Here is a 113,121-nt window from a genome sequence, read left to right as displayed (position 1 = left end):
CCAACATTCAGGAGACAGAGCACAGGGGCTGCCAAACTCAAAATCAGTTTGAAAACACAGAGCAAGATCAGGTCCACCTCCCTAAAAATAGTACTACAAAACATGTTTTATCTAGTAGAAGTACAGGAGACCCAAGGACTGAACACATTATACTATCCAGAGCATAGCATGAGGACTTTATGAGAACTGGCAGAATCTGAACGAAGCCTGCAGGTTATGGTATTACTGACTGTTGTGACGGTGTCAGGTCAACTTTCCTGATGTTGACCACTGCACAGAATTGGTTAACAGAATATTCCTGGAGACTTTAGAGGGCGCAAGTTCATTAACTTCTTTCAAATAGCTCTGAGAAAGCACAAGCAGGCTGTTGATTTCCCAACCCAACCCCATACAGCAGTTATGCAAAGTGCTAAATTAATGAGACTGCATGGAGTAAATGGGATTCCTGATAGTATCTTTGCAAGTTTCTGCAGATGGAGATTTAAAATTGTTAAATCTAGCAGTTGAAAGAAAAAAAAATCAGTAAATTGGTTAAAACCAGAGGGTAGAAAGGAACATACAACAAATAATCCACTTACATCCATACATGTGGAAGATGTATTTCTCTCATAGGCATTCTAGTTGGCTTTGCGGTGCACACTTTTAGTTCTAGGTACTTGTAAAGCTGAGGACCTCAGCTTGAGGCCAGGCCAGGCACCACAGAGACCCCATTTCAAATGAAAAAATAAAAGGAAGGTGCTGGGGAAATGGTAACTGTTAAAGACAAGTACAGCCTTTGCGGAGGACACACTGCAGCTCACTACCTGTAAGTTCCAGTTCCAAAGGACCTATCGCCTCCTAGACTTTCTGAACACACACACACAGAAAAATCTTAAAAAATCATTTGCCTGCATATATGTCTGTATAGCACAAGTGTGCAGTGCTACAGAGGTCAGAAGAGTAGGGTGTGGGATCCCAGGAAGTGGTTACAGATGGTTGTGAGTGGTCATGTGTCTGCTGCTTAGTTTATGGTCCTCACTGGCCCGAAGCTCACTAAGTAGAGAAGGGGTGCTGGCCAGTGAGCCTTGGGTATCTGTCTTTTGCCACGTCAGGCCCCACACTACCATGTCTGAGTTTTCACACAGGCTCTGGTTCCCATGTTTCTGTGACAAGCACTTTATGAATGAGCTATCTCCTAACTGGTTTTGAGTCTGTGGAACCTTGTGACTGTGACCAACCTAACAGAAGTGGTTCTGAAGGCAGACCCTGAACGGGTCATCAGATTCTAGTTTGATCTCAGTTCTTTTGCTTCCAGATCCACCACTAAGAGGCCGTCGTAGGTTCTACTCCCATGGATCAAGCCCAGCTGCCATGCCTTCTATGTCACAATGGACTGACAGTCTCTCAAACTGAGGCAATACAAGTTTCTTTTAAGCAGACTCTATTCTGAATTGTCAATTTCACAGTAAGAGTAGTTAATGCACTGTTTTATGATGACATGAGATGGGGGCTCCAGCAGGGAACACGCTGGGCTGTCTCTAAGCATGCGGTTGAATAACTAAACCAGTTGACTCTTTTAAGACGGAAACATGTCTAGCTCCCTAAAAGCAGAAGGTGCAAGTGGCAACTTACTGCCAACAGTACATGACAGGTAGCAAGCCTCAATGTAGGCGGGAAATAAGGCACTGTGGGGTAAAGGAAAGCCAACCAATGGGCTCCTTCTCACGGCAGCGGGACACTGTGGACACTTGAAGGTGCCTCATCAAATGCAAGGAAGAGCCTTGAAGAACATAACCCTACACAGTGCAAATGATAGGACAGCACCGAGAGCCTTAACTTTCCCTCACTGCAAATGAAATTCTAAATACCTACCTGTATTCAAAGCCTGACAAAATGGAGTTTATATGCAATGGTGCTTAATACCTGTTTTTCTGTGAGGGGGCTGAAGATGCAGCTCAGGCAGCACTGGAGTATACAGAGTTTGAGGCTAGCCTAGGCTACAAGCAAGACACAGTTTTACCCTTACTTTGAACACAAAAACACAAACAATAAAAAAATAACTGAAATAATAAAAGAGCATAGAAGTAAGCTATTTCTTCTATGTGGTCACATGTTTACTTTTGAAAGTTTTTTGTTTGCCTTAAAAAAAAAAAGAAAGAAAACGGGTCTGGTTGTCCTGGAACTATGCAGCACAGATCTCTGTGAGTTCGAAGCTGGTCTGGTCTACAGAGGAAGTTCTAGGACAGCCAGGGCCAAGCACAGAGAAACCCTGTCTCGATGTGAGTTGCATTTTTTAAGTTGTACCCTATGGTATGCACCTGCAGTTCCTCTTCTTGGGAGACACAGGACTGCTTGAGCTAAGTTTAAGGGCATCCTTTATAGGAGTGGAACATAATGGACTAATGTATTTGGTGATTTTCTTTTTTTTACCAAGACAGGGTTTCTCTGTGTAGCCCTGGCTGTCCTGGAACTTAATCTATAGACCAGACTGATAACTGGCTTCTGCTTCCTGAGTGCTGAGATTAAAGGTATGTGCTACCATGCTCTGCCAATATATGATGTCTTCAACTAACACATAATAGAATACCACGATCTTAATGCTATTTAAAAAAAACACGCAGGAGAGAAACATTCAAATGTGAATAGTAGGGCTGGAGAGACTGTTCAGTAGTGTAGAGCACTGGCTGAACCAGGCTGTGGCATCATGCACGCAGATCTCTTTGAGTTCAAGACTAGCCTGGTCTACAGAGTTAGTGCCAGGACAGGTTCCAAAGCTAAACAAAGAAATCCTGTCTCGAAAAACAGAAGAAAAAAAAAAAAGACAAAATACCACTGGCTGCTCTTCCAGAGGTTTTAAGTTCAATTCCCAGCATCCACATGGTAGCTCACAGCCATAGTAGGATCTGATGCCATCTTCTGGCATAAAGTTAATAGAGCACTTATATACATAAAATAAGAAGTCTTTAAAAAAAAGACAATCAAATGTAAATAGTGGTGCCTGTCAATAAAACGTCGTTTATTTGCTTCTTTATTCTTTCCTTTAGCTTTTCCGGGAAGTTGTTATAAATACACATTTTTATAACCAGAAAACAACGCTTTATTTTTTTATAGAAGGAAAAAAATCCCCCTGCTATGATAGGTTCATAATTTCTACATATAGGCAAAAACGTATGGCCACTTACCTAGCCACGTTCCGGGTTTCTGGAAGCTGAAATGCACATTCAGGAACGTATATATGTACACGGGCTCACTTATTATAAAATTTCAATAGAGGACTTCTGGTGCACAATAAATCCAAGAACAACATCACAAAACACATCACTGAAGTATACTAAAATAAGGTTATTTACTGAAAAATGATACATTGGACATAATCTGTATATAGAACAAAGCAATTAATGGTAAACTTAATAAGGCACCTTTTAAATCAGATTTTGTACAAAATACATTTAGTGTGTTACATATCAAAGATGAATCTATATTTTTGGTGTTTTACAATTGCATATTAAAAATGCCTCCTTTTAACCAGTCAATGCCTTATGTACAGTTTCCCTAAGCTATAATATTTTCATTTTATACAATATATACTACATTTTAGCTTTTAAGTGGGAAGAATAAAGGTCACTAAAGAGCTTAAATAATCCCACTGAAAGAATACAGAGCACAACCTAAAATTACAGTATTATGTCTAGTTCTTTGCAAAAGCCATATTCATAAGCTTTCCTTATGGGATGGTCATTCCTGCAGATTCACACACTTCACCAGAGGAACAAGATCTGCTTGCCTAGTCTCCACCCCCTCACAGCCAGGAGGAGAGCAAACTGTCACTGCTTAATATCTGACTCAATTTGTGTTGTTACCACAAGGGCTACATAACTTTTCTTTCAACATGAATTAAACTTCTGTTGAAATTATCTTAGACATCTGGAGACATTTCAAAACAACGCATATCTGGAAAAGACAAGGTTTTCACTTAGGAAACCTGCCTTGGAAGAGACAATATCCAACAACTTATCTTGGGCCAAATCAGAGATGCATGGTTCTTGAAAAATTACTGTCTTTTTATTCTAAATAAGGAAAAACATCTAAAAAGAAAAAAGGATGGAATAACATTAGAACGAATGGCTGAAACCCAGCACATTCCAGGACAAGAGCTTTACAGGCTGAGAAACGCTTCTGGACATGGGAAGGATAACATAACATGCTAAAATACCTTTTGTTACAATATTTCCAGAGAAATCAGTTCTCAGTGCTGCAGAAGCCTCAGACAGTCAAGCTGGGACAAATCTTTACCTGCTCCGTACCCCTGCAACACCTGACCATACAAACCACTCGTGATATCTTCCTGGATCATTTGATATGTATTTAGGTAGTTGGGTTTGGGCTTTTATAATACTATGATTTATAAGGATTGCTGATGTTAGCCATATTTTTAAACTCTAGATTCAAAGTGGGATCAAATGAGTTTGCAGATTTTTACAAGTTATTAATTACTAACTACATAGTACTTTTTTAACCAGTTGTTTATACTTTTTGTTTTAAATTACACTTATGTGGAGTGCATTATGTGTGTGTGTGTGTGGTGCATGGGGGGATGCATGCCAAAGAGTGTGTGGATGTCAGAAGACAATTATGGAATAGCTGGTTCTCTCCTTTCGCATGTGACCCAGAGACTACACTGCAGGTGGCAGCTTGGCAGAAGTGCCTTTACCCACGGAGCCTTCTCACTGACCCCAAGGGCTGATATAGTCTTCAAATATTTCACTGAATTTCCCATATTTTTAAATGCTTTATTTATTATGTATACAGAGTTCTACCTGCATGTATGCTTGCATAGCAGAAGAGGGCATCAGATCTCATTACAGATGGTTGTGAGCCACTATGTGGTTGCTGGGAACTGAACTCAGGATCTCTGGAAGAGCAGCCAGTGCTCTTAACCTCAGAGCCATCTCTCCAGGCTTAAATTTCAAATTTAAGAGTAAGAGGAAGGAGAGGAAAAGAATAAGTTTAATGCAACTTTAGACATTAGGGTTCTACGTATGGACTATAGCAGCATTTGGCCTTTAAAGAATGTTACTGTTTCTAACGAGTACTGAGAGGCAGCTTGGGAAGGCAGTGACTCCAGTACTCACTATCAGCCTTAGGATTAATTCCTGGTAGCCCCCTGTCCTCAGACCAAGCTAATCAGAAAAGAATCATCATATAGCGGCCTCCACACACCATTTAAGCATGTCTAAGAATGAAGTTTGCCATTTGTTAGGTATATCATCAAGATGTTAATGATTTTTTAAAATATTTATTTATTTATTATGTATACAATATTCTGTCTGTATGCCTGAAGGCCAGAAGAGGGCGCCAGACCTCTTTACAGATGGTTGTGAGCCACCATGTGGTTGCTGGGAATTGAACTCAGGACCTTTGGAAGAGCAGGCAATGCTCTTAACCATCTCTCCAGCCCAATGTTAATGATTTTTAAGACTTAGTTTATTGAGGCAAAAATATATCCAGGTTAACTTGGCTTAAGTAGTTCAAATCTCCTATGTGTTCTCAGGATTTGGTTACACTAAATGAAACGCATTAAATAGTCAAAGCAAGTCTCAAATTTGTGGAATTTGTGTATTATATTTAGTTATAAATGAATAGATGGACAGCCTCCCATTTAAATTAAAATGGTTGACTATGTTATAATGCAATCATCTTTAATTTATGTGTCATTCAAAGAGACAATGTCACTTGATCCTCTCCTGGCTTGTTTGCGCCGAATAAACATTTAAATAATATAATATCAGCATGTAAGATTTAACCAGAACTGTTCTTTGAGAGAACAAGCCCTCTATTTAAAAAAAAAAAAAAAGAAAGCATCATTTATTTCAGCGGTTCAGTGTATATATGGGTAGTGACCAGATACTGGACACTTCTGCTTGATTCTTTTGTCTTCACAAGTTAGGGATCAGAAACTGTAAAAAGCAAATTTCTAAAGATTTAGATATATAAAATACATTTACCAGTTACTGACAAATTTATATTAGCTGACATCCTTCATAAAAGAATGAGGCAATATCTTAGTGAACTTTTTTGACTAAAGTTTTTAAATGCATGAATTCTGAAATTCACACATGGTTCTACTTTAAAACATTTCCCCATTATGGATAAGATCCATGTGAGCTGTTTGGAATAGAGTTCAGTATGCAAGGAAAATATGGCTAGAAAGATGATTATGTAGGTTTTGAAAATAAAAGCACATTACACATGGTAAACAACTTCCCTTTTTAAGAGATACTGAGAGCAAAGACTTCAGAATTTGACCACAGGCATGCACACTGTTATCAGAATCTGCAAGGCCTTCTCCAGCAAGAGGCGCTTTCTTCCAAAGTATGGTTTAAAAAGGTGAGTTTCAACTCTGGACAGGTGGTGTTTTATATATATATATAAAAATAATAATAATGCCGGGCGGTGGTGGCGCACGCCTTTAATCCCAGCACTTGGGAGGCAGAGGCAGGCGGATCTCTGTGAGTTCGAGACCAGCCTGGTCTACAGAGCTAGTTCCAGGACAGGTTCCAAAGCCACAGAGAAACCCTGTCTCGAGAAACCAAAAAAAATAATAATAATAATAATAATAATAATAATTACCAAAAAAGAAAACAAAATGGTGATAGAAGAGAAATAGTCCAAATTTATGGACACTTTAAACTTATTTGGCCTTTACAACTATTATGTTAAAAACAAAGTTGGTGGAGAGGTTAATACAGATACAAGGTAGATGACTTTCATGAGATTGGCGAATGTTGACCAGATATTGCATGTTTAACCTGCTAGCCACGATACCCTCCTGCACAATCATACATTCTTTTCTTCTAAGCCCCATGGCAGCAGAGGAATTCTGGTGTACATATCAAAGGCATAGTGCACCATCATAAACCAGGTAGTATCCCAAAGAGACCATAATCTGTAGGCTGTTTACAAAGATAGAACGCAAATAGATGTTTTCTCTGAGAGAAGGCAAATATGTCTTTCTCCATCTCTGCTGAGTTCATTAATTTTCTCAAGGCTTTCACAGAAAGCATCACTTTATGGACAGAAGAATGAGTGCCCAGAGTTAGACCAGAGGCTTCTTATCAGGCTTGGAGTCTTGATGTAGTTCATAAAACCTGTAAAACAGTTGTCCTGTCCATGTATAAAGATTGACATGTTTGGAAGTTCAAATCTTGTATTCCGCAGAGTTCTGAAGGTTTATTGTTAGCAGCCTGTGAAGATGTGGCAAAGAGTCTGAAAATCAAGCCAACATCCTATTCCATGCTAACCCACCCATTCCTTGGGTGAAGTTCTTACAGTCTAGATTCTCCCTTACAACTGTATAACTGTCAAATCTTTACATCCTGGGATTCAACCATTTTTGCAAGTGTCTTCTTGATTCTCAAAGCTGTGAGTCTGGAGGCTGGATTATGGGCCCAGCATTCTGACATCAGCTTCAAAACTGCTCGAAGACACTAAAGAAAAATGCAAAGAGACCGTGGTAAGCATGGGGTAACAGAGCATTCACTCACTCACCACTTTACAGGGACTTGGTTCCAACTTACTTCATCACTGTTCCAGCGGTTAGACACGATTGGCCGCAATCGTTTGACACACACAACCTCACGCATATCTTCATAGGATGGGTCACTGGGCACCATGTTGTAATATGGTAATTGGTATTCCTCCACTATTCCTTTGGGGAGTGAGAAGACAGAGTGAGCAGAAACACGGAGGAGGAGTACATAGCAGCTCCCTTAACTACAGAACAAAGAATGAATTCGTACATAAAGAATTATAACCTGGATGGTTCTCTTTTTAACAGTAAATACGTTTCTATTATTTATGATCCATCATTTCCCCTACCTCTAACAGGGCGAGTCTGTCAACAATGGTATATAGTGTTTCTTTTGGGGGTAGGGCACTTAAGATCTGAGACAAGAGGACTGTGACAAGCCAGTCTGTGCTACAAGCAATGAAACTCTCAAACAACAAACAAACACTAAAGAAAGAAGTAAGATTTTCTTGAAATTTTTGGTGTCAATATCTGTTTACTTGTTTGTCACTCCTAGGAATGTTTCTATTCCTCTCTACTGAAGAGAAAGACTAATCACACATGCACACAAGCTCACAAGACAGCCCACTATGGCTCTCATTAAAAAAGGATACAAGGTCAGTCCTTGCCTCTTGTCTGGGAACCTAACAATGAGTCATTCACCACTGAGGCTGTCACCTAGCTCCCAGGTGCTAGGAGTAGTTCACCTAACTACATGGAGGCCTCTGATGATAGCCAACAGATATGAGCAATGACACCACTTTCCACAGTCACAGCTGGCTGGGGAGGGGCTGAGCTGTTGGAGCCTCTCTAGGCACCTCTCCCCTCAGATGACTTTAAGGTATTTTTTCACTGAAATGTATGTGAGGAATCAAGACAACTATATGAGGGTCTTAGAGTAAATCTAGTGAAGCCACAGATTCTGAGAGTGGTCCTGGAAAAACCCCGACATAGGTGACGTATAGACTAGGTAATTATTTTTTAAATGCGAGCTAAACAAACATAATCAAAAACATGGTTCAAACTCTTACCTCCTGTAATACAACGACGAGCCATTTCCCAAATGATTAAGCCAAAGCTATAGATGTCAGCCATGATGTAGGGCTGGAAATGGTTCTTATTCAGGCTTTCATCCAGCACTTCAGGAGCCATGTAGCGCTTGGTGCCCACCCTGGTGTTCAAGGGTATGTCAACTTCGTTTGTATCACTAAGACAGGAGAAGGACAATGGCCATGTTGAGAGTCAATGATAGTTCATATCTGTACTTTTTTTTCTTTTTGGTTTTTTGAGACAGGGCTTTTCTCTCTATCTCTGGCTGTCCTAGAACTCACAGAGATCTGCTTGCCTCTGCCTCCCTGAGTGCTGGGATTAAAGGCATGCGCCATAATCACCCGGCTCATATCTGTACAGTTTTATAAACATTTTTCTTTCTAAATGTATAAATTCCTGTATTCTTTACCATAAATTATTGGGGTCACATTACAAAATTTAGCACCTTTATAGACTTTATATATTGCATATTACATAACACCCCCAGTATGGTCTGGAGAGGCTATTCTGGGCCTTAGTACCATGTCTGCCACAAATCACTAATTCTGTCTTTTTTACAGTAAGCTGTATTAACACAAGCACTTTTATTTATTTATTTTTTTCTCTTCCTCTTTCTCACAAGGATCATTCATGAGTTCGGCCAAGGATCTGTCTCCAAGGAAATTCTACACTTCTCAAAAAGTAACAGTGCTGGTCGAGGAGGTGCTACAGTTCATACAGTGCTTGTCTGTCTAGTATACATGAGACCCTGGTACCACACCATATAAACAGAGCATGGCCTATTATCCTAATATTAAGCACCAATGAGGCAAGGGCAGGATGATCTCAGAAATTCAAGGTCATCCTTGGCTAAATAGCTGGTTCCAGTCCAGCTTGAGCTACATGTGACCCCGTCTTAAGAAAAAGAAAAAGGAGCTGGGCAGTGGTGGCGCACAGCTTTAATCCCAGCACTTGGCAGGCAAAGGCAGACAGATCTCAGTGAGTTTGAGGCCAGTCTGGCCTATAAAGACAGCCAGGACTGTTACACAGAGAAACTCTGTCTCAAAAAACAAAACAAAACAAAACAAAGCAAAAACACTATTTCACATAAGGGCAAGTAATTCTATCTGAGAAGTATGAAAATAGAAGAGGAATCATTTATTGTTACCATTCTTAGACAATGAGCTTAGCATTGTTTCTCCTTCTTTTTTTGAGACAGAGTTCCTGTGTAGCCCTGGCTGTCCTGGAACTCACTCTATGGACCAGGCTGGTCTCAAACTCAGAGAGATCCACCTGCTTCTGCCTCCTGCATGCTAGGATTAAACATGTGCGCTACCGCTGTCAGGATGTAAGCTTAGCATTTAAAATACAGAATTATGTTATTTTTCAAGGATCCAATCTACTTAATTATAAGAAAAGTGGTATCTATAAAAAGTCAACCCAGTAAAAAATGATTTATTAGTTTCCTGGGTTTTGTTTTTTTAATATGTATTTGTGATCTTTTTTTTTTTTTTTTTTTTTTTTTTAGTTTCCTGGGTTTTGAATTGAATTTTTAGACTTAAAAACCTAACTTGTGTCCCTAAAACAAACTTCTAGAACTGTTTTCCAGTAGAGTGGGATACAAAGTGTTATAATTTTTTATAAAACATCTGTGGTGGTTAATCTTTACTGTCATCTTGACTAGATTTGTAAGCAACTGAGAAACTAAGAAAGACCTGGAGGTGGGTCTCTGAGCCTGCTTCCAGAGTAGTTTAATGGATGAAGGACAGAGCATCCAGAATGAGGTGGTACCAGTTCACAGGTTAAAATGGAAAAAGGAGAAAGCAAGGGACCTCCCCCAATTTGTGCTCAACTCTCTGCTTTTTGATTATAGGTGCAATGTGAGCAGCAACCTCACATTCCCACCATGATGCTTTCCCTTTTATAATGAACACATGAACAAAAGAACCTTTTCTTTCCTTAAAAGCTGTTTCTGTTGGGCTGGCACCATAGCTCAGCCATTAAAGGCTAAAGACAAAAGTGGCTTTTGTCACTTTTTGTCCTAGCAACACAAAACATAAGGACAGGCTCAGTGAGTAAGAGCACTTGTGGCACAAACAAGAGGTCCTGAGTTCAAACCCCTAGCCCCAAGCTGGGTACGTCCATGTTCCCGCCAGTAATCCCACTACTATGGAGGGTGGAGAAAGGATGTTCATTGAGGCTTCCAGTCACCAGCCTAACTTCAGGTTTAATGAGAAACCCTTTCTCAAGAGAATGACAAAATGGTTAAGAAGGGCTATTGGAGATCCTCCTCTGGCTTCTGCATGCGCATCAGTACATACCACACAAAGAAGGAGGGGCAGGGCTGTCACTGTGATAAACTTGACAGTGTGACTGATGTGCCTTTAGTACTGGCCTATGGGAGGAATGTGGAGGAGTTTAGATGTGCATGCTAGAGGCCTGGGAACGATGAGCAGAGCATACCAGGATGTTCTGATAGGAAATAATACAGAAAGTGGAGGCATGGTTCATGATGCTTTAGGGAACAAGAACTCTATGGAGACCGAGGCTAGAGGCTAGTTATGTTCCATCTTGGCAAGAATAGGGTTGAAATCTTCCCATGTCCTGAAAACTCACGTGAGGATGAATAAAAGTAATGAATTAAGAACTAAACAGATAACTCAGCTGTTAAAAGCACTTCATGTTTTTCCAGAGGACCTGGGTTTAATTTCCAACATCCACATAGTGGCTCACTACCACATGTAGCCAATCTTCAGGGATCTGATGCCCTCTTCTGGTCTCTGCAGGAACTGCATGCATGTGATACACAGATATCCATGCATGAAAAATAGCTATACAATTAAAAATAAAAAATAAAGACAGTGTGGTGGCACACACTTTAAATCCCAGCATTTGGGAGGCAGAGGCAGGCAGATCTGAATTCAAGGTCAGCCTGGTCTACAAAGTCAATTCCAGGACACAGGAAAACCCTGATTTGAAAAAAAATATCCACCCCCTTCACAATGGACTAAGACTTTTTTTTTTTTAAAGATCTATTTTAATGTGTTCAGGTGTGTGTGTGTGCTATGTGAGTGCAGGCATCTGCATATGGCAGTGGATCTCCTGGAGCTGGAGTTTCATGTAACTGTGGGCCTCTCATGAGGGTGCTGGAAACAGCAGTAAATGTTCTTAACTAATGAGCCGTCTCTGACCCCAAGGACTGTGATGTTTGGTGGAGGAAACCTGAAGACAACTTGCAGGAATCAGTTCTTTTCTTCATCATTTGGTGGCAAGTGCCTTTACCCCACTCGGCCATCTCACTGGACCTTACTCACTTATTTTTTAAAGGAGTATAAAACCATTTTACACAATAAAGTTAACAAGAATAAGCTAGTAGTAAGAAATTAGATAACATTACAATAGCTCAAAAGTATTTTCCTGGCTTCTGCTAAATCAATACAAATACAAAAAAAGTAGAATCTACATAAAAAGAAAGTTTTGGGGAAGGAGCAAATAGGTCAACAATTTACACTATAATAAAGTTTGCTCACTCATTTATGGCAGCCAAGTCTTAAACTGCCTAACCATATGATTACATTTCCATGAACTGTCTTCACTATTCCACAGTCATAACTTTCTAGTTCACTGATCTGAACTCTCTGTAAAGGATCCTACTTAAGTCAATTAAAACCAGTCTAGTTTCCTGGACTCAGGAAGCTATTGACAGTGATAAAATTTTGTCTTTCAGAGATTGTACAAATAAGTCATTGCATATATGGTACTATATATTTATAAATGTAATACACAGACAGACAGACACACATTTGTGAATTTCCCAATCCAAACTTGCAATTAACTAATAACTACAAAATCATCTATTTAATTAGAAAAGTATGGTTTTAGGAAAATTTTTTATTTAACCCTGCTCCAAAATGATTCTATAGACAAGATTTTCCCAGTTTGAGCTGCCAAGGCACAGACAGGCTACGTTCAGCTGTGGCAGAAAAGGTCCAAGCAGACTAAGTGATGAAAAAGCAGAAGAATTCACTGGCATCACCGTGTGGTTCATCAGGCACACCTAATGTAAGTTAAATGGCCATGGAAGCCTTATCAAGGTTCTTCAAAAAAACATTGCAGCAGTGCTGAATTCCCCAAAATAAGAGAGATCTAGGAAGTTGGAGATGCTAGGACTAGGAATGTCCCCATTGAAGAAAAGCTCCAAGTATGGAGTAGAGCCAGCCTAAGAGAGAGGCTACATTTATTGCAGGCAGTAAAACAGGATGAATGGAGCTATCCAAGTTCACTGGAGCCCAGATGATGCCATCACAAACACCAAGTACATTTGGTATGCGAGCCTGCTGAACAACAAAAAACCACTTATTGAACTGCTAAGTCATCTCTTCAGTTCCCCAAGTAGTACTTTTCTTTTGTGGTCGTAAATGTGAAACAACCACTCCATTCTTAAACTACATCATAATACACGATAACTGCCTCAAAAGGCACCTGATGTTTTTCGGAGGAGGGAGGAGCTTGAGAAAGGGTTTTTCTGTGTAGTTTTGGCTGTCCTGGAACTTCTCTGTAGCCTGATTCTGCCTCCAAGTGCTGGGATTAAAGACATGTGCCATACCATCTAGCTCCTGAAATTTTTATAATGCCAACTGTTTCTGGAAAATTGACAATCAAGAGAAACTATCTCCCCACATTTACAGGAGTATAAATTGGCACACGATATTGTTCTGAAGCAGTACTATATGATATGGCACAAGTTAATATGTGAAAACTCCTTCAATAGCCTCCCATCTCTAGAAATCCATTATGAAAAAAAATACTTATGTATGTAAGTGCTCAAAAGTAGAGTAATATCTATAAATGATTAAAATTCAATAATATTTATGATAACCTTCCTTTCTTTTTTTGACAGAGTATCTCTGTGTATTCCTGGCTGTCCTAGAACTCACAACTCAGAGATCTGCCCACATTTGCCTCCCGAGTGTTGGGATTAAAGGTGTGCCCACCTTCCCCCCTTTTTTTTGGAGGGAGGTGTTTCAAGACAGTGTTTCTCTGTGTAACAGCCCAGGCTGTCCTGGAACTTACTCTGTAGACCAGGCTGATTCCGAGATTTGCCTGCCTCTGCCTCCCGAGTGCTGGCGTGCAACTACCACCACACAGTGTCATGATAACCTTGTTTTAATACAGATGAACTGAAGCAAACCTAATGGCCTTTGTTAATTACTTGGGTCACAAGCTACTTATATGTAACATGGACAACTATTTGAAAAAAGAGCAAGTAAAGTAAACTGAAATAAAAGCATAAAAAATAGAAAATCAACAACTACATAGAGGCTAAAGATGTGATTTAGTAACAGAGTGTATGTTTAGTATATGTAGGATCCTGGGTTCAATCCCCAATAATCCCCCAGAAAAGTATAGTGAAATATAGCTTTGTTAAAAAACAAAACAAAACAAAAAACAAAGTAACCCTGTGTAGAAATACCAGTTAGATATTGAAATAATTTCCAAACATTAAACAAAAAATCATTTACCTATTGAATTTAACAGCCAGACCCAGGTCAGCAATGCAGCAACTTCCATTTTTCTTAATAAGGATGTTTTTGCTCTTCAGGTCTCGATGAGCAATTGCAGGCTTTCCTTGGGTACCATAAATTTCTGTGTGGAGGTGGCAGAGACCACAGGCAGCAGAGTAAGCTAACTTGAGTAGGGCTCTGGTGTCTAGTGTGGCACATTTCAGGAAGTCATAGAGAGATCCATTTTCGTGGTAATCAGTAATCAAATACAGCTGAGTCCAGGAGCCAGTGCCTTTAATGTCTGCAGCTATAAAACCTGTTTAGTTAATGAGTTTAAAAGGTTAGCTGTCAGCAGAGGTGCTAGGCAGTTACAGATGCACATTCAGGATATTGGAAACGAACTACTTATTTTGTACAGATAGTACTTTCCTAATTCGACCCACAAAATGTTTTGAATGTGTAACAAACAAACAAAAATCCATTTCCTATGTCACTACATTTTTACAAATTTACAGTATTTTTTGCCGGGCGGTGGTGGCGCACACCTTTAATCTCAGCACTCAGGAGGCAAAGGCAGGTGCATCTCTGTGAGTTCGAGACCAGCCTGGTCTACAGAGCGAGTTCCAAAACAGGTTCCACAGGGAAACCCTGCCTCGAAAACCCAAAAAAACAAATTTAGAGTATTCTTAAATTTATGTATGTATTATGTGTGTTCGTGGAGGACAAAGTCAGGGGTGTCATATTCTCTAGAGCTGAAGTGACAGGCAACTGTAAGCTTCCTAATGTGGGTGCAGGGAATTGAACTGAGGTCCTTGGCAAGAACTGTATGTGCTCTTAGCCACAGAGCCATCTCTCCAGTCCATATTTACAGTATTTTTAAAGACAGGGCTTTGCTATGCAGTCCAGGCTATATCTAAACTTGTGATCAAACTCAGTCTCTTGAGTGTTGAGATTATATGCCTGTGCCAGGACATACAGCTAGCTAATTATGATAATCCTAACATTAATCAAAACAGTGATAATAATGACTAAGAAAAAGAAGTCATGTATTACACAATAACCTAAATGATGTTCTTGTGAGATGGCTCTTTGCCTGGGAGTGGCAGCACACACTTGTAATTCCAGTATTCAGGAGACAGAGGGAGAAGGACTGCACAAACTGAATAAGACTGCAAAGACAACAAAAACAAAACCCCACCCCTGAACACCCAAAATAAAAGTTTCTATTTCAAGTTGAAAAACAGATACTTTAAGTTACATGGGAAACAGAATCTTTATAGGTGGAATTATATTTACATGAAGCCATGCAAGATATAGATGGCCCGAATTAGCTAATGAGTGTCCTGTATGATGGAAATGTGGTCACAGCACACATAGAAGATCGCATGAAATACAGAAAGGAAGGTTGTCTGTTGTGGAATATTAGTTGAAAATGTGTTACATGTTTATGCTGTGGAACATTTGTTTAATGATACAAAGATATGTAACATTCTTTCATGTTGCATAAATAAATAATAAATTAAATAAATAAATAAACAAATAAATAAAAAGCTGGTTAGAAATAAGCAAAGCTAAAGTTAAGGTCGGGCATTCATAAGAATAAGCCTCCATATATTTATTTAGGAGCTGGGTGGTGGGACCCCAATGAGCCAAAGAGTGAAAAACAACCAAATAGTCAAAGAACACTAAAGACTGGCAGTCAGGAAGAAACCCCAGATAGGCAAGGCCCTGCCATCAGCTTGATTTTTAAAATTCTGGATCCTAAAATTAAAGGGGATAATCTAATCAGCTGTTTTCTTTCTCTGTGTGTGTACACATGTGCATACATGTATACATGTGAGTGTAGTGCCTTTAGGTCAGGGAACTGCCTTACATGTTGTTTCCTATTGGCCCAGAACTTAGACCCAAGCGCTGGATCAGAGTGCTCCGGGGATCCACCTGTCTCCTCCACCTCCATCCTTCACCATCACTGATTACGAGCTTGGACTATAACACACTTAGCTCTTTAAGTGGCTTCTGAACTCAGGTTTCTGCTTATTAGGCAACCCCTTCTTCACAAGTGGGCTATCGCCTGACACTGCTTCTGGTGTTTTCTTTTTTGATTTTTTTTCTCTTCTTTTTTGAGGGGTAATTTTAGAGACAGGGTTTCTCGGTATAGTACTGGCTGTCCTGAAACTCTGTAAACCAGGCTAGCCTTGAACTCAAGAAATCTATCTGCCATTTAAACATGGGATTAAATGTTTGGGCCAACACACCTGGTCATACTTCTAATGTTTTAAGCCACTCAGTTTGTGATAACATTTTACACGACTAATAGGAAAGGAACATAAATGTCAGCACTTGGCAATGGGCAAAGCACTTTACAAAATAAGAGACAGTAAAATGGCAGCTGAAAAGAAAACACAGGAAAACAAGATCTGTTTACACACTTTACTGATCAGAGACCTACATTACTTCACTACTATATAAAATGAGGTAGTGAGAGGAACATATACTGGGCACAGAAAATACAGTGAAGCCACACACTGGGTTCTTGTGCTGACAAAAGCTAAAGGCAGATGCAGTTAAAGTTACCCTAGAAAAAGCATTCACTGATGCTCTCTATGAAAGACTTGCTTCCATTATTATGTACATTCAACAAACCAGTTTTAATTATCCTTTAGAAACTCAATGCTGTTTAGAGTAATAAAAAGCTTTTTTGGCATTCAAGATAGTGTTCTGATTCACTAAGAATTCTACTGGGTTTCTTTTAGTTATACAAACATTTGAATCCACATGCACATGGCAGACTCTCCCCTGTACCCAAACACCCCCGCCACAATGAGAAACTTACTAAAGCGAAGGAAACTCACCAAGTATATTTTCATGACGCATTAACACCGTCTGGTAGATTTCCGTTTCTCTAAACCAGCTAGCTTCTTCAGTGGTAAAAAACACTTTGACTGCCACTTTCTCGCCACGCCATTTACCCATCCACACTTCTCCATATCGGCCTTTACCAACCTGCCGAACCATCTGAATCTGTTTGGCAATAGTTCGCTGAACCTACACAGGAAAGAAAAAGGACAACATTTTGAGCTCTTTATGCAAAGAATCTATTAAGACTGACCAATCTATTAACAATCTATTAAGCTGTGATATGTCATGCCATTAAAAAAAAAACTGGCATATCCAAATAACTCCAATGTAAACACACTAACCTCAATGTTTAAACTATAGTATTTAAAGGCAGCAATGAACAATGTATTCTGAAATCACACACAGTCCCCCCTGAGAAATCTCCTTCTCCACAGACTTTGGTTTTGGTTATGTGACTTCTTTTAGGCAACAGAATAGCAAGTATGTGACCAGCAGACTTCACAGAGGCTTGTGTATCACAGCTTGCCCTTTCCTTTTCTGCTCCTGGGAACCCTGCCTCCCAAAGAGAGAAGCAGCACCATGTCAACTGTCAATCCTAGGCACAAGCTATACAGCTTATCAGTATCTGGGCAAGTCTCGAAATCAAACTTCCCAACAAATTCAGTCATGAGAAATAAATATTTTTGATTTCCAGTCACTGAGTTCAGGGTGATCTACTATACAAAATCTAAAAATTAAACCCCTCACCTCAATCTCTAAGATCCTAGATGATCTGACCCAGCTCCAGCTTTCACTATTTACCTACACTTCCCTTATTCCAACTTTTCTTTTTTTAATTCAATTATTTTTTTCCATTATAGAGTATTTTGCTCATTCTTTCCCCTCTTCAAATACCTCCCAGAGGTTAGAGGTGGGGCTATGTGTCTAATTCCCCTTCTCAACACTGGGATTTTGTCTTATTTGGAGGTGTGCATGTTACCACAGTTTCTGAGTTCATATGTGTATTGGTCCTGTGGTGACTGGAAGACACTGTTTCCTTGGAGTCATGCACCATCTCTGGCTCTTACAATCTTTGAATGTGAGGGTGATCTGGCTATGACATCTATCACGCTGTTGACTGCTAGGGTTGATTCACCTGGCCTGAACAGCCAGTCAGATAGCCTCTTCCTCTTTCAACACTCCATGTGGATCCCACTCAAAACTTCCCAAAGACAGAGAAATTAATTGTTTTCAGTGAAGGGTATAGAAGTAGCTTTGCTCCCCCACTGGAACCTCCAAACAAATTCTCAAGCTCCATTCTAACTTTTTATAATTCACTCATTTATTCCTTTCACAGGCTCTTGCTGAAGGTCCAATTTTCTGTATAGTGCTGTTTGTCTCTCTGTCTCTCTCATACTTTATTGGCTGTATCGATCAGAATTACAATTTTGTTTTTTTATATACCTTTGCTTGAATCCTATTCCTGGCTCATAGTAATTGGGAATAATATGTGAAGTACATATGTAATTTATTTTTTCATTTTCAGATTACTAGTAATTTTAAATGAATAAGAACCTGCTCTTCTGGATGGAAGTGTGTCTGAGGCGGGATCTGTGCAAAGCTGAACTGGTTTATATCATAAATCACTTAGCATAGAATCTTTCTGAAATACTTTAAGGTCAGAATTATTCAAGTATAATTTATATATAAAATAAAATGTACATTTTAAAAATTGAGCAGCAGCTAGGTGGTAGCGGCACACGCCTTTAATCCCAGCACTTGGGATGCAGAGGCAGGTGAATCCCTGTGAGTTCGAGGCCAGCCTGGTCTACAGTAAGAGCTAGTTTCAGGACAGCTAGGACTGTTACACAGGAAAACCCTGTCTCGAAAAACCACCAAAAACAAACAAAAAAAAGGGGGGGGGGGGCAGCATATTCTGATAAATGCCTAGTCATCTAATTACCAAAACCTCATTTAAGACTTAAGAATATTTCCATTGCTTAAAACAATTCCTCTTTTCATAATTAATTCCTTCCTGTTACTGGCATTGCTTACCTGTTTTGTTCCTGCCTTTAGTGAGTCATATAAGTAGACACATTATGTAGTTTTCTGTAGCTGGCTTTTTTTTTTTCCTAAACACAAAATACCTTTGAAATCCATCTCTGTTGTTAGTGATTGGTTTCTATACACTGATGAACGTGTCATAGTTTGTTTATCCACTTGCCAATTTGGTAAGCTTTTAGGTTATTTCTAATTTAATTATTTATTAAACTATATTTACTATGAACAGTCACCTTCAGGTCTTTTGTGTAAACAAATTTTTTGTATCTACAGGGCGAAAAGCAGAACTGTTTTACTGTATACACCCCAGCACTCGGGAGACAGATGCAAGTGATCTCTGAGTTTGAGGCTAACCTCATCTACAGATTGAGTTCCATTCCAGGGCTACACGAAAAACTGTCTCAAAAAAACAAAAATAAATATAAAAAGTAAAGTATATGCTTGTTAGTAAACTCCCAACTATTTTCAAATGCCTTATTATTTTGCATTTAATCCGCTATCTGTGAAAATTCAAGATAATCTCTAGCACAGCAGTGCCCTGATGAATGTGACCTGCACACCCTTCATGACGCAGGTGTGCTTGTTTATCTGCCGTTTTCTTAACCTTAGGGAAGCATCTATTCAAATCTTTTGTCCATCTAAAAAATTTGGCTGTCCTATTATGGAGCTTTTACATTTCTCTGAATGTCCATGTACTTATCAAATATGTTCTATTAGCACCTCACTCGTCTCTTACATTTCTCTGAATGTCCGTGTACTTATCAAATGTGTTCTATTAGCACCTCACTCGTCTTTTAACTTTCATCCTTTCTTGTTGTTCCTGGCTTTGGTTTTTGGAAGAGGGTTTCCCTGCGCAGCCCTAGCAGTCCTTGACAGTGACTTTTAAAAAATTCTTTTGGAGGCTTTTCTAGTTTAACTTTTACATTTAGATCTATCCTCCATTTCAACTTAATTTTGTACACCAACTGAGGTATTGGAACACATTCACTTTGCAACAAATGGATACCTGAGGTTTTATTCCCTGCAACATCTATTTAATAGACAACCAGTTCAACACTGAATTACTTCAGTACTTTAAACAAATAATGGCCTCATGTAACCTTTTATAATGAAATCTTTTTTAAAAAAAGAAATCATTGAGCACCCCTGCTGGTTGTGCCAGAAGCCAGCCAGCACTCAGGAGACAGAGGCAGGTGGATCTTTGTGAGTTCAAAGTCAGTCTGGTCCAGGACAGACAGGACTACACAGAGAAACCCTACCTCAAAAAGGGCCCCCCACCAAAACCAAGACAACAAAAACAAAAAACCCCAACAAACAAACAAACAATCAATCAATCAATCAGGGTATGAAGGCACACACCTTCAATTCCAGCACTCCTAGGCATAGGCATGCAGGTCTCTATGAATCCAAGGTGAGCCAGGTCTTCATAGATAACCCCCCAAAACAACAAATAACAATAAAATCAACTGATTGGACTGGAGGGATGGCTCAGTGGTTAAGAGCACTGGCTGCTCTTCTCAAGTGTCCAGGTTCTATTCCCAGCACTTAAGAGTGGCCCACAATAATCTTTAACTCTAGCTTCAGGGGATCGAACACCTTCTTCTGGCCTCTTTGAGTACACAGGTACACAAATAGATATGCAGGCAAAAAATCCCATGTACATAAATTCTTGTACAAGTGCATCCCTTTGTAGGCTGTGCTCTGTCCATTGAGTACACGGCACTAATTAGTGCAGCTTTCTAAGTAAGCTGAGAAGCCATGTAGTTAGTCCTGCACTCTTTTCTAACAACTCAGCTCATCTAGTTCTTTGTATTTTTATAAATCTGTCTGTCCATTTCTGTAAAAATTTGCTCTGATTTCTGTTTGGATTGAAATGAACAACATGGGGCTGGAGAGATAGCTCAGAGGTTAAGAGCACTGGCTGCTCTTCCGACGGTCCTGAGTTCAATCCCAGAAACGACATGGTGGCTCCGCACCATCTATAATGAGATCTGGTGCTCTCTTCTGGTGTGCAGGCATACATGTGGGCAGAACACTGTATTCATAATAAATAAATCTTAAAAAAATACACACATACACACACGAATATAGCCTCTGGGAGATGGTGGTACATGCCTTAAAAAAAAAAAAAGGAAGGAAGGAAACAAAGTTTCCATGTGAGGCAACCTGACATCCTAGTAGTGCTGCCTTCAATTCATAAGCAGGTTACACAGGGGCTGGAGACATGGCTCAGAGGGTAAGAGCACTGGCTGCTCTTCCAGAGGACTCGGTGTTCAATTCCCAGCAATCACATGGTGGCATACAACCATTCATAATGAGATTTGATGCCCTCTTCTGGCCTGCAGGCATAACACTATACATAATAAATAAATTAATTAAAATAAAAACAAACAGGTTATATACCTCCATCTATTTAAGTCTTAAGAAGATTTAAGAATATTTAATTTCAATGATACCCTGACTGGAAAAAAATGCTTCATCCTATCCCAAACCATGGGTTGTAATGACTTCTACTTGGGAAGCTCTTACAATGTCTTTTTAAAAGTAGAAAACTTGCCAGGTAGTGATGGTGCACGCCTTTAATTCTACTTGGGAAGCAGAGACAGGTGGATTTCTGTGAGTTTGAGGCCAGCCTGGCTTACAGAGCGAATTCTAGGACAGAGTCTAAAGCTACACAGAGAAACCCTGTTTTGAAAAACCAAAAAAGAAACAATCAACTTCAAAGAATTTTAAGAATATCAATTAATTCAATACTTCAATAACTAATAACTTCTAGTATATAAAATTTGTGATGTACATATTTGCCTAAGATTATTTCAAACATGTTTCATGCTTTTTGATATTACTTCAAATGATACTACTTCTTAACTTTCAGTTTCTAGACATGTTGCCATGATATATAAAAATCAGTAAAACTGAAATCATGATTCTGAATTCTGCAAACTGACAAGTGTAGGTTGCAATAAGTTTATTTGTGCCAGTCTTGGGTTTTTCCCCATAATCATACTATCTGCACACAGCTATCTCTACTCTCACCTTTGTAATTCTACCACAGACTACTTTAGACATATTTTTAAATTGTCATTAAGTATTTCTTTCAACTAATGCTATTAAACAGTTAAAAACCCTACCCAAAAATGTAGTATTGTGATTTAGGAGGGTTGCAGGATGCTGTTCTCCATCCCTGAAGCTGATTATCTGCATCCATCCACCCATCCATCCATCCATCCATCCATCCATCCATCCATCCATCCGTTTGTCCGTCAGTCCGTCCACCTGCCTGCCCACCCATTTATCAGAATTATCTGTAATCTTTTTTAGACCTAAACGTTATACTCCCCTCAGCCAATTAGCCTAAACTTAACTCTCATTTCTTTTAGTTGGTCACTAACTAAGATGTCCACTTACCCATGATGTCACATCTGTATCCATACACCATTTACATCTGTAAAATGCTTTTAGCTTACCAATAAAGGTAGTCCAGATCCACTACCAGAGCTTTGTGACTGGTCAATCAGGTCTTTCAAGGATTCTCCTACTGGAATAAATGCTTCATCCTGTTCCAGATCACGGTTGTAACGGCCTCTGCTTGAGATGCTCTTACAGTAATGTCTTAAAAAAAAAAAAAGTTGGAAACAATCTATATTAAAATTGGAACACTCTGATACTCTGAGCCTTGAGACCTGCCATCATTCCTTCAGGCAGAATCATAGCCTAATAAATCTTTATCACAGGAAAAAAATTCTGTTACTAGAAATGGGAGTTAGAGGTAGAATGCTGTGTGTCATGCTAACATGAAGAGATAGTCACAGTCTATTAGCACGAGAACACACACACAACAGAGTGTGAAGGCATACATCTCTAACCCTTCACTTGGGAGGCAGAAGGAATGGGAGTTTAAGGCAGCTTGGGCTACAGAGCCGAGCTTGGACTATGAAGTGAGGTCTTGTTTAAAAAATATCAACACATATACCTTCCCCACCCCCAAAAGGCCATATGTGGTAGCACTAGGAAGAGTCAGGCAAGAGGATCCTGAATTCAAAGGCAACCTAAGCTACATGGTGAAACTCTATCCCCAAAACCAAAGATAAACAAAACCCCCAAATGACTGCCTTCCATGTAACATGGTATCATAGCTGTAAAAAAAACATTTAAATTATAAATTTTAACAATGTCTTTAAAAAATATGAAAGGATATTCAGCACAGAAAGTTACTAATTGTTTATATCTACAAACACACATACTCTTAAAACTATAACTGTATCTTTGTGCTAAAACTGTATGTGCCCTTAAACTAAGACTGGAGTGATATGGGCAGGTTGAGCTCAATGAGTTCAATGCCAGCCAGGTCTACATAGCAAGCTCTAGGACAGTAAAAGCTATAATCTGCACTTTTCCAGCTGCACTGACATTTTCCTTTGGTGCTACTGTTAAGATCATGGGCTGTTCTTTCAGAGGACCTGAGTTCAAATCCCAGTAGTCACTTGGTAGCTAAAACCCTTTTTGGCCTCCAAGGACACTAAACACATGTGGGGTACTGATATACATGAAAGCAGAACACTCACACACATAAAACAAAAGTAAAAAAAAATTTAAAAAATTTTCTTTTTATAACCAGTTTTGAGCAATGTACTTTGTATTTCTCTTCATATTTTTGGTATCTTTACGAGCTTACTAAAATTTTTAGATTAATAATTTTCTGGTTTTCATTTAAACTTGAAAAATCCCAGCCAGGCAGTGGTGCTGCACACCTTTAATTCCAGCACTCAGGAGGAAGAGGGAGGCAAATCTATATGAGTTCGAGGCCAGCCTGGTCTACAAATAAGAGTTCTATGACAGTCAGGTTTACAGAGCAAGTTTCAGGACAGGCTCCAAAACAAAACGAAACAAAAACACACATACACACATGGAAGAGAGAGGAAAATCCCTGGTCATTATTTTTTAAACATTTTTCTTCCTGTCCCGTCCCGTCCACCGAGGATTCTGATTATAACTGTAGTTGACCATGTCTCATACAAAATTCTTTCAGAGCTGAGGAAACAATGTGCAGAGCACTTGCCGTGCAAGTGTAAAGACACAAGTTCAAATCCTCAGAACACATACAAAGTTGGGTGATGCCGTATCTGTATGTAATTCCAGTGTCCACACATGGAGATGGGAAGCAGAGACAGAGGGATTCCAGGAATCTTATGGGCCAGCTAGCCTGTAGCTGCACAGCTGTGTGCAGCACTGAACAGGAGGCACGAAGTTTCCACGAGCATGTTGCAGCACACGCACATACACAAATTCTTTCAAACAGCTTCTACTCTCATGGTCCCATATCCACTTAGCTCTTAAGTGAAATCTACTTTGCCATTTTCTTACCCATTCACAATGATATTCAAGGTATTTGAATCTAATTCCCTCAAGTTTCATTTGGATCTTTTTAAAAAGTCCTCCCATGTTTCTACTTAAATTACTGTAACGCCACTTGATCTGCAAAGAGTGTTCCAGGACAGCCAGGGCTGTTACACTGTCTTGTCTTAAAAAAACAAAACAAAACTCAAAAACAATAACTACAACAAAAAAGTCAAATACTGTTTTTTGTTTGTTTGTGTAATCCAGGCTGGTGCTGAACCTGTGAGTTGAGGATGACCTTTAACTCCTAATCCTTCTGCTTCTATCACTTGAGTGTGGGAATAACAGATGTATTCTTTTTGGGGGGTGGGGTGGGGTCTGGGACAGGGTCTCTCTCTGTAACAGCTCTGACTGTCCTGTAACTCACAGAGATCCGCCTGCCTCTGTCTTCCAAGTGCTGGGATTAAAGGCCTGCACCACCACCGCCCAGCAATGGATGTATTCTTACAAATATTATTGTGTTATTATTCCCAGAACTAAACTGAAAACAGCATGAATCTTCAGGTTTTGTTTGTTTTTGTTTTTAAAGACAGGCCCTCCGTCTGTAGACCAGTTGGCCTCAAACTCAGAAGTCATCTACTTTTGCCTTCTGAGTGCTGGAACTAAAGACTGTGTCCCACCATGTCCAGTTCAGTCTTGTTTTAAAGGTGGGACCAGAGCCACATTTACTCCAGAACTAATTAATTGTTCTCTGTGCCTGAAGCAAGGCCTATGATTTTAAACAAGACCAATGGTTTCCTAGTCTCAAAAATGGTGGTTAACAGAGACCATTCCCAGCTTTCTGTGACACCATTTCCTCCAGCCATTTTGGATGTTCTTCCTAGCCTTGGGTAGTATTTTGTATGAATATGTTGAATACTGATTGGGGTTATCTGCAGAACTCAAGTCTTCCTGTGAAGCTTTCTGTTGTGGAAAATTTGTTTAACCATGCAAAGATGTGTTGCTGTTTTATCTTGCCTGTCTAATGATGTGGGAGTCCTTCTGTATATGTGTTGCTTTTATTGGTTAATAAATAAGAAAACTGCTTTGGTCTGTGATAGGGCAGAGTAGAGCTGGGGGGGGGACTAAACTGAATGCTGGGAGAAAGAAGGTGGAGGGAGTCAAGAGAAGCCATGTAGCTACCAGGTGCAGACACTTCCGCTGGAGTCCGCCAAAACTTTGCCAGTAGGCCATGACCTCATGGTGATGCACAGATTAAAGGAGATGGGTTAGTTTAGGACATAAGAGCAAGCTAGAAATTCGCTTAAGTGATTGGCCAAGTAGTGATTTAAATAATATAGTTTCTGTGTGAATATTTCAGGAGTCTGGGCAGCCAGGAAATAAATGAACAGCCTCCAACAACAGTGTAAGGCACCTGATCAGTCTAATAAAAAGCTGACCAGCCAATAGTGAGTAAGGATGTATAGGTGAACTTCCAGGCAGGGAGAATTAAATGGGAGGAAGAATTTAGGTTCCAGAAATGAAAAAGAAAAGACCCCAGGGATCAGAAAGACAGACACAAAGGAAGCAGGAGAGTAGGACACACATAATGGAAAAAAAAGTAAAAAGCCACAAGGCAAAACATACATGAGTAGAAACACAATAAATTAAAAGAACTAGTAGTAAGTCTAAGCTGAGGCTGAGCATTCATAATTAATACTAAGTCTCTGTGTCTTTATCTGGGAGCTGGTTGGTGGTCTAAAGAAAATTCCAACTACAGTTTTCTACTTCTCTGGTAACCTGCCTCATGAATACAGCTGATGGCATCACCCCAGACGCTCACCTATATTTTCTCATCAGAGAATACCTACATTCTCTGTGTCATAAAGTCAAATACTCTTCAGGTAGACAAGTACACAGGCAATCTTTATGCTTAATCCTTTGTTTCCTGTTTGTAGGGATCAGTGTTCACTCTGAGAGATCTGCAGGGCTCACTAGTATGCATTGAATCTGCCTGGGCCATTTCATTTAACTCTAATTAGTATCTTTAGGTCTTTTCTCCCAGGTTGCACAAATTTCCCTAAGCATCTTGTCTGGATTATAAGATTTTTAATCTTTAATCTGACAAGTCAAAGTCATTAAATTGGTATTCATATGTTCACCATATCTCTTATTTTCATTATCATGTCTTTCCCCCCCCCATAGTTGATACACTGCTTTTTTCCTTGTTACAGAATAAGTTTTTGTTTGTTTTGAAACAGGATCTCATTCTGTAGCACAAACTGGTCTGGAACTATGCAGTCCAGGCTGATAGGCTCAATCTGCTATTTCTATCTAAAGAAATAAATATCTGTAAACTGTGAGGAGCCAGCGTAATAATGCTATCTGAAGAACTACAGAGGCAGGTGACTGGGAGAAGTTAACCGACATCTACCCTGGCGTACACACGCACGCGTGCATAGTCTTATTTCATTTCATCTACCCACATGGTAGATAAAAAATACCTCACATTTTATAATTTTCATCGTATATTTATTTCATACTTTTTTTTTGCTCCCCCCACCACCAGGGTTTCTGTGTATAACAGACCCGGCTGTACTGGAACTCACTTTGTAGACCAGGCTGGTCTGCAACTCAGGGATCCAGCTGCCTCTGCCTCCCACATGCTGGGATTAAAGCTGAGTGTCACCATTACCGAGCTAGGAATATTCTTATTATTTTCTTTTTCAAAAGAGTCATACAGCTGAGAATGGAGGTGTACAGTTTTAATTCTGACGCTTGAGAGGCAGAGGATCTCCATGAGTTCTAAACCAACTTGGTCTACATAGCAAATTCAAAGCTAACCAGGGTAACATCATGAGACTGTCTTAAAAAACAAAAAAACCTTCAGAAAACCATGCATAATTCTTTTTAAAACTGTATCTATTTTTATCTATTTCTTCACTTAATTATGCCTAATTTAAATATGCTTAATTTAGTTTATATAAAAGCTCTTTTTATATGTGTAAAACAATCACCTGCAGTAAGTATTAGCTGTCAGTATTTTTCATTTGTTCCATCTTTTTTTTTTTTTTCTAAAAACCTCCACTTTTATGGAGCTGACACTACTTTTTATACTGTGTTTACTTCATTGGTTGCTTCTAAGCTCAGGTAGACTCAGAAAGGTTTTCCAAACTATGCATATGAAGACATAGCTCTAATTTAATCTGGTTCAAATTTATAGTGTAGGGAAAAGACCTAATTATATTTTTTCTAAATATCAACCCAGTACAAATCTAGTTACTAAATTTATCTTTTCCTTTTCTTTCTTTTTTTTTTCTTAAAAAAAAAAACTTATACCTCAGTGCTTCAGATAGAACCCAAGCCCTCCTGTATGTTAGGTATGTACTTTACCACTGAGTCACACCCCAGGCCCCTTTCTCCAGGTTCTTAAAATTGACAACTTCATCATATTGTTAAATTCCTTATATACAAATTTATTTATGGGATTACTAACCTGTTTCACAGATAATCCCCCAAATTTTTAAATGAGACAGGTTACATTACCTAGAAATCTGCTTTTAAAATTCAGACATAACAAAGCTCACTATTGTAACAAGAATGCCTGAGTATTCCTGAACATAAGTGGATGAAGTAACATCCCCCAAAAAAAATTAGTTGGAGTTAAATTCATCTCTCCTTTTAAGGAAGTCATAACAGTTGAAAAGCTGTTATCAGAGAATACAAATTAATGATTTCTGAATTGCACACAACAGTGTTTTTTAACTTGTTAGTTTAAACACAAAAAAGATTGCTAATATAGAATAATTAACCATTTTATGTTTTACATAAAAATAAGTATCTTCTTACTTGTAACAAAAGCAGCTGGAGAAGATGATCATTGCGACTATACAGACAGCCATGGAAATGAGCACAACCAGCCATCGAATGCTGCCATCAAAAAATGGACCTGAGGATGGAAGTCAACAATGAAGCAAGTATAGCATGTTTCTGCTGCATCTTACAAAAAAGGAGAGAATCACTGAGAGGACTGAGTTCTAAGTAGCTTAGTTATTGTTAAAGACAAAGAAAAGAAGTTACAGAGAATCATGCCTGAACTCTTCTGGGATGACCTACCTATAACCACAGGAGGCAGTGTAGGTTGCAAATATTGGTTGCATAAATTGGTCCGACAACATTCTATTGTCCTGCGTAGCTGGGCTTTTGGTGAATCCTTTAAGAAAAGTAATGGTAAAATTAAAGCACTTGACATATTAAACTGAATATAGACATCTTTAGTATTGGTAAATATAATTTATAATTCAGTCAGAGAAAAACTCACCAACCCTAAGTTAAAAAATATTAGCGTGGCTGGGCAGTGATGGTGCATGCCTTTAATCCCAGCACTCAGGAGGCAGAGACAGGCAGATATCTGAGTTCGAGGCCAGTCTGGTCTACAGAGTGAGTTCCAGGAAAGACTCGAAAAGCTACAAAAAAAAAACCCTGTCTCAACCCCCCATCCCCCCAAATTAGCTGGGAATGATGGCTCACAGAACTTGAGGAAACTCAGAGGGTGGAAGGCAGGAGGCAGGCAGATCTCTGTGAGTTCTAGGACAGTTAGGGCTGTTATACAGAGAAACCCCATCTCCAAAACCAACAACAAAAATATTACTGAAAATTTAATGTTTTTTGTGAAAGTAAGATTGTGAGATAATTTTCCTTAAGATTATATGGGTAGATAAAGACACTAGATTATAAATTATAGAGGAACAAAAGAATTTTAATGATTTTTAATGTTAAATGTTGGTATGTTTAAATTATCATTCAGCTAGCTGCTCTTAGCTTTAAAAAGTAATTATCTGCTAGAAAACTGGTGTAGGATGTTCTTCTATGTGTTGCTTTCATTGGTTGAATAAAGAAACTGTCTTGGCCTTTTGATAGGGCAGAGCTTAGGTGGAGTAGACTGAACTGAATGCTGGGAAGGGTGGTGTGGCAGACACCATGGTTCTCCTGCCTAACATGGACACTGGTTAGAGTCTTGCCGGTAAGCCACAGTCAAGTGGAGTGGAGATACACATTAATGGAGATGGGTTAAACTAATATGTGAGAGTTAGCCAATAAGAGGCTAGAGATAATGGGCGATGCAGTATTTAAATGAATACAGTTTCTGTGTGATTATTTCAGGTGTAAACTAGCTCGGAGGCCAGGACCAAAAGCAGGCCCGCTCCCTCCTGTTACAGAAAACACAGTATTTTATTATAATCATAAACCTGCTGGAAAAATACAATCACAGTAGTATTAAGATTTGGATGAGATTAAGATCAGACTACAAAGTAGAGGTATTCTAATCAAGTTGGAGTGGGGGTACCTGTTAAAGGAGGTGATTATGGCCCACAAGTCAGATAGAAAGTATACTGTAAAACTTAAGAAAGCAAGCACAAAGACTTTAGTCATGGAAGCAGATATTAGGGATTACATATTGATATTTAAGTGATACCTGGGTGTAATACCATTCTGAGCCAAAATATGAATTGATTACTAACATGTTTCACAGATAATCCCCCAAATCTTTAAACTAGACAGGTTACATTATCTAGGAATCTGCCTTTCAAATTCAGACATAAAAAGTTCACTATTCTAAAACAAGAAAACTATGAGTATTCCTGAATATAAAAGAATGAAGTACAATCCAAAAAATTCAATTGGAATTAAGCTCATCTTTCCTGTTCATGATTATGAAGGTAGCAAGAATGTAAGCAGAAATATCAGCTGGCCAAAAAGGAAATGCCTCAGCATAATCAGGTGTTATTTAAAAAGGTGACCAAGGCTAGGTAGTAGCGGCACATGCCTTTAATCCCAGCACTCGGGAGGCAGAGGCAGATGGATCTCATTGAGTTCGAGGCCAACTTGGGCTACAAAAGCAAGTTCCAGGACAGTCTCCAAAGCTACACAGAGAGACCATGCCTCTACCTCCTCCCTCCCCCGCCAAAAATGAGGTGACCAAGAGTCTATGGCTGGAAATCCCATCTGGGAAGACAGTAACATTTAGAAATTTCCAAATGAATAAATTCTACATTTTAACTGACTTTTTAAAGACAGTTTTTCATTTGAAATTATCCTTAAAGAGAAAAAGGTATGATAGGGTTTATACTGCAAACACTGAAATAATCCCATGTCTAGAGAAAATGAGCATAAAGAAAGTAATGTACAACTGAAGACGAATAAATTAAGTGCCAAGCAGTCAGTCCCAGAAGGCTGTAAGGACAGCTAGCAGAAAGCAAACTGAAAGGAAGCAAAGAAAGGTCATCCTCAGCAATCATGGGTAAGAGGTCTCTAAGCCAGGGATTATTGCCCAGTAGTAGCACAGGACGGAAGCAGGAGCCCAATCTTCAATTCCTCCTTTGCCTCCGTCTTCCCACCAAGGGTGACTAATGCTCCAAAGCCACACTGACGGCCATGTGGTTCACACCTTCTAACCAGGGAGAAGGAGGAAGATGAAGATACTTCTAAGTATGACACTGCAGAGACAGGCAGAACTTGAAAGATTGGGAGAGAGAAGGCAGCATGGTATAATGAGAGAGAGAGAGAGAGAGAGAGAGAGAGAGAGAGAGAGAGAGAGAGAGAGAGAGAGAGAGGGGCAGACAGACAGACAGACAGACAGACAGACAAGAGACAGCTGCCTGCTGACTGGAACCCACAATATAGAACAGGCTGGCTTCAAACTCAGAGATCTTGTCTCCTAAGTCCTGAAATCAATGGCATGTGCCACCAAACTCTGATTAAATAATTTTTTTTAAAATAATATACTATTTTAGAATGACAGCTAACAGCTTTTACCACAAATTTAAGCACAGCCAAGAAGGTATTAATATATTCTAAATCAGACCTATTACATTACTCTTTGGTCTATTAAGTAGAAAATAAACATAGCAACTTGATACTGATTATCTTATTTTCTTTCCTGAGACAGGGTCTCACTATGTAACCCTGAAAGGCCTCAGACTCAGAGATCTGCCTGTATCTGCCAAATTGCTGGAATTAAAGGTGGGTATCACCATGCCAGATAATTATCATACTTTTATTTTAAAAGATTTATTTCTTTATTATGCATACAGTGTTCTGTCTCCATGTATGCCCACATGCCAGAAGAGGGTGCCAGATCTCATTACAGATGGTTGTGAGCTATAACATGTGGACCTGCTTCTTGGGGATTCTGTCCTGCCCAGTTCTCACAGCAGGTAAGCCCCAAAGAAAATCAGACAGAGGTCTCCATATGTTATAAACTGATTGGCCCATTAGCTTAGGCTTTGTATTAGCTTTTATAACTTATATTAGCCCATTATTCTTATCTATGTTAGCCGCATGGCTCAGTACCTTTTTCGGCAGGCAGGTCACATCCTGCTTCTGGGCTATCTGGACAGGACTGGGAAGGAATGGGCTTCCTTCCTCCTTCTCAGAATTCTCCTGTTCTCTTTTACCCACCTCTACTTCCTGTCTGGTTGTCCCGCCTTTATTTCCTGCCTGGCTACTGACCAATCAGCATTTATTTAAAACATAATTGACGGAATTCATCCTCCCAGAATTCAGTCTCCCTGCCTACCTAAGTTCTGCCCTATCACCAGGCCCAAAGCAGTTTCTTTTTTAGTCAATAAAAGGAAGAAAGCAAAGTCAGAGTGAGAGAGACACCATGGAGACACCAGGTCAGACATGCTAAATCTTTCCCGGTAAGCCATGACCTCGTGGTGAACACAGATTAATAGAAATGGATTAAATCAAGATGTGAGAGCTAGCCAATAGGAGGCTAGAGCTAATGGCCAAGCAGTGTTTTAATTAATACAGTTTCTGTGTGATTATTTCAGGTGTAAGCTAGCCAGGCGGCTGGAACAAGGGGCCCCGCTCCCTGTAAGTGAGCCACCATGTGGGTGCTGGGAATTGAACTCAGGATCTCTGGAAGAGCAGCCTGTGCTCTTAACCACTGAGCCATCTCTCCAGCCCTTAATTATCATACTTTTAAACATAAAAATGAACAAATGCTTCCTTTTTTTGGTTGTTCTTTGTTGTTGTTCTTTTTCAAGACAGGGTTTCTCTGTGTAACAGCCTTGGCTACCCTAAAATTCACTCTGTTACAGATCTAGCTACAACTCTCAGAGATCCACCTGCCTCTGCCTCCTGAGTGCTGGGATTAAAGGCGTGTGCCACCACCACCTGGCTCAAATCTGAACAAATACAAGAAAAGCAACAAAACTATTCCATCCCCATCCACTTGTATCAAAGGATCAACATTACTAGGAAGAGTGGAAGAGGTGTGGCATGGAAGCAGAGTGAGTCAAAGACATAGGGTTTAGTAGGCAAAAGTTCAATGCCTTGCAAATAGAGCACAATTGCCAAAGCACATGTGGCTGCATTCAGAAAAAGAAAAAGGAGGGTTAGTGAATAATAGAACTAACTAAATAAGGGGCAGCTTATACTATGAGCTATTTTTTTAAAGGATGAGAAGATGTGTGGAGGAAGTAGTACGGAAACAATTCTGCCTGCATGCTAAAAGGTTGTGATTTTAGAGGTAAGGTCTTTTTGTGCAACCAGAGATGGGGGATGAAACTCAGTCACTTGCCCAATGACTTCAAGTATAAACCTATCACTGAACTTTTCTATGAACCCAACCAGTTCTGAACAGAATTAATTTGTAGACAAAGCTGACATTATATTCTGTTCTATACAGAGCTATTTTTGAAAAACACTGGCAGGATCTCTTAAAAAAAAGTTCACATATACAATTAGAAAAATCTGAAGGAATCCTCTCTGCTACTGCTCTTTCAAACAGCTGCACAGAAACCTTGTATTTATTCTCTTCTACTTCTATAATCAAACCATGGCCAAAAATCTCACAGAACACTGAGTTCATTTTGGTTAGCGGCTCTAGAGAGTTAAGAGTATATGATGGTAGAGGAAAGGCATGGCAGCAGAAGCAGAAACTAAGCGCCCACATCTCAAATGGCAAGAAGAAAGCAGAGAGAACTAGCAGAATGTGAAGTTTTATACTCTTGATTTTTAAGACAGGGTTCCTCTGTGTAATCCAAGATGTCCTAGAAATTACTCTGTAGACCAGGTTGGCCTCAAACTCACAGATGAGGTTTTATACTTTTAAAGCCTGACTTCAGTGACACACTTCATCCAACAAAGTCACATACCCTATGTTCTCCCGAACAGTACAGACAACTGGGAATCAAGTATTCAAATGCCTGAGACTATGGAAGACATCTTATTCAAATCACCACATATTACAACGAGAATTCAATATTGTTGTCTTGGGGGGAAAAGGTTACTATCCATTATCTTAAAATCTTCTCAGTAAACCTTACACTCCAGAAATAAATGTGACTATCATTTTTTGCATTAAAACTTTCTTAAAGTAAAGCAATCCAGTACTTCAATTAGTAAAATCCTATTATTTAACAAGCCAGGCTTTCTTCAGCAAATCTGTTTTGTGAGCATGCAGTGGTATGACGAGCAGTGCACTCCTGCTAGAGGGCTCCATGATGTTCACCAAGTTGTACCCTTCTTTATTTCATGGTGACAATTAGATCTCACCTTGCACTGAAAATCAGAGCCTTCATACTTCATACACCCAGAAGCTAATGTGGTTTCTCCCTGATCATCTTCTTCTATAATGGCAAAGCAATGCCCATTAGTTCTACAATAGAGAAAAAAAAATACAATTCCATATTAGAAAGAACAGGGCATGGTTGGTACACATCCAGAATACATTCAGGCTAAAGCAGGTGGATCTTGCATTTCAGGTCACCCTGAGCTAAATAGAGAGACTTTAATAAAGAATGCCAGAGAGACACCTAAGTAGTTAAGGGCACTGTCACCAAGCCTGAAGACTTAGTTTGATCTCCAGCATCCACATGGTGGAGGAAATAACTAATTCTGGCAAGCTAGCATGTGCACATGTGTGTAATACACATACATACCAAATAAATATAAAAAATTTTAAAAGACTCACAAAAGAACTGAACATATGTGAATTGACTATTTCCTTCAGTACCTTGTTTTTTTGCATTTAAACTGCATGTTATATGATTTATTAGCAAAATCAATTTAGAAATAAGCTAAATCAAGGGTAGTGTGCTTCAACTAAGGCTTAAAGGGGCAATGAGAACTCTATGTCAAGTAGGAAGGGAGTTCTACTAAATAAACGCTCTGTGTGTATGCTGTTATAAACTGCTCTGTTAGTCACATATACATGGTGACAGATGAAAACAAACTCGTCTATGCAACATTCGGCAGCCCCCAGTAACACAGTGACATGTCTTAGGAAAAACAGACGACTAAGATTCTAAAAGGTACGTTGTAGTGAATGTGGCAGGAAAACAGAGATGGTCTCAATAACTTCATTTTAAAAAAAAAATTTATATATATTTTGTTTCATGACGTTCTATCAGTTCAATGTCAGTGTCCTTGAGTTTTTTCCTTAGCAAATGTAGAAAGGAAAATAATATAATTTCACAGACCAAGTTCTAGGCATTGTCTAGTCTATACAAAGAGCACAGAATGTTAGTGAACTACAAAACTTGGCCTTCATTATTACTGCTACAACAAAAAGACAATTAATTGACTGATGAAACTGAATTACACTTTATTTTTTGTTTTCTCGCAGGGGAGGGGGTATGATTCAGAAACTCAGTTCTTCAATGGGCCCCAAGATATAGACTATGGGCCGAGGATGACTGAGCAGGTAGAAGTGCCTGCTGTCTAAGACTGACAATCTGAGATCTTTTCTTGGAACCCACATAAAAAAAGAGAAAAGAGACTACTGCAAATTGTTCTCTGATCTCTTTACGTACATCTACACATATTATGAATACATAATATATGTGTGTGTGTTTAAAAAATATGAACTCAGCGGGGCAGTGGTGGTGCACGCCTTTAATCCTAGCACTCGGGAGGCAGAGGCAGGCGGATCTCTGTGAGTTCGAGGCCAGCCTGGACTAGTTCTCACCTTGGAAGAGCTAGTTCCAGGACAGGAACCAAAAAGCTATAGAGAAACCCTGTCTCGAAAATTAAAAAAAAAAAAAAAGAACTCAAGTTACATGACCATCCATAAGTGGGTTGAATGGTTAACATTGAATGGTTAACATAAAACTAAGTAGGAAATGAAAAGTCATATAAAACAGATGTGGACTAAAAGTCCACAGAGAAATAACAAAACTGTCACAACACCGTTCCTGTACACCTATGCATTTCTGCAACCGGCTAAGGAGACACTGGGTAAACTATTTTTTTTTTTTTTTTTTGGTAATCTACAAAACAGAAAACGTTTTCTAGAATGAGCAACATTAAGTTCATGATTAAAATGGTCACGAAAGAAAAGAAAAATAAGGCAGACATGGTGCTACATGCCTTTAATATCAGCACAAGGTAGTAAGTAGATGCAGGTGGATCTCTGTGAGTTTAAGGCTAGCCTGGTCTACATAGTGAGTTCCAGGATAGCCAGATCTATGTAAAGAGACCATGTTTCAAAAATCAAAACATATAAATTAGCTGTATCATGATACAACTAACGATCATCAATTGTTTAATGATAGATAACAATATTTCTGTATTTAAATCAGGAATTTTCTTTTTGGGGGGGGGTTTCGAGACAGGGTTTCTCTGTGGCTTTGGAGCCTGCCTGGAACTAGCTCTGTAGACCAGGCTGGTCTCGAACTCACAGAGATCCGCCTGCCTCTGCCTCCCGAGGGCTGGGATTAAAGGCGTGCGCCACCATCGCCCAGCAGGAATTTTCTTTTTCTTTATAAAGTTACCATATACAAATGGGGGGGAAAACTTGTTCGAGTATACTTTTCATCTAACTCTTAGGGACGGAACCAAATACTTACATGCACGTGTTATTAATGGCATCATCTGGGCAGTGTCCTGAGCAATAGCACTTTAAGAAAGGCAAGGTATCCTCTGGTGCTAACGTCACTCCATTGTCTGGCTTCTTCTGGTCCAAATCTGATTTCACACCAGTACCATGGAGCATACTGTCTAGATTCTGCCCTGTATTTAAAAAATGAAATTTGTAAATAATCATTCTTGAAAAGTTGTTGAATTAGAGTCTTCAATAAAAAAGCTTCTGAGTTTTCTTATCATAATAACTGCAGTTAATACATCTTAAAATAAGTTTGATAATACCAACTTATAAACTATTATATATACAGAACTACCAGATGCAGCAGGATGTAAGGAGACTGCCCAGTTACAAGTTGTATACCAATGAAAGACATACAAATGACAAAAGGTCTGTGGTTCTGAGACAGGGCAGAGGAACCCTCTCCGTAAAGGTACTTAGCTAAGAGCTAAGCACTGGTAAACACTTTGGAGAATTTTAATTCCAGGACAGGTCCCTACTATAAGGGCCCTTTAGTGTTTTAATTTTTCTTTAAATAAGCTAAACTATTTGAAACAGCCAACTGGCAATTTGATTAACAACTGTAGGCCTCTCCCTGGTGCCTAGTCGCCTTGAGTGAGGAACTGTCAAATAAGCAGCCCTCTTTCCTAACTAGCAGTGCTGTCACTATGACAGAGCAGCTGTTTTGAACACTCCAGGGATTCCTCTGAGGAAACTCCATAGCAGCTGCAGGTACCACTGGAAGGAACCACTGCTACTGCTGAAGTCACAACCCAGCTTCAGGAGCCCTCACTCCTCACAAGTGCTCCAGGCTCCTTTATCATGTAGGTATTCATAAAGGACTTTAAAAAAAAAAAAAACAAACAAAAAAGCTTCCTAAGTTTTGAACCAGAATCAAAATTAAGAGTTAGGAGGTTGCTAAGAGTTCCACAGTGGCCAGAGGCAGACCCCAGAGAGTCTGAAGGACTGCAGACACACTGAGGCAGGCTATAGAGGCAGACCCCAGAGACTCTCAAGTACTACAGACACACTGAGTTGGTGAGAAAGCATGAAAAGCTAAGTTAGGGATCCTAGGTAGCTGAAGAGTTCCTGAAAGTATCCAAGGATTAAGAGCCAGGGGATCAGATGTCTTAGGCTAGAGGTCTACAATACTAGCTGCTGAGGACTAGTTTTCAAGGCCAGAGTACGTTCTGATCTGAGTATCAAGAGCATTCAGAGTCTGGAATTCTCAAAGTCTGGAATCTGAAGTCTTCTCTGAAAACTTGACCCATAAGCCTATGGAACTAAGGAGTACAGAGCTGCCAACACTCAGGAATCTGCCCCTGTCATATTTGTGACATTCATGCAATGGGACCTCCAGCCTGCTGTGACAGCTTCAATTTACTAGGTAGAAAACGGGGAGACTTTTCAGGAAAGGCTGAGAAAATTTCCAATGATTTCAGAAGGGGGGGTTGCACAACTCCTCTAATTTTTTGGTTCAAACTTATAACTACATTTAAAAATTCTTTTTGAATGTTTCTCTGAAAATGGAGCTACTAAGCACCTTTCAGAGAACTCGAACTGCCTAAGTAAGGTAACTGTGAAAACATGAAACAAATCCCGTTTTCCTTCTTTCATCCCAGGGTAACTGGTTTGAATCCAGACCATGCTATAGAAAGTAAAAGTTGCCAAAAGCTTATATAATAAAATAGGGATCTTGAGTTTCTGGCATCAAATGACAGGTAACAACATACACAGCTCTGAATTTTTCAGGTGAAATCACCTGGCCCTTCCAAAAGAAAGAATGGTAGTCGGGCGGTGGTGGCGCATGCCTTTAATCCCAGCACTTGGTATGCAGAGGCTGGCAGATCTCTGTGAGTTCGAGACCAGCCTGGTCTACAAGAGCTAGTTCCAGGACAGGCTCCAAAACCACCGAGAAACCCTGTCTCGAAAAAAAAAAGAAAAAAAAAAGAAAGAATGGTAGAGCCAAAAGGATTAGATAAGCAAGAATTTCACTATAAAAATGAAGTGGTTCAGTACTAAACTCAATTTTAAATTTAACAATACTGATAAACTACAAAAATGAGGAAAATAACACATACACACTGACAGCAAGAAAGCAGAGTGTAAGAGTTATAAATTCCATAATTTGGATTATTATTATTGCTTGTTTCTTTGCTTTCTGAGACAGGGTTTCTCTGTGTAGTCATGGCTGTCCTAGAAGTCACTCTAGATTAGGCTGGCCTCCAAGTCAGAGATCTGCCTGCCTCTGCCTCCCCAGTGTTGGAATCAAAGTTGTTCACCATGACCATCTGACCATAACTTGAATTGCAATGACCTTAAGTTTCTCATACTTAATATTCAGGAAAGAAATTTACTTCTGAATAAGTATTTGTTAATAGAAACAAATACTGAAAAGGAATATCTGTAGGCCCATATTTCTATATGGTATGGCAGCTAGGCTCTAAAGCCATTGACGACACCTGAGATGGTCACGTAACCTTTCAGAGTTGTTGCTAACCTAACAAAAAGTCAAAATGTTGTTTTGCTCCTTTCTTTGTAATTTGGAGGATGCCTGATAGAGATGCTAATTCAAGCCTATGTGCCAGCTAGCATATACAGCAGACAGGTAGTTGTGGATGTGACTAAAAGCCATTCACCCGGTTACCTAGGAGACCAAATGCTTTTTGGAGAATAAAGCAGGAGGAATTCTCTAGCATGTAAACTCAGGACATCATGAGGGACCACTGAGAATCTCCCTCCCGATGTGAGTTGTGTCTTTATTCTCGCACCTCCACGCAGGTCCAGAGAGAGATAGTTTATGTTGGGGTCTGCTCAAGAGACTTAATGGCGCTGAATGTGGGGCTGATCTATGAACCCTCCAAAAAACAAAAAAGAAATGACCAGACGTGAGGAACCCATGAGAGAAAATCTGTTCACAGCTGGATATGTGAGTACTGAGCGCTCAAAAATAGAGATCAGAATTTAAAGAAACGTAGAGAAGCAGGACAAAATTTAAATCGAGAGTAAAAATTTGTAAATCAGTATATATGGGATAAGGAAAAAGTATTCAGTTATATATGTAGGCAAAGGGAGTTAGAGTGGAGCAGAAACAAAGGCAGAGATATTTAAAATCTGTAAGCGTGATAGACACAACTTTTATTGCTTGCTAAACGGGTAGGAAAAGTAAAGAAAAAACGGCTTTTGGCCTAAGAATCGCCTTGGTTACTGCTGAGATTGAAGTGCCATGTGCTGGCTAGCTGAATCTAACCCACCTGCATATAAAAGGCAAGCAGGAGACAGAGAACAAATTTAACCTCCCACAGTCAGTACCCCAGAGTCAGTTTATAAAACAGTGGAGACCGACAAATATCCTTCAAAGGTAAGATTTGTATACATATGTGTTCCTCAGCCCCTCACCATGACGTCCTTTCAGATGGAAGTACTGTTAACACTGTGGCAAAGCTTCTGATGATCATCCAAATGGCTAAAAAATGGAAAAAGCCTCATTTATTTTAACAACATCAACTGTAAAAGATGGGGAAGAATGGCAGGGTATGAGAAGGGAGAAATCCGCCATGCTACAAATGAGAGACATTCTGGTCTCTTGTGAGTCTTCCTAATTAGGTAGGTGAATAATGTTTATAAACTACATAACTTCTCCAGTATTCACTTATTTAAGAAGGCAGTAGGGCTGGGAGGTGGTGGCATACACCTTTAATCCCAGCACTTGGAACACAGAAGCAGAGGCAGGTAGATCTCTGTGAGTTCGAGGCCAGCCTGGTCTACGAGAGCTGGTTCTTCAAGACAGGCTCCAAAGCTACAGAGAAACCCTGTCTCAAGAAACAAAACGAGAGAGAGAGAGAGAGAGAGAGAGAGAGAGAGAGAGAGAGAGAGAGAGAGAGAGAGAGAGAGAGAGAGAGAAATAGACTCAAGGTTTTAAAATCCTGATATAGTAACAATAACAAAACAATCAATTTAACCATAGAGGACAAACGTGTGTGGTGGAATCCAAACTTGGGTGATACACACCTGTAATTCCAATCCTTGAGAGACTGAGACAGGAGTTTGAGGACAGCCTATGCTATAGTATAACAAACACCTTGCCTCTTACACAACATCAATGACAACAAATATAGCAAAGAAGATGTTGCCCATAGTGATGTGGGGGCAAACACTTATAATCACAGCATTCATAAAGCAGAAATTATCTGCAAATTTTTTTTTCAAATGACACATAAAAAAGTTTTGATCTTTAGCACACAAAAGTGTTAATTCTTTGTGTGGTTGGTTTTGTTTTTTGTTTTGTTTTTTAGATAGTCAGTCTTACATGCAGTGCTGGTTGTTCTAGATCACACTATATAGACCAGGTTGGCACTGAACATAAGAGATCTGCCTGCCTCTGCCTACGAGTCCAGGGATTAAAGGTGTGTGCTACCACTCCTGACTAGAAGTGTAAATCATGAGAGAATATTCCACTCAATATAAGCTTACTATGGAACAACTTGAGCTCAAGGAACTAAACATCAACAAATTAAATATTCCAACTAAAAAATGCGATATACAGATTTAAACAGAATTCTCAATAGTGGAATCTCAAATGGCCAAAAAACACTTAAAGAAACATTCAACATCCCTAGCCATCAAAGAAATACAAATCAAAATGACTTCAAGATTCCATCTTATACCTGTCAGAATGGTGAAGATCAAAGACAAGTGATAGTTCATGCTGAAAAAGATGCGGAGCAAGGGAATGCTTCTCCACTGCTGATGCGAGTGCAAACTAATACAACCACATTGGAAATCAATATGGTAGTTTCTCAGAAAATTGGGAATCCATCTACTTCAAGACCCAGCTATACCACTTCTGGGCATAGTATACCCAAAGGGCGCTCTACCCTACCACAAGGATACTTGTTCAACTATGTTCATAGCAGCTTTAATCTTAATAGCCAGAACCTGGAAACAACCTAGATGTTCCTCAACTGAAGAATGGATAAACAAAATACGGTACATTTACACAATGGAATATTACTCAGCTGTTAATAACAATGACATCATTAAATTTGCTGGCAAATGATGAAACTAGAAAAAAATCATTCTGAGTGAGGTAACCCAGACCCAAAAGACAAACATGGCATGTGACCACTTACAAATGAATATTAACTATTAAGTAAAGGATTATCACACTACAATCCATACACCCAGAGGGACTAAGTAACAAGGAGGGCTGGGGGGGGGGGGGGGTTGTACATGGGAAGAGGAAATAGATTTTTCTGGGTAGACTGGAGTTGGTGGGGATGGGAACAGGAGAGAATGGGTAGCGGGGGTTGAGGGAGAGTACTGGGAGAGATGACTAGAACTGGGATCATTTTCATGCATGAGGTAAAAACATAGTGCAGTGTAAACTCCTAGGCATCTACGAGGATGACCCTAGTAATGGAGGATATGGAGCCTGACCCAGCCATCTTCTGTAACCAGGCAAGGCTTCCAATGGAGAGAGTGGGACACCAAGCCAGTCACAAATGCTTTGACCTACTATTTGCCCCTCCTGCAAAATGTGCTGGGGTAAGGGTGTCACATCTTGGGTGGGAGTAACCAATCAATGACTGATCCAACTTGAGATTCATGTCATAACAGATAGCCCAGACCTGCCACTGCCTGGAGAGTCAGGCCACGTAAACTGAGTAATTCAGAGACCTAGGACAGAACTGAATACAACTGACAAAAAAAAAAAAAAAGTCAATTAAATGATTCCTAACGATACTCTGCTATACTTGTAGACCAGAACGAGGCATAATTGTCATTAGAGAGGCTTCATCCAGCAACTTATGGGAACAGATGCAGAGACCCACAGCCAAAATTAGGCAAGTTCCTGCAAAAGACAGGGAGGGAAGGATTGTAGAAGCCAGAGGGGTAAAGGACACAAGAAAACAGCCCACAGAATCAACTAAGCAGGGCTCATAGGGGCTCAAAGAGACTGAACTGGCAATCAGAGGGCTTGTATGTGTCTGACCTAGGTTCTCTGCATATGTTACGGCTGTGTAGTTTGATATTCTTGTAGGACTCCCAACAGACGGAGTGGGGGCTGTTTCAGACTCTTCCCTGCTTTTGGAAACGCTTTTCTGTTACTGAGTTGCCTCATTCAGCCTTAATGAAGGGATGTGCCTAGTCTTGTTGTAAGTTGTTATACTATGTTGGATTGATAGCCAAGGCGGCCTGCTCCTTTATGAAGGGAAAGGAGGAGGAGTAGATCTTGGGGAACAGGGAGGTGGCAAGGAGAATGAACTAGGAGGAAAGGAGAGAGAGGAAACAGTAGTCAGGGTGTAATATATGAGAAAATTAAAAGAGAGAGAGAGAGGTGTGTACCATACTAACTATCTATATATGACCTGAGCAGCATAAAGCATTTTGTTTAGCAAAATGGAAATTATTAATTTATCTTCACAATCATGACAACTCTGGTTCATAGTGATCAGCAAAACCTAACAGAAAGGCAATATATTACGTATTCTCATATTTCACAGATAAAGTGGCTTGAGATGAGGGGGCTCTGCGTTCTGAGCAAAGCAACAATAAGGCAAATACAAAGAAGGTAGAGATTTCATTTCATGCTCATGCAATAACACAAAAATTTTAAAAAGCTTTAATACTATAATCCAAATTTCCTCATGTGGGTAAAAAAATAATCCTTATCATTCAGTACTATATAGAAAATTACAACTTATAAACCCAAAGTTCAGAAAATGAAGATGGCAGGACAGGGACTGGGAAGATGGAAAGCAAATCTAGCCAATTAGAAAGCTCTAGGTTTAGTTGGACACCCTTTCTCAGATGACAATAGGTGGGGAAGACACCCAGTGCCAACAGTGATCAACACAAGTAGTTACACACATTGTGCACAAACACTAACACAAATATATACAAAAATTTAATTCTAAAACAGAAAAAAGATAGAGGTGAGATCTACCTCAAAACCTTCTATAAAGCAATGTTAACTTTTCAGTTAAATTACTGTCCTAAATAAACTACTTGTGGGGGGGTTGTATGCAAATACAGTTCACATAATAGCAGCAGACATCACTATTAACCTCTATTTGATCTATGAACACATGGTACATAACAGAGGCCACAAATAAACTGCTTAGACTCTACGGAGAAATTTTAGAACTCAGCATAGACAAACAAGTGCATTTATTTTCCAAAGTCTTCTCATGAAAATAAAACAAATTTTGAATTATTATTTGTGCTTATTCTTTGTTGTGTTTTCAGAGAGACAGGAATTTTAAAGCTCAGTCTCAAGAACCTACTGTTTTGTGCTTTAGGCACTAAACTGCAGACTATTTATACTTAATCTCATCTGATCCTCACTAGACAAACCTCATGCCTGTGTTACATATAAGAACAAAGGTTCAGAGAGGCTAAGGTTGTTAAAAAGGTGTCTATACAAAGTTCACACTTTCTTTTGGCGTGTTTTTTATTTGCTTCTTCACTTAAGAGTTGTGTTGGTATGGATGACCTGTTTAAAAAGGAACAGGAACTAAAAGCAGATCAAGGCATTTAAGTGCTTTATATATACAGAAATGACTTATTAAATAAGCATCAATTTACCTTGAACATGAGAAATGATGGAAAGACAGGCTCCCAATAATCTGATGTAAGTATAAAGCTGAGTCATTGTTCAATGTCCACGTATCCTGTACACTGCCACTTTGATTTACTGGTCCTACTATTTCACTAATTTAAATGGCTTTACTGAATGAGATTTCCTTACAGAAGAACAAATCACTAGACGATGACTTTCACAAGCTGTTTTCTTCAGATTCCTGGAAAATAAACGAACAAACAAGGCAATGAATATAATGAAATTTTGCAGTTTTCGAGGGTGGCGAGGAAAACCAGCCTAACCAAGCTTTTAAATGCAGAAATATACTTTTAAAACTTTTGGTGTATACTGGGGAATCAACTCTAGTGCCTTACAATGAGCTACAGTCTCAGATTTGTTGAAAGACATTTTTAAAGATTAAAGCTCTACTTTTAAGGCACTGTAATTACAATGCTTAAATAATTTAGTACAAAGTTGTAATCTCTCCTAATCTCAAATCAGCCACAATGAACATACTAAATCTCAACCAACTAGTACAGTGTTGGATACACGTTAAGGTCCCTCTACTTGGGAAGCTGACAGGTCTAGGAGGTCTAAGACAAGCTGAATAACAGAAAGACAACTCCAACTCTAAAGAAAAGAAAAAGAGGGGGAAAAAAGAAGAAAAAAAATCCTCATTAATAGCTTTCTCTGCTTGCTCAAATGTAATAAAATTATTCAATTACTAAATTGAATGTTTCAGCTGGGTATGGTATGGTGGTATATGCCTCTAACTCTAGCACTTGAGGGGAGGGACAGCACAGAGACAGAAAGGTTATCAGTTCTAGCCAGTCTGGGCTATTCACCCGACCATCACTACCATCCACAAAGAAAGTTCCTTAGTATACTAAGAAGAAAACAGAAGACTGTGGCGGCAGCACATGCTTTTCTTGTTTGTTTTTTTGAGACAGGGTTTCTCTGTATAGATTTGGAGCCTGTCCTGAAACTCCCTCTGTAGACCAGGCTGGCCTTGAACTCACTGAGAGACACCTGCCTCTGCCTCCTGAATGCTGGGTTTAGAGGTGTGTACCACCCCCACCCCCCAACCCCCGCTCCCGGCTTGATTTTGGTTTTGTTTTTCTTTTTTCAAGACAGGGCTCCTTTGTGTACCTTTGGATCCTGTCCTGGTACTCGTTCTGTAGACCAGCTTGGCCTCAAACCCACAGAGGTTTGCCTGCCTCTGCCTCCCAAGTGCTGGGATTAAAGGTGTGTGCCACCACTACCAGGCTGCTTGTTTTTTGAGACAGGGTCTTGCTATGTAACTTAGACTGGTCTACAACTCTGGAACTCAGTGGTTTTCTTGTCTCAGCCCTTCAAACACTAGGGTCATAGCCATATACCACCATGCCTTACTGGCTTAAAAAATCTCCACATCCAACTGCTTACCGCTTGTTCTTTCCTTGGACAGGATCTTATCTACCTGAGGCTGACAATTAATTAACAAGTTCCCATAACTGCTTCACAAGAAAAGTATAACTGAAGTGGGATGAAGAGATTAAAGATCACACACAGTGATAGAGTTATACCACTCTCACTCTATTCAGACTCCATTGCTACTCTATACACTATATTAATTATACTATATAAAATGAAATATACATATATATTGTAAAGTATTTAGGATTACAGTGGCACAGAGCAGGTACTCAATAAAGTTTCTTCTTCTCAAACATGTCTATGATATGGTCTGGTATATATATGAGGAAAGTACTGACTGTGAGAAATTCTTATAGTTTAAGAACTTGTGGTAACTATAAAATCAATACATTATTTGTACTAAGAACATTGCTAAACTATGAACATAATTTTATTAGGTATTAGTAGAAACAGAAGATAACTACAGGAATGTAAAAGACATAAAAATTACTCCATTTACATACAAATGGGATCAAGGGTCACATAATATAAGAGGAACCAGCAGAAAGGGAGAGAAAACTAATTCATTAGATCCCCTCAAATTCTTAAGTCTTATGTAAACAGTGTTCTTGCCATTTGATATTATTCCCCAATTATTCATTAAGAGCTTCTTTTATGCATCAGCCTACATATCAAACACCAAGAATATAGTCATAACGGAAAAAAAACACCTCTCATGGAGTTCACAGACACTAAATGAGACAGCTAAAATACTCTGACAAGGGTCAATCACAGCACGGGGGTAAAGTTGTTTATGGGAGGCTTGCATCTTGGGGAAGAAAATAAAAGATGGAAATACTTTTGACATAGAGTAAGGCAATAAAAAATGAAATGTAAGCATATTTTCACTAAGCACAAGATAGGAAAAATGTGAAATCCTGGAGGGTCCAGATCTATTCTAGATGGAAAGGCCCTTGTAAGCAATACTGAGGATTAACACTTAAGCTTCTATGTGAAAATCAAGCTAAAAGTCTATGCAAAGATTTCTGAGAATCAGACAAATAGGGAGCAATGCTTCTGAACTGTGAAGAATATGACAGTGTAATACAACAAAAAAAGTTAAAAGACAAACAGGACAAGGACTCTATGAAAGATTTACATTTTCTTTTCTCTTTTTCCTTTTTTGGTTTTAGAGACAGGGTTTCTCTGTAGCTTTGGAGCCTGTCCTGGAACTAGCTCTTGTAGACCAGGCTGGCCTCAAACTCACAGAGACTCACCTGCCTCTGCCTCCCGAGTGCTGGGATTAAAGGCGTGCGTCACCACTGCCTGGCCAAGATTTAAGTTTTCAATGTAAGAGAGATGAGTATCAGTTATCCGGTGTTTACATAATGAACTAGAAAAGGCAAGAGCAGAAGCAAAGCAGGGGTGAGAAGACATGAAAATCTAGGAGAATGATATTTTGTGCAATTTAGGATAGCGGTTAAAATCAGGGTGACAGTAGTTCAGTGAGTAGATACAATTAAAAAACAAGACTATATAGTATTCGATAATGGCTGGATGCAGGGGTTAAGGAGCATGAGTCAAAGATGACCCCCACACTGCTGGTCTCAGCAATTACTAAAATGTGAATAAGCAGATTTTTAGTTAAAGTGAAGAAAAAAGGACTCAAGGGTTCAGATTTAGACATCTGAGATTACTCAAAAGGAATGTGTCCTGGGCATCTGGCTCTCAAGCTTAAAGGAAACATCTGGGGCTAAAGATACAAATCTTCCATTATGTCAACGGCACAGAGATATTAAAAGCTAAGACTCTTTGAATGAAAGAGTCCCAGAGCACTGTCTAGTTAGAAATTGCACTAATGGCCAGGCACAGTGGTGCATACCTATAATTTCAACACGGAAGGCCAAGACAGAGTCAGAGATCAGCATTGGCTACACTATTAAGACCCTTATCTAAGCTCCCTCCCCATAAGTCAAAGATCACTGTTAAGATTGGACATATGTCCACAAATGCTTTGATACATTCTCTCGAGAGTGAAGTCTAATTCCCCTCCCTAGAGTATGGACTAGACTCAGTGACTCATTTCTAATAAGTAAGGTGTAAACATGAGTGACTTGCTAGGTCAGCTTCTGCCTTCATGTCCTCTAACTGAAGCCAGCAGCCCTGTCCTAAGCATATTCGAGCAGTCCGACAAGGCTTATGTGGCAAGAAACAGGTGTGCCAATAACCACTTGAGTAAGCCTTTAGAACTGTGTTATTTGGACATTTTGCTCACAATTTTATTAAACCATAAGTGAGAAACACTCTGATTGTGGTGGGTTCTTTTCATTTGCTTGATCAATTATTGAGACAGGTCTTGAACTGAACCCAGGGTAGCCTAAAAATCTGTGATGATTCTCCTGCCTCAGTCTCTCACGTGCTGGGAATTACTGTCAGGTGCCACCATATCCTGACGCTGATGCCTTTGGTAGATTCTTTTTTTGTTTGTTTGTATGTTTTTGGTTTGGGTTTTGAGACAGGGTTTCTCTGTGGTTTTGGAGCCTGTCCTGGAACTAGCTCTTGTAGACCAGGCTGGTCTCAAACTCACAGAGATCTGCCTGCCTCTGCCTCCCAAGTGCTGGGATTAACTTTGGTAGATTCTTGATAATGTATGTGATAATAAATGTCAGCTGTTACAATTTGGAGATCAACAGATAAACTAAGACCATTCTGAGAAATATACTGAAATATAAAAACCTAATCACCATGAAAAAAGTCTGAAAAAGTAGTCAGGTAAGAGAAAAGACAGAACGCCCAGAAACTTATAACATTGTGGACAATATGCTTCTTCAAAGAAAGAGCCAAAGCATACTCTGTTTTAAAATTATTTTCATAAGACTCACTTTGGAGGGGTAGAAAGCAGACACTTTTGGGGGGGGGGATGGGAGTTGAGACAGGGTTTCTCCATGTAACAGCCCTAACTGTCCTGGAACTAGCTCTGTAGACCTTTGGGGATGTTAGTTCATCTATTAAGGGCTTGTGTTCCTTCATTACTAACCTGGAGGAGTTGTACCTCGTACCCCAGTATTATATATTCAGTAAATAGGTGTTACTGATATAATCATTAGTAGCAATAAAAATGTGAATTTTCCCTTGTCTTACAGTAGCTGTTTTTACAACCATAATACAACAGCAAAACTGTTAACCGATTTTATTTATGGGGGAGGGGGGGTTTCAAGATAGAGCTTCTCTGTGTAATAGCCCTGGCTATCCTGGAACTCACTGTAAGACCAGGATGGTCTCAAACTCAAAGATCCACTTTGCCTCCCAAGTACTGGGATTACTTGTGCGCTCTGCCATGTCCAGTATAACCTGACTTTATAACCATACTGAGATATCATTTCATTCTAACATTTAAAAATAAAGTATATGTGCTTTAAATTGCTAAGAACTTCACCAGAATCTTAATTTTTTAAATTATTGTGTGGTATTTGAGTGGAGAATTTAGAAGACAACCTTTGGGAAATTAATAATGTCCTTCCACTGAATCTGGGAATGAACTTGGGTTTGTCAGGTTGGAGAAGCAAGGGTTTTTATCAGCTGAGTCATCTCACTTGTCTTCATTAGAATCTTTACCATAAATTAAAAATATGTTTTGGAAATGTCACTAACAGAGGCTAAGGAGATGATCCAGAGTTTTGATCCCCTGTAGGCACATAAAAATCACTTGCAGATCCGGGCGGTGGCGGTGCAAGTCTTTAATCCCAGCACTCGGAAGGCAGAGGCAGGCGGATCTCTGTGAGTTCGAGGCCAGTTTGGTCTACAAGAGATAGTTCCAGGACAGGCTCCAAAGCTTCAGAGAAACCCAGTCTCGAAAAACAAAAACAAACAAACAAACAAATCTAAACAAACAAAACCACTTGCAGTTCTATGCATCTAGAAAACCCAGTGCTGGGGAGGTAGAGAAGAATATCATGGGGAACATGCTGAATGCCCTAGCTGGGAGCTCCTCCAGGTTCATGAAAGAGCAGGTCTCAAATCAGTGAGTGAGAGAGAACAAACACACATGCAGACATTTAAAATGCCGCATTATCAAAATTATAAAATGATGCATGGATTAAAAAGCTATCAAATTGACATTAACAATTGTACCTACATTAATACAGTTTCCTCGGGAAAGTAACATGAGCAAAATTAGGAGTCTTTTTTAAAGAAAGATTTATTATTATTATCATCATTATTATTATTATTGGTTCTTGGAGACAGGGTTTCTTTGTGAGTAGTCCTGGTTGTCCTGGAACTCACTCTGTAGACCAAGCTGGCACTAAACTCACTGAGATCATCTGCCTCTGCCTCTCTGACTGCTGGAATTAAAGACACATGTGCCACCACCACCTGGCTAAAGAAAGATTCATTTATTATATGTGCTATGATTGTTTTGCCTGGATGTATGTCTGTGCCCTGGGGTTGGGGTTGCAGATTATTGTTAATTGCTGTATGGGCTCTGGAAATTGAACCCAAGTCCTCTGGAGGAAGAACATATACTCCCAACTGCAGCAGCAACCCTCCAGCCCCAAGAATTTCTCAAGTTAAAAAAAAAAGTAAAACTTCACACACAAGAATGTTGAACTAACAGTTTAATCAGAATTGAAGAACAAATAGAAAAAAAAAAAACAGGGAAAGTCAGAAGTCAGCTGAAAAAACAAGCCTGAAGTCATTCTTTCCTTTTCCTGTCAAGCTTCCCCTATAGCCTTCATTTTTTCTAAATACTAGAAAGGTGTGGGAATTTCCAGCAAGCTGGCCAGCTTCCAGTTCCATAAGTCGGCAAGGAAACCCTTTCCAGGGGTCCCCCCTCAGGCAGCTCCAGGCGCCTGGTCTGACAAGCCTTCTGAGAAGAACTATTCTGGCTGCAGACTTTCTGGCTCCACAGCCATTGTTGGCATGGCAGCTCTGCTCCTTATCCAGAGCCTGGATTAGCATAAGAATATCGCCTTTTCCCTTAACAAGCAATTCATCCATTTTCTTCCCCCAATTTCTAACCTCTTTCCCAGCAAGCTTAACCCCAATATACACATGTGCAACTGCAGCAACGCTGGCCAGGGCTATTCTAGTCAGGATTATTTTTGTAACAGTGAAAACACAATCTCATCCAAATCTGAAGAGAACATTTGCTTCAAGAGCTCTGGGAGTGTATCTGTGACAACAAAAGCCTGCTTTTTAGCATCTAAAAGGAAGAAAATCTTTCAGTTTGAATAAGAATAGGAAATAACAGTCTCGGCGCGAAGCGGCTGGCAGCTTCTCTGGGACCAGAAGACAAATGAGATTCTTGGAAACACTGAATGCTCAGTCAGTCTTGTCTGAAGCCTCAACTACTCAGTCAGGAGTCAGTAGATTGTCGGGTGTGGTGGTGCACACCAGTAGGATTTGCTGTGGAGGAGGCAGGCAGATCTCTGAGTTCAGGGCCAGCCTGGTCCACAGAGTGAGTTCCAGGACAGTCAGGGCTACACAGAGAAACCCAGTCTAGAAAAAACAAGGATGGACGGAAGGAAGGGGGAGGGGGAGAAGAAAGAAAAAGAAGGGATGGGAGAAGGGGGGGGGGGAAGAGAACGAGGAGGAGGAGCCCACAAAAGTCCAGTAATTCCAGTGAAGTTTTGAGGTCACTGTAAATTTTCTTTGACAATCAAAAACAATCCCTCTGTGATGAGGATTAAGAAAGGCACAAAATCAAATAAAAAAAATTAAGAAGAAAGGAGGGAGGAGAGAGAGAGAGAGGGAGGGAGGGAGGGAGGGAGGGAGGGAGGGAGGGAGAGAGGGAGGGAGGGAGGGAGGGAGGGAGGGAGGGAGGGAGGGAGACAGACAGACAGACAGACAGACAGACAGACAGACAGACTTACTTGAATACTCTAAGTTAGTTTAACATGAGTGGTTAAAAGAGCTTGCTGTTCCTTCCAGAGGATTCAAGTTCAAGTTCTAACACACAATGTAGTCTACAACTATCTCTACCTCCACCTCCAGGGGACCTAACACTCTCTTATGGTATTCACAGCACATGTGCATATATGGAAAGTGAGTGTGCATGCATGTATGGATGGATATACATGTACACACACAGACATAACACAAAGTTATGCCATTTACAGGAAAATGAGTGTAGCTGGAGATGATTTAAAGAATAAGCCAGTCTCAAAGACAATTTTTTTCTCATAGTTCTTATATTTTATATAGATACACAAAATCATGTATGTATTTATGATATGTGTGGTGCTTTGAATGAAAATGCCCCCCATAGGCCCATAGTGAGTGGCACTGTAAGGAGGTGTGGCCTTGTTGGAGGAAGTGTGTCACTGTGGGGAGATTCTGAAGTCTCAGATGTTCAAGTCATGCCCAGTGTGGCATCCACTTGCTGCTGCCTGCCAAACCAGATGTAAAACCCAGCTTCTTTTCCAGCACTGTGTCTGCCTGCATACTGCCATGCTTCCCACAATGATGATAATGGACTAAATTTTCAAAACTGTAAGCCAGTTCAAGTTAATGTTTTCCTTTGTAAGAGTTGCCATGGCCATGGTGTCTCTTCACAGCAATAGAAACCCTAACTAACACAACGTGAAAGCAGAAGCAAAACAATCTAGTATAAGAAAAGGAACTAACTGGAGTGAGGGAGCATGGTCAGTGTATAATAAATGAAAATGTTCTTACATTTAAGATGACACAAATAGTATACAAAGTGATTTAATATTTTATCAGCAGCTATGTAATTTATTTTTCCTGATATTTGCCCTCTCGTATTTACTAGGTCTGTGGTCGTCTACATCTTAGCTAACAGGGCTTGAGTTATTCACACTTAAAGCCTCAGCCATTCATATGTGCTCCACTACATCATCATATCATCAACCATTTCCACCTTCAGATTATACCCTGACCCCCACCCCCACCCAAACACACTTCTCACGACCTCTTTTATTCTCTAATTTCCTCTATTTGGACTATTCAGACAATCACCTAGACAAATACACCACAAGTACCTTTATTCACCACACAGTCACAACACAGGAAGAACAATCCTAATTCTGATCATGATTAACCATACCTCTGTTTAAAGCCCTCCAATGGTAGTCTACAAATGTTCAGCAGACTCCAGTTCCACTATTCTATCTGCATTGACCTACGGCTCTTCATTAAACAAACTACAACAAAGGACTGACACAAGGACAGGGCTGCCACCTACATCATTTCCCCAGGATATCTGAAAATACGTACTGCCATATGGCCTCTGAGCTCATTCAAAATCCTCGTCTTACTCAGTAACCCTACCCAACCCTATCTAAATTTCAACAGTGGTGTCAATGAAGGCCTTCTTGTTCTCCTCTCTCCTCCAGCCAGGTTTTTCTCATTAGCACTTGGCATACTTTGATATTTCATCTTCCCTATTTTATTTTATTTGAGAAATGATGACACCCTATAGTCCAAGGTGATGTAAAAACTCACTTAAGAATGCCAGGTGTGGTAGCACTCAACTTTAATCCCAGCACTCAGGAGGCAGAAACCAGGAGATCTGTGAGTTTGAGGCCAGCTGGTCTACAGAGCAAGTTCCAGGACAGCCATGGCTACACAGAGAAACTCTTGTCTTGAAAAATACCAAAAACCAAAACTAAACTCACTTAAGAAGGCCAGGCTGGTTTCAAACTCATAGAGATCCCTCTGCCTCATTCTCCCAAGTGCTAAGGTACAGTGATAAACCTCTGTACCCAGTTTCATTTACTGTTTTCGTTTAATTTTTCTAGACAGGGTCTTACTATGTATTTTAGATGGTCCTTCAACTTGTGATCCTCCTGCCTCAACTCCTATTTTGCTATGAAACACATGTGTGTGTAGGTCACCAGGCCTGAGTCTTTGTTCTTTGTATTGTTTACTGCTTCAGAGGGTAGACATGTCTGCTGTAGTCACACCACACATGTGACAGACACCTAAAACCTTGTTTGGCACACAGTCGGTAACAAGTATTTACTAAGATAAGAAATAACTGATTAGGGCAAACAAAACTTAAATGCTATGCCAATCTCTTTATTTTATATACAAACCAGACTTTTCTCCAAAGTAGGCATGAAAAACAATAACTGGGCAGTGGTGGTGCATGCCTTTAATCCCGGCACTAGGGAGGCAGAGGCAGGCGGATCTCCATGAGTTTGAGGCCAACCTGGTTTTCAAAGTTAAGTTCCAGGATAGTCTCAAAAAGTGACTGAGAAACCCTGTCTCAAAAAACAAAAACAAAGACAAAACAAACAACAACAACAAAAAGATATGAAAATCTGCTCACTTCCAGCTCTGATCTAGTGGGAATTAATTTCTACTGTTTTCACGGCTATCTACTCAGTTTTCAGATAAAAATAAAAGATCTTAAGTAATCTTAAGTACATGTAAATATAACTTTCTCAAACTAACAATACTGCTTATAGCAAGTGTTGCCTGGATTTTATATTAACAGTGCCACAGTCATCTACCAAGTTAATAACTGTGACTACATAAACACATAAATACCACACACACACACTCCTTTGGTACAAACCATGTTACTGACTGACCAGCCTGCATCCACTTTAGGCTTAAAAACCATCTTATAGTAAAAACAAATTAGGTTCATCGGTTTATGTTAAACCTGTTTCTCAAGGATTAGGCTATGCTCTACCTGTAACCTTACCTACAAATGGTTCTGTACTGCATGTTTAGGGAACAGCAACCATGCCTTTATTTCAAAAGGCTGTTATAACTATTTTGCAGTTTTATATCTTTGTTTCAGGAGGTCATTATGACTAACTTGTTATGCATTATGTTCTGTTTCTTTAGCCCCACCCATTTTGCCCACCAAATCCCCCATTTGGAAACCCCCACCCCTGAGCTTGTCTTTCTCATATCCAATGCTGACCTCTTGAATCCTTCCTTAAAGGAGGCAGCCTGTGTTTACAAATAAAAAAGTTGCTTTAATTAATTTGATCATGATGATTTAAGTCCATGGTCTTTCTTCTCAAATCTTTGGAGTTAACATAATATAATGAGAGGAATGCCGAGGAACTATCTAAACTTAACAATCTTACAGTAAAAAGATACAGCAACAGGTTCAAAGGTGGTGTGTATATAAAAACTGTATGTTCACTTTTAACTGGCTACATAATTGAGGCTGGCCTTGAACTCCTAAACCTCCCAACTGCTGGCATGACAGGTATGTACTGCTGTACCCTGCTGTAAACTTCTAAAAAAAAAAAATGAAAGAGCCAGGTGTTGATGGTCACACTTAGAGGCAGACAGATCACTGTAACATATAGTGAGTAGCACTGTGAGTACCGAAAGCTATAAATTAGGCCAAGGGATGATCAATGTGTACACTTATAACTTCAAAATCCTAGAAATAACAGAAGTTATAGTTTTGTTTTGTTTTGAGACAGGGTTTCTCTGTAGCCTTTGGAGCCTGTCCTGGAACTAGCTCTTGTAGACCAGTCTGGCCTCGAACTCACAGAGATCCACCTGCCTCTGCCTCCCGAGTGCTGGGATTAAAGGCGTGCGCCACCACTGCCTGGCCAGAAGTTATAGTTTGAACGTGAGATGTGCACCACTGGTTCATGTATCACAGGCACATGTGGGTACTGCTGTTGGGAGGCTCTGGAAGCAGAAGGGTGGGGTGAAAGTTATATTTAACCCCCAGACCCTGCCTCACTCTGCTTTCTATTTACCATGAAGAGCCTCCCACTACCACTACCACAAGGTTTTGCCTCACCATGACCAAGGACTATGTATGTGTATATACATATACACACACATACATACACATTGAATGAAAAGACAGGAATGGTTATCAAAAGAAGTCAGCATGCTAAATTTTATTAAACATAACAAAAAAGTAGAGTTCATCTATAAAACCAAATGCTAATTCTTTGAAGACATATGAAACACACAAAACACACATATATGCTACACCTTGTAAAAATAAAGTCACAAGTAAATAATATTAAGAATGAGAGTCTTAGCAATAATTATAATTAGCAACATTCAATAATATTAAAAATAATATTAAAGTCAACATTTAAGAAGTCTAACTGCTGAGAATGTAGCTCAGTGGAGTAATTGCTTAGCATGTCCAAGGCCCTGTACTCAATGCCTAGCACTGCTCCCTGTACCCAAAGAAAGCCCTTTTAAAAGGAGCTCTATTGGGTCAGTGACACTGGGTGGTAAACAAAGGCACCTGACAAGCATGAGGACCTGAGTCCATACCTGGAACGAACATGGTACAAGAAGATAAACTGATTGGCCCAAGATGTCCTCTGATCTCCATACACAATATAGCAAGTATCAACCCTCCACCACACAATTAAATAAATCAGTTTAATGAAAGAATTATTCTTTATATTTCACTTAATCCTAATGCTTTGTAAGCAGGTACTCTCATTCTGCATACCTTTTTGAAAATAAATTTGAAAATCAAGAAGTTGACTGCAGTGATGGCTTAGTGATTAAGAGTGCTTGCTTCTCTTCCAAAGGACCTAAGGTCAGTTCCCAGCACACACACCAAGTGACTCACAATCAGTTCCTGAGGATCTAACACCATCTTCTGCCCTCTGTGGGCACTCACACACAGGTTTAAACATACTTCCATAAAGACATACATACAAATAAAAATATCACAAATAAAATCTTTTTTTTTTTTTACTTTTAAGGAAAAAAAAAGAAAAATCAAGAATATTGCCTGGGGCTGGAGAGATGGCTCAGTGGTTAAGAGAATTGTCTGCTCTTCCAAAGGTCCTGAGTTCAATTCCCAGCAACCACATGGTGGCTCAACCATCTGTAATGAGGTCTGGTGCCCTCTTCTGACCTTCAGGCATACACACAGACAGAACATAGAATACATAATAAATAAATAAATATTTTTTTAAAAAAGAATATTGCCTGGTTTATCTCTCTTTATTCCTCACCTCTTTAGCTTTGGTAACAGAGACTAAATCCACAGCCATTCACATGCTAGAAAATGTTTTTCCACTTAGCTACCCCCATTATTTTTAGTTGTTCAGGCTTGCCATAATAATCACTATCCTTCAGCTTCAGACCTAAAGTGGTCAAGATTACAGGTGTGTGCCTCCATGCCTAGCCACCGCATGATTTCATAGAAAGATATCAGAAAGCTATTAAGTCAAGATGGCAGACAATACATAAAAAGACCAATAAATTAACTATGAAATATAGGTCACTAAGATGGAAGGTAGAAAGAAAAACAGTTGAATTGAGGATAGAGAAAGACTTTGGTATATGTTTAAAATTTTGTGTCGACTCATGTAATCTCTTCAAAATAAAAGAAATGGTTTTTGTGTCACCTAGATCAAAAATTACCTTACCAGCAGTTGCAACTATAAAGTGCTGCACAAAGAAGTCATTAAATAAAGTTAGGAGCTGAAATGTCACTGTGGAAACTGCGTGTGGGTTGAGGATCCCCTGCAGGTACAGGAGTGAAGGCCTCAGTCACAGGATGGCACAACTGTGAGATGGTGACTCTCCTAGGAAGCCAGTCACTGAAGAGGACACTGGAATCAGTGTACAGAGCTAAGGCACTAGTTAGCCACAGAAGCCAGGCAGTGATAGGACACACCTTTAATCTCAGCACTCTGTGAGTTCAAGGCCAGCCTGGGCTAGCTAGATCTGGCCCGGCCTTGAGGTGTTAGCTCACATCTTTAATTCCACTACAGAGGGGTCACATGTCCCTAATCCAAGCAGTAAGGAGGTAGAGACAGGAAAAGATGTAGCTGGGCGGAGAGAGGAATATAAAGCAGGAGGGGACAAGAGCTCATCGGCACTCTGAGTCTCATGATGCAGTCTGAAGATTCACGACAGCCCCTTCAGTCTGAAGATTCGGTAGAGGTAAAAGGTCTCTTTCTCTAGTGACTAGCTACACTGTTTCTCTGATCTCTCAGCTCTCACCCCCTAATATCTGACTCCGAGTTTTTATTATTAAAATTCGTGCTACAGTAAGTTAATTACCTCAGATAGCTCAGGCACTGAGGGAAACGAACTAATGCAAATGCCAGTGGATCTCAGGGCATTCTTGAAGGAGCAAACATTTCTTTCTTTCTTTTTTTTTAAAGATTTATTTATTTATTATGTATACAACATTCCTTCCATGTATGCTTGCCAGAAGAGGGCACCAAATCTCATTATAGATGACTGTGAGCCACCATGTGGTTGCTGGGAATTGAACTCAGGAAGAGCAGTCAGTGCTCTTAACCTCTGAGCCATCGCTCTAGCCCCGCAAACATTTATTTCTAAGATGAAAATACATTAAAATTATTAATTCATAAGAAAGGCGATTCAAGAAAGTGAGCAGCTAACACAAAGTTCTGGTGTGATGCTCAATGAAGCTGCAGCAGTGACACAGAAAGATTATTTTCAATAATAAAGAAAGCATTTTCTATGACTTGATTTTATTTTCCTTACCTCAGGGATGTGGTTAGATAAAACCGTAGTTCCAATTTTCTCCAAACAGCTTTGACCTATGCTTCCATCTCATGAATTCCAAGACAGTATCAAACCGAGGCATATTTTCATAAATCTGCTTTAAAAAAAAAAAACCTTATTTAAGAAAAAACTTGCTAAAATAAATGTGTGAAATCAGCACAAAGTATTTCATAGGTAAAGTTATTTACCTTCAAAGTAAAGTCAACGGTTACTGACCAAAGAACATGTAGTTCCATGGAAAATAAAGAAATTAGTTAAAAATGTCCACATTTAACTTAAAGTTTTAATGAACAGTATTAAAATAAAAAAACTCCAAGACTGGTAAAAACAACACTGAGATGTACAATTTTTCTTCCAGTTTCACTTTCTCCTCTCTTACTCCATTTTTATTTATACACTATGGAGGGAACCTCACCCCCCCCCACACACACCCTTTCAGCACCACCATGCAAGTGGAGGGTGGCGACTGGAGGGCAACCTGCAGCCACTGGTCCTCTCCTTCTACCACATGGTTCCCGGGCACTGAACTCAGGTTACCAGGTTTGGCAGCAAACTCCTCTACCTGCTGAGCTAACCTTTTTTTTTGCTCCCCTCCCCCCTTCAAATCCTCCCCAAGGTCCCCAGGCTCCCAATTTACTCAGAAGATCTCATCTTTTTCTACTTTCTACTTCTCATGTAGCTAATATCTATATAAATCTCTCTTAGTGTCCTCATTGTTGTCTAAGTTCTCTGGGATTGTGGTTTGTAGACTGGGTTTCTTTGCTTTATGCTTAAAAACCACCTATGAGTGAGTACATGTGATAATTTTCTTTCTGTGTGTCTGGGTTACCTCACTCAAAATAAAGTTTTCTAGCTCCATCCATTTTCCTGCAAAATTCAAGCTGTCATTATTTTTTTTATGCTGTGTAGTACTCCATTGTGTAAATATACCACATTTTCCTTATTCCTGCTGAGCTATCTTGCTGGCCCTCTTACTACAAAATCTCTGCATTTTTGAGGCAGGGTCTCACTATGCAGCTCTGGCTGACTTGGTGCTCCTAGTGTAGGCTAGGCTAGTCTTGAATTCAGAGCTCTTGTGTCTCTACTTTCCCAGCGCTGAGATTAAAGGTGTGCGTTACCATTCCAAGGTGCAAAACCTTAACAACCAGTTTCAATTTCACTCTAACTCCTATTTATAACACTAGGATTTGTAAGGGTATTGTATCTGATTGTACTGGTCTGAGAGGCAGATTTCAACCACACTAATACAGTCCTCTTAAGGACCCTATTGCTTCAAGGGACATATATAAAAATGAAAGGTGGGGGGAAAATGAAAAGTTGAAGACTAACAATTTTTAACCTATTTTAAAATATGCATATTTATTTAGAGCTTGTTTTCCTGTTTGTTGGGACAGGTTTTACTATGGACTCTAGGACTGGCCTGAAACTCATGGGTCTGAAATTTTAAAAACAATTCCACTGAGGGTTCTGTTTTATTTTTTTAAACTAAAACTTCAAATAGGAAACTACTATTTCAGTAGGAAATTTTCAAAAGCAGTATGAATGGAACCTATGTCCCGTTCAAGATCTTCGGAACATTTAGTATAATAGCATGCTGAAGTTTAATAGTCTTGGCAATGACAAGTAAACTCACACCAACTGGGACAACTCAAAATGGTCTAGTCTATCAGTCTTCCTTACAGACTCCACTCAGCAGACAGGCTGCCACCGCTAAATCTTGCATTGTCTAAGAAATGAGCATGACCCTGCCAGCAACTGGCAACACTGTCTGCACTTAGGAGCTTTTCCGGGTCTCCTCATGTGTTGTCCACAATATAACCAGGGCCTAGAATATTTCAGACCTACTCTTAGTCTGTCACTAAGAGAAATGAGGGAGGGTAGACATCTATCTGAAGGACTGGTGTTTTCATTTTTCCAATCCAAAAATCTTTATAATCTTAGAAGAATTTCCCCTAAATTAATAAGAAAAAAACACAAATAAATACATTATGCTTTCACTTTAGAAAGGCATATTTTACCTCAAAGTCATTTGGGGGAAATTATATGTCCACCCTGAAAATGTGTATAGAAAGGAGATAACCACTTTGTTAAACTAATTTCCATAAAAGCAAAAATAGCCCATTGATGTAATTCTACCAGATATTTGCAATGCATCGAATGATGAGTAACAAGCAAAAAACACTATTTATTACAACACTAATTATTATAACATTGTTTCCACAGCTAAAAAAGATTTGTGCTTTAGGCTAAATCTAATTTTTAAAAGGAGAAACACCAGCAATATTCAAATACACCATAATTCCAAAATCCAGATTATCTAATCTCCTGTTGTACTTTTTTTGTTTGTTTGTTTTGTTTCTTGAGACAGGGTTTCTCTGTAGCTTTGGTGCCTGTACTGGAACTACTCTTGCAGACCAGGCTGGCCTTGAACTCACAGAGATCCACCTAACTCTGCCTCCCAAGTGCTGGGATTAAAGACATGCACCACCACTGCCAAGTCCTGTTGTACTCTTATATGAGAGTAATAGTAAAATAAATTTTAAAAGTTAATCTTAGGGGCCGGAGAGAAGGTCATCATTAAGAGCACATACTGCTCTTCCAGAGGACCTGGGTTCAAGTTCCTAGTACCCTATGGTAACTCCAGTTCCAGAGGTTTTGACCCCGTTTCTAACCTCCTCTGGTACCAAGAATTCATGTGGTGCCCAGTCATACAAGCAGGCAAAACACTCACACAAAATAAATAAATCTCAAATAACAAACAAACAAACAAAAAACCCTCATCTTTCTGGGCGGTGGTGGTGCACACCTGTAATCCCAGCACTCAGGAGGCAAAAGCAGGCAGATCTGTGAGCTCTGGTCTACAGAGCTAGTTCCAGGACAGGCTCCAAAGCTACACAGAGAAACCCTGCCTCTAAAATAAAATAAAAAATAAAAAAAAAGTAATTTTAAAAAAACTAATCTTAAGCCCTGCTGAGGAAAATTAAGTATGATTTTATTTCTGTAACTCAGAAGTGGAACCACAAATCTATAATATATACAAGCACAGGTACGGAATTTACATAGGCAGAGTGGTCAAATCTCTTCATTTACTAGGACACTTAGCACAGCCTGTTAGCACTATGAATGTGTGTTCAAGGGATCCTATAAAAACCAAACACTGGGGTTAGTAAGATGTCTCAATAAGTAAAGGTGCCTGTTGTCAAGCCTAGTAAGTAACTTGAGTTCAACCCTGGGGCCTCATATAATGGAAGGTGAGAACTGACTCCTGCAAATTTTCCTCTGACCTCAACATTCATATCACAGCACATGTGCATGCACACAAACAAAAAAATACAAAATGAACTGAAATGTAACAACAACAAAAAAGACAAACATCAAATAAGTGTCATTTTTTTCCACCAAAGATTTTGTCCTAAAATTTTCCAGCATGTTAAGATAGAAAAGTTCAAAAGTAATTTTCAATTTCCTTAGATCAATTTATGCTGTACTGTGTAAAATCAGCCCTAATACAAGAATTATTAAGTAATACTTAAGACACTTAGGGTCAACAACTGTACTATCCATAACGGTGTTTGTTATTGATGGGTTCTGAATGGTTAATGGATTTCCTGTGGCTTGTTTTTGTGGATTGGGAATTGAATCTAGGGCCTGGCACGTGTTTGGCAAACACTCTTATTTACTAATACACACACAAGCACTAGTGACAGTTAAAATACCTTTGTAACTTCAGATTTAAACACTTAAAGGGGAAGAACAAGATATAGATTTGGAGAATATATTTACAAAGTACACATGTAACAAATGACTCATCAAGAATGTAAGAAGCCACTGGGCAGTGGGAACGCACACCTTTAATCCCAGCACTCAGGAGGCAGAGGCAAGAGGATCTCTGTGAGTTGGAGGCCAGCCTGGTCTACAAGAGCTAGTTCCAGGACAGGCACCAAATATATAGCTCAATAATAGGGATAGGAGTATAGTTGAGTAATAGAGTGCTTGAGAGAACCAATATGGCTCTAGGTTCAATATCCAGCAATGTTGGGGGGCGGTGTTCAAATTCAACAATACAAAGAAAAAATTGCAACAAAAAAAAAGTGTGTTTTTTTTTAAGGGTGACAAGCATCTCATTTAAGAGATCATATGAACAGCAAATTAACACATAGAAGACTACTAGTTGATGTGGGAGTCCCCTCTGTGTGTTGTTATTACCATTAACGAATAAAGAAACTGCCTTGGCCTGTTGATAGGGCAGAACTTAGGTGGGCGGGAAAAACTGGACTGAATGCAGGGAGAAGAAAGGTGAAGATGAGACACCATGGATCTGCTACAAGAGATAGACGGGCTATACTTTGCTGGTAGGCCACGACCTCGTGGTGACATACAGATTAATGGAGGTGGGTTAAATTAATATGTAAGAGTCAGCCAAAAAGAGGTTAGAGCATAAGCCAAGTAGTGATTTAATTAATACAGTTTCTGTGTAGTTACTTTGGTTCTTGGCAACCGGGAGGAACAAATGGCACCCCTCACCAACAGATTGGCGCCCCCATGGCTAACTAAATCCACCTGAGGGCTTGAAAAGGAATTCTAGACCAAAAAAGGGGGGAAAAAACATAGTATAAGACAGTTTCTTGCTGTTTGCTGGAAGGTTTCCACAGCTCCTTTAAAAGAGATTTTCCTGATTCAGCTGTAGCAGAAAAAAAAGCTGAGCTGTTTTGAAACGCAGGCGTTCCGGGCTATGCTGCCAGTGCGACCTCTGGCTCTTTCAGGAGACAGATCATGAGAGTGGAGTTTGTGAGCAGACTGCTGTAGCTTGCTTAATGGTGGCATGGACCAGCTGTGTGCCTAGAGATGGGATACTGCGCAAGTCTCTCAGAGGAAGCCTAGCAGCTCTGCCATGCTGAGTGAGCAGGAAGTACCATATATACCATAATAATGGTGCAGCTTAAGTTTTAGATGGGCAGGCAAGCAGAAACTGCTGTATTTCCTCTAATAAAGGCACAACTAAGTTTTAGGAAGTGCTTAGCATTTTAAAAAGCACTCCTAGACAGTAAAGAATTACAGATATGCAATAAAGACAAATCCAGATGAGTCATAGTGTTGGATAAATGTACGGAAGCTTGGAAGAGAGAAGAAAGAGTATATAGAGTCATAAAGTTAATGCTTTAAAAAGGGGGGGGGGGTAAAGTCTTTAAAAAGACAGAGTACAGATAGTCAAAGATCAAAAGGAGTGAAGAAAATAAGCCACATAAAGATGGAAATTTCACAAAGAGTCTGGATTATGTATATTGTTATGTTTTCTTTGAATTTTTTGACTGCGAAATAGATAAGAGAGAGATTTCATTGTATGGGCTGCTAAGCTAAACCAGCATGTACATTATAAAGGTATCTTGACTTCAGATTTTGGGTCTAATGATAAGTTGCTTTGGAAAAGAGGTTCTTCTTTTGTTTCCACAGAGGATGAGAACCTGAAGATTGCTTCCAGACTGGTGTGGTTTGATAGACCACGCCTCCCTGAAAGGTTGCCATAAACACCTTCAAAAAATTATTTCACCCAACTGTTGATTGAGATGGACCTAGCACACAGGATACACCATGAAAAACCTGATTAACAGTGCCCCCAAACAGCAGGAAGAAGTTTGGATAAAACTATGCCCATATTCCCAAATATTGTCTACAAATGTTTGTTTACATTTTGGTATGGATCTTAGTCTATTGGTACAAATTTAGGTCAGTTTTGTTATATGTATATTTCTGCTCTTAATTAAGGTATTGAGTTTGTATAGTTCATTTAAAAATGTAATGCATAATTAAGGAATATAGGTTAGTAGATAATCATCTATAATAGTTAATTGTAGTCATGTTAATTAGGTTTTCTAGATATATATATCTAGATATATATTCTAAATAAATATTCTTCAAATCTTTCAGAGACCTTCAGAATATGGCATTTAAAATGTTTTAATAACTTAGGACTTTTCATGACAATGAGACACATCTACCCCTGGCAGCACAAGTTACTTCAAGAGGAAGATAGGCATCAAAGAGGCTCTTGATTGAGTTTGCTAGCCATTTGGGCAAGAATTTGTTCTTGCCTGAACTGTTTGACTGGATATGCAGGATCCGCAGAGAAATGACTGTTGAACTTGCCTCAAGGTGAGATGATCCTTCAGGGTTCCTGCTTCATGAAAGAGTCTATGAGACATTCTGCAGGATACAGAAGAAAGTGACTGAACTGTCTTTGAAATTTTCTGCTTCATGGAAAAATCTGCTAAATACTATGGGCCTGTAGGCTGAAGATGGATGCCCCAACAGTACAGAAGAACTTTGGGTGACTGTCCAGGTAGCGAGATGTCTCTGTCAATTCTAGAGTTTTGGAAGTTGCTTACAATGTACTTCCTGTTTACTTAGGTAATATTATATCCTTCTGGAGTCTTTGATGGAGTTGAAGAATTTATAGTTATAGTTTTCCTTAGTTATGATAAAAGATAGATATAAATATTGTAACTGTAATTCTTGCTTGGTAACTGTTTTGTTATATATAATTTTACTATGTTGAAGTTGAAACCTTCCTTTTTATCTAAACAGAAAAGGGGAGGTGATGTGTGTGGTTATTACCATTAATGAATAAAGAAACTGCTTTGGCCTACTGATAGGTCAGAACTTAGGTAGGCGGAGAAAACTGGACTGAATGCTGGGAGAAGAAAGGTGGAGAAGAGATGCCACTGGAGACAGACGTGCTGAAACTGCTGGTAAGCCATGACCTCGTGGTGATTCATGGATTAATGGAGATGGATTAAATTAACATGTAAGAGTTGGCCAATTTAGCAGGACCCAATATCTGATCAAGTCCCTCCTATCCTCCCAAGTGATGCGTTATTACCTTAATCTGGCCTGATTTAGAACAACTCCTGTTATGTAGATTTAACAAAAATATCTGTTTAGCCCATGGATTTCTTCATCACTTTCCACTCACAACCCCCCACTCCCTGCCCTCTGGCCCTAGATACCCACTAGCCCATGTTGTATCTGGAGTCAAACTCAGTTCTCACTATGGTAAAAACAAGATTCTGATGCAGTGATGTTAAAACAATGGTCCTCAATTGCCTTTTTGGGAGGACTAGAGACATGATTCTACAGTTAAGAGTGCTTGCAGCTATTTTTCCAGAGGATCAGAGTTTAGATCACAACATCTATCTACATCAGGTGGATCACAAGCATCTTTAACTCCAGTTCCAGCATATCCCACACCTTCTTCTGCCCTCCATGGGCACCTACACACACATGCCAGATACTCACATGGACATTGTTTGGGTGGAAGCCAAACCCAGCCCCTGGCATCCATATATTCAAAGAGTCTGGAATATTCTGGAAGTTTAATTCTAAGCCCCCTCCCCTGGGGGTTTGCCTCAATCCAGACTCCACCCCTGAGAAAGCCCACCAAAGGATGACGGCTCCCACGGGTTATTTAAACTGCCTCCCAGAGAACAAACATGTGGTTTTTTTTTTTATTTTTGAGACATGGTCTCATTATGTAGCTCTTATCTTGGAACTCACTATATAGACTAAGCTGGCCTCAAATTTAGACATCCTGCCTGCCTCTGTCTCCTGAGTGTTACAATCAAAGGTGCGTGCCACCCAAGTCCAGCAGAAAAATCTACAAAAACACAGAAAAAAGGTCTTCCTTCCTTCACTATATTGTAAGTCACAGGCAAACTCTGTGGCAGTGCACTTTGCCTGGCACATTCAAGACCAGGATTCAATACCTACCACATCAAAAAACAAAAATAAAAACAAGCAAATAAAAAACATGAAATAAGTGTACTAGTGCCTAGTCCAAATAAGTTACCTGTCATAACTAACTACATAAAACTCTAAGCCTTGGTAGAATGCTTAACAGGCTTGAGGCCCTGAGTTTAATCCTCAACACAGAAAGAAGTGGAGGGGAAGAGGAGGACAGGGGAGGAGATTAAGCAAAAATAACTAGGAATTCAGAACTACATAGTCACACAGTCAAGGATACATTAAGACTCACACTATTGCTTAAAAGAAAAAAGGGGGGGGCAAACTACAAAATCTTGAAATCCAAATGCTCAGATCAGCTGAGAAACAAATTATTGTGCTTTGATAAACCAAGGTCTGTCATAATCATGAAATCATACTCAGTCACTACAAGGGATGAAAGGTTGATTGACATAACTTGAGTGGATTATCTCACGTGATTAGGTTGAATCACTTGATACAAAGCCTATTTTAAACAGTTATATATAATATCATTTTAAAAATATTTTTAAGTAGGATTTGATGGAATCATAGAAATTGAAAACAGATTGGTGACTGCTTGCAACATCTTTGTATGGTGTTTGGTGCCAATAATTACATGAACATACCATTGGTGTTGGGGGTGTACAGACATGTACTTATGTGCAGGGGCCAGTGACTGACTTTGCATAGCTTCCTTTATGGCTCTCCACCTCACTTTCTGAAATAGGGTCTCTCACTGATGACCAGTTTGCTAGACTGGCCAACAATCCCCAAGAATCTTCATCTCCACCTAGCAGCACTGAGGTTACATCACTATGATGCTTTATACAATGTGGTAGAAATCCATACTGAAGTCCTTATGCTTATGCAACAAGCGTTTTATTCACCTTTACCCACTCAGCCATCTCCTCAGCTCTATACTCACGCTGAAATGGAAAAGAACTATTCTTTCTTTCCTTCTTTGTTTTGCAAGACAAGAGTTTCTCTGTGCAGCTCTGGCTGTTCTGAAACTCGATCTGTAGACCAGGTTGATCTCAAACTCAGAGATCCACCTGTCTCTGCCTCCTGAGTGCTGGGATTAAAGACGTGCATCACCAACTCAGAGCAAAAAGAACTAGTCTTACAAAAAAGTGCAAGTCAACTTCAGCTTTGATACTGTGCTGTAGTCAGTAAGAATTAGAAGAAAGATAAATGACAACATGGGACTTCTCCTTACTGAAAAGTTTCTGCAGCCCATAAGCCTCTCTGCCATTGCAACAATCCAAATCAGATCAAATCAAACTGAATTAGAAAAAGCCCAGATTTAGCCAGGCAGTGGTGGTGCATGCCTTTAATCCCAGCGCTCGGGAGGCAGAGGCAGGCGGATCTCTGTGAATTCGAGGCCAGCCTGGTCTCCAAGAGCTAGTTTCCAGGACTGGCTCAAAAGCTACAGAGAAACCTTGTCTCGAAAAACCAAAAAAGAAAAAAGAAAAAGAAAAGAAAAGGCCCAGATTTAATGGATAAAAGACTCCTGGATGACTTTTCAGCCTCCCAGAGAGAAGACACGAAAGAGAGACCAGAAAACCAATGTCTGTTTTCTGGGAGGCAGTTTAAATACCCTGTGGGAGTAGTCTTGAACATCTCTGGGGGAAGGGTCATCATTTGGTGGGCTTTCTGAGATGTGGCAGGGTTTGGAGAGAGATGTGGGAGGGTGGAACTTCTACCAGAACATTCCATACTCTTTGAGTATATGGTTGCCAGGGGGTAAGGTAAAGCTTCCACCAGAATATTTACTATAATTATTTCAAAATTATCATTTAAAAATTTTCTAAAACGTTTTCATCTCTGCTCTTCACTACTAGATTTTGAATAGCAAAAGAACTGCTATCTAATATACACTATTTTGTCAGGCAAGGAGGCACATGTCTGTAGTATTAGCACTTCAATGACAAATGCAGACAGATTGACAAATTTAAGAATGAATGAAAGAAATAAAAAGGAAAGGAAAGGAAAGGACATAACTGCTCCTAGGTGTGGTGGTGGAGAAAGTTTCCTGGAGATATGCGGGAGAGTGTAGACAGACAAGAACATCTGGGACAGTTCAGAGTGGACACAATCCTGGCTGAACGGGGTCATGTGGGAGAGGGGAAAAAGGAGAATGAGATACAGCAGCCAAGAGGGCAAAGGTACAAAAGAGAGGGTAACCAGAATGACTGATTACATAGGGAAAGGCAGCGTTGTACCACAGGACTAAAGAAAGCACTAATTCCAAGGCAACTCTTTGATTCTTCACTCTTAGGGAAGCTTTAAAGTCTTGCCCTTCTGCCTGCCCCTCCTCTAGCTACTCCTAATGAATAGTACTGCTCTAGTACTTGCTGCAGCAAAGCCAATCCCACATAAGCACTTCTGTTTCTTTTCAACTTCTTCTTCCCAATAATGACACATTATTAACAAATTCTAAAGCCTTAATTTTTCTATATATTAACATAATATTTATTATTAGTCAACAAGCCAAAGCACCATCAAACAAGCTCCTCTAAATAAGATTCTACTGAAGAAAGTAAAATTTCTACTATCAAGAATTGCTAGAAAGTGGAAAAACAAAGGCAGGTAGTGGTGGCACATGCCTTTAATCCCAGCACTTGGGAGTGAGAGAAGGGCTGATCTCAGTGAATTCGAAGCTAGTCTAGTCTGGTCTACAGAGATTTCAGGACAGTCAGGACTGTTACACAGAGAAACTCTGTTTCTCAAAAAAAAAAAAAAAAAAAAAAAAAAAAGAATTGCTAGAAAGTAATTCTAGATTTGTGTTTACTGGTCCCAAAACATCCACTGTTGCCACTTTCTGATCATATAAAGAAACTTGCAACTAAAATTATAATTAAATTTGTAAAAAAAAAATAATACTGAGAATACCAACAGAGTTCTGCTACAATAAAATAAAATCAACAGGACTGAGTAACACACAGTCTGAGCTAGTTCTAAAGGCCCCATTTCTTCCTTGCTTCTGTATTTGTTTCAGCTTGCATCTTTATTTTTTTCTCCCTTTTGCTAACAACTTCTCTTTTTATTTATACCATTCATGGTGGCTAGAAAACTACTTATTTTTATAGAACACTAATAACTGATAGATTAAAGACTGCATATGTTACTTGAGAGTTATGCTATAAGAACAGAATTTTCTATTATTATAAAGCAATTTGTAACCTTTCACAGTATGATGGTGGTAATAACAAAAATAAGGACCACTTCCAGAAAGAAGACATATCAAAATGAGTCAGTCCAAGAAAAAAACAAAGACAGGTGAAGCTAAAAACCACACACAGCTTAAATGCCTGTTCAACACTACAAAGTAGTTGGCTAAAACCCAAAACCTCACAGACCAGAACTCATCTCAGTTTTCCATCATTCACAGGCCCATTCCTCTTGAATTCTAGTGCATTGGGGTCCATTCCCCAGTAGAAGCTGTACCATTCCTCAGTAGAGTTAACAGTAAATACAATCAGCAACACCAAAGTCTAGCTCTATAACCTTCAAACACAATTATATTCACAGCAGTATTTCTTAGTAGCAAACCTAGAAAAAACTCTATGTATACCAACAATAAAATAGGTACTAGTATATTCATAAAAATGGAACCATCACGTACTAGTGAAAATAAAGGAACACACACTACACCAACATGAAAACCTCAAAACTGTAATTGTAACTTCAAAAAAAAAAAGCCTTCCATTTTAAAAAGCTAACAAAAACTCTGGGAAAATACATACTTATTAGCTGTAAGATAATTACATATACAGAGATTTACTAAACAATGCTATTATGAAAGAAGTTATTAAAATTAAATTGACAGATCTACAAGGAAGTCCCAAAAAGCTTTCTTTAACCAGCAAATTTCAAATTTTAGAGACTTTTTTTTTTTAAAGAAAAATATTGCGGGCATGAGTGTGGTGCCTGTGTATCTGCAGAGGTCAGAAGAGGGCACTGGATCCACCGGATCTGCAGTTATGTATGGTTGTGAACAATCGTGTGGGTGCTGGAAATCAAGCCTGGGTCATCTGGAAGAGCAGATCCGTATCTCCAACACCAAATTGTTACTTATATATTGGGTGAAAAACTAAATTGCTCTTAAAAGACCAAAGATTATGCCTATGCTTCTGCCGTATAGCTATTTCTTCTTAATTAGAATACTGACTCTGCAGGGAGAAGGGAAATCCATAAGACTCGGGAAGCTTATAAAACTTACAAAGCCCCTCCCCAAGAGTTTCATAACAGGCAGTAAGAAATTGTTGGCAGAGAATTCCAGTGATACAGCTTTTCTGATGAGTCTTGGCCATATTCTTATGAGCAAGCCCTTAATCTCACAAGTTCACCATACTAGATTTCTTTGACAAGACGCATGTACTCTCTTGAAGGAAAAGACATTCTGTTCACCTTTCCAGGGGAAAAAAAAATAATCACAAACTATGTGTAGTAACAATTTAGAGGCAAGTACACTGGGGAGGGGGGATTGTTTATTCTATATATAACTTACAAAGATTTGACATTGGGGAATCAGATGCAACTATACCAACCCATTAAAACCCTCCCTCCCTTTGTTCTCTCCTTTGGGTTTTTTCAAATAGGTCCTCACCCTGACCCAGAACTTAAGTTCTTCAGTTGCCCAGGTTAGATTTAAAGTCATTATCCCCCTGACCCATACTCTAGAGTGCCAGGACTGCAGATGCATGCCACTAAGCTAAGAGCAGCTATTTCTAAATGTCCTATTTAGAGAACAGAAAAACACTTTAAAACTTCCTTCTCATAGACTTATTTTCTAACGATGTATAACTGGGACTAATTTTTATGATTGCCAAAACAATGTAATTAAAGTATAATGAATGAGTAACTTTACACAGACAATTTCTTAAAAGAATTATACTTCATAAAAATGTTATCACCTTAAGAATATACTATTTATAATAAACTTTAATCCAACTAATCTGCCATATATTTGACTTATTTACTAAAAACTTACTTTCATTTAAAGCCCAAACCCTTTAAGATCTATAAATGAATAAAAACCAGTTAATGACATTCTTTTTTTTTCTTTTTTTGGTTTTTCGAGACAGGGTTTCTCTGTGGCTTTGGAGCCTGTCCTGGAACTCGCTCTGTAGACCAGGCTGGTCTCGAACTCACAGAGATCCGCCTGCCTCTGCCTCCCGAGTGCTGGGATTAAAGGCGTGTGCCACCATCGCCTGGCTAGTTAATGACATTCTTAAAACCGCAGAAAACAAAACTATTTTCTGCTAACTGTACCTCTATAAAACCATCCCTTGTATAGGAATATGCAAACTAATAATTTCCGACAAGAGGAAAAACCAGTCTACAGGCTTGTCTCAGAAGGTGAGGTAGAAGAGAGCACAGCTACATGTCAACAGGAGTAAACACTTGGGAAAGAAAGTGTTAGACAGGAAGCCTACATTTAAATTCTCATCTCTACGTAATGAGAGGCGGACAGTTAATTACTACTATACTGCCCCAGCTTTCAAACAGTGAGTCACATGCCTACGGGAGGGGCTTGTATACAGGATGAGCAGCAACTACAGCAATCAAGATTTCATAAGGAAGCAACAACAGGTCTGGGAGTTTCAGACAGATAATTATAACCAACTATACCAACATAATGCACATAATCCAACTGCCTGCCAGGGAACTACTGACCTTTTTTGCAAAAAACACCATGTTCTCTGGGGCCAAGTTTATAAGGATTGCTATGGCTGAATTTCATAAAAATCATCAACCAGAAAAGGAGACATTAAGAGAAAAAAATATGCCAGCTGTTAATACTGAAGGTATTATGGAGAATTTTAAAATATTTTAGACAATTTCCTGCCAGCAAGCAACATCAAATGAACATGTGTCATCAAGCCATAAGAGAAAGTGAAGTGGGTTCAAGTGAACACCAAGAAGACAATGACAGAAACACCATGCAGTAATTAATAACAGTGCCCACTAGTACCAAACACTTTCTGGTTGGCTTAAGAACAAAAGCATGGCAGCCCAGCAGTGGTGGCACACACCTTTAATCCCAGAACCTGGGAAGCAGGGGCAGGAGTACCTCTGTGAGTTCAAGGCCAGCCTGACCTATAGATAATTCCAAGACAGCCAAGGCTACAAAGAGAAATCCTGTCTCAAACAAACAGAATAAAACTATAGCAACAGTAACAGATTATATATTGAATTTCATTTTACAGAACACTGTGTCAGTTGTGTGTTAAATTCTACACAGTTATCATCTTGTTCAATTCTTTAAATAATCTATTAAAGAGGCAGCGCTAATGATTCCATACTACAGACAAAAGAGTATTTAAGTAACCTGTCAAGTTTCAAATCCTAGATTCAATTACTCCCTATGTATGTGAGTTGGGACAAATTACTAGTCTCATTTCATTATTTCTCGTTGCTTCTTTTACTATTATTCAGAATTTATGACTATATAGATAAATTGCAATACACATTGTAGGGTATTTTTTTATTTATTTATTATGTATACAATATTCTGTCTGTGTATATGCCTTCAGGCCAGAAGAGGGCACCAGACCCCTTTACAGATGGTTGTGAGCCACCATGTGGTTGCTGGGAATTGAACTCAGGACCTTTGGAAGAGCAGGCAATGCTCTTAACCTTTGAGCCATCTCTCCAGCCCCTAGGGTATCTTTTTGGAATTAAAATTGTTAAGTTTGAGACAGCATCTCACTATGTAGCCCTGACTGGCCTAGAACTCAGCTATGTTGCTCAGAATAGTCTCAGCTATCTGCCTGCCTTGCCTCCTAAGTACTGGAACTAAAAGTGTGCCAAATGCCCAACTATTTTTAATACTGTGAGTACATGTGTGTATGTGTGTGCACGCACCCACACAGGCATGTGGTGGTCAGGAGTCCTTTCTCACAAAGATCCCAGAGACTCAACTCAGGTCGCCAGGCTTGACAGCAAGTGACTTTACCTTCTGAGTCACCTTGCTGGCACCATAATGGCTTTTTAAGTATAGGTTTTTATTGGTTAAAATTACTGTGATACATATTGCAAACTTCCCTCTAGAGAGGTTATGAGCACTTAGAGCCGTAACAGGTCACTATCTTCATTCTATTTTCCAAGAAATGTTTACACTTTGCCTACCTTTTGCAGTGCATTCCTTGTTAAAAATGAACAATATGATGAACATGTCCCATTATTATAAAAGCTAGCATTTATTAACTGCCAATAATTTATTTTTGTATATTTTGTATATTTACCTCATTTAACAGATAAAGCAACAGTGCATGTAAGGTAAGGCCATTATCTTCATTTTCGAAATGGGGAAATGAAAGCCCAGAGTAGTTAACTTGTCCCAGATCACACAGATAGGGAGTTAATTGAAACCAAGGTTTCAAATTGGATAGTTTCAACACTGTCAATTTGTATTGCATGACTCCTACATTAGACTACAGAAGAACAAGTACTGTGGGAAATATTTGTCCTTTGTTAAAATGGGGGGAGAGGGGAAAGTAAAATAAGCGTGTAGAACTTTAAAGAATTAGAACAAAGAAGTAAAGAATATAGTCCCATGCTGAAGTAGTGCCATACCTGAATGTAAGTTATACTGCAGATCTATAGTAACAGCAAAACAAAGCAAAAGCATAATATGGTAATGTGGTACCGGAACAACAGCCAAGATGAAGACATATGCAGCGAATACGGGCTCCAGATAAAGGCCCATAAGGCTACTCCTCCAATTTTTGGCAAAGGTGTAAAAGATATAATTGAAAAGAGGCAAACTCTTCAACAAATGATTCTGGAGAAAATGGCATATCCTTCTGCAGAAGAATGAAATAAGTTCTTTATCTATGCAAATCAACTCCAAATTAATCATTGGAAGAACTGAACATGTAACTCTGGAACTATCAGAGCAGAACAAAGAAAAAAAGAATTCAAAATACAAAGAGTAAGAAGGGGCTTTTTGAACAAGATGCCAGTTTCTCAGGATAAAATGCCAAAAATTAACAATAGGGTTTTTTTTTTTAAATGATTCATTTGTTGGGCTGAAAAGATGAGTCATCAGTTAGAAGCACAGGTTGTTCTTCCAAATGACCAAAGATGAACAATGCAGCTCATAATCATCTGTAAAGCTAATGTCACACGATCTGTCTACCTTTGCTGGCCTATCTGGGTATTGCATGCCCAGGGTGTGCAGACATACTAGCAGGCTAAACAACCATACATATAAAATAAAATTACAGTGTTTAAATATTTATTATTATCAATTTGTAATTATAAATTTAAAGCACATTTTTATTCTGTTTAACTATGTTTAATTCATCTTATCTTGAAATCCATCCTGTAAACACATTGAAGACTGTTATCATGCTATATATCAATTTTTGTTATCATAATTAGGAAACTATCCAATAAGTTACTTTAATCTGAATTTAACTCACCCTGTTTTTAACAACCATTCTTGCTTTAATTGATGTTTGAAATATGTATTTATTTTCATCCTTTGCTTTCATACATATATCCATAATGTGATTTTTTTCACAGATCTTAATAGAAATATGTCTTTGGTACTTAAATTATTCATATTAAATATACGTTTTTTTAAAAAAAAAAAGAATATAGTCCCAAATTTAACAATGGCCAACTATAGGTATCACAGTTGACAATTTCTTCATTACTTTTCTGTATTTTCTATTGTAAAAGCAAATTCTTATTTATTATTTACTTATTTATTCTCTCCAGGACAGGGTTTCTCTGTGTAACAGCTCTGGTTGTCCTGGAACTCACTTTGTAGATCAGACAAGTCTAGAACTCACAAAGATCTGTCTGCCTCTGCCTCCTGGAAGTGCTGGGATTAAGGTGTACACCACCACACACAGACAATTCTTTAAAGTAAGGTTCTTTTCAAAAGCAAGTAAGTAAAAAGGTGGTCATCTGAAACACAGCAAAAAAATGAGAAGTAACCAAACAAACAAAAATCAGGTAGGTTAGCAAGATGACTCAGTGGGTAAAGGTGTTTGCCATCGGTCTAGTAACCTGAGTTCAGGCCTGGGACCCATACAGAAAAGAGAACAGATGCCCACAAACTGTCCTATTACCGCCACATACCACCACATACAAACAAAAGAAATAAATGGGAAGGGGATAAACAACACAAGTTGGGTATGGTAGCTCACATCTAAATCCTAGTACTCCCAAGTCAGAGAGAAGAGAATCTACTGCAGGATAGAGGCAAGCTTGGTCTACACAGCAAGTTCCAGGATGAGCTACTTAGCAAAACCCTACTATCACCCCCCCCCCATACACACACACAAAGAAAAAACCATGGAGAATTGGGACACCAACAGGTCTAAGACATAGCAGCAAACCTGGCAATGGTAAGTAAGTATATATCATGGCAGACAGCTGCTATTAAAGATGTAGACAAAACCTTCTTAAACACTTTTCACTTAAAAACCCTTTATGCTCAAGAAAGTTTTATATTACCCTGAGTGTGTGGAATCTAAAATAAGTATGCAAATCATTTACTGATAATAAGTTATAAATAAAATTATTTTAAAACAATTCACTGTTACATGTATAAGATGAAAGCAAACCTGCAATCTAATAAAATGGATGTGCTTGTTTACTTTTCCATGAGAATTTAAATTTGGCTGAATACTGACATCACATGATGTAGAGCATTTTCAGTCATCATTATTATGATTCTGTAATTGTCCATGCTTAGAAAACCGCTTCGTATAAAATATGTGGTACAAAATGGCAGGAATACATCTAGGACTACTTCAGAACTGCTGGAAATTCTATCCTAATCCCAAGTCAAAATTCAGTGAATGCGTTTTAATGAGATGCAAGCCATCAATACAATTTTATTTTTGTTATTTTTAAGACTTTATTTTTAATTATGTTTATGTATATATATACACATGCAGTGCATGCTGGGGCCTGCAAGGGTCAAGGAAATCAGATCCCCTGGAGCTGGAGCTAAGGGTTAGCAGTCAGCTATGGGTGCTGGGAACTGAATTCCAGTCCTCCACAATAGCGGCAAGTGCTCTAAACTGCTGTGCCATCTCTTCCAGGCCCTGAGGAGCAAACTTTAAAACCAAACATTCTAGCAACCGTCCAAATATATATTAATCTCATACTCACTAAGGAATATTAAAAAGCTGTTGTTTTGTTTCTGCAATCAAACCATTATGCTTCTCTAATAACAGAGAAAGCTCCCTGAAATTCCTAATGTATAGTAATCTTGAGTCTGGGTCCCGCTGTGTCAGGGGCACTACATGGTGTGATGTAATGGCACACAGTGCAAACTCACTCAATGCAAAATGAAAAACACTGCCAGAGATTCACCTAAGATTCATGACACCTTTGATCATGCATTAGTTTGGGGTCATTTTTTTGTTCAGAAACCAAATTTTTTTTAAATCAGTCTCAAGTTACACAACTGTAGGGTTGCTGCCTAATTTAATAATTTAAATAGAATCAGGCAGTGGTGGTGCAAGCCTTTAATCCCAGCACTCAGGAGACAGAGACAGGCGGATCTCTTTGAGTCTGAGGTCAGCCTGATCTACATAATGAGTTCTAAAACAACCATGGCTGCAGAGAAATCCTTGGGTATAGGGGTGGGGGGAGAGAAAAAAAAATATATAAAGAACTCAAGAAACTAGACCAGGGGGCTGGAGAAATGGCTCAGTGGTTAAGAGCACTGCCTGCTCTTCCAAAGGTCCTGAGTTCAATTCCCAGCAACCACATGGTGGCTCACAACCATCTGTAATGAGGTCTGGTGCCCTCTTCTGGCCTGCAGGCATACAGGCAGACAGAATATTGTATACATAATAAATAGATAAATATTTATAAAAAAGAAAGAAAGAGACTAGACCGTAAAAGGCTAATCAACCCAATTATAAAATGGGGCACTGAGCTGAACAGAGAATTCTCAACAGAAGAAGTTCAAATAACCAAAAGACACTTAAGGTCATGCTCAACTTCCTTAGCGATCAGGGAAATGCAAATCAAACAACTTTAAGATACCATCTTACACCTGTCAGAATGGCTAAAATCAAAAACACCAATGATAGCCTTTGCTGGAGAGGTTGTGGAGAAAGGGGTACACTCATCCATTGCTGGTGGGAATGCAAACTTGTGCAACCACTTTGGAAAGCAGTGTGGCGGTTTCTCAGGAAATTCGGGATCAACCTACCCCTGGACCCAGCAATACCACTCTTGGGAATATACCCAAGAGATGCCCTATCATACAACAAAAGTATATGCTCAACTATCTTCATAGCAGCATAGTTTGTAATAGCCAGAACCTGGAAACAGCCTAGATGCCCTTCAATGGAAGAATGGATGAAGAAAGTATGGAATATATATATATTAGAGTACTACTCAGCAGTAAAAAACAAGGACTTCTTGAATTTTGCATGCAAATGGATGGAAATAGAAAACACTATCCTGAGTGAGGTAAGCCAGCCCCAAAAAGAGGAACATGGGATGTACTCACTCATATTTGGTTTCTAGCCATAAATAAAGGACATTGAGCCTATAATTAGTGATCCTAGAGAAGCTAAATAAGAGGGAGAACCCAAAGAAAAACATAGGCATCCTCCTGAATATTAACCTTCATCAGGCAAGGAAAGGAGACACAGACAGAGACCCATATTGGAGCACCGGACAGAAATCTCAAGGTCCAAATCAGGAGCAGGAGAGAGAGCACGAGCAAGGAACTCAGGACCGCGAGGGGTGCACCCACACACTGAGACGAAGGGGGTGTTCTATCGGGAACTCACCAAGGCCAGCTGGCCCGGGTCTGGAAAAGCCTGGGATAAAACCGGACTTGCTGAACATAGCAGACAATGAGAACTACTGAGAACTCAAGAACAATGGCAATGGGTTTTTGATCCTACTGCATGTACTGGCTTTGTGGGAGCCTAGGCAGTTTGGATGCTCACCTTACTAGACCTGGATGGAGGTGGGTGGTCCTTGGACTTCCCACAGGTCAGGGAACCCTGATTGCTCTTTGGGCTGACGAGGGAGGGGGACTTGATTGGGGGAGGGGGAGGGAAATGGGAGGCGGTGGCGGGGAAGAGACAGAAATCTTTAATAAATAAATTAAAGAAAAGAAAAGAAAAAAAAACTCCTCTAACACTTCACTTCCATTCATTTTATACACTTGGTAACCAAAGGATAACTTAACTGCAAGAAACATGAAGACCACAGGAATCGGGGAAGGTTTGCCAGTTACTCTACTTGGGACATTAAATCTGTTCAAGAGTGGTATCTGCACATAGTTCTCTGCCACCGTCTTCATCTGGCGCTGATATTTAAAGAACTGCTGGCCTGAGGATGACTTGGGTGTTTTCCTCTTTTCTGGAAGCCCAGCAAGGACTGATGTTAGTTCTTTGACTATTTGGTAGAGTTCAGCTGTAAGGACATTAATTACTCATTCACTCTTCCTTACTCGGTATAGAACAACTCGGATTTTGTTTCTCCCATGATTCACTCTCATTGGCTTTATTTTCTAGGAACCAGTCCTTTCAGATAATATATCTAATGTGCTGGCGTGCAACTGTTCACAGTGCTCTTTTATTCCTACACCAGTGTTCACAACAGCATTACTCAAATGTCTAAAACGTAGAAGCAACCAAGTACTTACCAATGGATAAGAAAAGTAAATAAATAAATGTAACAATATAGCTCTACCCTGTTTAACAAATGTTCCAGTCAGCAACTGGCTGCATATGTACAGTGGTCCTCTAAGATAAAAGAGCTGGAAAACGCTCCTAGTGTGTAGTGATAGCCTTTGACTCTACAACAGTTCTAGTGCAATGTACTATCCATGGGTTTGTGACACCACTGTAAACAAACCTACTGAACTGTTCATCATAAAAAAAAAAAATTTAGCGATACAATCTGATAATAAACCACTCTAACTTGTTAGCATATTAAGTATACTTTACTTCAAATCAGTATTTTAGAATGTACCTTTTGTACATATGTACATTGTCTTTTGGTTTTTTTTTTTTTTTTAAGTTTGGAACTGGAAAGCTGGCTCAGCAGTTAAGAGTTCTTGCTTATCTTGCAGAGGATTGAAGTTTAGTTTCCAAACATCCTTGTCAAGATCACTCAAGTCTGAGGCCAGAGGACATGGATGGGGGGAAATATATACACACAGACAGAATAACTACCACACCATTCCTAGATATTTTTTTTACTTTATTTATTTATAGGGGAAGGAGCGTAAGTGACATGGCACATATGTGGATGTGAGAGAACACCTCTTAGGAGCAAGTTCTCTCCTCCTATTTTGTGGGTCCCAGAGATGGAACTCAAATCAGGCCTAGCAGCAAGTGCACTAACCCAATGGGCAATCTTGTTAGCCATTCCTAAATTCTTTACCTACTGAAATGAAATCTTATGTAAAAGGAAAAATCGATACATGAATATAGAAAGCAATCAACCACCATTCATGTCTTCTGAGAAGCAGAGTTAATTAAACTAACACATGGATTTAATGGAACACTAATTCTCAACATAAAAAAAAAACAGAACTATTGACATATCCAACACTCAATCTCAAAATGAGTTCCAAAAGTTTACATAGCTAGACCCAGAAGGGAGCGAGGGAAGAATGGGAGGCAGGCTAGCTGGCTGAAGAGAGAAAAGAAACCAGGCAGGAATGCAGTGACCGGAGTAGAAGGAACTATTGTGAAGTTTGTGTTGGGAGGGAGGGAGGGAGGGAGGGAGGGAGGGAGGGAGGGAGGGAGGGAGGGAGGGAGGGAGGGAGGTTGGTTCTTCCAGGCAAGCATGGTGGAGCACACCTTTAATCCAAGCACACTGGAGGTGGATCTGTGTGAGTTTGAGGCCAGCCTGGTCTACAGATCGAGTTCCAGAACAGACTCTTCCTAGCAGGACATCTGGCACACATATAGGAGCTAAAGCAGAAGGATCATGAGTTTGAGGCCAGATAGAGATATACAAACATTCCTCCATTTCACAGGCACTGGGTGTACACAAGTAGCAGAGCTTAATCTTGGGTGTAATGTCCATCATGAGGCCATGGTATATTATGTACCAATTCCCCATATGTCTACCAAAGACCACAGCCTGCTCCAAGTTTGAGGCAACTGTGTTTAGAGATGCTAGTCACACCCACACTCAGGTGTTGGGACAAATTTAAGTTGTCATTTCCTTAGTACAAACATCTACAAATGTGAATGTAAGTGTATTTTATTTTATTATTTACTTGTATGTTTGTTTGTTTCATTTTCTGAGACAGGGTTTTGGTGTGGTACAAATGTCTATATTCTGTCAATTATATTTTAAATAAATGCTATTGGCTAGTAACCAGGCAGAAAGTATAGGCAGGACAACCAGACAGGAAGTAGAGGTGAGTCAAGGAGAACAGAATTCTGGGAAAGAGGAAGTCCATCCCTCTGCAGTCTGACCCGACCACTGAAGAAGCAAGATGTGACTTGACCCCCACTGGCTAACATAGATAAGAATAATGGAATAATAATGGGCTATATAAGTTATAAGAGTTAATAAGAAGCCTGAGCTAATGGGCTAATTAGTTTATAACTAATGTAGACCTCTGTGTGATTTCTTTGGGACTTGACTGCAGAAACTGGGCAGGACAGAAACCCCAACAACAGGGTTTCTCTGTATAACAGTACTAGTTGTCTTGGAACTCTGTAAATCAAGCTGGCCTCGAACTCAAGAGATCCACCTGCCTCTGCCTCCCAAATGCTGGGATTAAAGTCTTGCACCACTACCACCCACCAAGTAAGCATATTTTATAGCGGGTATTCTCTACTTTTTCAACATTTCAACATTATCTATTTATTTATTTTACCCAAGTGCTGGGATTAAAGGTATGTGCCACTACCATATGGTTATTGCTTTTTAAGGGAAAAAACTGCCAGAAATAAATATATATTTTACTTCACTTAATCATCTTAAAAAGTCTTCCCTAAAAATGTAAATAATCATTTACCTCTAAACTCTAATTAATGATATATATGTGAAGTGTGTGATGTCAGCAACTGAATGTACAGTACACAATGACTTGAGCTGAAGCCAGACTGGGTAGTATGCACCTAGGACTTCGGGAGTAGCCTAGATATGAACACGACTCCACCTCCTGAAGACAGTAACCCAGATAAAGTGGTCAGAACAGCAGATGGACAGGATGTGATAGATGTGCAGGTGTTAACGACACAACTGAACTGATCTGGTGTGTCTGAAGGTCACTATGAGAATGTCATGGAAGAAGTATAGTTTTGGATGGTAACATTCAGCCACAGATACCACTAAAGGTACAAAAAATCCTGATGCAGTCAATAAATACTTCTGAATGTAATTCCAGTCTTCTAAACCAGGAACCACCTTAATAAAAGGCATATGTAGAAGAGAAAACCTTAAAATTTCTATTATAAAATCTGAGTACTACAAATTACAGAATCATTACCTAATTTAAAAACATCTTTTGTACTTAAATTTACAGTCCAAAAAGAAAATACCAACTTTGAGTTTCTAGTCCAGCATGTAATTTGGTTGGAAATCACCGCTCAGACTTAACAATTAAAAAGCTGACCAAACTCAAAGTCAACAACTCTCTTAAGATCTATCAGAATAGTGATGTTGCAGAACAAACCACTGTCCCCAAAATTAGAGACAGAAAACTTACATGTAGAGGATCACAATTTACTGGAGCAGAAACTCATGAATAAAACTGCTCAGCAACCAGTGTTGGGGTTGAGAAACAAACCTGAAGTGCAGCCAACAAAAGCACCCTAAAGGGGTAGAGAAGGGCTCAGCCATTCAAGGCTAGCCTCACAACCAGACAACCAGTACCCTTATGCTTCTTGAAAGGAGTGGATGGGTGGCCCTGAATGCATGGTAATCTTTCTGTCTCAGTACAGTTTCAGACAACACACAACAGGAGCATTATTTTCTTCTTAATAAAGCCTATTTTCAAGAGGAACTTTTTATTACAGGCAAACCCACTGGGATTTATCAGAGTCCAAATGACCTGGAAAGGGGTAAATAGCTAACTCCAAACAACTCTATCCTTGCGGAGAGAAACTAGCAGAAGGAAACCAGCAAAATCCAGCCCCTTTTAGGAAAAAAGTAGAGTCCCCAACAAACAGCCCACACCAAGACATATATGATTTAAATTGTAGAAAACACTAAAAATTCTTTAAAAGATCGGTGAGGAAAACAAGGAATTACATTCGATACCTTAAAAAAAGATTTGTTGTGGGGGGAGGGGGGGCTGGAGAGATGGCTCAGAGGTTAAGAGCATTGCCTACTTTACCAAAGGTCTTGAGTTCAATTCCCAGCAACCATATGGTGGCTCACAACCATCTGTAATGGGATCTGGTGCCCTCTTCTGGCCAGCAGGCATACACACAGACAGAATATTGTATACATAATAAATAAATAAATATTAAAAAAAGATTTGTTTATTTTTAAGTTCACTGTTGTCTTGCATGTATGTATATCTGTACAAGGGTGCTAGATCCCCTGGAACTGGAAACTGAGTCGCCACTCAGATCCTCTGGAAGAGCAGTCAGTGCTCCTAACCACTGGACCATCTCTCCAGTCCACATTCTTCTGAAAATCAAAAAAAAGCCAAGAATAATAGAAGTATGGGGGCAGGGAAGAACAACACAACTAGAATTCTATATCCTGAGAAACTATTCTTCATATGGATGGGAGTCAGTGAAATAAATCAGTAGGTGAAGGGACTTGCTTCCAAACCAGATGACCTGAGTTTAATCCCCAGGCCCCACAGAGTAGAAAGTAATCACTCCAATGAGCGTGTGCACACACACACACACACACACACACACACACACACACACAGACACACACACACTATATGAAGTTTAATTTTTTTAAGTGAGAAAGAAAACCTTTCTTAAACATTTGAGGATAAATGCTGCATGAAGCACTGCCTCCATGCTTATCAACTCGGTTTAGCAGATCTGGAAGGCTATAAAATAATACAGAATCAACCAAACAGATTTGATAGACTAGTTTTCTACTCACGACATCCCTCTGTAACTTTTAATCTTCCGACACCTCTTTTGTCACCTCATTTATCTAGGCCTTCAAAATCTTACCAACATACTACAGTCAGAAATAAAATAAAATTTAATGGTTTCTGGTAAGATCCTTACTCTAGAAACCCTTTCTAATCAAACATATACTTTCTTTTTGAAGATCAACCAACCAACTCCTCCCATTCCTAGTCCACGCATTTTTTTTCAAAAAAGAGGCAGACAACCCAGGCGATAGTGGCGCACGCCTTTAATCCCAGCACTCAGGAGGCAGAGGCTCCTAACTCTTTGTGAGTTCGAGGCCAGTCTGGTCCTCAAGAGCTAGTTCCAGGGGCTGGAGAGATGGCTCAGTGGTTAAGAGCATTGCCTGCTCTTCCAAAGGTCATGAGTTCAATTCCCGGCAACCACATGGTGGCTCACAACCATCTGTAATGAGGTCTGCTGCCCTCTTCTGGTCTGCAGACATACACACAGACAGAATATTGTATACTGTATACATAATAAATAAATAAATATTTAAAAAAAAAAAAGAGCTAGTTCCAGGACAAGCTCCAAAGCTACAAAGGAAACCCCCCCTCTCCACTTTTTAAAAATTTATTCTTCTTAGCACCCACACGTGTGTGCTTGCACAAGGGGGCTGATAACAACTTTCAGGAGTTCTCTTTCCCCGTGAAATTAGGAGATCAAATTTAGGTCAGATTTGCAAGCAAACACTTTTAACAGGTAAAACATACCTCTGGCTCCATTGCTTCTACTAACTCTACCTTTTCTCTTTTAGAGAAAAGTATTCTAAGGCAATAAAATATTCTGTTAAGAAAATACAGCACTCGGGCAGGGCAAGTGGTTTAGGTTAGAGCACCAGCTAGCATGAAAAGAAATAGCAGCGGGGAAGGGGTATATAAAACCTACTATCAAATACTAAACAGATATAAATATGACATCTGATATAACTGTTATTAATTTCTGTGACTTTTTTCATATGATTCATTCATTAAGCAAACTGGCACATTAAAATGACCTAAGGAAAAATTATTTTCTTAATGGATGGTAGTGTTTAGCTAGAGATGTAATCATTTTATAGGTAATAAAATCTCTTTTTTTTTTGGTAATATACCTCAGAAATAAAACCAGTTGCATACAGATTTATAAAGTGCATTCAAGTTTTAATAACAAAATTATTTAAATGATTAAAGATTTTGAAAACTTGATTTTCTACCTAAAACTGAGCTGGGGAAAACATCAAAAAGTCAAGTTACAGCTCAAAGTCACGTAGAAAACTTTTACTAAAGATCTATGTGAAAGCACTTTAAAGTCTTCGTTTATCTGTGACAACAAGGAACTGAACAAAAGTAGTGGAACTGCCGTGGGTACTTTTTACTGGGTCTAAAACACAAATGATCCAGTTCATTCAAGTTTATTTTATGCCAAGAGTCACATTTTCTTCAAAATATAACTCTAAATTTATTCCATTTCAACTACAGATAAGTTTACATTTAATTACATAGCTAAAATTTTTTAGGCTTCTTGAGGACTGTATCATTTTTCTAAAACAACTGCCTGTACAAAAAAATCTTCTTGCTTATCTGTTAAATTATATAAAAGGGCTTTAGATAGAAAAGTAGCAACTTTACAGATACTGAGGTTAAGACAGTCTGTGTGGAGGCTGTCAGGAACGAATTCTCTTGCTCCCCGAGTGGGAGCAGGGAGGAGACTGAAGCAAGCACTCCCCTAGACTGGCTGCACACCAGCAGTAAACAAAGAATGTGTAACTTGATCACTTTTCCTTCACAGCGACCAAGGAGTAATCTCTGCGCAGTTAATAGGTGGAAAGGATTTACTCACTATTACCACCTAAGGGGGAAAAAAATCCAATCATTTTTTTAAAAAGTGGTTTTTGTCTAATATGTAGTAATATTTGGGGGGGGGGGGGTCAAACATTAGGTACCTAGACAGCCAATTACAAATGAAGACTCTGCAGAGTAAGATTCAATTATACAAGATTAAAATGCAACTAAGAGTTGACAATTAGTCTTACTTATCAACGTAGCTTTAGTATTGATTTTACTTCTACAATGAACAGCAGTAATTAGCTCCTAAGAAGTCTTCAGAAAAGGAAATAATTAAGGTTTTTGAATTTAGATACATTTGAATTTAAGTTTAGTCACTAAAAGAATCATGCAAGTTTTCGGGGTTTTTTGGTTTGGGGGACTTTCAAAAAAATGGTTTCTCTGTGTAGCCCTGGCTGTCCTAGAACTCACTCTGTCGACCATGCTGGTCTCAAACTCACAGAGATCTGCCTGCCTCTGCCTCCAGAGTGCTGGATCAACCACCACCACCCAGCAGAATCAAGCAAGTTATATACTTTTAATTTTTAATCAACTTTTTGTGTGACTTGGTCTTTCTGTGGGGTCTCTGGCAGTAGGACCATGGTTTATCACTGGGGCATTAACAGGCTTTTTAAACCCCATTCCCTATGGTGGGATACCTTGTTCGGCCTTAGTACAGGGGAGAGGGGCTTGGTCCTGCCTTAACTTGATATACCAGGCTTTGCTGACTCTCCATGGGAGGTGTTACCCTCTCTGAGGAGTGAATGAGGGGTGCAGGGAGGGGAAGGAGGAGAGGGGAGGAAAACTGAGGTTGGTTTGTAAAATGAGTTAAAAATTTTTTAATCAACTTTCATTTGCCCCTAATAAAGGAGGTAAGTGAATCTGAAAATGTGATAAAGGGCAAGGAAATTCTTGCTAACCAAAGACGTAACAAATTTTCTCAACAGTGACAAAAACATCTTAATGCTTTCTGACAAAATAAAATGTCAAAGTACTTCTTACGCATGACCTAATCCATCCTCTCATTCTGTGAGTTAGGTAGGTCAATACTTTTATTTAAAACAAACACAAGAACTTGGTAGGGCATCTCTGAACTTTAGTCTATAGTGGACACATGCTGGAAAGAAGTGCCACCTAATTTTCCAACACTAAGACACCAGTGACCTAACTGCACTAGGCTAGCTGGCATACAGAACAAGTCAATCCACATTTGACCATTGAGCTTTATTAAAATAAAGAGATTAAAGTTATGTGGGAAACTAAAAATGAACTATGGTAGCTAACGGTGGTTCCTGAAAAGATGTTCCATACCTAGTCATTGGAACTTGTGAATATATTACATAAATTGGTAAAACAGATGGCAGGCATATTTATAAAGTGCATTCAAATTTTAATAACCAAAAATTATTTAAATGATTACAGAGTTTGAAAAGTTGATACTCTAAATTTGAGCTGGGAAAAATATCAAAAAGTCAAATTACAAATCAGAATTGTGCAAAAGATTTTTAATAACTGTTTATATGACCACAAGATTTGAGGTGGGGAGATTACCCATCTAACTGCTTGAGTTCCCAAAAGTGGGAATACCTTTTTTTACACTCTGGGAAAAGAATGAGAAGGCAAAGGTCTGAGAGATGAGAGCATGCTGACTGTGAAGATAAGTCAAGTGGGAGCTCACAGGGCAAGCAATGTGGCCTGACTCTAACGGCTGGAAAAGGTACAGTAATAGACAGTCTCTTACAGCTTCCAAAAAGGGACACAGCCCTGAAGACACGTTCATCTAGACTAGTGAGACATATGTTTGACTTGTGCCTTAAGCTCTAACCCAGTCTGTGCTAAATTGTTACTGTAATAGAAAACAAATCAATTATACTACATAATTGGCTGTTTTGTATTTTCAACTACTGTCTTACAATATTTTTAGAAATCTGTCAATTGAGAGCATACATTACTCAGAAAAATCAAAAGTCTTGCCTCTGTCAAGATAAAATAAAAATACAAATACTGTTCGTTATATAACTATGTACTATTTTATTAGCCAAAAGGTCAAGAACTTATTCATTATATGACAGAATTTAATTTTGTTGTTTTGGAGACGGAGGGAGGGAGGGAGGGAGGGAGGGAGGGAGGGAGGGAGGGAGGGAGGGAGGGAGGGAGGGAGGGAGACTCTATCAGGGAATGTAACTGGCTCAAGCAGCCAATAGGTTCAGTTATCCACCTAACATACCAATTAAAGAGGCAATAGTGAAAAGCAGAAATCTAGTCAATGTGTTGGGAAGAGAAGCAAAAGGGTTCAATGATCCCAATTTTGCCTCGGGGAACTGACAGGAGTTTTAGGTTTAAACTGAGGGAGCACTGGAGCAAAGAGGCGGGGTATGAATAATTAGCAGTCCTGTCCCAGTGATCATTGTTTCAGCTCTGGTACTGCAAAGGGGACCATTATTATTGTTTGAGGACAAGTTGTTTCTCAGGAAAAGATCCAAGACACAGCATCACTAATATGGGTAAATGTCCTGCAAGATATGCAGCTACTGGAATCCTAGGTGACTGAAGCCTTAAGACAATGACTTATAGCTGTGGTTTCATCCTTCAAGTAGGATGAGATAGGATGGGTTGATACTACATCCTTGGTTAGCACCAGGCTTGTGCAGTCAGGCATGAGGGTGACCTGAAATAGAGGAAACTCAAAATAAAGGCAGACAAAATAAACAGCCTATCCTATGGACCCAAATGGGGAGTGTCAAGACTTCTTTTGTAAAAAGCCTTTAAAGTGCCTAAGAGCACAGCTGGAGAAAAGATGGTGAAGTGACAGTCAAAAAGGATGGGGTCAGAAAACTGAGATGGAGAATATTTGCAAACCAGTGAGGGAATGGATTAACAAACAAAACGTGCAATATTGGAAGTAGTTCATGGAATTTGCCAAGAAACAGTGATAGATACAACAAAATGAATAAACTGGGCCTTAGCTTCCACACTGTTGTTATTCCATTTACACAGGGAGAAACTGAGCACAAAACAATTGCATAATTTTGCAAGGTCACACAACTAAGAAGTGACAAGAATGGGATTCAAATCAGACTAAATGCAATCCTTAGCACTAGAAAGAGAAGGGAAGCCAGGCGTTGTGGTGCACACCTTTAATCCCAGCACTCAAGAGGTAAAAGCAGGTAGATTTCTAAATTCAAGACCAGCCTGGTATAAAAAATGAGTTCCAAGATAGCCCGAACTACACAGAGAAATCCTGTCTCAAACAAAGCAAGGCAAAGCAAAACAAAAAGAAAAAAGAAAAAAAAAGGAAGAAAGGAGGGAAAGCACAGCACTTACCAAAGAACCCGATATGTATAACTAACTCACTTGATAAACACTGAAGAACACTAAAGGACAGGTGTTGCACTAAACATTTATATGACTGCATTTAATAATCATGAGAGGTCAGTGACCTGGACCACTGCTCTTACAGATGGAAAAATGGAGATTAAGGTTACATAACCATTGAGCAACAGCATTCCAAACCTTGGACCATCACTGGCCTTAACTTTTTCATTTGTGTATTTAACTGCAAAAACCTACACAAGCCCTTTCACATTGTGTGTGTTCTATGTGGTATTTGCTGGTGTGTGTATGTGTAAAATGTGGGTGCATGTACACGTGTGTGCCCATGAGTGTGAAGCCAGATAGTAAGGTCAGAGGTCTTTCCTGGATTGCTCTCTTCTTTTATTTTATTTGGACATTTTTAAAATCTTTTGTTACAATTTTTTTCATTATGACTGTATGTACAAGTATGTGTGTTTGAGGAAGTCAGAGGACAACTTGTTGGAGTCTGAACTCAGGTCACCAGCCTTGATGATGAGCAATTTTACCCATTACACTCTACTGTTCGCACTAGTCTGCTATTCTTTTGCAAAGTAGCAAGGAAACTTCAAAGCAGAGTGACAGTGACATCAGGCTACCTGAGTGAGGAATTGTTCTGAAAGTGTCTCTCAGCTGACCTGCACCTCCGATTTCAGCTACACAACGAGGTCCAGGTGTCATCTACCCGCCTCTGGGCAGCCATGCACACCCCACCAAGTACTGAGAATACATGAGCCACTGTTCCAGACATTTTACGGGGTTCTTTTCCTTAGGTCCTCCTCATACTTGTGCAGCAGGCAGTTCACAGGAAGAACTATCTCCTAGCCGCTTACACATTTTGTGGTGACCTTAAAATTCTCTATAAGTTGGATAAATATTAAAAAATGACTCATAGCATCTTTTAAATAATGACAGTTTAATAAATCCATACATAGCACTCTTAAAGTTGTTCACCAGAATCAAAGCACCATGACCTGATACCCACTAATCCATTTAAAAATGAAAATTTCAGGGGCTGGAGAGATGGCTCAGAGGGTAAGAGCACTGCCTGCTCTTCCAAAGGTCCTGAGTTCAATTCCCGGCAACCACATGGTGGCTCACAACCATCTAAAATCTGTAATGAGGTCTGGTGCCCTCTTCTGGCCTGCAGACATACACACAGACAGAATAATGTATACATAAATAAATAAATATTTTTTAAAAAAATGAAAATTTCACTTCACTTTCTTCTACCTTGAACTCATCTTTCCATGACATTTATCCCACAAATTTGCCCTACTGCTTGAAGCTCTTACTAATAACCAAAGTGAATATTTTTCAAGTTTCAGTGAAAATTTTTTCTTCCATTGATTTATAAATGGAATTTTTAAGAATTTCCCATCATAAACAAACCATTAAGTAAAAATAATTGGAAAATTTATTGGGGATTCAATTATTATGATTATTAGCAGCATACTAATTTAAGGGACAAATGTTACATAATTTAGTAAATAACTGTTAAAATTATTCACTAAAAATGTATTCCTATATGATGAGCATCTTCCTAAATTATTTTATGCTATCTTTTAAAACAATGTTGCTAAAGTAAGAGACTGTTTAGCCAATTTACAGAACAAGTTCCAGGGCAGGAAGGGCTACACAGAGAAACCCATCTCAAAACAAAGTCACAACTTCAAGAGTCACTCTGAGCTTTGTATTCAAAGTTTTAGCATCATTCACCATTAAATATTTTTGTTACAGATTCAACGCAATGCCCATCAAAATCCCAGCAAAATTCTTCAAAGACCTCAAAAGAACGGTACTCAACTTCATATGGAAAAGCAAAAAACCCAGGATAGCCAAAACAATCCTGTACAATAAAAGAACTTCTGGAGGCATCACAATCCCTGACTTCAAATTCTCTACTACACAGAGCTACAGTACTGAAAACAGCCTGGTATTGGCATAAGAAACAGACAGGAGGACCAATGGAACCAAATAGAAGACCCGGATATCAATCCGCACATCTTCAAACACCTAATCTTTGATAAAGAAGCAAAAAATATCAAATGGAAAAAAGAAAGCATATTTAACAAGTGGTGCTGGCATAACTGGATATCAACATATAGAAGAATGAAAATAGACCCCTATCTATCACCATGCACAAAACTCAAATCCAAATGGATCAAAGACCTCATCATAAAGCCAGCTACACTGAACCTTATAGAAGAGAAAGTGGGGAGTACACTTGAACACATTGGCACAGGGAACCACTTCCTAAATAAAACCCAAGCAGCACAGACACTGAAACAATTAATAAATGGGACCTCCTGAAACTGAAAAGCTTCTGTAAAGCAAAGGACACGGTCAACAAGACAAAACAGCAGTCTACAGAATAGGAAAAGATCTTCACTAACCCCACATCAGATAGAGGTCTCATCTCCAAAATATGCAAAGAACTCAAGAAATTGGATACCAAAAGAACACATAATCCAATAAAAAAAATGGAGTACAGACCTAAACAGAGAACTCTCAACAGAGGAATCTAAAATGGCTGAAAGACACTTAAGGAAATGTTTGACATCCTTAGTCATCAGAGAAATGCAAATCAAAACAACTCTTGAGATTCCATCTTACATCTGAAAGAATGGCCAAGATCAAAAACACTGATTGTCATGCTGGAGAGGTTCTGGGGAAAAGGGAACACTTCTGCATTGCTGGTGGGAGTACAAGCTGATACAACCCATTTGGATGTCAGTGTGGTGACTCTCAGAAAATTAGGAAACAACCTTCCTTAAGACCCAGTAATACCACTTTTGGGTATATATCCAAAGGATGCTCAATCGTGCCACGAGGACATGTGCTCAACTATGTTAATAGCAGCTTTGTTTGTCATAGCCAGAACCTGGAAACAACCTAAACGCCCCTCGACCAAAGAATAGATGAGGAAAATGTGGTACATTTACACAATAGAGTACTACACAGCAGAAAAAAATAATGACAGCTTCAATTTTGCAGGAAAATGGATGGAGCTAGAAAACATTATTTTGAGTGAGGTAACCCAGACACAAAGACAATTATCACATGTACTTACTCATAGGTGATTTTTAAACATAAAGCAAAGAAAGCCAGTCTACAAATCACAATCCCAGAGAACTTAGACAACAATGAGGACACTAAGAGAGACTTACATAGATACAATCTACATGGGAAGTAGAAAGTAGAAAAAGACAAGATCTCCTGAGTAAATTGGGAGCATGGGGACCTTGGGGGAGGAGGGGAGAGGCAGGGAGGGGAGCAGAGAAAAATATAGAGCTCAATAAATATCAATTAAAAAAATTTAAAAAAAGAGAAACCAAAAAAAAATTTTTGTTATTGCCAAGGATTGAACCCTTCACATGCATCACTGAACTTACCCCAGACCTAAAATATTTTTAATATTTTAGCAGCTAGGGCTGGTGAGATGGCTCAGTGGTTAAGAGCACTGAGGACCCGGGTTCAATTCCCAGCACCCACATGGCAGCTCGCAGCTGTCTGTAGCTCCAGTTCAAGAGAATCTGACATCATTACACCAATGTGTATGGAATAAAGCTGTTGGTTTTTTTTTTAAAAAAAAATATTATAGCAGCTAACAATTTATTTCTGAATAATGAACTTGAAAATAATTTCAGTCCTGTTAGAAGCAAAAAAAAAATTTTTTTTCTCTTTTCATTAAAAGCAAACCAAAGACTGGGACCACGTAACTTCTTAATATTAACATCAACATTTGAAACTGCCATTTTGAGGATTTTTTTAAAATGTACATTGGTGTTTTTGCCTGCATGTATTTATGTGTGAGGGTGCCAAGTCCACTGGAACTGGAGTTACAAACAGTTGTGAGCTGCCTTGGGTGTTGGGACTCAAACTCAGGTCTTCCGGAAGAGCAGCTAGTGCTCTTAACTGCTGAGCCATCTCTCCAGCTCCAATCATTTTAAGGATTCTTGAAGGTTTGATTCATTTTTGGAAATATGAAATCCACATAGCATAAAATTCCCCCATTTGATAACTTTACGTATATACACAAAAGATCACTACTAATTAAATTCCAAAACATTCTCTCTCTCTCTCTCAAAACATTCTCTCTCTCTCTCTCTCTCTCTCTCTCTCTCTCTCTCTCTCTCTCTCTCTCACACACACACACACACACACACACCGCGCATCAAAACAAAAATCTTTACTACTCCCACTATCAGCACCCCAGTAGGCTATTTTTTTCTTCTAATGATCTGCCTTTTCCTAACATTTCTTACAAATGAATTCATACAATATGTGGTCTTTTGTGAATGACTTATTCACTCTGCTTTTCTTTCTTGCAGGGCGGAGGGTTAGGTAGTCTAGGCTAGCTCTGAACTTCCTTTGAAACCAATGAGGACTTTGAACTGGTCGTCCTGCCTCCACCTCTCAAGTACTGGGATGACTTGCATGCACTTCCAGACTGGTTTTAGTGGGGCTGGAGATGGAATGCACGGTGCATTCTGGGCAAGCCCTCTGCCAACTGAACTATATTCCTAGCCCCCACAAATGATTTCAAAGCCAACACTTACTTCTTACCTGCTCACACAGGTGCATATAAACATGTACCCACACATGCAGGGCCCCCAAAACATATCATTCTATCTTTAAAAAAAAAGTCATTACTCTAAGAGCTATGTTATTAAACAGCTCTTAAAGTAATATGGCTGATTGTCTTTATAATATTATATATTTTATCTTAACCATATGGAAATAGTAGTCTGGGAAGTGGAGTGGAGGAGCCTCAAACAGTGCAAGGCTTCCTAGAACACTGAGTTGGAATGGTGGAAACAATGGAGCTGTCAAAGGGAATCTATGAGCTGTAAGGGAATAACACTCAGAGTGGGGTTAAACAAACAAGGGAGGTGGCCATGGTGGCACAGGCCTATGATGGTAAGCTCAGCACTACAGATCACAGCATGCTCAAGCCAGAAGAGACTACATAGCAAAACTATCAAAAGAGAAAAAGAAAGAGAATGAGATAGACTGTCAAACAGAAGAAAAAAAAACATTCCCAAGCAACAACACAAAATACACAATACCATTATGTATTTGCATTAGTGGGGAGAAAAATTTAGGATTCTTAGTTAGGGTTTCTATTGCTAAGATAAAACACCATGATCAAAAAACTTGGGGAGAAAGCGGCTTATTTCACTTATTCTTTCATATGACAGTTCATTATCAAAGGAAATAAGGGCAGGAACTAATCAAACAGAGCAGGAACCTGGATGCAGGAGCTGATGCAGAGGCCATGGAGGAGTCCTGCTTACTAGCTTGTTCCTCATGGATTATTCAGACTGCTTTCTTATGAACCCAGGTCTACCAGCCCATACCCCTTCACCCTCCATCTCCCCACCCTCCTCACCCCTGTCAATCACTAATTAAGAAAATACTCTACAGGCTTGCCTACAGCCCAACTTTATGGAGGCATTTTCTCAACTGGAGTTCTCTCCTCTCAGATGACTCTAGTTTATGTCAAGTTGACATAAGACTAGCCAGCACAAATACCTATAATAGTAACAGTAATTACCAATGAGAAGTAAACTGAGAAAAAGGGAAAGTAATGAGCCTAGGAGAAAGTTCACTTTTTATATACTGACAGAATTCGGTGTTAACTATTAAGTATATGCTACATTTTAAGAAATTTGTTTTTACGATTTATTTTTGTTTTTTGTATTTTCAAAATCAGGTTTCTCTGTGCAGCCCTGGCAGTCCTGGAGTAGGTTGGTAGGTAGACCAGAGTAGTCTTGAACTCAGAGATTGGCCTGCCTCTGCCTCCTAAGTGCTAAGATTAAAAGCAAACGCCACCATGGCCAGGATTACTTTTTTTTGTAATTGATATGTAAGTAATGTGTGCATCATGTGTGCAGGCAGATAGCACTGGAGGCAAGAAAGTGGCATCGGATCCCCTGCGGCGAGAATAAAGGCAGTTTTAAACCACCTGATCTGGGTGCTGGGGAAATTTTCAGTTTTCTCAAAGAGCAGCACTTAACTCTCTAGCCCCATGGTTACATTGTTTGAAAAAGTTAGTTTTAGAGGAACCCCTTCCATTTCTCTCAGTGTATTTTTTGGTATTCTTCTAGCAAGACAGCAGGATCTACAGCCTCCAGATCCCAGACAACTCAGGGATACACGCCCTCTGACTATAAACTTCTTTCAAGTTTATTTTTATAACAGAGTACACCAGATGGTAGTTTGGGCTCTCTAGGTGCACTCAGAAAGCAGCCAGACTTCTGCCTGCTACCACCTCTTCAAAACAAAGGACTTTCTCTGTAGAAGTAAGCAGGACACTGGAACTTTTATCTTTCAGAGCTCTCTCACCATTCAAAACATGTCTGGGATGGAAAACTGCCCAGTAGGCCAAAGATCAGCAGACACACATAGCAAATATAGCAACTGTTTAACATCTCAAATTGGCGATTGCTGGTCTATAAGAAACCTCTTATTCACCAAATTCATAGACGACTCATCTAATTAGTTTCTCAGCTGACCATCTTGACTTTTACATAGACTGTATGTCTGGCAAAGCACACTGATAAATTCTATCTATATACCCTTGACAGTCTCCTCAAATGAAAACACACATACACATTTTAAAAACAGAGATTTATTTTTAAATTATGTGTATGCATCTCTGTCAGTACCCACGGAGGCCAGAGGCATCAGATCCCTCTGCAGCAAAGGGTTCCAGGTCTCCTGTGAACTCCTGACATGCTGTGTGTCTGACATGCAGGGAATAAATCATTAAGTGCTACTAAGCAATCTCCCCAATCTTATGCTTTTTGTTTTAGGTTCTAATATTGCAATAGCTAAAGCCTCTATTAGTAACAATGGCATTAAAGATGCACTCAGTAGGAGCTAATACTCATAACTATTTTTGTCCTTAAAATAAATTGGTCTTCCTTATTTTATAGTGTAAATGATATCAACAGATTTCTGAGTGTAAAATTACCTTGCAATCCTTGAGCTACTTTTATTCTACAATTTAACACACCTGTTTTTTTTAAAGATTTATTTATTATGTATACTTTTTGATTGCTTGATCACGAGTTCTCTCAGCTATCTTCATCTGATTTTGTTAGTCTAATTATGACTAGCTTCTCCTTTACTTTTTAATTTTTCCTTAAACTTATGTAATATAAAAGCCATTCATTATTTTTGAAGTCTTATTTAAAAAAAAAAACTGCCCTTGAAAAGCGTGTGCCCGACAATCTTTTCTACCTCTTCCCAGCTACTAGTTATCTAAAGCTTTTCCATGCCGTCTCATAACCTAGTCTTGGCCCAAGGTCCAATATCATCCTGGAATCCTAAAGAAGGGGGAAAACAGTATACAAGAGCATCACATGTCAGTACCTCTGAAGAGCTCCTGATGTATAATTTCATAAAATATTGATTTGGGCACTGATGATATAAGCAGGAAATCTAAATTTAATCCCCTAAAAGTATTGTTATTTTTAGAAAAAAATCTGCATGGCTCCTAAGAAATGAAAGCAAACTTAAAGATGAATTAAATGTACATTTAAAAGAATTAAATTATAGTTACTGATATGAAATATTATATTTCAGACATTTTTCTTTTAAAAACATGAGCCTTGCTCTTTATATAGCAGAACCCATGAATAAAGAATGCACAGCTGTCCAGTACCTGTTGGGAGTCTGTTCAAGCTAGAGGGTCTGGATGTTCACCAACACCTAGTTTTTAACTCCCTTAGTTTAGGTTCTACCTCCCCACATTTCATTCTACTTTAATCCATCATTGCAAAAAGATAAAATAATAAGTCAGATTTGAAACACTTTAACATGTTTTAAAAAGTTAAAAGCTACAAAGCTGACAAATAACAAGAATGTAGAAAGGCCAGGTAAGTAGTGTTTATTGAAGGATGAAAGGCAGGAGGATTGTGAGGTCGCGGCCGACCTGGGCTACACATTTTGCTGGGGGTGGTGGCTCACGCCTTTAATCCCATCACTGAAAGGCAGAGGCCGACCTGGTACACTCCGAATTCCAGGACAGCCAGGCAGTTACACAGTTACACTTTCTCTTGAAGGGAAAAAAAAAATGTAGGGAAGGACATAACTGAATATATAACTCGCTGTCACATCTTCAAAACTTTGTATTTAGATACTATTCTTTACTTTGAAGTTTCTTACATTTTAGTTTCAAGCACCAAGAGAAGCTTACTCAAAATCTTAAATTAGGGTAGCAACATTAGGCAATAATTTCAATTTAAAGTTTCAATACTGGTATTTATAGATGTTATTTTTTAGTAATATTACTTAAGAAATTTTAACTTTTCAATTTTTTCAGTTCTGTAGACCAGGCTAGCCTCAAACTCACGATCCTCATGCCTTCTCTTTCAGCAAGTGAAGATAGCCTGCCTCCCAAGTGCTGGGATTAAAGACATGGGCCACCACTGCTTGGCTTAATCACTTGCTTTTTAAATTAAACTTTTTCATGGAAACCTGTAGGGGCTTCCTCAAATACATATATACAGCTATATAAATTGTATTTAAATGGAGTTTCTTATCATATAATGGGAGAGTTAATACCCCAACTAGACATCATATGCTACCAAATAAAACTCCCAGGATCAAAGGTTACATCTTTTTGAGCTGTTGGCTAACAGGGTGCCATGAATCTCCTCACACACACTTTATAGGCTCTTGCCAATGCTATTAGTTACTCTCCACAACTTGGCAGGAAGACCCTATTGCTGACAGCACCACACACTCATGTCATCAAACATGGAGAAACAGCTAGTGCTCAAGTGGAAGTTTCACTCTCGCTGGCTAGTGTTCACAGTGCTCACCCACATGCTACTACAGGAGCAAAGTACTCAATCAGTCTAACCAGATGCAAATCCCACAATATCAATCTGCCTCCAAACACACAGACTAGTGCAATAGCAACACAAACATTACAGGATTAGCCAACTACTTTGGGAGCGAGGGGTCATAAACAGAGTTTCTCTGTGTAACCACCCTGGCTGTCCTGGAACTAACTCACTTTGTAGACCAGGCTGACCTCAAGCTCACAAGAGATTTGCCGGCCTCTGCCTCCCAAATGCTGCGATTAAATGGCTCTGTACTACATCCCTCCTCTCAAGGCTCAGGAATCTATGCAGAAGAAGATGCAGAATGATTTACGAGTCAGAGGAAGTGGACAACTCCAAGGAAGCTAGTTCCACGACAGACTCCAAAGCCATAGAGAAACCCTGTCTCGAAAAACAAAACAAAACAAAAACAAAAAAATAAGGTTTTAACTCAGCCAGGTGGTGGTGGTGTACACTTAATCCCAGCACTCGCTTTTAATCCCAGCACTTGGGAGGCAGAGGCAGGCAGATCTCTGTGAGTTTAAAGCCAGCCTGGTCTATGGAGTGAGTTCCAGGACAGCCAGGACTGCCCAGAGAATCGCTGTCTCAGAAACCAAAAGAGTTTTTTTTTGTTTTTTTGGTTTTTATGGAAGTTTTTTTTTGGTTTTTCGAGACAGGGTTTCTCCGTAGCTTTTTGGTTCCTGTCCTGGAACTAGCTCTTATAGACCAGGCTGGCCTAGAACTCACAGAGATCCGCCTGCCTCTGCCGCCCGAGTGCTGGGATTAAAGGCGTGCGCCACCACCGCCCGGCTTAAAAGAGTTTTAACTCTTGGGCTGAAAGCATTAAATATGGTAAACAGAATATACAGTACACAGCACAATAAACATAAATGACTTAACATAGGGGGGTCAGACATTACACTGGCTGCTTTTCCAAAGGACCTGGGTTCAATCCTCAACATCCATAAGGCATGTCACAATTGTCAGTAACTCCAGTTCCAGGAGATCTGACATTTTTTTCTGGACTCTATGGTCACCAGGCATACACATGGTACACAGACATACAAGCATGCAAAACACCAATGCCCATAAAATAATAACTAAACATATAAATAAACCAAGTCTTTTCTAAATTTTAGTGTCTGGGTATCCAGATTAAAGAAAAGTCCCTGTAACCATTATCAAAATTGGTTGATTTCTATTTTTATTTTGTTTTTGATATTTTTTTGTTTTGATTTGATTGTTTGTTTTGGTTGTTTTGAGGCAGGTTTTCTCTATATTACCTTGGCTGTCTTGGAACTCACTTTGTAGACCAGGCTGGTCACTTTGTAGTCTACCTGCCTCTGCCTCCCAAGTGCTGGGATTAAAAGTGTAAACTATCACACATGGCAGATTTTTATTTACTTATTATTTTTTGGAAACAGGGTTTCTTTGTTTAGCCATTTCTGACTGTACTGGAACTCTGATCTGTAGACCAGTCTGGCCTTGAACTCAGAGATCCACCTGCCTCTGCCTCCCAAGTACTAGTATTAAAGAAATCAGCCAGGGTAGGGTATGGTGGTACAATCCTTTAATTCCAGCACTCAGGAGGCAGAGGCAAACAGATCTCTGTGAATTTCGGGCCAGCCAAAGCTACACAGTGAGATCCTGTCAATAAATAAATAAGCAAGGGTAGTAATACGTGCTTGTAATACTAGCACTCAGGAGGCTGAGGACTGACTGAGACTATACTGGGCTAAATTTTCATTTTGAGGACAGCTTGAAGTACATAGCAAGACCCTAACTCCAAAAGAAAAGAAATTAGTAACTTTTTTGTGTAAAAATTAAACTTAGAAGTCAGCAAGACAGTTCAAAGGCACGTACTGTGAAGGCCTGGCAACTGGAGTACTGTCCCTGGGACCCACATGGTACAAGAAGTGTGGTAACTTTAATGCCAGTACTCAGGGGGCAGAGGCATGCAGATCTCTGAGTTCAAGACCAGCGTGGTCCACATACCAAATTCCAGGCTTAAAAAAGGGTAGGTGATGGTGGCTAGAGATGCTTCTGTAGTTAAGAGCATTAACTGTTCTTCAGGGGATTAGAAGTCAATTCCCAGCACCCACATGGCAAGCAGGCCACAAAGGTCAGTAACTCCAGTCCCAAGGCATGATGATGCCCTCTTTTGACCTCTGTGAGTAGTACACACACATGACACAGACATACATTCAGACAAACACACCCAAAAGAAAATCTCAAAGAAATTTAACCTAAATCAATGACTCTGTCATTCCTTCTCAATGTTACGACCAAAGAACCTGGACAAACCATTTACTCTTTTATGCAAACTGATAAAGATGCTATGAAAATAATTTTAAGAACAACGACTCAGAGTCAAGTCATTATGCCACTCCATTTTTAAAACTAGCATTACATGAGGGCTGGAAAGACGATTCAGCAATTAAGAGCACTGCAGCTCTTTCAGAGAACTTGGGCCCAATTCCCAGCACCCACACAGCAGCTCATAACTATCTGTAACCCTAATTCCAAGGGAGCTGGCACATTCACACATAAATACATGTGGGCAGAACACTAAAGTACATAAAAATGTGAATTAAAAATTTAAGAATAGCATTACAGCTGCAGGAATATACAAAGGGGTAGGAGAAGTATGTAGAGAAGTACATCTAATAGTACATTCAACCTTACTCAGTAAATCTTTAGTTTTGGAGAACAACAGATTTTAGAAAATTCAGTTTAAAGCAACTTTACACAAGCTTAAAGTATTTTTACATATTTTTTCTTTTTTTAGCTGAAAACTATGAACAAATTTTACATATTTTTAAATAATACTATTTTAAAGTATTTTTTTAGAGAAACTTCACTTTGTTTATCTTTATCTGGATGCTGGGGTAGGGGTGAATCTAGCCATTACTGAACAGGAAAAAAATTTCCTTTACTTTCTTTAGGTTCAACAACTAAACCTAAGAATTAATCTCTCTCGCGCGCGCACGTGATGAGCAGATGAGCAAAGTGAAAATAGACCGATAACTGTAATGGGGAAGAAGACACACAAACACTGTTAGTGGGGATTGAAGCTGTGAAGATCTGCCACAGCAAACAGTTACTCTCCGTGAAGTTTGTGCACCTTCTCTTCTAGTAGACACATTCTTTAAGAATTTAATCTACAAAATAGTTTCACAGAATGAGATAGAACTATTTATAACACAAGAGAATAAAACTGGAAAAACAATCTTAGCATTAATCAATAGGGGACTGGTAATAGTGAACACATGCATGCAATCATATCACCCAGGACACTGAGACTGGACGACCCCACTTGTTCAAGGTCAGTAAAGGCCAGCCACTGTTATATAGTAAGGCCCTATCTCAAAAGCAAATAAAATGCAACTGTATCCATAAAATGGAATACCAATTATTTTAAAAGAATTAAAATCAAAACACACTGACATAAAATTCTGCCCATATATAGCCAATGAAAACAAAGTTGTTGTTGTTTTTAAATGGCCTATTTTTGGATAGGGGAGGAAAAGAATGGAAGAAACAAAGACAATGGAAAAGAAAGTACACTAATTCCTATGCATTCATCAATGGTGATGGGAGGTGAAGATTACAGAATAATCTCATATAACCCTACCTAATTTTAGGCACAGATGTGTATCTTCTACTAACAGGAAAAAAAGGAGGGGTTAAAGAAAAAAGTCAGGTGCAATAAGCATACACCTGTTATCCCGGAATTCAGAAAGCTGAGACAACTGTGAGTTCAGAGTTCAAGGCTACTGTGAGCAACAAAGGGAGACTGCCAAAAATAAAACAAGAAAAACCCACAAAATAATAATCTCTTTAACCCAATGTATTCAAAGTAGCATTTCAATATGCAATCAACATTTTGAAAGCACAGGTATTTCACATTTTTGCACTATTACAATGGCTGGTGTGTAACTTAATTTACAAACCATGACATAATTCAGACTAGCCACATTTTAAAGGTCTAACAGCCACATGCAATAGGAGTACTGCAGTGATCAATACAGATCCGAAGACTTAGAATGCAAATCCAAGAAGGTATATTGTGGGCAACTTAGACTACCAAGGTAGTAAGTAGGAAGTGAACACCACAGGAAATGCAGATTGAGCCAGAGAAAGGTAGTCTCAGATGATTTAGATTTTATATTGTAAGCTAATAAGAAATACACACATCCCCCCCCCGCAAAACAAATTTTTTTGTTTTTTAGCAAACACAAATGGTGAGTAGAAGTACTCTTTCTTTTCTCTTTTTCTGTGTAGCCCTGGCTGCCGGGAGCTTGTTCTGTAGACCACTCTGGCCTCAAACTCAGATATCTGCCTGCTTCGGCCTCCCCAGTACTAGGACTAAAGGTGTGCACTGACGACTCAGCCACTGAGGACGCAGCCACTTGGCCGCCGCCATCACTACCTGGCACCATTCCATTCCCCTGTCTTGCAAACACTGCCAAGGCTAAAAGGAGCTTTTCTGGCAGAAGTCAGGAATCCAGCCATCAGGACCCAAAGCACAATATGACCTGTGATATCAGCAGCTAACTGCTCTGCGCTGAAGTCATGGATTTTTCTTCCTTTATTTTTTTTTAACTACCTTTATTTATTTGAGAGGACAATGCACACCTGTGGAGGTAAGGGGACAACTTGTAGGAGGTTCTCTCCCTCCAGGCCATGGATACCTGGCACAGAACACAGGTTCCCCTCAAGATGAGTCCTCTTTTCTTTCTCTGCAGTAGGAAAAAGACCTGAAAGGTCACATGTTCTCTTTCACTTTCGAGACCAGGAAGCCACAGATCCCAGTAGTTCTGTGTGATATCCAAGACTGCACAGCTGCTCTGCAGTAGAGACAGCACTAGACATTCACCATCGGACCGTTTTTCATAGTTACTAAATTATCCATACTGGATATACTGCTCTCATAATTTAAAAAAAAAAAGCCAACAAAAACGTTTGCTTTTAAAACAAACATCTTCCCTCTCCTCTACGTGCCTTGTTCTAAACAGCAAGGTTCCTTGTCACACTCTGTTGTAAGATCTCTAAACCTCCCGAGTAATATCTTAACCTAACTACAGTTAAACGACTGCTTAATGTCAGTCTTCTCTCTCTACTTAGGCCTTAAGTTGTTACTACTTAGAATATTTGATGAATATACCAGGAGACGTTGGGAAGAAGCACATAGAATAGCCACAAAATTGCTCCAAAATTATTTTTTCTTCAGATTCTAAAAAAAAAAAATGACCTTTAGAAGGCTAAGAATAAGAACCAAAGTGGATGTAGCCTTATCTATCTAGCGTCATCTTTTATTTGGTAAAAACTACCACTTGCCCACCCAACATGGTTCTAGAAAGGCCACTATGGTGGTGTTTAAAAGCTCAGTGCTCAAGCAGGTATGTAAGGAAGGCCCAGACACCAAGGACACTCCATCCTTCACATACATGCATAAGCATCTCTGCAAGAGACAGATTTATACAACTAGAAAAGGTTTCCTTCCACTGCTCTGAATCCACAACAGTCAGGTCTAGGTTGGCCTGGATTAGTTACCAGAGACCCTCCTCTGCTGGATAAATGCCTTGGCCAAAAAGTGAACCCCAAAATGTGAGGAGCAGAGATATCACTCTAATACCACCACTAGATCCAGTCACTTTTTTCTAGCTGTTCATTTGTCTTACTATGGTAGGGTCTTTCTTCTCTTAAAGTTAATATATATTGGGCTTGTCAAACTGTAAGCAAGTTACTTTTGAGAACCACCCAATCAATCCTTCTATTAAAACATACAATCTAAGCCGGGCGGTGGTGGCGCACGCCTTTAATCCCAGCACTCGGGAGGCAGAGGCAGGCGGATCTCTGTGAGTTCGAGACCAGCCTGGTCTATAAGAGCTAGTGACAGGACAGGCTCCAAAGCTACAGAGAAACCCTGTCTCGAAAAACTAAAATTAAAAAATTAAAAAAAAACATACAATCTAAGCCGGGCGGTGGTGGCTCACGCCTTTAATCCCAGAACATGAGAGGCAGGGCAAGTGAAACTCTGTAACTTCGGGGACAGCCTGGTCTACAGTGCGAGTCCCAGGACAGACTCCAAAGCTACACAGAGAAACCCTGCCTTGAAAAACAAAAGCACAAACACAAACACACACACACACACACAATCTACATGATAATCACTCCAGATTGTCTTCCTCAAGCCCAAACCTTTGTAAAATTCCAGGACCATATATACAGTTGTCAAAAACATCTTTAAAAAGAATTTGAGCTGGGCGGTGGTAGCGCACGCCTTTAATCCCAGCACTCGGGAGGCAGAGGCAGGCGGATCTCTGTGAGTTCGAGACCAGCCTGGTCTACAGAGCTAGTTCCAGGACAGGCTCCAAAGCCACAGAGAAACCCTGTCTCAAAAAAACAAAAAAAAAACAAAAAAAAAAAAAAGAATTTGATGCTAGAGATTGAACCCAGGACTTAATACCTACACAAATAAGCACTCTACCACTCAGCTGCAGCCTGGGCTCCAGAAACCTCTATTTGATTGTTTTTAAACTCCTTAGAAAAAAATAAAAAATACACCTCTTGGGGCCAGAGAGGTGGCCCAGTGGGTAAATACACTTGCCACTAAGTCTGCCCAATGGAGTTCAATGCCCAGAACCCACATGGTAGAGAACTGGGGTGATGGCACATGTATGCCCACAGAGGCACACAATCAATCAATGCAAAAATTACACTATTTTTCACCACAGACCCGCCCTTCCTCCACATTTTTTTCATCTCAGTCATCAATTCAAATCACTCTGCTTCCCCAGCTAGAACTTGGGAGTCAGTCTGAAGCAAATCCTGCCCTTTCTCATCTGTACCTAGTTAACCAAGTCTTGCCATAATTTCCTTCCACTGTCCTCCTCTCCTCTACGGCCCAGCTCATTAAAACAAACTTGCAAGTTCCAGGGTCTTCAGGTCTTTCTTCAAACTGATTCTTTAGTGAATAATTATTCTCCCAAAGGGCAAAGCTGATGTCTTCTCCCTACTCCTGGCAAACCTCAGCCCCCTGGAATCATATTACAGCCAGATGAGCCAAGCACCACTATTTAGACTAGCACTGTGAATCTATACGCTACGAAAACAAGGTTCATGAACAGTATAAAAAGAAGAGCAATGAAGTCCATAACAAGAGGAAAAGTGAAACACTCAAAAAGAATTTCAATGTGTATTCAATTTCTATTCATTAGTTCTATATTTAACTGCCCAGATGAACCTGATTTAGGGATTCACTAAGCCCAAACTGAGATGAATTCCACTGCCTATCAATTTCCTTAAACCCCTTAACCAATGCTCTTAAAAAAAAAAAAAAAAATCTCGCCAGGCGGTGGTGGCGCACGCCTTTAATCCCAGCACTAGGGAGGCAGAGGCAGGCGGATCTCTGTGAGTTCGAGACCAGCCTGGTCTACAAGAGCTAGTTCCAGGACAGGCTCCAAAACCAGAGAAACCCTGTCTCAAAAAACCAAAAAAAAAAAAAAAAAAAATCTCTAAGATCTCTTGGCACATTGTTGGGCGGGGTGAGGGGGGGGGAACAATTGACTTCGAATTCTTAATTCTTCTACCTGATCCTCCAGAGTGCTGTGATTTCAAAGACAGACTCAACTTTATTTGTTCATTTACCTTAACATTTCCAAGACAGGGTTTCAATGTGTAGCCCTAGCTGTCCTGGAACTCACAGCAATCTTTCTTGGATTCCATGTGCCTCTGCCTTCCAAGTGCTGGGATTAAAGGAGTACACCACCACGGCCTGGCTCCCAAGAACCCTGGAACTCTGGTGGCCTGTGTCTTTAATTCCAGCACTCCAGAGGCAGAAGCAGGCATATCTCTGTGAGTTCAAGGCCAGCCTGAGGTATAAAAAGAACCCTGTCTTGAAAAAAATAAAAATAAAATACTGGGTGAAAAGATTGGCACACATTAAAATAATAATTTAATTTAAAAAATTCAAAGACATTTTTATGTTTACTTGTTTTATGTTTGTTTGTTTTTCAAGAGAGGGTTTCTCTGTGTATCTTTGGCTGTTCTAGAACTCACTCTGTAGACCAGGTTGGCCTCAAATTTTTGAAACCTGCCTGCCTCTCAAGACCTGGGATTAAAGGTGTGCGCCACTGTGTCTAGCCTGTTTTTGGTTTAACAGGCTGGTCCTGAGCTTCAGATTCCCTTCTGCCTCCATTTCGAAAATACTGGGCTCAAGGATGCACCACCACACCTGTCTTATAATTTACTTTGAAAAACTAAATATAAACTGGGTATGATGACAGGCAGCTGAATTCCCAGCTACTTGCAAGAAGATTTATCCCATGAATTTGGGTCCAGCCTGAACAATACAAGACTCTATCCCTTAACAAGAACAAATAAATAAAATACAGTGGACAGTCTTCTTTTCCATGGGATTCCACCAACCCTGAACTAAACAGGAGACAAATATAGTAAAAATTAAAGAGGAAGGGGGAACACCATGAAAACCAAATAAACTCCAAATAAACATTTTATTCCGTCGTGACATGGAATCCATGCCTAGCACTGTTAACAAGGCCAAGAAACTGAGGACCCTAGTGGAGAACTTACTATCAATATTTTGCTAAATAGACCTAGTGTTAAAATATCTACTAATGACTTATTGCTCTACCCACAGATCCGTCCCTCTCTCAGTCCTCATCAGAGAAGCTTCTTACAACAGATGGGAATTCACACAGAGCCCCACAATTGGTGAATGTGCAGAGGAGAGTAAAAGACTGGAGCTGAATCATTGGAGGCCAGGGAGTGGTGGCACACACCTTTAATCCCAGGCCTAGGAAGAATGAGGCAGAGGGATCTCTATTCAAGGCCACCCTGGACTACACAAGATTGAATCTGTTTGAAAGAGAATGCTCACACAAAGCTGCTCCCAGCACTTGGGAGGTGGAGACAGGAGTGACATGGTGGGTGGAAACAGAAGCTCAGTGCAGTCTGAGGTTTGGTGGAGATAGATGGAGTCTGGAGATGTAGTCTGAGGACAGGATCGCCCCTTTGGTCTGAGCACTGGTAGAGGTAAAAGAACTCTCTAGTGGCTGGTTGCTCTGCTTCTCTGATCTTCAGCATTTAACCCATATATCTGACTCTGGGTTTTTATTATTAAGACCAACTAGAATTTGTGCTACCCGGAATACTCAACATTAAATGGAACCAACATATCACGCCCCTCCAAGAAAGGTTCAAGGATCTTGTAAAAGGGGATGACCGGGAAGACTGAGGTGGTGAACAACTTCAAGGAAATGGTGTTTTTTCTGAACACAACAGAGCACTTGCACAAAGAAACTCACAGAGGCTATGACAGCATGCATAAGACCTGTACAAACTCAAACCAGACAAAATCCCAACATGGGGGTGAGGGGTGGACATGAAATCCCACCAGTAGCTGAGGAGTTACTACATTGGATAGCTGTTAAGAGGGGGAGTCAGTTTTATTCAATGGCATGGTCCCTGGTAGGCTGACAATACTTCAAGGCAGGCCTGACTCAAGAGTAGCTGAGCAACACAAATTGAACAATGAGTTTATTTTTAAAAAAAAATTTTAGGCAATGGTGGCACACATCCTAACATTTGGTAGACAGAGTCAGGTAGATCTGAGTTCCAGGACAGCCTGGTCTACAGATCGAGTTCTAAGACTGCTAGAGCTATACATAGAGAAACTCTGTCTCGAAAAACAACAACAAAGAAATTATTTTAAAAAAGAAAAGGCAAAGTTGGGTGCATAGGGAGATGAAGGTGAAGGATGAATCTGGGAGTCTAGAGGATGAATATATTCAAAACAAACTGTTTATAGAAAACTCAAGAAATAAATTCCTGGAAAAAAAAATACAAAACCCAAGGCTAAAGTGATGGCTCAGAAAGTAAGAGCTCTTGCTGTTCTTCCAGAGGGCCAAAGTTTTGCTTCCCAGGATCGACTCTGAGTTGCTCACAATTGCCTGAAACTCCAGCAGCTCCAAGGAACCCAACACCCTCTCTTCTGACCTTCCTGTACACCCACATTCACAAGCACATACAAGCCCACCCAGAGACATGCATGCATATGACTAATTAAAAATAAAAACAAATCTTAAAAAATACGAAACTCTAAAATTCACACAAGAAATAGAAATTTTACACAAACTAATAGTTATTAAGTAAATTGAAAAGTCTTCTACAGAAAAAAATATCTTGGTCTAAATAAATGATTTTATATATATGCTAGTCGTTCAAGGGAATAATCCCAATTCAAACTGCTCTTTCCTGAAAAGAGAACAAGAAGGAAAGTTATCCAGTCATTCTAAACATTATAATCCCAACAGCAGCACAAACTAAGACTTGTATCAGAGTTGGCAGGAATAAAAAGAAGAGTCACGGTATCAGGAAAGAAAGAAAGGAGCTACAGATGTTGGCTACAGACTAGACTCAGGAAGGACATGATGCATTAACAAGGATAGGTAGCACCATAATCCAACCACTAAGGAAGAGCTCATCTGAACTAGACTACCAGGTATAGTTTCTTACATAAAGCAACCAGAAGGCATCAAGCTCAGAAGGCAAATCAGAATTTTTGAAATAATCAGAAAAATCTGAACAATAATTCATGGGAGAACTAGTCAGAAGGCTCATCAGGTAAAGGTGCTTGCCACCATCCAAGCTGGAGGACCTGAACTCCCAGGACACAAGTGGTGAAATCAAAGACTCACTCCCACAGGGTGCCCTCTGGCCTCCACTGGTGTGCCAAGGCAGCATACACAGAATAAACGTAATAATTCCTAGGAACCATTTTTTTAAAGTGATGTTAAAAGTGAAACCTGGAAACCATTTAGAATAATTAGAAAAAAAGAGAAGAATAGAGGTAGGAAGAAGGCCAAAAGAGAATAAAACCACCACGTCAGAGCCCCCCTTTTCACCTAATTCTTTCTCCCTTCATAACTGTGTCAGGATGCAAAATAACATTTTTAGAGAGGTCTTCCTAGAGTCTCTCAGCAACTCCAGCACCAGGTCAGGTCTCCACTTTAAGCTTTTATAAGACCCTACACTTGAATTATCATCACAATTACACTTAATTACATAGAACTTTTCCTTCCACACGTCTCCCCCACTAGACTTTAAGCTCCACGAGTATAGGAAGCCCGTGTGGTTGCCCCCCAGCCTCAGTACATACTCCTCTGAGGAAACACACAGAGGAGGGAACTACAAGGACACTTCTGTGGGATGTCAGCCCAGTTGGGGATGGAGCTCGGTCTGTGTTCCTCCCTAACAGACACTTCGGGTCTCAGAACAGTTTCCATCTCATTTGGCTATACAGTTCCTTCTTGAATATGAAATCCTGTCAATAAGGAGTTAAGTCGATAGATGGTCACCAATGTCCAGGGAGGAAAACTAAGTCTACTCCTGGCAGTCTCTCCAGAAAGGATTATGGGTAACTGTACTTTAATTTTACTTCAACTTTGCTCTATTTTGCAATTTTTCCTTAACGGCCAGGTATTACTTTTATTAAGAAAAAAAAAACTTCAAAATGTTAACAATTTGGAAAAAAAAACACAACACAGCGTGAGAGAATAGCAAAACTATAGAAAAGTTTTTGTAAACTGAAGGATCCTAAGTACACGTGTACTTTTAAAAACCCCAAAATACCAGCCTTGTCTATACTGCCAGTTCGAGGCCAACCTGAACGACGTAGTGAAACTCTGATTATAAAACCAACAATAACAACAACAAGACTACAGAGCTCACGCTCCAATAGGTGGAAAAGGACATGGTGTTCATTAGTGAAGTGGTTTGGGATCCTCTAGAAGGCATCCAAAGCAAAGCGCACCCACCGGATGCTGCCCTCTTAACGGGTAGCGAGACCTGAGGGCAGTTAAAAAGGCCCGAAAGGGCACCACTGAGAATGTTAGAAGGGACACATAAAGCAAAAGTATCGCTTCAATGAAAAATGCATTCCACGATTTAATCTGCCTTCCATAAGAATTCCTACAGAAGTGTTAATATTTTAGTTTTGACCGTAAAAAGCTAATTTTGGTTCGACATCCCTTTTGTTCAACTGAGAATAATAAACATTAAATTACATTTTACTTTATCCCCAACTTTAATTCCCCCTCACGAGCAAACACACAAGTCGTTTACGACTCAGGCAACACAGAATTTCATGCAGAACTGGAAGACGCTCCTGAGTTTACACAATTTGCTTTTGTAAGCGGGTCATACTCTTGAATACGACGTCCCTGCGTGCAATTCCAGCTCACTTTTCTAAGTTATTTAACCTCTGCGTCTCGGTTTCCTCCTCTAAAGCAACATAGAATACAATAACCAGGGTTATCTCAAGAAGTAAATGACGTGACACGAGCGCGTATCGTGTCCTCAGAACAGTTTGTAAACCGTTTAAAAGAGAAAACCGGCAGCCCTTTAACCAGATGAAAAAGATCGACGACACCACGACGGACTCTTACACGTAACAAACCGGCAGGCACTAACACACAGAGTATTATTCTTCTCCCCTGACGCGTTTCTCTCTCTTTTTCTTCCTTCTTTTTTTCTTTTTCTTTTTTCCAAATCTTTCCGCTAGGAGTCTGGAAGGGGTGGGGGATGTCCACGCAATCCGGCACAAAGTTTTCCGAAATCCAAGTGCAGAATCACAACAGACATGGCAGCAGAGGCCGCGCAGAACAACAGGTGAACCAACTCGCAAGGACAGAGGGAGAAACCAGGCGCCCTCCCGCAGCCAAGTTGGAGGGCGGGCCGAGCACTTAGTCCGGCCTCCATCCCCGCACCGAACACGCTTCCTTCTCTCTCTTTTTTTTCCCCCAGGCAAGAATCCCGAGACCCAGCCCCAGACTCAGGCGCGCAGCTCCGGAGAGGGAGCAGAGCTCCGTTCCCATTTAAGGACTCCAGAAGCGTCTTCCGAGGGGTGGGAATGCGAACAAAAGGCGAGCGCGGGCGGGCCGGGCCGCGGGGCCGGGGTCTCCCACAGGCCCCGCCGAGGCGCGTCGCGGCCTCCCCCGCGCGGCCACTGTCGCCCCAAACTTCGCCAGTCTCCCGCGGCGCACCCGCACTCCGCGACCCGCCAACTCACCGGGATCCAGAGAAACTCATCCTCCAGCGCTCGGCGCAGGCGGGCACGGACAGGCGCGGGGCGCCGGGGCCCGGCTCGGCCTCCGCCCTCGGCGCGCAGCGGCCCGGGCCCTGTCGCCCCTCGCGCGGCCGTGCGGTCCTCGTCTCGCGCGGGAGCTCGAACCGCCCTCCCTCCCTCCGCCCTCCTCCTCCTCCTCCTCCTCCTCCGCACGGCCGGCAAGCAGATTCCAATCTCTGCCGCCTCAGCCGCGGAGGACGCGAGCTCGCGGAGCGGGGGGAGGGGCGGCGCGTGGGGGGAGGGGCGGCCCGGGTGAGCGGCGCCGGCGCGCGCGCGCACTGGAAAGGACCCGCCAGCTCTGCGCGCACCCGTCCCGGGGCGCCGGCCCCGCCCCGGACACGAACGGGGCCGAGAGCTCGGCGGAAGTGCCCGAAGGGCCCGTGGAGCACGGCGCCCCTCTGCCGGGAAGGAGGGCCGGCGGCCGGCACGGGGGCGCCAGGTTGCCGCGGGAAGGGGGGCCAGCCTTCCGCGCACGTCGCCGCCACCACCAGCGTGACGGAGGGGCCGCTGGCACAGGACTGCGTGGAGTAGACCATGCGGGCACACCCCTTCTCTAGCCGAAGCTCGGGCTGCACGTGAGGAGCGGCGGGGTTGCTCCGAAGGCACCGAGTTCCCGTGGTGCGGGATCGGTTGCCCGTTCGGATTGTGATCGAAAAGAAAAATGTAGCCGCACCGCCTTTCTTACTCACCCACCCACCCCATCCCCCGCTCCCGGGTCCTGGATCTAGCCCGCGGGGTGGGACACGGAGGTGCACGCGTTCTTGGGGGGCCCTAGCGAAAGCCACGTTTCGGCCCCCGGGCGCTGGGGTGGCTGTGATCTGCGGGCAAGTGAATTCCTCGGCCCTAAGATAAGGAGCGGCGGGAGCCGGCAGAACTGAAGTCAGCGGACTATAAATAAGATTCTCAATCCACCTTTGGCTCAGCGGGGTGACCTCGTTTACCCTCCCGAGTCCCATTCCCTCCTTTTAGAAAATGCAAATCGCTGTCACTACCTCTTTTTTTCCTTTGCCTCCCATTCTTCGTACAAAATGCCATTGAAAGTACAAGAGCTAGTTCCAGGACAGCTAGGGCTGTTACACAGAGAAACCCTGTCTCAAAAAACAACAACAAAAAAAAAAAGAAAAAGAAAATAAAAGGTATTAGGTGACCTGTTTATGAAGAAGAAAAGATTTCTTTTAAACCAGCCATTAAATACTGAACTTCTTCGGTAAGTATTTCAACAAATATAGTATTTCAACAAATATAGTGTTTGGCTAATTCATTTTTCTGACAGTATTTTAAATCTCTTGGAAAATCGTTTAAAATGGAAGAGAGAGCGTCAGGTGGTGGCAGTGCACGCCTTTAATCCCAGAATTCTGGAGGCAGAGGCAGATGGATCTCTCTGAGTTTTGAGCTCAAGGCCAGCCTGGTCTACAAGAGCAGGACAGGCTCCAAAGCTACAGAGAAACCCTGTCTCAACAACAAAATAGAAGAAAGAAGAGAATGTACTGGGGCACTGATACCTGTGTATTCACACACATTCTGGCATGATGAATGAAAAAAAAATTTGGACTCCAAAATATTCCCTCATTCAACTGAAAATATTTAAATTCCCTTATATTCTAGTTTAAACTGGGGGGGGGGGGTGTTCTCCTTTATCTACTTTCACCTCCAGAACCATCAGAGCTCCGTGATACTCAATTACATTTCAGTTATGTTCTCTCATCTTTTGAACTCTTGGGCTGTCTCGGCTTTGAGTCATTGCAGTCTTCTCGCTGTATTGTATTGTGATAGCAGAGGTTTCTTACATTCAGCAAAGATTGTTACTTTCCTTTCTTGGTTTTTCTACATACTACCCCTCTTTAGTTTCAACGAAAAGATTGAACCTTTTGTTGCAGACTCATTGGCCAAAAGTCGTATGCCTGTCTGTTCTGTGACAGAGAAACCCATGGCAAGTGGACCTAGTATGACCTCTGCAGCCTAATTTGATTTGGGGGCTAGAAATCAGGCTATAAAGAAGGCAGTTGGAGCTTTAGGATATCAAATCTGAAGTACAGGAATTGGTTTTGCCTGACTTGAGTTACATGCTGCTGAAATAATAGCAAAATGGAAACAACAGATTTTAATTCATATCTTTGCTTCTCTACAAAAAGATCCCTTTCAAATACTTGGGACTGTAACTTATTATTCTCATGCTCTTCTTAAATCAACTCACCTAGTACGCAGGCTTAAATCGGTAGCATATCACAGCCCATCACCTGCCTACAGACAAGTGAGCTGAGCCAGGACATGGTTTGCCTTTTGGCTCTTGGCATGTATAAGCATGCCAGCCTGTTTCTCCGGTTTGCCTGCCCACTAAATGAACAGAGAGCCAAGAGCCCAAAGAGACATCTGGACACGTACAGTCTGGCCCCCAAAGTCAAAGGCAACACTTCAAGGTCCAATTTAACATTCTGTAATGCAGTAGAATCCCTTTAAGTAGGTTAATAGAAGGGACTAGAAGTAGTCCTTTTCCTCTGGGCAGTTAGTTTTATCATAGGTCCTGAGAGTGGCACTTGTTGCCTGAGCGAATCAGGAAGCATTTCCTCCCAACAGGTCATGGCTCCTCCACCACACGTTTTGTTTTGTTTTTTTTTTTTTTTTGAGACCAGGTTTTTCTGTACAATAAATAGCCCTGGCTGTCCTGGAACTTGCTCTGTAGACCAAGCTGGCCTTGAACTCCAGAGATCCAACTGCCTCTGCTTCCCAAATGCTGGAATTAAAGACAGGAACCACCACATCCGGCTTCAGAACACTTTTTCTAATTGCCTATCTTATATTAATACCCCAGATTTTGTTTTCTTTATATTACTTTTTATTATCTGCAATTACTTAGCTTATGGCCTGAGCCCCTCAGCCCTGTAGGGTGTAAACTCCAAGAGAAGAAAGATGTGTAGATGTGTTCTCCCCTCAGATCTCAGTGCCTGCTGTGCAGTACTCCGTGTTTCTTAAATGCTGTGCCTGGTGTTAAATGACTGAGATAGATAAGCATGGATTTCCTCCGGGCACTTCTGAAACTCAACACAGAGACCCTATCAGTGTTAGGAAGTAGCATGACTACAGGAAAAAGGTGAGGGTTGGCCAGGGAAACTGTGGATTACATCATCCTTAGTGAAATAGGGACTTCTGCCTTCAGGGATCCAAGTTCAATAGATTAATCCAAGTTAATCCGTCCAAAGTCATTTTCCTGTTGTAAAGATTTTACGAGGCAAAAGGCAGCCGTAAGTCATTGTGGGTATGGAGATAAGAGCTCAGTAAGGACTAGTGGAGGGATGCCCTTGGTAGGTGACACTTAAGTTTGTTACAAACCCAATATTAAATGGATAAACGTGTTATATCCTGGGAAGTAGAGGGAACATATGCAATTTTCAGCCTGGACACTACCATATCATTTTATTAATGGTAATCTATCTTGGTTTACATACAGTATTTTATTTCTCTATTTTTCCTTCTAACCTTTTTTTTTTCTTCCTTTTCTCCATGTTAATTTTGCTTTAC

The 113,121-nt window shown here is 39.9% G+C and overlaps 1 protein-coding gene across 6 annotated transcripts; it reads right to left on the bottom strand.

The window, feature by feature from the left end:
- Positions 1-3,301: 3,301 nt before the first annotated feature.
- On the bottom strand, positions 3,302-109,712 carry Bmpr1a (bone morphogenetic protein receptor type 1A). 6 transcript variants are annotated; one of them, XM_075988713.1, is made up of 13 exons: positions 109,549-109,712; positions 57,597-57,714; positions 43,760-43,974; positions 36,156-36,318; positions 33,862-33,964; positions 28,411-28,507; positions 28,144-28,243; positions 22,446-22,590; positions 16,932-17,124; positions 14,098-14,395; positions 8,578-8,753; positions 7,557-7,687; positions 3,302-7,466 (listed from the first exon to the last, which is right to left on the bottom strand). In XM_075988713.1, exons 3-13 carry the CDS (start codon positions 43,824-43,826, stop codon positions 7,341-7,343), a joined length of 1,599 nt encoding a protein of 532 aa, XP_075844828.1. In that variant the 5' UTR covers positions 43,827-43,974; positions 57,597-57,714; positions 109,549-109,712; the 3' UTR covers positions 3,302-7,340. The 6 variants fall into 6 exon arrangements, with proteins under 6 accessions (XP_075844828.1, XP_075844826.1, XP_075844827.1 ...); XM_075988711.1 differs by having other exon boundaries at positions 57,597-57,711; XM_075988712.1 differs by lacking the exon at positions 109,549-109,712 and adding an exon at positions 108,926-109,221.
- Between the last annotated feature and the right edge of the window lie 3,409 nt (positions 109,713-113,121).

Source organism: Microtus pennsylvanicus, chromosome 10 (genome assembly GCF_037038515.1).
Source record: "Microtus pennsylvanicus isolate mMicPen1 chromosome 10, mMicPen1.hap1, whole genome shotgun sequence".
Classification (NCBI taxonomy): Eukaryota; Metazoa; Chordata; class Mammalia; order Rodentia; family Cricetidae; genus Microtus; species Microtus pennsylvanicus.
The sequence above is the reverse complement of the archived record's forward strand: the minus strand, read 5'-3'. Positions and strand labels throughout refer to the sequence as shown.

Bases quoted from the DNA above. Each gene is read 5' to 3' on its own strand.
- Bmpr1a (XM_075988713.1), bottom strand. From the start codon at position 43,826: ATGACTCAGCTTTATACTTACATCAGATTATTGGGAGCCTGTCTTTCC. The intron at 33,965-36,155 runs GTAAGTATTTGG...TCTCTATTGTAG, and splicing joins GCCATTAATAACACGTGCAT to AACTAATGGGCATTGCTTTG. The intron at 7,467-7,556 runs GTAAGTTGGAAC...ATTTTTCTTTAG, and splicing joins ACCGCTGGAACAGTGATGAA to TGTCTTCGAGCAGTTTTGAA.